This window comes from Periophthalmus magnuspinnatus, chromosome 9 (genome assembly GCF_009829125.3).
Source record: "Periophthalmus magnuspinnatus isolate fPerMag1 chromosome 9, fPerMag1.2.pri, whole genome shotgun sequence".
Classification (NCBI taxonomy): Eukaryota; Metazoa; Chordata; class Actinopteri; order Gobiiformes; family Gobiidae; genus Periophthalmus; species Periophthalmus magnuspinnatus.
Genome location: NC_047134.1, coordinates 3,102,358 through 3,245,527, shown reverse-complemented (window position 1 = coordinate 3,245,527; position 143,170 = coordinate 3,102,358). Strand labels below are relative to the sequence as shown.

General features: G+C 43.9%; 8 protein-coding genes and 1 long non-coding RNA gene across 13 annotated transcripts; 6 read left to right on the top strand and 3 right to left on the bottom strand.

Moving 5' to 3' along the window:
* The first annotated feature begins 26,267 nt into the window (after positions 1–26,267).
* Positions 26,268–34,739, top strand: LOC117375869 (major histocompatibility complex class I-related gene protein-like). 3 transcript variants are annotated; one of them, XR_008648820.1, is made up of 8 exons: positions 26,268–26,347; positions 28,767–29,033; positions 29,300–29,575; positions 31,370–31,669; positions 32,259–32,357; positions 32,915–32,983; positions 33,625–33,796; positions 34,205–34,739. XR_008648820.1 is itself a non-coding variant. In XM_055224430.1 (8 exons), the coding sequence occupies exons 1-8, from the start codon at positions 26,290–26,292 to the stop codon at positions 33,764–33,766; spliced, it is 1,140 nt and encodes a 379-aa protein (XP_055080405.1). In that variant the 5' UTR covers positions 26,268–26,289; the 3' UTR covers positions 33,767–33,892. The 3 variants fall into 3 exon arrangements, 2 of the variants coding, with proteins under 2 accessions (XP_055080405.1, XP_055080406.1); XM_055224430.1 differs by lacking the exon at positions 34,205–34,739 and having other exon boundaries at positions 33,625–33,639; positions 33,711–33,892; XM_055224431.1 differs by lacking the exon at positions 34,205–34,739 and having other exon boundaries at positions 33,711–33,892.
* A 10,123-nt stretch (positions 34,740–44,862) lies between these two features.
* Positions 44,863–47,722, top strand: LOC129456138 (UDP-glucuronosyltransferase 2B31-like). The gene is made up of 2 exons (XM_055224429.1): positions 44,863–44,929; positions 45,962–47,722. The coding sequence occupies exon 2, from the start codon at positions 45,969–45,971 to the stop codon at positions 47,547–47,549; it is 1,581 nt and encodes a 526-aa protein (XP_055080404.1). The 5' UTR covers positions 44,863–44,929; positions 45,962–45,968; the 3' UTR covers positions 47,550–47,722.
* A 1,117-nt stretch (positions 47,723–48,839) lies between these two features.
* LOC117376582 (UDP-glucuronosyltransferase 2B31-like) lies at positions 48,840–53,436 on the top strand. Its single transcript, XM_033973093.2, has 2 exons — positions 48,840–49,013; positions 50,860–53,436. The coding sequence occupies exon 2, from the start codon at positions 50,867–50,869 to the stop codon at positions 52,445–52,447; it is 1,581 nt and encodes a 526-aa protein (XP_033828984.1). The 5' UTR covers positions 48,840–49,013; positions 50,860–50,866; the 3' UTR covers positions 52,448–53,436.
* On the bottom strand, positions 53,416–58,744 carry sh2d3cb (SH2 domain containing 3Cb). The gene is made up of 6 exons (XM_033972050.2): positions 58,185–58,744; positions 57,406–57,521; positions 56,021–56,192; positions 55,551–55,662; positions 54,886–55,113; positions 53,416–53,940 (listed from the first exon to the last, which is right to left on the bottom strand). The coding sequence occupies exons 1-6, from the start codon at positions 58,620–58,622 to the stop codon at positions 53,765–53,767; spliced, it is 1,242 nt and encodes a 413-aa protein (XP_033827941.1). The 5' UTR covers positions 58,623–58,744; the 3' UTR covers positions 53,416–53,764.
* A 15,452-nt stretch (positions 58,745–74,196) lies between these two features.
* tor2a (torsin family 2, member A) lies at positions 74,197–78,948 on the top strand. Its single transcript, XM_033972876.2, has 5 exons — positions 74,197–74,386; positions 75,609–75,874; positions 76,261–76,436; positions 76,776–76,903; positions 77,339–78,948. Exons 1-5 carry the CDS (start codon positions 74,254–74,256, stop codon positions 77,581–77,583), a joined length of 948 nt encoding a protein of 315 aa, XP_033828767.1. The 5' UTR covers positions 74,197–74,253; the 3' UTR covers positions 77,584–78,948.
* Positions 78,949–91,399: 12,451 nt separating this feature from the next.
* On the bottom strand, positions 91,400–111,746 carry ptrh1 (peptidyl-tRNA hydrolase 1 homolog). 3 transcript variants are annotated; one of them, XR_008648821.1, is made up of 6 exons: positions 111,151–111,740; positions 110,422–110,641; positions 109,981–110,080; positions 109,108–109,153; positions 108,422–108,766; positions 91,400–91,543 (listed from the first exon to the last, which is right to left on the bottom strand). XR_008648821.1 is itself a non-coding variant. In XM_055224432.1 (6 exons), the coding sequence occupies exons 1-5, from the start codon at positions 111,331–111,333 to the stop codon at positions 108,479–108,481; spliced, it is 837 nt and encodes a 278-aa protein (XP_055080407.1). In that variant the 5' UTR covers positions 111,334–111,740; the 3' UTR covers positions 91,549–91,597; position 108,478. The 3 variants fall into 3 exon arrangements, 2 of the variants coding, with proteins under 2 accessions (XP_055080407.1, XP_033828862.2); XM_055224432.1 differs by lacking the exon at positions 91,400–91,543 and adding an exon at positions 91,549–91,597 and having other exon boundaries at positions 108,478–108,766; XM_033972971.2 differs by lacking the exon at positions 91,400–91,543 and having other exon boundaries at positions 108,218–108,766; positions 111,151–111,746.
* Positions 97,216–98,222, top strand: LOC129456543 (uncharacterized). Its single transcript, XR_008648822.1, has 3 exons — positions 97,216–97,300; positions 97,810–98,088; positions 98,155–98,222. It is a non-coding gene; the product is annotated as an uncharacterized LOC129456543 (long non-coding RNA).
* Positions 111,747–117,578: 5,832 nt separating the features above from the next.
* LOC129456506 (tetratricopeptide repeat protein 16) lies at positions 117,579–133,888 on the top strand. The gene is made up of 15 exons (XM_055224012.1): positions 117,579–117,628; positions 117,681–117,901; positions 122,103–122,144; positions 122,720–122,873; positions 123,692–123,782; positions 125,353–125,490; positions 126,748–126,848; positions 127,466–127,595; positions 129,832–130,046; positions 130,344–130,476; positions 130,552–130,708; positions 130,920–131,064; positions 132,183–132,348; positions 132,473–132,620; positions 133,869–133,888. The coding sequence occupies exons 1-15, from the start codon at positions 117,579–117,581 to the stop codon at positions 133,886–133,888; spliced, it is 1,911 nt and encodes a 636-aa protein (XP_055079987.1).
* Positions 133,889–135,405: 1,517 nt separating this feature from the next.
* On the bottom strand, positions 135,406–140,765 carry mymk (myomaker, myoblast fusion factor). The gene is made up of 6 exons (XM_033973312.2): positions 140,631–140,765; positions 139,318–139,432; positions 137,396–137,544; positions 137,066–137,182; positions 136,232–136,372; positions 135,406–135,604 (listed from the first exon to the last, which is right to left on the bottom strand). The coding sequence occupies exons 1-6, from the start codon at positions 140,763–140,765 to the stop codon at positions 135,413–135,415; spliced, it is 849 nt and encodes a 282-aa protein (XP_033829203.1). The 3' UTR covers positions 135,406–135,412.
* Positions 140,766–143,170: the final 2,405 nt, after the last annotated feature.

The following is a 143,170-nucleotide window of genomic DNA, read 5'->3' as shown; positions in this document are numbered from 1 at the left end:
TGCCTGAACCAGGACTAAACCAGAACTGTTAAAGGACTAAACCAGGACTGAACCAGGACTGAACCAGGACTAAACCAGGACTAAACAAGAAATAAACCAGGACTAAACCAGGACTGAAGCAGGACTAAACTATAACTAAAACCAGGACAGAACCAGGATTAACTAAGGACTAAACCAGGACTAAATTAGACCTGAACCTGAACTGAAGCAGGACTAAACCAGAAATATTTTAGGACTAAACCAGGACTGAACGAGGACTGAACCAGTACTGAACCAGAACTAAACCAGAACTGGACCAGGACTAAACCAGGACTAAACCAGGACTAAACCAGGACTAAACCAGGACTGAACCAGGACTAAGCCAGGACTGAACCAGGACTGAACAAGGACTGAACCAGGACTAAACCCTGACTGAACCAGGACTCAACCAGGTTTGAACCAGGACTTTACCAGGACTAAACTACAACTGAACGAGGACTTAACCAGAACTGAACGAGGACTAAACCAGGACTAATCCAGCTGAAGTAGGACTGAACCAGGACTGAACCAGGACTAAACCAGAACTAAACCAGGACTCAACCAGGACAGAACGAGGTCTGAACTAGGACTAAACCAGAACTAAACCAGGACTCAACCAGGACTTAACCAGGAGTAAACCAGGACTAAACCAGAACTAAACCAGGACTGAACCAGGACTAAACCAGGACTGAAGCAGGACTGAACCAGGACTGAACCAGGACTGAACCAGAATTAAACCAGGATAAAATGGGACAGAACCAGGACTAATCCAGGACTAATCCAGGACTAAACCAGGACTGAACCAGGACTTAGCCAGGACTGAACGAGGACTGAACCAGGACTGAACCAGGACTGAACCAGGACTAAACCAAGACTGAACCAGGACTGAAGCAGGACTAAACTATAACTAAAACCAGGACAGAACCAGGATTAACTAAGGACTAAACCAGGACTAAATTAGACCTGAACCTGAACTGAAGCAGGACTAAACCAGAAATATTTTAGGACTAAACCAGGACTGAACGAGGACTGAACCAGTACTGAACCAGAACTAAACCAGAACTGGACCAGGACTAAACCAGGACTAAACCAGGACTAAACCAGGACTAAACCAGGACTAAACCAGGACTGAACCAGGACTAAACCAGGACTGAACCAGGACTGAACAAGGACTGAACCAGGACTAAACCCTGACTGAACCAGGACTCAACCAGGTTTGAACCAGGACTTTACCAGGACTAAACTAGAACTGAACGAGGACTTAACCAGGACTGAACGAGGACTAAACCAGGACTAATCCAGCTGAAGTAGGACTGAACCAGGACTGAACCAGGACCAAACCAGAACTAAACCAGGACTCAACCAGGACTGAACGAGGTCTGAACTAGGACTAAACCAGAACTAAACCAGGACTCAACCAGGACTTAACCAGGAGTAAACCAGGACTAAACCAGAACTAAACCAGGACTGAACCAGGACTAAACCAGGACTAAGCCCGGACTGACCCAGGACTGAACCAGGACTGAACCAGGACTGAACTAGGACTAAAGCAGGACAAAACCAGGACTGAGCCAGGACTAAACCAGGACTAAACCAGGACTTAACCAGGACTGAACCAGGACTAAGACAGGACTGAACCAGGACTAAACCAAGACTAAACCAGGACTGAACCAGGACTAAACCAGGACTAAGCCAGGACTGAGCCAGGACTGAACCAGGACTGAACCAGGACTAAACCAGGACTGAACCAGGACTAAGCCAGAACTGAATCAGGACTGAATCAGGACTGAATCATCACTGAACCAAGACTAAACCAGGACTAAACCAGGACTAAAGCAGGACTGAACCAGGACTAAACCAGGACTGAACCAGGACTCAAGGGGGACAGAACCAGAACTAAACCAGGACTAAACCGGGACTGAACCGGACTAAACCAGGACTAAAGCAGGACTGAACCAGGACTAAAAAAGGACTGAACCAGGACTGAACCAGGACTAAAGCAGGACTATAGCCGGACTGAACCAGGACTGAACCAGGACTGAACCAGGACTGAACCAGGACTGAACCAGGACTGAGCCAGGACTGAACCAGGACTGAACCAGGACTGAACCAGGACGAAACCAGGACTGAGCCAGGACTAAACCAGGACTGAACCAGGACAAAACTAGCACTTAACCAGGACTAAACTAGGACTAAACCAGGACTAAGCCCGGACTAAACCATGCCTGAACCAGGACTAAACCAGGACTAAACAAGGACTAAATCAGGACTAAACCAGGACTAAACTAGGAGTAAACCAGGACTAAACTAGGACTAAACCAGGACTAAACCATGCCTGAACCAGGACTAAACCAGGACTAAACAAGGACTAAATCAGGACTAAACCAGGACTAAACTAGGAGTAAACCAGGACTAAACTAGGACTAAACCAGGACTAAACCATGCCTGAACCAGGACTAAATCAGAACTGCAAAAGGACTAAACCAGAACTAAACCAGGACTGAACCAGTATTAAACCAGGACTAAACAACAAATAAACCAGGACTAAACCAGGACTGAAGCAGGACTAAACCATCACTAAAACCAGGACAGAACCAGGATTATCTAAGGACTAAACAAGGACTAAATTAGAACTGAACCAGGACTAAACCAGGACTAAACCTGGACTAAACTAAGACTCAACCAGGACTGAACCAGGACTAAACCAGGACTAAACCAGGACTAAACCAGGACTGAACCTGAACTGAAGCAGGACTAAACCAGAAATATTTTAGGACTAAACCAGGACTGAACGAGGACTGAACCAGGACTGAACAAGGACTGAACCAGGACTAACCAGGACTAAACCAGGACTGAACCAGGACTAAACCAGGACTGAAGCAGGACTAAACCATCACTAAAACCAGGACAGAACCAGGATTATCTAAGGACTAAACCAGGACTGAACCAGGACTGAACAAGGACTGAACCAGGACTAAACCAGGACTAAACCAGGACTGAACCAGGACTAAACCAGGACTGAACCAGGACTAAGTCAGGACTGAACCAGGACTAAACTGGGACTAAACCGGGACTGAACCGGGACTAAAGCGGGACTAATCCGGGACTTAACCGGGACTGAAACTGGACTAAACCAGGATTGAACCAGGACTAAACCAGGACTGAACCAGGACTGAACCAGGACTAAACCAGGACTAAACCAAGATGTAACCAGGACTAATCCAGGACTAAGACAGGACTGAACGAGGACTGAACCAGGACTGAAGCAGGACTCAACCAGGACTGAAGGAGGACAGAACCAGAACTAAACCAGGACTGAACCAGGACTGAACCAGAACTAAACCAGGATAAACTGGGACAGAACCAGGACTAATCCAGGACTAATCCAGGACTAAACCAGGACTGAACCAGGACTTAGCCAGGACTGAACGAGGACTGAACCAGGACTGAACCAGGACTGAACCAGGACTGAACCAGGACTGAACCAGGACTAAACCAGGACTGAACCAGGACTAAGCCAGGACTGAACGAAGACTGAACCAGGACTGAACCAGGACTAAACCAAGACTGAACCAGGACTCAACAAGGACTAAACTATGCCTGAACCAGAACTAAACCAGGACTAAACAAGGACTAAATCAGGACTAAACCAGGACTAAACTAGGAGTAAACCAGGACTAAACTAGAACTAAACCAGGACTGAACCAGGACTAAACAAGGACTAAACCATGCCTGAACCAGGACTAAACCAGAACTGTTAAAGGACTAAACCAGGACTGAACCAGGACTGAACCAGGACTAAACCAGGACTAAACAAGAAATAAACCAGGACTAAACCAGGACTGAAGCAGGAATAAACTATAACTAAAACCAGGACAGAACCAGGATTAACTAAGGACTAAACCAGGACTAAATTAGACCTGAACCTGAACTGAAGCAGGACTAAACCAGAAATATTTTAGGACTAAACCAGGACTGAACGAGGACTGAACCAGTACTGAACCAGAACTAAACCAGGACTAAACCAGGACTAAACCAGGACTGAACCAGGACTAAGCCAGGACTGAACCAGGACTGAACAAGGACTGAACCAGGACTAAACCAGGACTGAACCAGGACTAAACCCTGACTGAACCAGGACTCAACCAGGTTTGAACCAGGACTTTACCAGGACTAAACAAGAACTGAACGAGGATTTAACCAGGACTGAACGAGGTCTAAACCAGGACTTATCCAGCTGAAGTAGGACTGAACCAGGACTGAACCAGGACTCAACCAGGACTGAACGAGGTCTGAACTAGGACTAAACCAGAACTAAACCAGGACTCAAGCAGGACTTAACCAGGAGTAAACCAGGACTAAACCAGAACTAAACCAGGACTGAACCAGGACTAAACCAGGACTAAGCCCGGACTGACCCAGGACTGAACCAGGACTGAACCAGGACTGAACTAGGACTAAAGCAGGACAAAACCAGGACTGAGCCAGGACTAAACCAGGACTTAACCAGGACTGAACCAGGACTGAACCAGGACTGAACCAGGACTGAACTAGGACTAAAGCAGGACAAAACCAGGACTGAGCCAGGACTAAACCAGGACTAAACCAGGACTTAACCAGGACTGAACCAGGACTAAGACAGGACTGAACCAGGACTAAACCAAGACTAAACCAGGACTGAACCAGGACTAAACCAGGACTAAGCCAGGACTAAACCAGGACTGGACCTGAACTGAAGCAGGACTAAACCAGAAATATTTTAGGACTAAACCAGGACTGAACGAGGACTGAACCAGTACTGAACCAGAACTAAACCAGAACTGGACCAGGACTAAACCAGGACTAAACCAGGACTAAACCAGGACTAAACCAGGACTAAACCAGGACTGAACCAGGACTAAGCCAGGACTGAACCAGGACTGAACAAGGACTGAACCAGGACTAAACCCTGACTGAACCAGGACTCAACCAGGTTTGAACCAGGACTTTACCAGGACTAAACTAGAACTGAACGAGGACTTAACCAGGACTGAACGAGGACTAAACCAGGACTTATCCAGCTGAAGTAGGACTGAACCAGGACTGAACCAGGACTAAACCAGAACTAAACCAGGACTCAACCAGGACTGAACGAGGTCTGAACTAGGACTAAACCAGAACTAAACCAGGACTCAACCAGGACTTAACCAGGAGTAAACCAGGACTAAACCAGAACTAAACCAGGACTGAACCAGGACTAAACCAGGACTAAGCCCGGACTGACCCAGGACTGAACCAGGACTGAACCAGGACTGAACTAGGACTAAAGCAGGACAAAACCAGGACTGAGCCAGGACTAAACCAGGACTAAACCAGGACTGAACCAGGACTGAACCAGGACTAAGACAGGACTGAACCAGGACTAAACCAAGACTAAACCAGGACTGAACCAGGACTAAACCAGGACTAAGCCAGGACTGAGCCAGGACTGAACCAGGACTGAACCAGGACTAAACCAGGACTGAACCAGGACTAAGCCAGAACTGAATCAGGACTGAATCAGGACTGAATCATCACTGAACCAAGACTAAACCAGGACTAAACCAGGACTAAAGCAGGACTGAACCAGGACTAAACCAGGACTGAACCAGGACTCAAGGGGGACAGAACCAGAACTAAACCAGGACTAAACCGGGACTGAACCGGACTAAACCAGGACAAAAGCAGGACTGAACCAGGACTAAAAAAGGACTGAACCAGGACTGAACCAGGACTAAAGCAGGACTATAGCCGGACTGAACCAGGACTGAACCAGGACTGAACCAGGACTGAACCAGGACTGAGCCAGGACTGAACCAGGACTGAACCAGGACTGAACCAGGACTGAACCAGGACGAAACCAGGACTGAACCAGGACTAAACCAGGACTGAACCAGGACGACACCACGACTAAACCAGGACTAAACCAGGACAAAACTAGCACTAAACCAGGACTAAACTAGGACTAAACCAGGACTAAGCCCGGACTAAACCATGCCTGAACCAGGACTAAACCAGGACTAAACAAGGACTAAATCAGGACTAAACCAGGACTAAACTAGGAGTAAACCAGGACTAAACTAGGACTAAACCAGGACTAAACCATGCCTGAACCAGGACTAAATCAGAACTGCAAAAGGACTAAACCAGGACTGAACCAGGACTGAACCAATATTAAACCAGGACTAAACAACAAATAAACCAGGACTAAACCAGGACTGAAGCAGGACTAAACCATCACTAAAACCAGGACAGAACCAGGATTATCTAAGGACTAAACCAGGACTAAATTAGAACTGAACCAGGACTAAACCAGGACTAAACCTGGACTAAACTAAGACTCAACCAGGACTGAACCAGGACTAAACCAGGACTAAACCAGGACTAAACCAGGATTGAACCTGAACTGAAGCAGGACTAAACCAGAAATATTTTAGGACTAAACCAGGACTGAACAAGGACTGAACCAGGACTAAACCAGGACTAAACCAGGACTGAACCAGGACTAAACCAGGACTGAAGCAGGACTAAACCATCACTAAAACCAGGACAGAACCAGGATTATCTAAGGACTAAACCAGGACTAAATTAGAACTGAACCAGGACTAAACCAGGACTAAACCTGGACTAAACTAAGACTCAACCAGGACTGAACCAGGACTGAACAAGGACTGAACCAGGACTAAACCAGGACTAAACCAGGACTGAACCAGGACTAAACCAGGACTGAACCAGGACTAAGTCAGGACTGAACCAGGACTAAACTGGGACTAAACCGGGACTGAACCGGGACTAAAGCGGGACTAATCCGGGACTTAACCGGGACTGAAACTGGACTAAACCAGGATTGAACCAGGACTAAACCAGGACTGAACCAGGACTGAACCAGGACTAAACCAGGACTAAACCAAGATGTAACCAGGACTAATCCAGGACTAAGACAGGACTGAACGAGGACTGAACCAGGACTGAAGCAGGACTCAACCAGGACTGAAGGAGGACAGAACCAGAACTAAACCAGGACTGAACCAGGACTGAACCAGAACTAAACCAGGATAAACTGGGACAGAACCAGGACTAATCCAGGACTAATCCAGGACTAAACCAGGACTGAACCAGGACTTAGCCAGGACTGAACGAGGACTGAACCAGGACTGAACCAGGACTGAACCAGGACTGAACCAGGACTGAACCAGGACTAAACCAGGACTGAACCAGGACTAAGCCAGGACTGAACGAGGACTGAACCAGGACTGAACCAGGACTGAACCAGGACTAAACCAAGACTGAACCAGGACTCAACAAGGACTAAACTATGCCTGAACCAGAACTTAACCAGGACTAAATCAGGACTAAACCAGGACTAAACTAGGAGTAAACCAGGACTAAACTAGAACTAAACCAGGACTGAACCAGGACTAAACAAGGACTAAACCATGCCTGAACCAGGACTAAACCAGAACTGTTAAAGGACTAAACCAGGACTGAACCAAGACTGAACCAGGACTAAACCAGGACTAAACAAGAAATAAACCAGGACTAAACCAGGACTGAAGCAGGAATAAACTATAACTAAAACCAGGACAGAACCAGGATTAACTAAGGACTAAACCAGGACTAAATTAGACCTGAACCTGAACTGAAGCAGGACTAAACCAGAAATATTTTAGGACTAAACCAGGACTGAATGAGGACTGAACCAGTACTGAACCAGAACTAAACCAGAACTGGACCAGGACTAAACCAGGACTAAACCAGGACTAAACCAGGACTGAACCAGGACTAAGACAGGACTGAACCAGGACTGAACAAGGACTGAACCAGGACTAAACCCTGACTGAACCAGGACTCAACCAGGTTTGAACCAGGACTTTACCAGGACTAAACGAGAACTGAACGAGGACTTAACCAGGACTGAACGAGGACTAAACCAGGACTAATCCAGCTGAAGTAGGACTGAACCAGGACTGAACCAGGACTATACCAGAACTAAACAAGGACTCAACCAGGACTGAACGAGGTCTGAACTGGGACTGAACCAGAACTTAACCAGGACTCAACCAGGACTTAACCAGGAGTAAACCAGGACTAAACCAGAACTAAACCAGGACTGAACCAGGACTAAACCAGGACTAAGCCCGGACTGACCCAGGACTGAACCAGGACTGAACCAGGACTGAACTAGGACTAAAGCAGGACAAAACCAGGACTGAGCCAGGACTAAACCAGGACTAAACCAGGACTGAACCAGGACTGAACCAGGACTAAGACAGGACTGAACCAGGACTAAACCAAGACTAAACCAGGACTGAACCAGGACTAAACCAGGACTAAGCCAGGACTGAGCCAGGACTGAACCAGGACTGAACCAGGACTAAACCAGGACTGAACCAGGACTAAGCCAGAACTGAATCAGGACTGAATCAGGACTGAATCAGGACTGAATCATCACTGAACCAGGACTAAACCAGGACTAAACCAGGACTAAAGCAGGACTGAACCAGGACTAAACCAGGACTGAACCAGGACTCAAGGGGGACAGAACCAGAACTAAACCAGGACTAAACCGGGACTGAACCGGACTAAACCAGGACTAAAGCAGGACTGAACCAGGACTAAAAAAGGACTGAACCAGGACTGAACCAGGACTAAAGCAGGACTATAGCCGGACTGAACCAGGACTGAACCAGGACTGAACCAGGACTAAACCAGGACTGAGCCAGGACTGAACCAGGACTGATCCAGGACTGAACCAGGACGAAACCAGGACTGAACCAGGACTAAACCAGGACTAAACCAGGACAAAACTAGCACTAAACCAGGACTAAACTAGGACTAAACCAGGACTAAGCCCGGACTAAACCATGCCTGAACCAGGACTAAACAAGGACTAAATCAGGACTAAACCAGGACTAAACTAGGAGTAAACCAGGACTAAACTAGGACTAAACCAGGACTAAACCATGCCTGAACCAGGACTAAATCAGAACTGCAAAAGGACTAAACCACGACTGAACCAGGACTGAACCAGTATTAAACCAGGACTAAACAACAAATAAACCAGGACTAAACCAGGACTGAAGCAGGACTAAACCATCACTAAAACCAGGACAGAACCAGGATTATCTAAGGACTAAACCAGGACTAAATTAGAACTGAACCAGGACTAAACCAGGACTAAACCAGGACTAAACCTGGACTAAACTAAGACTCAACCAGGACTGAACCAGGACTAAACCAGGACTAAACCAGGACTAAACCAGGACTGAACCTGAACTGAAGCAGGACTAAACCACAAATATTTTAGGACTAAACCAGGACTGAACGAGGACTGAACCAGGACTGAACAAGGACTGAACCAGGAGTGAACCAGGACTAAACCAGGACTGAACCAGGACTAAACCAAGACTAAACCAGGACTAAACCAGGACTAAACCAGGACTGAACCAGGACTAAACCAGGACTGAACCAGGAGTGAACCAGGACTAAACCAGGACTGAACCAGGACTAAACCAGGACTGAACCAGGAGTGAACCAGGACTAAACAGGAGGACGACACCAGGTCAGAGCGATGATGTCACAGCCCTGTGTGCGTCCTATTGGCTCAGAGTGATGATGTCACACATGTGTGTCCACAGACTCGGTGCGTCTGGTCTCGGGGCCCAGTCTGTGCTCAGGGTCAGTGCAGATCTGGAACCAGTCCTGGACCTGGGTCTGTGAAGGGGCCTTGGACCAGCAGGGGGCAGAGGTGCTGTGCAGGGAGCTGGGCTGTGGGGCTCCTTCTCTCCTCCAGGGGGCGCTCTCTCCTCTGAAGCAGAAGTTCCACTGTGAGGGCCATGAGTCTGCTCTGATGGACTGTCCCCGCTCTGGCTCAGAGACCTGCTCCTCTGGAGCCGCTGTCAACCTCACCTGCTCAGGTAAAGGGGCGGGGCTTCACTGCTCAGGTAAAGGGGCAGGGCCTCACTGCTCAGGTAAAGAGGCGGGGCTCACTCTGTATCTTGTCTGTTCAGAGCTCAGGCTGGTGGGAGGGGCCAGTCGCTGTGCTGGGACTGTGGAGGTGAGACACAGAGGAGAGTGGGGACGGGTGGAGTCCTCTGGACTCTTTGGACTCTGGTTCCTGGAGGACACAGCTGCTGTGTGCAGAGACCTGGACTGTGGCTCTGCTGTTTATGGAGAAAAGAGAGATGATTTTCTAAAGAGTCCAATGTGGAGGGTCATATCTGACTGTGTGAAGAAGAAGTCTGCAGTGAGAGAATGTGTCTATGGATCATCCTCCTCTTCCTCGGGTCTGGAGGTGAAGTGTTCAGATAAAAGTCTGATCTCACATTTTTATGTTTCTCAGATGTTTTTTTTTCTAGTGTCTCGCATCACACACACACACACACATACACCCCCCCACATACACACACACACACACACACCCCTACACACACACCCCCACACACACACAAACACACACGTAGTCACACACATACACGTACACATAGAAACACACATATACTCACACATAAACACACACACACACACACATACAAACACACACATACAAACACACACATACTCACATACATACACGTACACACACAAACACACACACTGACATACACAAAAATACACACATAAACTCTACTCTATAAAACTCTATGTAACTCTATGGGAGACTTAATATTTTTAAATAAATGTCCAAACTTCTCCACAAATGTTGATCCTTCTCATTATTAGTTTGAGTTTGGCTCCTCAAACTGTCACATTAATCTTATGGTTTAAAGTCGTTTCATCTGAGCACGATCACGTCTTTGAGCTTGAATAATGGCTCCACTTTATGAAGATATTGGGAAAAAAATCATTTGACTTTTGTTTATTTAAACTGACAGAGAAGAAGAGGAACTTAGGGCCAGTTTTATAAAAAATACTGAAATCTCACTGAAGGTTTTCTCTCACTGCAGGTCCTCCCTCCTCTCCTCCTCCCTCCTCTCCTCCTCCCTCCTCTCCTCCTCCCTCCTCTCCTCCTCCCTCCTCTCCTCCTCCCTCCTCTCCTCCTCCCTCCTCTCCTCCTCCCTCCTCCTCCTCCTCCTCCCTCCTCTCCCTCCATGTGGATGCTGTGGCTAGTGCGCCCTCTGCTGGTGTCCAGTCCATACGCCGTGTGCACTGTGCTGCTGGTGCTGATCTACAGGGAGCAGCGTCGCACAGGTAACCCCACAGTCTGAGATGTTCTGACCTAAACTAAAGAATGAACCCACACCAGGTCCTCCAAGCGCTGGGACAACAGCCTTTTTGGTGCAGTTTTTGGATCTCCACTGAGGGGAGGAGCCTGTGTTCTGCTCACATCATCTACATTTATCAGGGAATAGAAACACATTTGTCACCATGGGGATTCTTGCACGTTTTTTGGCAACTTTTCTCTGACACTTTTGAGGCACAAACAGTGAACAGCTCCCCCAGAGTGTGACGTATCCTCTACTATCAGCCAATAGCACATCTGGAAATATTCTCGTGCTGACTCAAGCCCCGCCCACCTGCTCTTCAGCTTTTGCCGTGTGGTGCTGCGCTCTGATTGGTCACGCTCAAAATCACAGGCGTATTATTGGTTCACAGTCGTGGCGTCTGCCTGAAAAACTGGACAGATAAAAGTGTGAATTTGGTGAAAATGTGCAAGAATCTGGAGTGGAGACAAAGCGGGTCTGGTTGAGTGAAATATATTGTACTTATATATGTAATTCTCCTCCCTGGATGTTAAACTTTGTTAGACAGACACACTGGGCCCAGCGCCTCATCTTAAAGACACATGACACTACAACATATTTACATCTTTATTTTACATTTCACTCATCGTTACTGTTATGATGCTCTAACCTCCATTTTACACTAGAGCAGCCGTCAGAAACCAGCATCTATCTGTATGTGCAAGTGGACTAACCCGCGAGCCGCCGCGCGACAGACAGGAAGTGAGCATGAGCCTGTTTCAGCTCCACTGACTCTGGCTCTAATTCACTTTCTGTGTAAAAAGCACGACCCCTCTGTCTGTGACTGCTGCTGTCAGGCTCATCATTCTGACCTTAAAATGTTTCACTCACAGCACAAAGGCTAATGCACAGGCTAATACACAGGCTAACACACAGGCTAACACACAGACTAACACACAGACTAATGCAGAGGCTAATGCACAGGCTAACACACAGGCTAACACACAGGCTAACACACAGGCTAACACACAGACTAACACACAGGCTAATGCAGAGGCTAACACACAGGCTAACACAGAGGCTAACACACAGGCTAACACACGGGCTAACACACAGGCTAATACATTTTGAATTTGTAAGTACAGAGCAGGGGGCGGGGATAGGGGGTAGGTGAAAACAGACTATCTGAGCACTCAAGCCTCAGTTGCAGGACAAACTCAAACATGAATCGCTCTAAATAAAAGCTCAAATGTTTTCCCCCTGCTGGATAAAAGAGGTATTACACAGACACAGGTTTCAGGTCACTGGGGGGCAGTGTGGAGCAGAGAGGGGCTGTGGGAGGGCATCTGAACACAACCCCATTTTGGACTAATTGTTTGTCTTGACTCCGCCCACAGGAAGTGCACATGTCGTTTCCATGGAGACGGGCCAGCAGGAGGAGGAGGAGGATTATGACGACATCGCCGCTGAGGTCACCACCGAGCACAGCTTCTGAGCCAATCACAGCTCTGCTTTCATCTTTCAAATGAGTCTGACATTTCAGTTAAAACAAAAAATATATATGTGAATAAAATATAGTGTTAAGATTCACTTTATTTGTAATGATTTAAATGTCCTGCATCTGCTTGTTTTCACATATTTTGATAAAATGTGACTTATGAGCCGCTCTTGAGTTCTGTCTATATCTAATTATAAAGCCTTTTATTACCCAATAATCAGGAAGTGCATTGTTCACATGCTAACTCGGCTGCTCTCAAGTAGGGATGGGATGATATTAAAATGTAGACTTACGATTATTGGGACCAAAATAATCACGATTACAATCACAATCTGCTGCAGGAAAGTATTCCAAATGTGAAATCTGCTCCATCACTTTTTTGTCTTTTTGTTGATTTCAGGCATAATAAACTTCTGACAGCACCAACTTTGTTACTCAGGGCTAAACAAACGTGTTAGCTTCTGATTAACACCAGTGTTGGCCAATAAGGTGGGGGTTGCGGGTTACTGGAGCCCCAGACAGTGAATCAGTGCTACAGATGACTGAAAGTTTACTTCTCTCCCCCTTGTAGAATCTACCATTTACATTACACAAGTTTAGTGATGTTTTCCCCTTACAGCCAATGAGCAGTGGAACATGACGATGTATGACATGCCATGGTTTTCCGTAAATACGTGTGCATAAAATAAGTCGGATGGATGCAGAGATCTGCATATTGGGTACATAATTTTACGCACTGTTGTTTTGCAGCAGTTTTGCGTTCTAAACATGACAAAACAAAGGAAGTACACGATCGAGGACACTGTGGATGTTTGTACAAATTAAACTAAAGGCATGTCGGACCTGGAGCAGTTTGTGGCAAAGAGTGAAGATTCCACCGTGGACTCAGGAGTAGAGGACCTTATGTTTTGGACTGGATGCTGTTCCTGATCGGTCAGTGTGGTTTATTCTGCTGGTGACATAATTGTAGGTCAAATATATTGTGTGTAATCTTTAGCATGGCTTCTGTGCATGTTTGTGTTTTTCCTTAGACACATGGGGGACGTGGACATGTCAGATGTGCTCATTGGCTGTTGAGGTTGTTGAAGCATCATCATCTTGTGTACATCAACCCGGGCACTGACAAGACACACAGGGCAGAAGTGCAGGAAGTGACATGTCAAAACTCCAGTGAAATGTTTAAACCACAATATCCCCCTGTGCTTCCAGCAACAAAGAGACTGTTATAATGACACAGAGAAGACCAGACAAAATCATGTACATTGTGTTTTCTTTCTGTGTGTACCAGAGTGTTTAAATGCTCAGCAGACAAACTCACAGTGATTCTGAAACCTGTGGGTAAAACTATAGGGTGTTACCTTTACAAAGACCTCAAACTTCTGTATTTACTACTGAGGATTTAATAATGGTGATCTTTTTAACTTGGAGAGGTCAGAACAAAGGGAATTTCACCAAAATGACACAAAATTGTAAAGGGTTAAAAACGTGAACATAACTTTTTGTGCGAATATATTTGATAAGTTGTGAGAAGCTTCAACATTTGTGCATCAGATGTTTGGAGATTTCTTTCAAAAAATAGAAACTCTCCTGTAGAATGACACAGGCCCCGCCCTCCATCTGAAGCTATGACATCATCAAATTTGACTTTTAATTTGAATGATTTTTATCTTGTTTCAGACAGATAATCATGAGTGAGGTGTCAGACCTGACTAAAGCAATGGGGCTAATGTGATCTGTGTTTAACAAACACTCAGAGGGGAAAAACACTCTCACCTTTAAACAAAAATACAATGACACAAAACCTATCCAAATGTTTTATGGAGCAGTTACTTAAGTCACAGCACATGAACTTTGTGTCAGTACAAATTTAAACAGTATGAGACTTTCTGGGCCAAATAAACCTGTAAATATGTCTTATTACATCAGTCTTAAGATTTTCTAAAACATCTTGCCTACTTTTTGCTAGATTTTTAATTTTTGGTGTAGTTTATACTTTTACTTCCTGGTTCCATAACTGTTACCTAGCAACCACAATGTAAACAAGGATTAAACAGGCTCTGTGCACAGCAGGACGCTAGCTAGCTCACTGTATCTCAAAGCTACAATAAAAACTAGACTACCCAGTTATTTTATATGTATAATACTTTGTGTTGTTGTTTTAATATTTATTATGCCTCTGACTTGGGAAAAAAACCTCATAAAGATAAAACTGGACAGGAAGTACTGACGCTAACAGTGAGGTAGAGGGCGTGGTTTTGCACAGAGCCTATTGTCTAAATGACACAATAGTTATGATTATACTAAAACAAATAAATTACATAACCTCTATGCAGTGAAGGTTTAAGGTGTAAGAAAAATGTCTTTCTTGTACCTAAACTGTCTTTGTTTTTTGGATGGACTTTTCTGTGTTGATGACGTAACAACTCAGTGCTACTTCCTGTATTTTTGTACTTTTTTCTCAACTTTTCTTCCAAAACTGCCACATAACTGATGTAAAACGCTGATAAATATTTAGCACAGGTTTTATATACAAACCAAGTCAGATTCAGAAACACATGAAACCCTTTAAACTATAGGGATTCTTGTGATGTTAATCCGACTCTACTGGACAGTCCCTGAATGAAAACGTTCTCTGTTTTGTCTCATTCAGAATGAAGTGGATTGTAGTGGACTTTTTGAAGAGCTGGACACAGATGGGGACAGCAGTGTGACCTTCACTCTGCTCATTTATAAATGTTAATCTGGAGAATATATTAAACACATGTTAGATTGTGCTGCTGTTTCTGTTGTTTGAAATGCTTTCATACACCAGTGTACACACACACACACACACAGGGGGTGAGGGGGTTAAGTGTGCTGCCCGAGGACACAACAACATCATTCACCTGTGGGAGCTGGAATCACAACCAAGGATATTTATGTTGAGAGCTGGACTAGAACCACCAACCTTCAGATCAGAGGATAAACGATCACAAAATAACTCCATGATGAACCCAGTGTCATTATTCGTAGGTTATATAATTGACCATGATGTAGTATAAGGCCTTATTTTTAGATATATTTATATTTACAAAGGTACACTGTGTAACTTTACAGGTGGAGGGTCTGCCACCCAGTTGTCTCCATGGAGATGTTAATTCATTTCCAGGAAAGTAGGCTTGACCAAAAAGAGGGAGTATTCTGCAAAAATCATTTTTTGTATCTTTCTACCACGGTGTTTCCTCATCAAAAACACGTCTGAAGAGGTTTTATGTGTCATCCATGCATGTTTAAGTAATCTAGAGATCTCTCCAGGGCCCTATTTAAACCCTCCTTACATTTAGCTGTAAGATCCTGTCCAAAGCTCTGCCCACAAGCCTACATCACCCATGTACGAGGCTCCGCCTACAAGCCTACATCACCCATGTACGAGGCTCCGCCTACAAGCCTACATCACCCATGTACGAGGCTCCGCCCACAAGCCGACATCACCCATGTACGAGGCTCCGCCCACAAGCCTACATCACCCATGCTCCACACGATAATCCTCTGTAAATACACAAAAACATGACACAAACTGTGCACTATGACGTGACAAACCTGGTGTGATGTGCAGTAGTTTCATTCGTGGGATGCAGCTGATTGTGTTGTGATCGTGCTCTGAAGGGGGAGCGACTTAGTAAACATGTTAATCCGTTGTTTCGGGTGAGGACTGATCTAAATATGTCCTGTGTTAGAGTTAATAGTTGTTCAGTAACAGCAGCTCCTTCACACAATGATGTCACCAACAGGATGAATGGAGGAGGATCCTGTTGGTGACGCCATTCTGACATTTAACTCAGTTCTAACACGACTTCAGACTGAACACAACAGAACAGCAGGTTTCAGAACATTCTAAAGGACAAGGGCTTCACAGAGATGGACATGAGGTGAAAACAACTATTCAAAACTATATACTGTGTCTTTTCAGTGGTTAAAAGTCCTCAAAATGGCGCCTATATTAATAAAGTGAAACAATGAATGTCCCATTGAGAGGGGCACATGTAAAATGGACATGGACACATATATTGGACTCATGGACTTTGTCTCTAACTGATCAGGTACAACATTTGTGTATTTGTCTTTTGAATAATCCTTTTAAGACAGAACATGTGAAAGAAACAGCAGCTCTAGTACTGATGGTTTTCACACTTTAGAATGTGAAGATCTTATACTCTTAGATTGAAGCTCAAATGTTCAGATATTATTTAATGAAGATATGATTTGTTATTTCAGAACAGTAGGACAGTGTGAAAACACATGATAATGACTCTGTGACAGCCACACCCTCTGCAGCTACAGGCCTTTACCTGTGAACACTGTGACCTTTGACCTCACACACCACACATTTTTACTACACTATTATTTCAAACACACATTTTGTCTGAGTTAATCTTCAGTTTTTTACACTTTATTTTTGCATTAACGTTTTCATTTGTTCACATTTTTAGGAACTTTTTTCTAAAATAAATATTGTTTTATCTTTTTAGTCACCTCTTCACTCTCCCGTTTTGTTCTACTGCCGCTTCTACATCTTTAAGTGACCTGCCCTAAACCTCTGCATTTGACCCAGAGTGAACAGTGTCCTCTGCATTTGACCCAAAGTCAATGTGTCCTCTGCATTTGACCCAATATGAAACAGTGTACTCTGCATTTGACCCAACAGTAAACATTGTCCTCCACATTTGACCCAATAGAGAACTGTGTCCTCTACATTTGACCCAACAGTGAACAGTGTCCTCTGCAATTGACCCAATGTGAAACAGTGTCCTCTGCATTTGACCGAATACAAAACAGTGTCCTCTGCATTTGACCCAACAGTGAACAGTGCCCTCTGCTTTTGACCCAATATGAAACCATGCCCTCTGCATTTGACCAAATATGAAACCATGCCCTCTGCATTTGACCAAATATCATACAGTGTCCTCTGCATTTGACCAAATATGAAACAGTGTCCTCTGCATTTGACCAAATATGAAACCATGCCCTCTGCATTTGACCAAATATGAAACAGTGTCCTCTGCATTTGACCAAATATAAAACCATGCCCTCTGCATTTGACCAAATATGAAACAGTGTCCTCTGCATTTGACCAAATATGAAACAGTGTCCTCTGCATTTGACCAAATATAAAACCATGCCCTCTGCATTTGACCCAATACAAAACAGTGTCCTCTGCATTTGACCCAATAGGGAACAGTGACCTGTGCATTTGACGCAATATGAAACAATTCCCTTTGCATTTGACCCATTATTGAACTGTGTCCTCTGCATTTCACCCAACCTTAATTCCTCCTTATCCTCCTCCTCCGCTCTTCTCGACTCGTTCATCTCCTCCTCCTTTTCCTCCTCTTCTCTCATCCTTCACTTTCCTCCTCTTCCTTTCTTTTCTCCTTCTTCACTCTACTCCTCATCCTCCTCCTCTGTTTTCTCCTCTTTCATCTCCTCCTCTTCTTGCTCCTCTTCTCTGTTTTCTCCTCCATCTCCTCCCCTTCCTGCTCCTCCTCCCTTCTCTCCTCCTTCATCTCCTCCCCTTCCTGCTCCTCCTCCCTTCTCTCCTCTTTCATCTCCTCCTCTTCTTGCTCCTCTTCTCTGTTTTCTCCTCCATCTCCTCCCCTTCCTGCTCCTCCTCCCTTCTCTCCTCCTTCATCTCCTCCCCTTCCTGCTCCTCCTCCCTTCTCTCCTCTTTCATCTCCTCCTCTTCTTGCTCCTCTTCTCTGTTTTCTCCTCCATCTCCTCCCCTTCCTGCTCCTCCTCCCTTCTCTCCTCCTTCATCTCCTCCCCTTCCTGCTTCTCCTCCCTTCTCTCCTCTTTCATCTCCTCCTCTTCTTGCTCCTCTTCTCTGTTTTCTCCTCCATCTCCTCCCCTTCCTGCTCCTCCTCCCTTCTCTCCTCCTTCATCTCCTCCCCTTCCTGCTCCTCCTCCCTTCTCTCCTCTTTCATCTCCTCCTCTTCTTCCTCCTCTTTTCTGTTTTCTCCTCCATCTCTTCCCCTTCCTGCTCCTCCTTCATCTCCTCCCCTTCCTGCTCCTCCTCCCTTCTCTCCTCCTTCATCTCCTCCTCTTCCTGCTCCTCTTCTCTTTTCTTCTCTGAAATATGGAGTGATGTAGAAATGAAAATAATGATAAAAATAAAAGTGTGATATTTAAATGGTCCAAGTTTCCGCCCTTTGCTTTGTGTGAATATAGAGTCGAGTTATTTCTCTTTTGTTCTTAACGACATCACTCCATGTTACAGTTTTCTGGACACAAACTTAATTCACTTCATTTAAGCCAAATTGAGGTCGTCTTATTAAACTCTCCAGTTAAATCTGGACAAGGGTTCCCTTTAAAATGGAGCATGATAATTTTTTATATCTTGGAGTTCATGTCACGCACAAACCAGAAGACTTGTTCAAAACAAACTTCTGTCCTCTATTGTTGAGAATTAGTGAAGATTTTGAGCGCTGGTCTTTTCTCCGGATGATGTCTGTCTGGGACTGCTGACGTCATTTCCGGGTGAGTGCATTCTGTTTTGCGAGTTGTATATCTAGCGTATCTAGCGTCTCTCTCCTGAAATTATTAATCCACGAATCCTTACAGTTTTAAAAGCAGTTTCTACACTAGAGCCTGAATACTTCGCTAAACCACCGAAGTTTCATTCAGCATCTATTGCTCCGCACTTCGTGGATTAAGCCCCTCTATCTCTCGGTTCAGCCTGAACTAGCCTAGCCGACTAGCATCATGGCTAAACCTTCCTCCTCTTCTCTCGCTCTTCCCTGCCCTGGTTGCCATATGTGGAGTGATGACCCTGGCTTATTTGACGATGATAGGGACAGCTGTGTTAAGTGTAGTGTAGTGGCAGTCCTGCAGGCCAGGGGCTCAGAGTTAGAAACGCGGATCCGCTCATTGGATGCTCTGACCCCGAGTTACAGTCAGGTAGCAGCAGTAGGGACCGCGGACCGCAGTAGCTTTAGCGTAGCTAGCGAGACTAGCCCCCCAGTGCAACCCGTGCAGCCGGGATCAGACCAGGACAGATTTGTGACAGTTAAAAGAAAGCGTAGGACAGGCCAGGGACACAGGGCTGAGAATAGGACTGTAGCAGACCAGGGACACAGGGTTGAGAGTAGAGAGCTCCCCGTCCAGAACAGGTTTGCTCCCCTGAACTGGACCCGGGACACTTTAGTCATAGGGAGCTCCATAGTCAGGGACGTGGAACTGCCTGCAGCTTCCACGCGGTGTTACCCTGGAGCCAGACTGGGTGACATCGAGGGGAATCTTAGGCTCTTAAAGAAAAGTAAGAATAGGTGCCGCTGGATCGTTATACACGCGGGGGGTAACGATACTCGGCGCGGTCAGTCAGAGGTGGTTAAGTTACAGATAGCTGCAGTCTGTGAATTGGCTAAGTCGATGTCGGAGTCCGTGTACTTCTCTGGCCCCCTCCCAACCTACACCAATTGTGAAATGTACAGCCGCTTTTCAGCAGTCAACCAGTGGTTGACCAATTGGTGCCCGCAGAATGGTGTCGTCTTCATAGATAATTGGAGGGCATTTGAGGGGAAGCCTAGGCTTATACGTAGAGACGGCATCCATCCCACGCAGGCTGGCTCCGCCCTGTTAGCTCAGAATATGATTGCTAGTCTAGATTGACCAGGTAAGACTAGCACGCAGAATAGCTCAGGGAAGCACAGTGATAGTGACGTTAGGGAGCAGTTTAGACCAGTGAAGCACAGCTCAGTCAGAGAGAACAGCTCCAAACAGACAGAGACTGTGTGTGCCCCACGTGCCCCACGTACAAAAAGCACAAAAAAACACCTCTAAACTCTAACAAGGAAGCTGTCAGATCTCATAACTTAATAAAAATAAATAAATGTACCGCAAATAAACAAAATGATAAGTGTGTAAAATGTGGACTGCTAAACATCAGGTCTCTTTCCTCCAAATCTCTTTTAATAAATGAACTAATTGGCGACCTTAATATTGAACTGCTAGCCCTAACTGAAACATGGCTTCGGGAAAATTATTACGTTAGACTAAACGAATCTACACCATCAAGTCACATGAACTTTCAGAGTGCCTGGAGCACAGGTCGAGGTGGTGGTGTGGCCGTCATCTCTCATTCCAGTTTAATTCTTAGCCCCAAACCCAACTATACACACCTCTCCTTTGAAAGCCTCGCACTCTCCATTATGTGCCCCAATATATATATATATATATATATATATATATATATATATATATATATATATATATATATATATATATATATATATATATATAATTTATCGACCTCCTGGTCCATATGCCGACTTCCTGACAGAGTTTTCTGATTTCATTTCAAGTTTAGTCTTGAATTGGGAAAGGATTGTTATAGTTGGAGATTTCAACATACATGTAGATAACGGCAGTGATTGCCTCAGTGATGCTTTTGGCTGCTGGATGGGATCGGTTTCACCCAGAGTGTGAATAAGCCGACTCACTGTCACAATCACACTCTAGATCTCGTTATAACCTACGGTATTGAGATTAATGATCTAATTGTCCTTCCTCAAAACCCTATACTTTCTGACCATTTCTTAATTACCTTTCAATTTATACTAAAAGACTATCCAGCCCCACAGAAAAAAACTATAATGAAAAGAACATTATCAGATAAATCGGTTACAGAGTTTAAAGAAATTATTGAGCCATTTCTAAAAGATATGTCATGTGACAATGGAAATAATTTTAATCCAATTGTCACTGATCAATTGGTTGACAGAACAATGCTCACCTTAAAATCTGCTCTCGATGTTGTAGCTCCGCTAAAACAGAAAAGCATTAAACCAAGACCTCCGGCTCCATGGTACACGTTACAGCTCAGGACACTCAAACAACATGTAAGACGCACAGAGAAGCTTTGGCGCCGCTCGCGCTCTGAGCAGTCTCTGAAGGCATGGAAGCTCTGCCTGCTCACTTATAAGGCCACTCTGAGGAAAGCCCAAACTAGATACTATTCAAATCTAATAGAAGTAAACAAAAATAACCCCAGATTTCTGTTCAGCACTGTAAACTCCCACACTGCTAATGAGTCTCTTATCCCCTCGAACATTAGTTGTGATGACTTTCTTCACTTCTTCGATTACAAAATTACAACCATTAGAGACAAAATCAACAAAGCTACTCCAAAAATCAGCTCTGAGCTAATCCAGTCTGTAATACCAATATCCCACATGGATCCTCTAATAATATTAGATAAATTTACTCCTGTTGATGAGGTGGAGATTACCTCAGCCATCATGTCATCCAAACCATCAACCTGTTTGCTCGACCCTATTCCAATCAGACTCCTCAAAGAAGCCCTCCCCCTAATAATAGATTCCATCCATAACATAATAAATATGTCGTTAGAAAATGGCTACGTTCCTCAGTCCTTTAAGTATGCTGTGATTAAACCCCTTTTGAAAAAACCTAACCTAAATCCTGATGAACTAGTCAACTACAGACCTATCTCTAATCTTCCCTTCCTCTCAAAAATTCTAGAACGAGTGGTGGTGAAACAGCTCTGCCGCCACCTGCAGGACAATAATATATTTGAAAAATTTCAATCTGGATTCAGAGCTCACCACAGCACAGAGACTGCACTGCTTAAAGTAACAAATGATTTACTACTAGCTGCTGATAACGGGCTGGCTTCAGTCCTGGTCCTACTGGACCTCAGTGCAGCGTTTGACACCATTGATCACAACATTCTACTGCAGAGGTTAGAATGTGACATTGGAATCAGAGGGACCGCCCTCAAATGGTTTAAATCCTATCTATCAGATAGGTACCAGTTTGTTAGTATAAACCAGAGCACCTCTCCCTGTTCTAAAGTAGCCTGTGGTGTTCCACAAGGATCTGTGCTTGGTCCAATCCTATTTACTCTGTATATGTTGCCATTGGGGAACATTATCAGAAAACATGGCATTAATTTTCACTGCTACGCTGATGACACTCAGCTGTACTTATCAATGAAACCAAATCAGACTGATCAAATAGATAAACTCAGTGCCTGTGTGAAGGACATCAAAACCTGGATGACCTTGAATTACCTGCTCTTAAATCCTGAAAAAACAGAGGTCATTGTCGTTGGTCCCAAAGGTCAAAGAGGTTCTCTGTCGGACCAGATAATCTCACTCGACAATGTGAGTATAGCTTCTAGCGCTACTGTAAAAAATCTTGGAGTCCTATTTGATCAAAATCTCTCATTCACAGCCCATATAAACCTAGCTTGTAAAACCGCATACTTTCACCTGCGAAATATAACTAAAATTAGAAATATTTTACCTAAAAACGATGCTGAAAAACTCATCCATGCATTTGTTACTTCCAAACTTGATTACTGTAATTCTCTGCTCGCCGCCTGCCCCAAAAGTACTATAAGGAGCCTTCAGTTGGTCCAAAATGCAGCGGCCAGAGTCCTAACAGGAACTAAAAGAAGAGACCACATCAGTCCTGTTCTAAAATATCTGCACTGGCTTCCTGTCGAGCTTAGAATCAAATTCAAAGTCCTCCTCCTGACATACAAAGCCCTAAACGGTATGGCCCCATCCTATCTGCAAGATGCTATTGTCCCGTACCAGCCAAACAGAGCACTCCGCTCTCAGAATGCAGGACTATTAGTGGTTCCTAGAGTGTCCAAAAGTACAGTGGGAGGGAGAGCATTCAGTTACCAAGCTCCTGTGCTATGGAATCAACTCCCTGCTGATGTTAAACAGGCCCCACAGTCTCTGTATTTAAGACCAGGCTTAAAACCTTCCTCTTCGGTATAGACCAGGTTACATAGTGAGGAAGTTAGGGACATTAAAACCCGGGATAAGACAGGCTGCAGTAGGAGTAACTAGCTGGGGGAAGTATGGCAACCTGAGCACTATCCTCTGCTTTGTGCTATTTTCTCATCAGCAATGCTATTCACATGTTGTCCCCTGTCCCACTCCCCCTGTGGAGTGTAACTCTTTCAGATGCCCCGATGACAGCTGGACCCTCTCCTCCTCCCCGCCTGGCCCTCCTCCACCCACCTCCCTCTCCTCCTCGCCCTCTCATCCTCCTCAACCTTTTTCCTGTTGTTTGATTTTCCTGTTTGTTTTTGTGTGTAGGCAGCACGGTGGTTGAGTGGTAACACTCATACCTCACAGCAGAAGGTTTGGTTCGATCCCCAGGTCTCCCAGGCCTTTCTGTGTGGAGTTTTTCATGTTTCTCCCCGTGTCTGGATGGGTTTCCTCCGGGTACTCCGGTTTCCCCCAGCAACCAAAACATGAACGCCCTTCGAGACAACTGTTGTTGTGATTTTGGGCGTTACAAAAATAAAATGAATATAGACAAATTTCACCCAGAACAGTTTCCTGATTTGGACAAAAGATCAAATCAAACTTACCATAAAGTCTTGTCTTCTGTAGTGTCATAAAGTCAAGAGAAATGAGCTAAAATAGGAGGAAAAGTGGAAGTGGCATAAATATGGATTTGAAAACCTGTTTTAAATGTCAGTTTGTAATAGTTCTAATTCATTTATTTATTTTTAATTGATTTGGGATAATTACAAGACAATTTTACTCTGCATTTTTAAATTATTTGAAAGTTTATTAATTTAAAGAAAAAGATATATGGAATTCCTGACTATTTTTAAAACCTAGACACAAACAATTTTCTGAAATGAAGCTGAATTGAAAAGATAAAAACTTATCGCTCAGTCCTGGTCCTTTTGCAGAAAAAAATGCCCTGAATCATGATGTTTCCACCCCCCTGCTTCACAGTAGGGATGGTGTTCTTTGGATGCAACTCAGCATTCTCTCTCCTCTAAACACAACAAGTTGAGTTTTTACCAAAAAGTTCTGTTTTGATCAATCGAGGGGGATTATCAGTGGTTTTATACCTCTTCTATTTTTCTAATAATTGCTCCCACAGTTGATTTCTTCACACCAAGCTGCACCTATTGCAGATTCAGTCTTACCAGCCTGGTGCATGTCTAATTTTGTTTGTGGTTCCTTTGACAGCTCTTTGGTCTTGGCCATAGTGCAGTTTGCAGTCTGATTTTCTGAGGTTGTGGACAGATAACTTATACTGATAACAAGTTCAAACAGGTGTCATTAATGCAGGTAATAAGTTCATAAGAACATCTGCACTCTGTTCAGATCAGGAGTCAAACCCACAACCTCCCACTGAGCTAAAAATGCTGAGAGATACAAAACCACATATTGATGAAATGGACTTTTAGTTTGATGTTTTTAATTATAGTTTGAAACAGAGGAGCCTGGTATATAAGAGTGTGTGGTTTAAATAACACGCCACATCTGAGACAGACTGAAATCTGAACTTTAGACTAATCCAAGAATCACAGGCATTTCAGAACATGTTTGTAGAGGGTGAAATAGAGGGTTAACAACTTTTACACAGAATGGAGACACAGGGAGGGCATCTGAAAATGTGTTTCATTTGCCTCTAGTTAAACCCAGAGACACATTTCAGATCTGAGCCAGAATCTTCAACATCTCGACAGGTATGAAGCTCTGGAAAAGGAATGGCTCAAAGTTTAAGAGAAGACACCACAGAGACATGTTTTAATCAGGCTGAAATTAGACTGAAGCAAACACTTTATAAATCTGAAACTGAATGTGGTGTATAGAGTCTCCTGACACAGTTTTAATTTAAATGTCATATTTGTGTGTAACCTGACGCTGTAAGGACTCAATTTTGTGTAGAGCCCAAAGTCACAACAGCAGTCACTTCAGACGTGTTCAAAAAACTCAATGAAACAGAGATGAGTCACTGAAAGACAAGCAGATTAACTTTCACAAATGATCTTTATAAATATCAGGTGTTTTAAGAAGGAAATAAGCAAACACTCCTCTCAACATTTATGTTTCACTGATGGAACACATCATTTACATAATGTCTGTGTTGTATTTGTAAAACCAGTTTAGCCTTTTGTCATGATCCCTGTTCTGCTCTCCCTGCGCCCTCGTCTTCCCCCCTCCCTCACCTGTCTGTCTCCGGAGCTGGGCGGAATCCGGACTCCTCCCACGCGCACCTGCTCCCCATCAGCGCAATCAACGCCACCTGCCGTGGATAAGAGGGGTTCGGACGAGTCACTCGGCGCCGGAACGTCCGCGTACTCACGTGAATATGCTCTTGGCTTTACACTGCTTTGGATTTTTGTCTGCTCTGGCTTATCGGAACCTTATCCCTTTCATCCAGGAATCCGCCGGGAACCAGCTCCGGACCTCCCCTGCTCGTGCACCTCAACCCTGGTAGGATCCTGTCTCGCTCTGCTCCCCGTACACCTCGGTCCCTCCACGTCCACGACTTCGCACCCACGCTCCCCAGCTTCTATGGTTTTGGACTCTTGCCTAGTTTTTAGATCACGGACTATACTACAGACTATTATCCTTGTGATCACGATTATTGTGAAAAGACATTGTTAAACCTTTACGAGTCTGCAACTTTGGTCCTTACGTCACGCTGGTTACGACACCTTTAGTTTTTACTTTCACTTTCACACCAAAACCTGTGAGACTCAGTTCGACCCAGTGACACGTCTCAGTGTTTCTGCTCGTGTTCATCATGAAGACTTTTGTGGCTCTAATTCTGTTGGGAATCCTAATAAAAGACAGCACATCGAGTGAGTACTCTTTATGTGTTGAGTTCATTTAAGATGGATCTTGTGGTGTTCAGGTTTAACTTAACCCTGCTCCTGTTCTGATACGTGGAGTCAGTTGTTTTTCTTTCTCTGTCCTTTCTCTCACTTTAACTGTGTGATCAGTTTTACAGAAGAGAAAACTTCATCTGGATTCACAATGTTTCAGCTTTAAGTTATAAACCAAAACAAGACTTTCTGTATGGAACAGTTACAGCAGTAAACAGCAGAGTGAGATCTGGTTTAGTCCTGTCTTATATAACACATTTATTACACACTGAGACTTTACTTAGCAACACATGATGAATGTTTATTCTGCATTCTTATTGGTTTAAACATGATTCAATGAAAAAGACAATCATTTATTTGCGTTGAAGTTTACATATTTACTGAATTTTAAGAATATACATTTTGACTGACTTTATCTTTGACGCAAATGGCTGGAAGTGGAGCTAACTTTTTAAAAGAACTGAATCTCTCTTTCTAATTTGAATGCATTTTTATACAAACACTGAACCAACACGAGGATCATCACAGAAGCAGAGCAGTGTGGCGTCATTTGTCTAAGTTGAGAGAACTTAGACCAGTCAATGACATTTTCACCGAGGGCCACATCAGCAAAATGACTGTCCTCAAAGGGCCAGATGTAAAATAAATGTAACTACCTTTTTCACTTTTAACAGTTTCTGTATTTATTACTTATTCACGTTACAAATATTGTCATTTTATCAAGAGACATGCCGTTACAGACATTTTTACATCTATGCAAATTAATATACATGTTAAGACCGTCATTCCTTTTAATTTACCCTGTGAGGGCCACATATAATGATGTGGAGGGCTGCATTTTGCCCGCGGGCCTTGAGTTTGACTCATGTGGCTTAGACAGAAATCGAGGGTGCGGTAACTAGAACAGTGAACAGTGAAAATGTGAAAGCGAGCGAACATGTGCCTGACTGTGCCCAGTGTTGGTGTCTCCGCTCACTCTTTATCCTCCAGCGCCCTCTCTCTTTCTGCCTGTGCCCGCTCGTTTTTTGTTTTTTTTCTTCAAGAAGTACGTCATCAAAACAAGACTTGAACAGACGATCACAGATACTATCTTAAAATCACATGATTTCATGAAATTACATTAGTTTCATGTTAAAACATGAAATGAAATGATGTGATATGTAAAACGAGGGACGACAGTAGAAGATCTATCCACTTTTGAGCGTTTGTGCAGTGAGACAGAGGCTATGCCTTAGATAGTATCATGTCAGAACGAGACACTGCTGATGTTTGTTTAGTTCAGATTTGTCAGTTGTACACTGATATTAAATTGTACAGATTGTAAAATTACAAATTCTGCGATAAAGAATAAACTGATGTTTGGGTTTTCTCTGATGGTCCAAATCGACTCAATTCAATTTTAATTCAATTTATTTTTGTAAAGGCCAAAATCACAACAGCAGTTGCCTCTTAGGTTTGATACATGTCAGAATGTTTGTTTCTGGTGTAAGTGTCAAAGACGACCAAGAGTCTGAAACAAAGTCAGAAGGTTTAATGAGTTCCACAGGTAAAGTGAACGATGAAGCAACGGACTCTCCAGAAAGGACAGAAGAGAGTCCTGAGATGTGACAGCTTTTAGACTCTCAACCCCTCTAAATCTGTGATCGTCTGTTCGTCTTTTGATGATGTATTTATGGTGAAAAAAAAAAAAAGACAGAGGGCGCTGGAGAGTAAACAGCGTGCAGAGACACCGGGCGCAGTCAGGCACATGTTCGCTCGCACGCTTTTAATTATTAGTGTAACATTTCATTTAAATAATTCATAATTCCAAAGATTAAACAGTCCTACTCTCAGTTTGAACCATTTTAAACACATCTGAGGGTCGTTTCTCTGTGATTAGTTTGTTGTTAAATGAGTTTTCACATTGGCTTCTGTCGTATAAATAAATATAAAGAGCCAGTCTTTTAGGCGACTCTTTGACATGAGCGGATCCTAAAGATTCAGATCCCATAAAAGAGCCGCCAGTCCCATCACTAACTTAGCAACACATGATGTGAAAGTCCATTCTGCATTTTTATTGGTTTAAACATGAATGAATAAAATAACTATATAAAACTCTGAACTTTAAAGCAGTAAAGACCTCACCCTCCATCAGGCAAATATCTGAATCACACAATAGAGTTTGACACATTAACTCAGAACAGATTAGATTCATCACATCCTCTGACAGTGAGAGAAGTCTTTCTGATTTACACAGACCTGCCTCAGCTTTACCTTTAACATCATCTTCCTGCATCACTGCTCATCTTCATTCAGCAGCTTCATTTAGTTTGATTAATTTGTTTTCATCTTGACTGAAATATTCATAAAATACATGTATTTTACATTTAGGACTGATCTAATCTTCTCCCCACAGTGATACACACTCTGAGATTATTTGACATTTCTTCGTTTCAAGTTCCAAACTTCCCAGAGTATGTTGCAGTCGCTGTGGTGAATGATGTGGAGGTGATACACTGTGACAGTGAGACCAGGAGATTGGAGCCCAAACAGGAGTGGATGAACAGAGTGACAGAAGACGACCCATTGTTCTGGGACTGGAACACTCAGCGCTGTGTGAATGGTATTCAGAGAGGCAAAGTCACCATAGAGATTGTAAAACGACTCTTCAATCAGACTGAAGGTGACACTTTGACTTTGACACAATGAACAGAGATAATGTTTTTCTATAAAGTAATAAAAGGACAAACTTTGGCGCTTACACTGTACTGTCCTGTGCAATTTTAGCCAGTGTTTTACAAGAGCTTAAAGTACAACAGTAAACATTGTCATATTGATTTTATGAGCTTAAAATGTAATTACATAAACACAATAAATATGAGTTTTTTTCTGAAATGAGACTCTTCAACTCCTCCAACATAAACTCAGGTCCTGATGTTTGTGTTCCAGGTGTTCACACTTGGCAGACGATGTTCGGCTGTGACTGGGACGATGAGACTGATGACATCACTGTGTATATTCAGTACGCCTTTGATGGACAGGACTTTCTTTCTCTGGACCTGAGCACAGAGTCCTGGGTCGCTGCTAAATCTGAGGCCTTTATTATCAAACTGAAGTATGAGAGCAGTGGACAAACTCAGATTTACAAACATGACATCCACAAAGTCTGCACTGTGGGGCTGAAGAACTATGTGCGCTATGGAGAGAAAAGTCTGAAGAGGACAGGTGAGAAGAGACAAATATGTAAAATTAAAACTGCAAGCAGTGATAAAGGGCTCTCACGAGTGTGAGGGCTGCCAATCCTGGCCTGACGTGATTATACTGAGGACTGTAATATGCAGTAGCTTGAATGCTGGCGAGCATTTACTGCAGAGTGTTGGATCAAGAATGGAATATGTTCAGGTAAGTTTGAAGAATAGGGGAGTCCACATTCAGGTACTAGTAGAACCTGAATGTGGACTTTTGATGTCCTGAGTTGGTAAGTTTTTAAAAGTGAGGTGCCTCCTTGCACATTCATGCTCAGGCCCTAATAAACCAGTGTTTCTCTGGTGTGATTCCTCCTTGACTAGTGAAACAGGAGCATTTCTTTACTTCCTTTTGACTTTTGAATGAAAAGAATGACCTTTGTCAAAAACAGGACATGTCCACTTACCTCCATGACTGTAGTGATTTTATTCAATATTTACATAGTCTTACACATTGTATGAATATTTTAGATTTTAAAATACAGAAGTTGAATAACAAGACTGAATAAGACAGAACCCTGAAGCGATTTCACTAGTATGAAACATGTTATATATATATAAGTTATATTATAATAAGTTAAATTATACTCAATGTATGTTTTGTTTTAGTTCTTTTTTTCTTACTTCCATGTTATAACGTTCTGTCACCAAAATCTACCTGAAGAAGTTTCAGGTGTCATCCATGTGTGTTTGAGTAATTTAGCGATCTCTCTCGGACTGGACTAGAGTTTTCCCTGTGGGCCAAAGCACTTTTTTGTGCCGGTCACTGTCAGATCTTTGCAACACCACACAGTCCTGATGTAACGCTTCAGTGGCCCGCTCTTATTCAGCTTTCCCTGGCTGTATAAACTCTATCATGAGTTTGCCGTCGCCTCACGCACATGAGGTCCTGGCCCAGTCCTTTATCACCCGGACCAGCCCAAAGCCAACAGGGCGAGGCTGATGCTAGAGCCCCAGCCCCTGTCCCGAGCAGCAGCGTGCTCAGAGCTGCAGCTGATAGTGAGTCTGTTTACAGAAATCACACTCAAATCAAGACATTTAGTGAACAGAATGTTTGTGTGGAGCCTGTGGAGTTTAGGGGCCACTTCAGACCACTGCTGTCACTGCTGTACTCAGACTGTGGCTCTGCACTCTGAACACCAGGGGGCGTGCACAACGAGCACACTCAGGGTCCTACAGGGGGACCTGTTAAACTTAATTATTTAGTATCAATCATCATGACTAAAAAGATTTTGCTACAATTAATAACACTGGCTTATTAAAACAGCCAAAAGCCAAATCACCTCAGTTATAATCAAATTACACCCACATATTATATGAGATTAGCCTATAATATCAAACTAACATCAAAAAAGCCTTGTGCTTTTTTTTTTTTTTTTTTTATTGTTGCAGTCAGGGGGAAAGGTCCAGACCAAAAACTCCAAGGCCAATTTCTTCTCCCACTCCAGCCCTGCTCCCAGGCCCTATATGAACCCTCCATACAGTGAGCAGTCGGACCCTCTACACCACACATGGCCCCACAATTCTCCATAAATATACAAAAAACAATATACAAAACTGTACACAGCAACTTGAGAAATCTGATATGATTGTGATTTAGTGATTTAGCAAAATTATAAAACATGTTAATATGTTGTTTTGGGAAAAATAGCATTTTCAAAACAATAAAAGGAAACATGGTGATCTAAATATGTTATGTTCTAGCAGTTAAAGCCCCATAGATGAAAAATACCTCCTCTTTAAGTTTGTTTATCTCTCCTGTGGTGTTGTGCAGAGCTCCCCCTGGTGTCTCTGCTGCAGAAGTCCTCCTCTTCCCCGGTCACGTGTCACGCCACAGGCTTCTACCCTGACAGAGCCAGGCTGTTCTGGACCAAAGACGGAGACAAGCTGCTGGAGGACGTGGATCCTGGAGAGATCCTGCCCAACGAAGACAGGACCTTCCAGACCAGTGTGTCCCTGGACCTGTCCTCTGTCCCCCCTGAGGACTGGGACAGGTACCACTGTGTGTTCCAGGTGTCTGGGGACAAAAATAAGTATGTGACCAGACTGGACCGGAGCAAGATCAGGACCAACGGTGAGAGGGGGCGCTGATGAGAGCACAAGTTTGCAGTTTTTAGTCTGTTAGTTCCTCTTCACTCTCTCCTTTAGTCCTCCAGGCCCCGCCCAGTTTAACAGCTCCATTTGAAATGTGGTTGTGGGCGGAGTTTAGGTGTACACAATGTTTAGTTTCATTTCTCTGTCTGAAGTGATGTGTTTGTGAGAGCCAGGAATGAGCGAGATTTAAACAGCAGAATAAAGTTAAATTCTGTCAGCTGGACAATAGTTTTTGAGAGTGAGTGCGTCTGCTCTTTCTTTAGTGATGGAACCTACATGGACGACAGAGTTATACAGACATTAGATTTAAATACTCCTCCCTCTGGTTACCTGTCATAATTTAAAATCATTATGTAATAAATGCTTCCAGATCACAGACTTTAACCCAAAATGACAGATGTCCAGTTTCATGTGAAGGATCAGAGTCAAACCCCAAACCCAGACTGTGGTGTGACAGTGTGAAGGAGCAGGGAACATCTGTGGAGCTGTTTGCACCAATGAAGCAACTGATATTGAAACTACTCAAGAAATCATGAGAGATTTAACTTGAATTTGTTTTTATTTTTCAGCCAAAAATCCCCCGACCTCCATCATCGCTGCTGTGGTCGTTGTGGGAGTCGTCATCGTCGCTGCTGCTGTGGCTCTGTTTGTGATCAGACGAAAGAGAGGTCAGACAGGACTGTGCAATTTATGTCAGAAATATGATCATATTTAATGTTAAAGAGGAGGAATTAAGCAACAAATGTTATAATGTTGTTCCCACATCAAAAACATGAAGAGGTTTTAGATGTCATCCATGAATGTTTTAGTAATTTAGTGATCTCTCCTGGGCCCTATTCAAACCCTCCTTACAGTTAGCCGCCCACAAGCCTACGTCACCCATTCTCACACGTGACAATCCTCTATAAATAGATAAAAAGATAAAAATGATCTAAATATGTTATTTGTTACAGTTAATACCCCATAGAGGTGCATCATGTTTCTGTGGTACTTCCACATCTTCAGATGAAAATAAATCGTCTGTAGTTTCCTTGTGTCTGTTTGACTTTCCTGACTTGAATGTTCTTTTGAGACTCGTCCTTTTTTAAATGAAAATGCACAAATTACTTCTTGTCTGTTCTTTACTGTTAACTTTACATATCTGTACAAACATGTAACACATTTTTCTCATTAATAATAGTAATAATAGTTTTACGCTTGAATTGTTTCAATGTTCTTTTTTCAGCACCAAACAATCGTCGACAAGATGCTCAGATGAGACGAAATCTAAATCCTGTTACCCCGGCGACAAACTGTGAGTGCTTTAAAATGTTTAAAAGTGTTGCATTTCTTTCAGACAAATTACTCAGTGCATCTGACAGGTTTGAATACTCAAATCAATAAAAACACAGTTTATGTCATTATATTTAAGGTCTGACTCAAAATTTTGCCTAGTTTTTTTGTTTTGGTGAAGTTTATAATTTTACTTCCAGATGTGACAGACTTAGAGATAATTCCATAAATGTTACCGAGCAACCATAATGTAAACAAGGGCCAAAACCTGTCCAAATGACACAATACTTCTGATTAGACTAATAAACTTGAATTATAGCACCTTTATTTTGTCAAATTATTGTTTAAACTGACAAAGTGTTATTCCTTCTACCTAATTTCCCCCTGGATTTTTGTCTGGACTTTTCGGTGCTGATGACACAGAGTAGAGGGATTTCATTTTGGAACTCAGTGATACTTCCTGTATATTGTGTATATGACACTGTCACTCAACTGATGTAAAACTCTGATCAATATTTAGCACAGGTTCTATCCACCAAACCAAGTCAGAATGAGAAAAACAGTCAAACAGGTCAAATGCACTTTAAATGTGAAATGATTTGTCTTGTCATTCTTATGTGTTCTGGATAAATATGTGAATAATTTGAGTTTGTTTGTTTTCAGCTGGGGAAACATCAGGTAAGTGCACATTTCATCTGTGTCAGTGTTTCATCATGTTCTTAATGTGTTCATATTTTGATCTTCTCCAGATCCAGAGACACAGACACTGAGGCCAGGAGCTCCTGAGGCTGAGTCCACTGAGTAACACTGAACGCCGCTTTATTCCTCTGTTTTGGTGAGAACATTATTGTGGAAAACTGTGTAATGAGACTATAATGTGTTTAGGAGGTTTTTAATCTGAGTTATCAAGATTATATAAAAGGAAAATGATCTCCCCAAAATAAAAAGTTTATTTAGGTAATTTGTTCCAACAATTTAACTAAATCAACCTGTGCATGTTAAAATATAAGGCCTATGTACGACCAATGTACTCAGACTGAATCCTAACAGTAACTAAAGGTTTCAAAAAGCAGTCGACTGGACAAGGCTAACGTCCTAAACATAATCCTAATCTGTGTAATCCACTGTTGTGTAGATTAAAATTTCATATTCAGAGCCCTGTGCAATAAACACTTGTTGTAAAGTTGTGAAATACCTTGTTCTCACACTCTATAAGAATCATGTCCTGTTTTTGTGTTCACAGGTGAACTTTGTCCTGGATAACACAGTGTTTATAAGTCTATCCATCCATGCATGTTCTTCTGCTTTATCCACGGAGGTCACAGTTTGAGCAGGGAGGCTCAGACTTCCCTCTACACACACAGATATACTTGAACTCCTCCACTTGAGGCAGGGACTCTCTACCCACCCGCTACATCTTGAAATTCTGTCCATAAAAACAATGAACAGAACCGGTGACAAAGGGCAGCCCTGGCGGAGTCCAACATGCACCAGGAACAGGTCTGACTTACTGCAATGAACACAGCTCCTGCTCCGGTCATACAGGGACCGGACAGCCCTTATCAAATGGCCCTGGACCCTGTACTCACGGAGCACCCCCCAAAGGACACCACGAGGGACACGGTCGAATGCCTTCTCCAGATCCACAAAACACATGTGGACTGGTTGGGCAAACTCCCATGAGCCCCACAACCAGGATGAAAACCAAACTGCTCCTCCTGGATCTGGGGTTCGATTATCGGTCGGATTCTCCTCTCCAGTAACTTGGAATAGACCTTACTGGGAAGGCTGAGGAGTGTGATTCCCCTGTTGTTGGAACTCACCCTTCGGTTATAAAGTCCTCTTGAAATTTGTTTACTCATTGGGAGAAATTATCATGTAGAACAACCTTATCCAGAAGTTTTAGAGCTGGTTTTCTGGAATCTGGAATCACTTCACAAACAAACCTGTAAAATCCTAGAACGAAAACCACGACAACACCACTACCTCCATATTCTACAAAAATACAGACTGTTTAACTCTGACATATACAAAGACTGGCCTTTAAATCGACTGGTATATAAAACCCTGAATAACTCTACACCTGCCTCCACCAGGGGGCAGTGTACCACATGAAAATGCAAAACAAACAGCCTTCTCCTATAAAACAATAAAGGAACAATCTCCCAACTGAACTAAAAATTAAACTAAAAACAAACTTCAAGCATTTTCTACAGTTTGTGGAACTTGAACCAAACGTCACAAACTAAAATGAAGATGATTTTTGACCTTGTTCTAATTTATCTGCAGTCATTTATTTTATTTATTTATCTTTATTTATACAGGGGGATCCAGTGAGAGCATTTGGACTCTCTTTTTCATGGACGCCCTGTTTAAAATACAATACAAGCAGAAAAACACGAAACAAACAAGTATACAAGTCTATTAAAAACTGGGGCAGGTGTGTGTATAAAAGTTTGTTATCAGATTATTAAATTTCGATTGTGTCATCAACGTATCCAGTTTTCCTTTTTATTAAGACAGCTAAAATTATATAGATTTAAAATGTAGAAAGATGCAGATGTAATGACATGAGTTTGTGGTGATGGTGCAGTGTCATTGGAGGCTGTTCAAAGTGCTGCTCAGTCACTTGTTTGTTGATTTTATTATAGAACATTGAGCATATTATTTTTCTATTATGAACTTTTGTAGAACTTGAAATCTTGTGTTTTCTCAGTGACACCAGTCGCACTGTTTGATCAGCAAAGAATTTGTATTTTAAGAAAAAATAATAATTAAAGCCACAAGTGGCATCGAACAGCCCTCGCCTTTGTCAACGTTGACGCTGACAGGCTAGCAAGAACAAATATGCATATATGCTAGGATACAGGAGTCTGTGCAGGGGGCGGCGGGGCACATGAAATTGAGCACTTTGCGCCCATGCACTCATTGTTGTGGAAGCAATAGGCCCTACGCCCTGTATGGGCTCGGGCCTAATAAACAAACACAAATAATAATCATTTTAGCAAAAACAATATATCCAATAACATTACAATGACATATTATACATTTTTCGAAAGCTCTCGAATTTCTCCACGTCACCGTGGGGTCAATGGTGAATGAGGGGTGCTGATGCAAAGCGCGCAACTTTGTGAAAACAGACTGAAATGATGAGTGCATAGGCTTCGCCCTACGCCCTGTAGGGGCTCGGGCCTACAAAAATTCTCTTTTACACATTTTTTGTTTGGAAAAAAGACAATAGAGTGCTTATGCAGATTTGCAGACGCAAATCAAGGTGGTATCTCACAAAATGGCTCTCAAGCGCCCTCTTCTAAATTTATTGTCAAAAATTTGTATAACACAATATATTTGGTGTGAACTTATGAAAAAAATCATAGGTGTGTTATTTGTGATGGGCCACAATATGAGAAAGTCACATGACTCTAGCTTTTATGGTTTAAGACAGACATGGGCAAACTAGAATAGAACAGAATGCATTTATTGTCACTATACACATGCACAACACCATACACATGCACAGTGAGATTAAAAACAACTCACCCTCCAATACAGACATGGGACACTTACAACATGGAGAGCTGTGAGCCGCTGCGACCATGCGCGCCGCCATCTGTGGCCCGGGGGCCTCACATTGCTCTTTGAGTTTATTAATCCGGCTCGCCGAATGTGACCAAATTATATTCAAATAGGTAAGGGTAAACCTTGTTCAAAGTTTTTTTGCTGTGTTTATTTAACTGAAATGTAATAAATTCATTATTAATTTAATTAATGCATTTGGAGAACAATTTGTACAAGGAGCCTTGTATATTCATGCTTTGCTACATGTTACAGGCCAAATCTTTAATGTAATATTTACATATATTACATATTCTGCACATCACTGAATAAAAAAGCCACTGAAGACATACCTCTATTTGCAACTGTGTAAGTGTGAAATTGTCATAAATAGTCTCACTGGAATGAATGGAGTAGTATTACACAGACGCTAAATTTAGGGGGAGATGTAAGTGGGAACAAAAAAAAGGCAGGACCTTCATGGTGGTGTGTACCCTGCGGTTGCAAGAGGTGACGAAGGCCTTTATCGCCGCGTGTTGCTTTTATTATTATTATATCTGATCATTGTCCCATCTCACTTCAGTTTAATTATGTAATACCTAAGCAAAACTACATTTGGTGCCTCAATCCCCAATTCTCACTGGATCGTAACTTTGGTTCGTATTTGATCTTATTGACAGGTTCATTTTAATTAATGACAATGGGGAAGTAACAGACAGAGGCTGTATTATTTCATATGAATCACAGAAAAGGAACTTAATGGCCGTCTCAGTAACCAACAGATTACAAAACGGTCCTTAAAATCAAATTAACACATCATATTTGAAGTAAATACATTAGAAAAATAATATTGAAATTTAAGAAAAAAACAATTTGAATTGAAATGCATCAGAGATGCTGTTAGAGCCACTGAGAGACAAGATAAACACACATCACAAAGCATAAAAAGAACATCAGGAGAGCTGCTAACTATTCCTCAAAATATTTATTCAAAATGTAAAGAATTCTATGATGAACTTTATACAAACAAAACAAATGCCACAGTCTCAGATTTTTACACCTTTTCATGTTACAATCCCACTATTGACAGAGGGGTCCAAAAAAGACACAGAGCGGCCCGTTACAGACGCCCATGTGCTCCAGTCACTTCACTCTTGTAATGCAGCAGGTCCAGACACATTTGGTTGTGAGTCTTATTTTATACTTTTTCATGCAAAGTTAATACCTATAATGATTAGAATGGCACAACACTCGCTGACAGCAAAGAAAATAACAACAGTTAAATCACATTCAGTATCACTGCCATGCGGCCATCACCATCTTTCCGTATGTGTTTTAGAGCAGCTCGATGCAACAATATGATGAAGATATTTGTGTTGTGTGTGCGGCATCACAGAGGTCCAGACGGGAAAATAACACACCAACCAAGACTGGACCAAATTGTATGGTCTTTACTAACTGTTCATGAGATAAAAACATTACCGTGATCCGCAGATCCAAACCTAACGTCTCAAAGTGAGTTTTAGTTTCACATTTGTGTGGGGAACCCCTCTCACCTTCCATCGGGCAGGCGCTATCGGGTGCCTAACTTTAACAGTAACAGATACAAATTCTCATTTGTGCCCACTTCTGTTACACTATTGAACAAATCTGCACAACAAAAGTGCACTTAGTCACTTTATTTCAGTGGTGCAATAACTGCTTGTGCAAAAACTGTGAAATTATGGGCTGGTGCAATAATTATTTGTGCAATGGGGCTTGTGCAATAACTTGGACACTTTATGGTTGTGCAGTGCACAAATGGATAATGGACATTAATAATGGCACATGTATCTTGAGACTGTTGCCTGACTGTACTGTATGTGTGAGTGTAACTGTTTTTAAGCTGCGGGCAGTGAGCCCAAGACAAATTTCCCTTTTGGGACAATAAAGTTTATCTTATCTTATTTTCATAACTTTGTGTTTTCAGATCCGCTGCATGCTGAACATCTGGGGCGTCATGCTCTTCATCAGAATGTCCTGGATCGTGGGACAGGCCGGAATCGGTACAAACTTCACCTGGACATACATCACTTAACATCTATAACACACTAAACTTCATGTAACTGCACACACTATTGACACTTTATAGTGACATCATTCTGGGGGAGTTCTGCCCGCATGTCTATGGTGGGATGTGCAGCAGTTACACACCACAGTAACACAATGCACACATTAACAAGCTCTGCAAAAAAAGTTTTTAAATTGTCTAAAATCTAAGAAAAATATCCCAAAGTGATGTAAACAGCACATTTTCAGGAGCCTGTGATCAATCCCAACTTTCATGGTCCTGTTTAGGAGTTTGATTTTACACCAAAAGCTCACTGAAAAACTGTTGGCTAATGCTAATGCTAGCTAATTTGTGACTGTAATGTTATTTTAGAGGGACTTGTTTAACAGCACAAATCAGCTCACCTGTTGGAGTTCAGATAGGTCAGGTCTTTATGGTCAGATTGTGTTAAAACAAAGCTCTGATTAAAGACTAACTTGAGTAACGGCTTCAGACAGAGCAGTGCCTCTGGTTAGCTGCACTCCCAGGGAATGTTGATGACATCAGCTGCAAAGTGTCAATATTTAAACTTATGCTGGTTTGAAATGTACATCAGCATCAATCTGAAAAAATAACCCTGAACATCAGTGAGAGGAGGAGCCACAGTCACAGGTTCAGCAGAGTTTAGTCCAGTGTGCCTGAACTCAAATATTACTGTGCTAAACAAACGTAGAAAATCAATGTTTCAGAAACAGCAAAGTCATTTAAAAGTGAAGTACCTTTACCAATCACTGTAGAATGCCTCTAGTTTAACCTGTGTAACTGGGCCACAAATGTACAAATAAACCAAAGTGAAATGATTTTTTCACAATCTCTTCATAAAGTGGAGCCATTATTCAAGCCCAAAGACATGAGAGTCGTCAAAGGACTTTAAGACAGAAGATTAATATGACGAGTTTGCGGAGCCGATTCAAACTAATAATCAACCAGCTCACCTGAACTACAGGTTTAACAACTACGCTGTTAAACAAGTCTCACACACATCAAATTCGTCACAATCTAGCTAACATCTGCCAACAGTTTTTCACTCTCACCCTTTTGTGTAAACTCAGGACCACGGACGTTCGGATTGATCACAGGCTCCTCAAAATGTGCTCTTTAAATCACTTTTCAAACTTTTTTGTGCATTGTGTCACCATGGTAACTGCTGAACTTTCCATCATAGAAATACATGCAGTACAATCCCAGCGTGATCACTGCTAAGTATCAGTTGTTGGGTTTAAAATGATTTCACAACATTTTACAGACCAACAGTATTTAACACACACGGGGCAGATAAAGTGAGTACTGGTCAAATGCAGGTTTGTGTTGTAACACAGTGAGGTCTTGGCTCTAGTCTCTGATAGTGTCAAGATCCCAGTCTGTCCCTCTGTTTTTGTGCTGTCTTTCCCCCGCCCTTCTGTGTCCTCACCTGGAGCTGGGCGAAGTCACTGGGGCCACCCACTACACACCTGCAGCCCGTGAGCAATCAAGCCTGAAATGATCCAGTTCAACATCTGTGACCCCTGACCCCATCTGGAGTATGACATCATCACAGTCTACAGTCTGAAAAGCCCAGATTATCGCTGTGTTCACTACGGCGTTCATTACTCACATCAGATCTATTACAACCCAGACAGCTCCAGAAATCTCATGATCCATTTAAGTGAACAGTGTTTAAGTGAGTCTAGAGTTTAACCTTTGAGTGTCTGAACAAAGATTCAAATATTCATCTTCAAAACTTTAAAGTGCTGCACTTGATTTTTCAGGTGATTTTGTGAAGCTTGACCCCAGTACAGACACGTGACCACAGGGTCATGTCCTCACAGCCCCTGAACGCACCAGCGTCACTGAGCACGCTCTGACGGAGTTCAGAGGAAGTGTCATTACCACAGTGTACATAGTGAGCGTACATACAGCCAATCAGAGCCTTATATCAGAGGTCAGAGGGAGGTCACACAGAGGTCACAGAGGGCATCTGGGTTCAGGTGTAAACAGGAGAAGGTCAGGCTGGGGTCACTGGGTTCACATCACAAACAGAACTTTTCATGTTGATCAAACGTGATCTAATCGTGCTCATCACACTACTTAAGTATGAAAATGTTATTCATTATTAAATTGTTATTATTATTATTATTATTATTATTATTATTATTATTATTGTTATTATTATTATTATTATTATTATTATTTGTAGTAGTAGTAGTTGTAGTAGTATTTAAATTTTTTATGATTTAATTCAGTTCACATCTAGGCCTACATACAACATCCAATGCCTTGAAAAGGTTTCAGAGTAAAATAAGCACATGAAAACATCTTTAGTTTAGTTTTCTGCCTTGTGTTGTGCACATATAAATATACAGAGAGCATTTATTCCTCTGTAAAACATTAACAGACCAGTCCAAGAATTCTCACCGTGTCATTGTCTTTCTAGGTGACATTCAGTTAAAGGTAGGGCATCAGGTACAAAGTCCACCTACTCCCACACCAGCCAGTGGATACAAGTGATGATACATTTTCACGAGGAAATATATGTTGTGTATGTTCAAATAGTTTGAGTTTGTTCACTTTGTGCCTGTGTTTTGGTTTTTGAAGTCTTGCCTTTTTCTGAAAGATACTGGGATTTTATCATCTCATACTTTTTATTTTATCTGAATACTTTGCAAAACTTACAGCGCCTACATCAGTGCTGTGATATCACTCTCATGTTAGCCGACAGGAGTGCTCTGATATCACTCTCATGTTAGCCGACAGGAGTGCTCTGATATCACTCTCATGTAATATCTGTCTGAAGGAAGGGGCTAACCACACTGGATCTGTAAACATGTAAACGATGTTTCCAGTTTCATTGTAGTTAGCTCTTCCCTTCAGACAGATATAAGGCAGTGGCCACCAGCAATCTGACCAGAACTGAATATATATATACATATATTTAAAAAAAAAAAAATCTTTTTCTCACCCTCTGCGGGTGGTCTCATCCCCTCTCTTTGCCACGCTCGGGACCTCTACCAGAGGCCTGGGAGCTTGAGGGTTCTGTGCAGTATTTTTGCTGTTCCTAGTACTGCACTTTTCTGGACTGAGATGTCTGATGTTTTTCCTGGGATCTGCTGTAGCCACTCCTCCAGTTTGGGGGTCACTCCCCTGAGTGCTCCGATGACCACGGGCACCACTGATACCTTCACCTTCCAGGCCCTCTCCAGCTCGTCTTTGAGCCCCTGGTATTTCTCTAGTTTCTCATGTTCCTTTTTCCTGATGTCCCATCACTTGGTACAGTGATGTCCACCACAGGGGCTTTGCTCTGTTGTTTATCCACCACCACAATGTCCGGTTGGTTCACCATCACCATTCTGTCAATCTGTATCTGGAAGTCCCACAGGATCTTGGCTCATTCTCCACTACCTTTGGAGGTGTTTCCCACCTTGATCTTGGGGTCTTCAGTCTGTACTCTGCACAGATGTTTCTGTACACTATGCCCGCTCCATGTTTGCTTTCCCTGCAGCATCTTACACCCTGCAGTCATGTGCTGGATTGTCCTCTTTGCACAGCCTACACCTTGGGTCTTGTCTGGTGTAGTAGATCTGGGCCTCTATCGCTCTGGTGCTCAAGGCCTGCTCCTGTGCAGCCAGAATGTGTCATGATGCGTGTATTTCTGTTCCTGTTGTGCCTCCCTGTGTGCTCTTCCCCCTCCCTCACCTGTCTGTATCTGGAGCTGGGCGGAGCCCTCGGCTCCTCCCGCATGCACCTGTGTCCCATCAGGGTAATCACCACCGCCTGCCGTGCTTAAGAGGAGCTGGGAGAAGACACTCGGGGCCAGATCGTCTGCGTATCATCATCCTGTTAGGTGCCAGACCGTCCGTGTGTCAACGTTCCGGTTCTCCTGACCTCCCTGGCTCCTGGCTTCTGGCTCTGGTCCTGACTCCGCGCCCCAGGTCTGGTATTGTCAACTCCTTACCTTCCCCTCCCTGTCTCGTCCTGGACCCCGGCAGTACTACGCCCCGGCTCCGGTTCCCGCTCTCCTGTCTGCTCAGGCTCTGCTTCCTCCGGTTCTGTTTCCAGTCTGGTCTGTGCCCCACTCCCAGCGGATCCCTGTTCCCATCTCAGTGTCTCCCCGATGTGCCCCTGGCTCTTGCTCACGCCCTGCCCGCGTCTCTTGTTGGATTATTGGACTATTGTTTATATTTCATCACTAACTGTAAATAAAACACTGTAAATCTGCCCCGAGTTCTGCACATCTTTGGTCCACCCTACCCCAGCCATTACAACAGAATGAGTGCCTCTGTGTCCCTCCAACATTCAGTCATCCCAACTGATTGGAAAATAGCTGCAGTAACACCCATTAATGGTTAATTATCATCCAATAATCATACTTCCTGATACATCAAAAATAGCTGAGAAGTGGGGGGGGTCAAACTTCTCACTGCTCACCTAGAAAACACCAAACCCTCATTACATCCACTACAGTTTGGTTTTCGTACCCATCACTCCACAGACACTGCCCTGTGTGTGTTAACAGAAAACATAAAGAGCTTGTTTGATAGAAGTCCCTGTGTTGGGGCTGTCTTCTTAAGCTTGAAGAAAGCCTTCGACTCTGTAAACCACTAGATCTTGTTGTCCAGGCTGACTCATCCCCAGTCAAGCTCTTCAATGGTTTACATCGTATCTATCCCAAAGGAAACAGTATGTGTTAGATGATGGTGTAAAATCTACATGTTTAGACAGTGATGTCGGTGTCCCACAGGGGTCAATCCTTGGGCCAGTTTTATTCTCCCTGTTTATCAATAACTTACCAAATGCTTGTCCAAATGTATTCTCACAGATGTATGCGGATGATGCAGTCATCTACACTCAAGCCCTTCGGGCTCTTGTTAAATACCACAAAAACATCTATATATACTTCTCAAAATGTCATACTGCATTAAAGCAATCAAATGTATTTTTTAATGGAGTAGAACTTGATCTGGTCCCAGAATTTAAATACCTTGGAGTTATCCTAGACCCAACATTGTCCTTTAAAAACCTCTGTAAAAAAGACCTAAAAATACTTGATAAAAGACCCATTTCCCACGACCACTGTCACTTTCTGTAAAAGCGCAGACTATTGGAGTTTAACAACATGGTCAACCATAAAGGAGCTTGTCTAATTTATAAAGTCCTACACTCCCTCACACCACCACCGTTAAAGACCATAACCCTGAGAGAATGTCCCACATGCAGTTCTTTTAAAGCTCAAATGAAAAACTGGTTATGGTCAAGCCAAACATGCATCATCTATAGAGGCAATGTTAGTGAACTTTTCTATAGAGACATATTTGCATGTTTGGGCAAAATATGAAGGGGGTGGATATAAAATATAATTGTCTTGAATGGGTGGAAAAACTGACTGAAATAATGAGAACTGTGCAATGAATCGATTATGTAATATTTTGGATAGTGCAGTAATGGGAACTGTGCAATTAGTGGAATGTGCAATTATGCAAACAGTACAATTTTTATTTTGGTCCTTTTGTGACCCCAGGCCTTTGAGACAATGGATGGAAATGATCGTTTGGCTATAATCCAGTGTGTTTACAGCCATGTTGCATCATGTCTGTTCATCAGCAATGTCCCAATCAAATAAATAAATAAAAGAACAGTCTGAATAGAACAGTTTGAAGATTTAAATCTTAATCCATTTATGATTCAAATGTTCATGTCCTGGTCAGTAGCTGCAGGTTTGAGGCTTAAAGACCAAAAGAAACATTCAAACTCAATCAAACCCGTGACCTCCTCGTGAAGTGGTGTTTACAGTCATTTACTGTTATGGATCAGAAGTGAACTGTGTGAAGCACTGACCCACAGCCCCCTGCTCTCCTTCCCTCCCCCCACCCTCCCTCCATCTCTCTCCCTCTTTCTCCCCCTTCCTTCCCTCTCTCTCCCGCTCTCCCTCCTTCCTCTCTTTCAGTCTCTCTCTTTCCTTCCCTCTCCATCCTTTTCTCTCTCCCTCTCGCCCTGTGTCTCTCCCCACCTCCGCCCTTCCTTCCTTCTCTCCCTCTTTCCCTCCGTCTCTCCCTCTCTCTATCTCTCTCTGTCCTTTGGTCCATTTTATTCTGTTTCTTATCAGCTCCTGCCTCTCTGAGGGCATGAGGTTTAAGGTTATGTAAAAGTGCCAGGATAAACGCAGGTCTGTGAACGCACCACTCCTTCTCTCCTGCCCTGTCCCTCTCTGCCTCTTTTTTCTGTACCTTTGTTTTGTGTGAGTTCAGTCCTGGTTCAGTCCTGGTTCAGTCCTGGTTCAGTCCTGGTTCAGCCCTGGTTCAGTTCTGGTTCAGTTCTCTCCTCTCTCACTGACTTTGCAGACAGCACACTGTAAGTATTTCAGAGTATGTTTGTCTCATTAGGAATAATTTCTTTAATTATGTCCTGATTTAGACCTGGTTTAGTCCTGATTCAGTCCTGGCTTAGTCCTGGATTAGCACTGGTTTGGCCCTGGTTTGGTCCTGCCTCGATCTTTGTTCAGTTCTGGTTCGGTCCTGGTCTCTTTTTGAGGACTTTTTGTAGATGTTGTTGGTTTCAGCTCAGCACTTCCAGATGTGGATTTTTGGACACATCCAGACGGGTTGTGGCTGGTATTTGTTTACACTGGTTTCCAGGAAACTCTGCAGCAAAAATCTGAAGTTTTTTGAGATTTTCAAAAGATTTGCCAAACACCATAATCTCTCTATAAACAGCACAATACACTTTCAACACTGAAACACAAGGCTATCTGGACTGTGGTTTAATCCTGGTTATGCACATGGTTTAGTCCTGGTTGTGTCCTGGTTTAGTCCTGGTTTAGTCCTGGTTTAGTCCTGGTTTAGTCCTGGTTTAGTCCTGGTTTAGTCCTGTTTTAGTTCTGGTTTAGTCCTGGTTTAGTCCTGGTCCTGGTTTGGTCCTGGTTTAATCCTGGTCCTGGTTTAATCCTGGTCCTGGTTTAGTCCTGGTTTAGTCCTGGTTTAGTCCTGGTTTAGTCCTGGTCCTGCTTTGGTTCTTGTTTTAGTCCTGGTCCTGGTTTGGTCTTGGTTTAGTCCTGGTCTTGCAGTGGTAAAGCGGTGGACTTCATACGACTCCAGGCTCACCAGAGTTTACAGCTCACAAACAGTCCACAGGAGGCACGACACTCCAGGGTCTCCAAAGTTCATGCAGGACTGAGACACAGTTCAGTTTATATTTTAAACCAACGACTGTGACAGTGCCTTTATGTCATTGGCAAGACACTTCACACCATCTCCACACCATCTCCTAGTGTGTATTTGGTGAGTGAGTGTTGGTGGTGGGAGAGGCCGATGACCCCTCGCTTCAGTCTGTCCCAGGGCAGCTATGACTACAATAGTAAATGAACCTCATGTGTGTCCTCCTCAGACTCAGGATGCTCCTCGGGCTGCTTCTGTCGCTTCTCTGCACCTGTCTCTGCTCCTGTCCTGTTTCGGGGGGTAAGGTGCTGGTGTTTCCTCTGGACGGGTCTCATTGGGTGAACATGAGGGTTCTTTTGGAGGAGCTTCACTCCCGAGGTCATGAGGTCACGGTGCTCCGCCCCCTGGACACCTGGTACATAAAGGCGGAGGCTCCATTCTATCGCTCCATCACCATAAACGCCTCCGCCGGCTTCAGCGAGAAACAATTCGGCTCATTCACTGCCAAGATGGTGCGTTTGCGGCGTGAGGGCGCCTCCATGTGGACGCGCATGGCTCTGGAGGTGGAGATCGTTCAGGCATTTTATGAGATGAACCGACAGATCGTGCTGATGCTGGAGCAGATGTTTGAGAACCAGAAGCTGATGAAGGAGCTGAGAGACGCGCGCTATGACCTTATGCTGACAGACCCGGGCATCGGGGCAGGCGTGCTGCTAGCGCACAAGCTAAAACTGCCTCTGGTGCTAAACGTGCGCTGGACGGTGCAGGGGGAGGGGCACTTTGCCATTGCACCTACGCCGCTGTCCTACGTGCCCATCCCCATGACTGAAGCCACAGACCACATGAACTTCCTCCAGCGCCTCAAGAACATGCTGGTCTTCTTCTTCACGCGGCTTCAGATTTGGTACGTGACCGACCCAAACTACAAACCCTTTGTGCACAAACACTTTGGTCCTGGGGTGCACTACATGGATCTGTTCCAGTCGGCCGACATCTGGCTCATGAGGAACGACTTCACCTTTGAGTTCCCTCGTCCGACCATGCCCAACGTGGTCTACATGTCGGGCTTCCAGTGCAAAGAGCCCAAAGCTCTGTCCTTGGAGTTGGAGGCGTTTGTGCAGAGCGCCGGAGAACATGGCGTCATTGTCATGACCCTAGGGACACTCGTGGCTGAACTGCCCCATGACATCAGCGAGGAGGTGGCAGCTGCGTTCGCTCAGCTGCCTCAGAAGGTCATCTGGAGACACAAGGGCAGGAGACCGTCCACTCTGGGGAACAACACTCTGCTGGTGGACTGGCTCCCGCAGACGGACCTCCTCGCTCACCCACAGACACGGCTCTTCGTGGCTCACGGTGGAACGAACGGTCTCCAGGAGGCCATCCACCACGGCGTGCCTCTGGTGGGGCTGCCGCTCATGTTCGATCAGCAGGACAACTTCTTCAGGATGCAGATGCGAGGAGTGGCCAAAGTGTTAGATGTTTCCACAGTGAACAGAGACGTGTTCCTGGAGGCTCTGAAGGAGGTTCTGCATGAACCTTCATACAGAGAGAACATGAAGCGTCTCTCAGCTCTGCACCGAGACCAGCCGCTCAAACCGCTGGACCGAGCCATGTTCTGGATCGAGTTTGTGATGAGACACGGAGGAGCCAAACATCTGGTCACAGAGTCCTACAGACTCTCCAAGGTCCAGTACTACTGCCTGGATGTAGCCGCATTCCTGCTAGCGTTAGCCGCTCTGAGCCTGTACGTCTGCACAAAGACACTCAGAGTCCTCTGGGGGGCGCTGTTCTCCAGAAGAAAATCCAAAACAGACTGAACTCAATGTGCAGAGGACCAGAACTGACAAAACTATAGATAAACACATGAATAAACCAAGTGACTTATTGTTAAATGTATTTTTAAATAATAAAAAGTGCTGTGTCTTTTTTCAGACACCAACCCAGTTACAGACTGAAGTTCATCCCACCCACTTAATTTGCATATAGTGACAGAATTCAAGTGTAACCTCCCAAACACCTAAACTGCGCTCACTCTCATGTTAGCTTACAGTGGTGCTCAAGTCCTACACCACCATCATTAAAGGAGCACATTAAATATAAAGACAATTTAGCAACGACCAAACAAGCCACCACCCGAGGTGACCTGTGACCCCCACAGACGGACCACTTTTGGTCAGAATGTATTATCTGTCCAAGGTGTGAGCCTGCAGAAAAGTCTCACGGTAAAACTGAGAGAATGTCCCACATACAGTTCTTTGAAAGCTCAAAAAATGGTGATGGCCAAACCAAACATGCATCATCTATAGAAGCAATGTTAGTTTAACTTTTCTATAGAGACATATTTGCATGTTTGGACAAAATATGAAGGGGGTGGATATAAAATGTAATTGTCTTGAATGGGTGGAAAAACTGACTGAAATAACGAGGACTGTGGAATGAATGTAATGTGAAATTAAGGGAACTATGCAGTGAGTGCAGAGTACAACTTTTATTTTGGTCCTTTTGTGACCCCAGGCCTTTGAGACAATGGATGGAAATGATTGTTTGGTTATAATCCAGTGTGTTTACAGCCATGTTGCATCATGTCTGTTCATCAGCAACGTCCCAATCAAATAAATAAATAAAAGAACAGTCTGAATAGAACAGTTTGAAGATTTAAATCTTAATCCATTTATGATTCAAATGTTCATGTCCTGGTCAGTAGCTGCAGGTTTGAGGCTTAAAGACCAAAAGAAACATTCAAACTCAATCAAACCCGTGACCTCCTCGTGAAGTGGTGTTTACAGTCATTTACTGTTATGGATCAGAAGTGAACTGTGTGAAGCACTGACCCACAGCCCCCTGCTCTCCTTCCCTCCCCCCACCCTCCCTCCATCTCTCTCCCTCTTTCTCCCCCTTCCTTCCCTCTCTCTCCTGCTCTCCCTCCTTCCTCTCTTTCAGTCTCTCTCTTTCCTTCCCTCTCCCTCCCTTTCCCTCTCCCTCTCGCCCTGTGTCTCTCCCCACCTCCGCCCTTCCTTCTTTCTCTCCCTCTTTCCCTCCGTCTCTCCCTCTCTCTATCTCTCTGTCCTTTGGTCCATTTTATTCTGTTTCTTATCAGCTCCTGCCTCTCTGAGGGCATGAGGGTGGAAGGTTATGTAAAAGTGCCAGGATAAACGCAGGTCTGTGAACGCACCACTCCCTCTCTCCCTCTGTCTCCCTCTTTTTTTCTATACCTTTTTTCAGTGTGGGTTCAGACTTGGTTCAGTTCTCTCCTCTCTCACTGACCTTGCAGACAGCATACTGTAAGTATTTCAGAGTCTGTTTGTCTTATTAGGAATATTTACCTTAAGTTAAGTCCTGATTTAGACCTGGTGTTGTTCTGATTTAGTCCTGGATTAGTTCTGGTTTAGTCTTGCTTCAGTCCTTGTTCGGTCCAGGTTCACCCCTGATTCACTACTGGTCCAGTCCTGTTTCGCTCCTGGTTTGTCCTGGTCCGGTCCTGTCTCGGTCCTGGTTCAGTTCTGGTTCGGTCCTGGTCTCTTTTTGAGGACTTTTTGTAGATGTTTTTGGTTCCAGCTCAGCGTTTCCAGATGCAAATTTTTGGACACGTCCAGACGGGTTGTGGCTGGTATTTGTTTACACTTGTTTGCAGGAAATTCTGAAGCAAAAATCATTTTTTTAGGTTTTAAGAAGATTTGCCAAACACCATAATCTCTCTATAAACAGCACAATACACTTTCAACACTGAAACACAAGGCTATCTGGACTGTGGTTTAATCCTTGTTATGGGCCTGGTTTAGTCCTGGTCCTGGTTTAGTCCTGGTCATGGTTTAGTCCTGGTCATGGTTTAGTCCTGGTTTAGTCCAGAGTGTATAGCTCACACACAGTCCACAGGGAGCGCTACAGTCCAGGGTCTCCAGAGTTCATGCAGAGTTCACAGGAGTAAGACACAGTTACATTTTAAACTGACCACTGTGACAGTGCCTTTATATCGTTGGGCAAGACACTTCCTGTCTGCCTCAGTCACTGAGGAGGGAAAAGTGCAATATAACAACCAGAAATCTTTATTATCTTTATTGTAAAGACACCCGTCTAACCTGTTGTTGTGTCCTTGGGCAAGACACTTCATGCACATCGCATAGTAAAAGCCAAAGTTAAATCTGTCTACTGGACAAAACATGAGTGTGACATTTAGCTGCTCACCCAAGCCACTTCTTCAGTTCTGGTCATATTACTGTTGGACACTTATTTTATTTATTATACAACATGAATGTAAACACATCAGATTATAGCCAAAGGCTAATTTCCATACGATGTCCCAAAGGCTGGAGTCACTAAAAGGTCCAAATTTAAATTGCACACTACACTCATTGCACATTCCACATATTCTTTACATGCCACGTTCCACACAATGCACATTACACTCATTGCACAGTTCCCATTATTGCATTCAGTTTCTCCACCCATTCAAGACAAGCACGCTGCCTTAAATCCGTCTGAAGGGAGGAGCTAACTACACTGAAACTGGAAACAGCTTTTGTTTACAGTTTCTGTTTGTAGGCTAGGTCCATTGAGCTACAAGTGTGCACTGTGTCTGAGACAAACTTCACATAATCATACAACTCTCAATGGGTGCGTCCATATCTGTTGGCATCCTGGCTAGCTATATTGTTCCCTTTGTTTCTTTGTTTGCTTTGGGTCTGAGGATGGAGTTATAGAAGGGGGACAAATGATGTCTAAGGCCCCTATTCCTGTTCAAGAAAGGATTGTCTGTCCAAAAAAAAATTGCCTCTTTAACTCAAACCGTTTCTTCTCTCTGGCTCAAATCTGTACCTCACTGTCCTCAAAGGAGTGGTAAGTGTCTTTGAGATGGAGATGTACAGCAGATGAGCTGCTCTCATGATGGTGTTGGTACATTCTCTTATGGAGTAGATGTTTTATTTCTCCAGTGCAATGCTCACCACAATCTTCACCACACTTGCCTAGTGTGAATGTGGTGAGTGAATGTTGGTGGTGGGAGGGGCCGATGACCCCTCACTTCAGTCTGTCCCAGAGCAGCTGTGGCTACAATAATAAAGCGCTTTGGATGTTGAAAAATAAAAATCCAGTGCATTTTTTTCTTATGAACCTCATGTGTGTCCTCCTCAGACTCAGGATGCTCCTCGGGCTGCTTCTGTCGCTCCTGTGCACCTGTCTCTGCTCCTGTCCTGTTTCGGGGGGTAAGGTGCTGGTGTTTCCTCTGGACGGGTCTCATTGGGTGAACATGAGGGTTCTTTTGGAGGAGCTTCACTCCCGAGGTCATGAGGTCACGGTGCTCCGCCCCCTGGACACCTGGTACATAAAGGCGGAGGCTCCATTCTATCGCTCCATCACCATAAACGCCTCCGCCGGCTTCAGCGAGAAACAATTCGGCTCATTCACTGCCAAGATGTTGAGTCTGCGGCGCGAGGGCGCCTCCATGTGGACACGCATGGCTCTGGAGGTGGAGATCGTTCAGGCATTTTATGAGATGAACCGACAGATCGTGCTGATGCTGGAGCAGATGTTTGAGAACCAAAAGCTGATGAAGGAGCTGAGAGACGCGCGCTATGACCTTATGCTGACAGACCCGGCCATTGGGGCAGGCGTGCTGCTAGCGCACAAGCTAAAACTGCCTCTGGTGCTAAACGTGCGCTGGACGGTGCAGGGGGAGGGGCACTTTGCCATTGCACCTACGCCGCTGTCCTACGTGCCCATCCCCATGACTGAAGCCACAGACCACATGAACTTCCTCCAGCGCCTCAAGAACATGCTGGTCTTCTTCTTCACGCGGCTTCAGATTTGGTACGTGACCGACCCAAACTACAAACCCTTTGTGCACAAACACTTTGGTCCTGGGGTGCACTACATGGATCTGTTCCAGTCGGCCGACATCTGGCTCATGAGAAACGACTTCACCTTTGAGTTCCCTCGTCCGACCATGCCCAACGTGGTCTACATGTCGGGCTTCCAGTGCAAAGAGCCCAAAGCTCTGTCCTTGGAGCTGGAGGCGTTTGTGCAGAGCGCCGGAGAACATGGCGTCATTGTCATGACCCTAGGGACACTCGTGGCTGAACTGCCCCATGACATCAGCGAGGAGGTGGCAGCTGCGTTCGCTCAGCTGCCTCAGAAGGTCATCTGGAGACACAAGGGCAGGAGACCGTCCACTCTGGGGAACAACACTCTGCTGGTGGACTGGCTCCCGCAGACGGACCTCCTCGCCCACCCACAGACGCGGCTCTTTGTGGCTCACGGTGGAACCAACGGTCTCCAGGAGGCCATCCACCACGGCGTGCCTCTGGTGGGGCTGCCACTCATGTTCGATCAGCAGGACAACTTCTTCAGGATGCAGATGCGAGGAGTGGCCAAAGTGTTAGATGTTTCCACAGTGAACAGAGACGTGTTCCTGGAGGCTCTGAAGGAGGTTCTGCATGAACCTTCATACAGAGAGAACATGAAGCGTCTCTCAGCTCTGCACCGAGACCAGCCGCTCAAACCGCTGGACCGAGCCATGTTCTGGATCGAGTTTGTGATGAGACACGGAGGAGCCAAACATCTGGTCACAGAGTCCTACAGACTCTCCAAGGTCCAGTACTACTGCCTGGATGTAGCCGCATTCCTGCTAGCGTTAGCCGCTCTGAGCCTGTACGTCTGCACAAAGACACTCAGAGTCCTCTGGGGGGCGCTGTTCTCCAGAAGAAAATCCAAAACAGACTGAACTCAATGTGCAGAGGACCAGAACTGACAAAACTATAGATAAACACAGTAACTGGAGGACAAAAGGAGAGAGAGTGGGAGAGGGAGGAAGAGGTGGGGTCTGGAAGACTAAAGGGGAGCATGAAGGGGGAGGAGGTATCAGGAACAGTGTGATTGGTCTAACAGGCACGCACACTTCAAACTCAGCCTCTGCAGCCAGGCGCTTGCATCAGGAACACCCGGCTGTAATCAGGACAGTCATGGGTGATGTCACATAGCACAGATGCCACTGGAGACAGAACACATTCTGTTTTTGACACAAAGCTGTAGATTGACTTAGTTTTCCTCTAAAGTTAAACAAAAATAATTAAAACACCATATTCACAGTTTAGTAGCAAATGTGGATTTAGTGTTTAGTTTCACTTTAAGAAATAAGCAGCTGTTAAACGAATGAAATACAAATCTGTACAAATAAATAAATGAGTCAAGTTAATTATGCCAAAATAATTAAAAGTTCAATAAATGAATATATAAATATAAATATAAATATTTAAGTACATTTTTTATGTATTCATGTATTTATAGAGTTGGTCATCATTTGGATTGTGATCAGAGGTGAGATTTCTATTTTAATAAAAGGATTCATGTCAAAGTTCACATTTTTAACAACTGACAAAAAGACAGGGAGGGCATCTGACACACAGGGAGGGCAGGATTAGTTCACAATAGGCTCACATTACAGTGGTTCAGTTGAGTTTCAGTTTTGTCTGTTTTTTTCATCTGTGGTGTCATGTGTCCAGAGCGTCTTTGTGTTTGGTGTAAATACATTTCCATGATGACGAAGGGTCAGATTACAAACACAGACCAGAGGAACTGACCACAAAAAACAAAATGGACCCAGATAAACAGGAAATACTTTATTAAATATTAAAAATATTTAAATTTTCACTTTTTTTTTCTTTTTTTTTTTTTTATAAAATGTGACAAATAAATAAACCTCAAACTACAGTGTGACATGTGTCTTTATCAACCAGCCCCAGAACTACTGAGCTCAAAGTCCTGGTCCGGGTTTAGACCTGGTTTAGTCCTGCTCCATTCCTGGTTTAGTCCTGCTTTAGTCCTGGTTTAGTCTATCTTTAGTCCTGCTTTAATCTGGCTATAAAAGTCCTGGTCCTGGTTTAGTGTGGTTTATTTTTCTGTGTTTGCAAAAAAAAAAAAAAACAGACTCTATTCTTTCAAACTTGGTTCTCAGTGCTGCTTTAGTCCTGGTTTAGTCTTGGTTTAGTCGTGCTTCAGTTCTTGGTCCTAGTTGTTGGAGGCTCCAGTCTTTAGATCTCTTTTACTTCTTAGTCCTGGTTCTTGGAGGCTCCAGTCTGTGGGACAGGGCGGTCAGGACTTGGTAGAACTTGTGGTATCTCAGATGTTGTGGGGCAGAGGCTCCTCTGTGTCCCCAGAGCAAACGCATCTGGAACTCTGTGGAGAAGACCTGCTCCAGACCCGAGTCCGGCTCCAGACCTGAACACACCAGAGGGAAATACTGAAGGGTCAGACCTGGTTTAGTTCTGCTTTAGTCCTGCTCCAGTTCTAGTTCAGTCCTGGTTCAGTCCTGCCATAGTCCTGGTTTAGTCCTGGTTTAGTTCTGCTGTAGTCCTGGTTTAGTCCTGGTTTACAACTAAGGCATCAAGTCCCTGAGATTTTACCAGGGTCCACCGCCAGAGGGAGCTGTTGAACATGTTTCATTAGCAGAGAAAACAGGAGCAGCGAGAATCAAATCCCAAACCTTCTTGTTGTGAGGCAGGAGTTCAGCTTTATTGACTGAACTTATACCCCTTTTGGAGCAGAATATGTCCAGAGCCATGGCATCTCTCCATAAATAAAGATAAATTACACTTTTAGTTCTGTTCCTGGTTTAGTCCTGGTTTAGTTTAGTCCTGGTTTGACCGTGGTTTAGTCCTGGTTTAGTCTTGGTTTAGTCCTGGTTCAGTCCTTTTTCAGTCCTGGTTCAGTCCTGGTTTAGTCCTAGTTTAGTCCTGGTCCAGCCCTGGTTTAGTCCTTGTTTAGTCTTGGTTTAGTCTTGGTTTAGTCCTGCTTCACTCCTGTTTCAGTCCTGGTTTAGTCCTGGTTTAATCCTGGTTTAGTCCTGGTTTAGTCCTGGTCCAGCCCTGGTTTAGTCTTTGTTTAGTCTTGGTTTAGTCCTGGTTTAGTCCTTGTTTAGTCTTGGTTTAGTCTTGGTTTAGTCCTGCTTCACTCCTGTTTCAGTCCTGGTTTAGTCCTGGTTTAGTCCTGGTCCAGCCCTGGTTTAGTCCTTGTTTAGTCTTGGTTTAGTCCTGGTTCAGTCCTGGTTTGGGTCTTGGTTTAGACCTGGTTTAGTTCTGGTTTAGTCCTGGTCTATTCCTGGTTCAGTCCTGGTCCGGTCCTGGTTCGGTTCTGGTTCAGTCCTGGTTCGGTCCTGGTTCTGACCCTGTAGTTTGCTGGTGGCATTGGTCTTGTAGACGTTGCCGAGCTGAGCCATGGTTCTGGCTGCAGACAGGTGGAACATGAACACGTCCACCCCCAGATCCGAGTCCCAGAGCTGGGGTAAGTCTCCCGGAGCCTCCCCTGCTCTCTGCAATGCTGGAGCTCCCCTCTCCATCAGCACCAGCAGCGGCAGCACATGAGGGAAACAGGTACCAGAGAGCGGGCACGTCTCTGCAGGAGAAACAAGGGCTTAGACCTGGTTTAGACCTTGGGTAGTCCTGATTTAGTCCTGATTTAGTCCAGATTTAGTCCTGATTTAGTCCTGGTTTAATCCTGGTTTAGTCCTGGTTTAATCCTAGTTTAGACCTGGTTTACTCCTTGTTTAGACCCAGTTTAGATCTAGCATAGTCCTGATTTAGTCCTGGTTTAGACCTGGTTTAGACCTGGTTTAGACCTGGTTTAGACCTGGTTTAGACCTGGTGTAGTCCTGATTTTGTCCTGATTTAGTCCTGGTTTAGACTTAGTGTAGTCCTGATTTGGTCCTGGTTTAGTCCTGATTTAGTCCTGGTTTAGACTTAGTGTAGTCCTGATTCAGTCCTGATTTTGTCCTGATTTAGTCCTGGTTTAGACCTGGTTTAGACCTGGTGCAGTCCTGGTTTAGTTCTCACCTCGTCCCTCGTTCAGATTCTTCATAAAGGGTCTGAGAGTTTTTTCAAAGAGAACAGCGCCCTCTGTGTGTCGCTGGCGTAATGTCACCCAGGTCTGGTCCAGACGAGACACCTGTCACAGACAGGTGAATACACGACAGGTGAAGACACGGCAGGTGAGTCTTTGGTTTGACTTTAGGGGAAATGAATTGACTTTTGATTGATTTTAGCTCTGTGCATGCTGTCGTTGTGCTGTTGAGCAGGACACTTCTCCTTGCCTGTGTAAATGTGCTTTGGATTAATTTTGAGCCGTATCTTTCACAAGTATAAGACACATAAACTAGTGTACGCCCATGGACCACTATGGAACCTGTCTGGACACTGAGGGATTACACAGATATAAGGCCACATGGGAATAGGAAACAAAGTAAGTGTCAAGTCTATTCCTTAGTATCAATATACTCTGACCTTTGACCCAAGGTAGTTCTGACCTGAGGCAGTTGCAGCGCTCTCATCACGGCTCCAAACCCAAACAGGTTCCCCACTGAGCTGCGGAGCTCTGAGGCCGTGAGGATCAGCCTGTTCACCAGAGACGCCCGCTCCTCCAGGGATCCAGTGCAGCCCAAGACCTGGACGGCCAGAGCCAGGGCCATGGTCTCGAACCTGAGCGGAGACCAAGGGAAAGACCGGGATTAAACCGGGATTAGACCAAGAGAAAGACCGGGATTAGACCAAGAAAAAAACAGTATTAGACCAGGATTAGATCAAAAGAAAAAACGGGGATTAGACCAAGAAAAAGATTGGCATTAGACCGGGACCAGGCCAAGAGAAAGACTAGGATTAGACAAAGAGAAAAAACGGATTAAACCAAGAGAAGGATCAGGATTACACCAGGATTAGGCCAAGAGAAAGACCAGCATTAGACCAGGATTAGATTTTTTTTTTAAAGACCAGGATTAGACCAAGAGAAACACCAGGATTTGACTGGGACTAGAGTAAAACCAGGACTAGACCAAGAAAAAAACTGGATTAGATCAAGAGAAAGACTGGGATTACACCAGGATTAGACCAAGAGAAAGTCCAGCATTAGACCAGGATTAGATCAAAAGAAAGACCAGGATTAGACCAAGAGAAAAAACAGTATTAGACCAGGATTAGATCAAAAGAAAGATGGATTAGACCAAGAAAAAGATTAGGATTAGACCGGGACTAGACCAAGACAAAAACTGGGATTAGACCAAGAGAAAAAAACGATTAGACAAGAGAAGGATCAGGATTACACCGGGATTAGACCAAGAGAAAAAACAGTATTAGACCAGGATTAGATCAAAAGAAAGATGGATTAGACCAAGAAAAAGATTGGGATTAGACCGGGACTAGACCAAGACAAAAACTGGGATTAGACCAAGAGAAAAAAACGATTAGACAAGAGAAGGATCAGGATTACACTGGGATTAGACCAAGAGAAAGACCAGCATTAGACCAGGATTAGATCAAAAGAAAGACCAGGATTTGACTGGGACTAGACCAAGAGAAAGACCAGATTTAGACCAAGAGAAAGACCGGATTAGACCAAGAGAAAGACCAGTATTAGAACGGGATTAGACTAAGAGAAAGACCGGGATTAGACCAAGAGAAAAAAATAAATAATTAGACCGGAATTAGACTGGGATTAGACCACTAGAGAGATCGGGATTAGATCAGCATTAGACCGGGGTAAAATCTGGTTTAGACCGCGAGAAAGACCTGGGTTAGGTCTGGGCTAGAAATCCAGTGTCTAAACCAAGACTGATTCAGGTCTAAAGCAGGTCTAAACCCAGACTGAACCAGGTGTAAACCTGGACCGATCCAGGTCTGGACCCGGACTTGGATTTACCTCTCGAGCAGGTCCAGTCTGAGCTGTTGTCCATGTGGCAGAGTGAGCAGCTCCACCCCAGACTGAGCTCCCATGATCCTCTGCTGCTGTGGGGTCACCTGTACGACCCGCCCCACCTGAGAGAAAGAGATCTCCAGATCTTAGCCTAGTCTTGGTCAGGACAACCTGAGCTGCAGCCAGACACAGGGAAAACATGCAAACTCCACACAGACACAGAGAGAACACGCAAACTCCACACGGACACAGAGAGAACATGCAAACTCCACACATACACAGAGAGAACACACAAACTCCACACAGACACAGAGAGAACACGCAAACGCCACACATACACAGAGAGAACACACAAACTCCACACAGACACAGAGAGAACACGCAAACTCCACACATACACAGACAGAACACGCAAACTCCACACAGACACAGAGAGAACACGCAAACTCCACACATACACAGAGAGAACACACAAACTCCACACAGACATAGAGAGAACACACAAACTCCACACATACACAGAGAGAACACACAAACTCCACACATACACAGAGAGAACACGCAAACTTCACACGGACACAGAGAGAACACGCAAACTTCACACGGACACAGAGAGAACACGCAAACTCCACACGGACACAGAGAGAACACACAAACTCCACACAGGCACAGAGAGAACACGCAAACTCCACACGGACACAGAGAGAACACACAAACTCCACACGGACACAGAGAGAATACATGAACTCCACACGGACATGGAGAACACAACTGAAGTGTCTCACCTCACAGTCGGCCTTGGTGATGTGCAGGGCGGCCATCTTGGGGTGGACCTGAGCCAGGAGATGTTTGACTTTTCGCAGGACGGCGACCTCTAGGGGGCGGTTTTCTGTGGACATCAGCGCCGACTGGTATGTCAACGGACGGAAACAGGAAGTGACCTCGACCCTGGGGCTGAAGCAGGAGGTGGACTCAGGGACACTGAAGCTAATATTTTTAGCCTTTAGCTTATCTGGGCCCTGATGTTCGATGTGCAGCCTCTCCACGTAACTCTGAGGAACCAGCTCAGTGTAGCCGCTTGAGTCCTGGTCCAAGTCCTGGTCCAAGTCCTGGACCGAATTCTGTTTTGAGTCCTCGCACAAGTACAAATCCTGGTTCAAATTCGGGTCTTGCTGTTTGTCTGTAGACTGGTTTAAATCCTGCAGGTCCAGACATCTGTCCATGTTCTGGTCTGAATCCTGGTTTAAGTCCTGGTTTAAGTCCTGGTTTACGTCCTGGTTTAAGTCCTGGTTTAAGTCCCGGTTTAAGTCCCGGTTTAAGTCCTGGTTTAAGTCCTGGTTTAAGTCCCGGTTTAAATCCCGGTTTAAGTCGCGGTTTAAGTCCTGGTTTAAGTCCTGGTTTAAGTCCTGGTTTAAGTCCCGGTTTAAGTCCCGGTTTAAGTCCCGGTTTAAGTCCCGGTTTAAGTCCTGGTTTAAGTCCCGGTTTGAATCCTGGTTTAAGTCCTGGTTTATGTCCCGGTTTAAGTCCTGGTTTAAGTCCCGGTTTAAGTCCTGGTTCAAGTCCTGGTTTAAGTCCTGGTTTAAGTCCCGGTTTAAGTCCCGGTTTAAGTCCCGGTTTAAGTCCTGGTTTAAGTCCCGGTTTGAATCCTGGTTTAAGTCCTGGTTTATGTCCCGGTTTAAGTCCTGGTTTAAGTCCCGGTTTAAGTCCTGGTTTAAGTCCCGGTTTGAATCCTGGTTTAAGTCCTGGTTTATGTCCCGGTTTAAGTCCCAGTTTAAGTCCCGGTTTAAGTCCTGGTTTAAGTCCCGGTTTGAATCCTGGTTTAAGTCCTGGTTTAAGTCCCGGTTTAAGTCCCGGTTTAAGTCCCGGTTTAAGTCCTGGTTTAAGTCCCGGTTTGAATCCTGGTTTAAGTCCTGGTTTATGTCCCGGTTTAAGTCCTGGTTTAAGTCCCGGTTTAAGTCCTGGTTCAAGTCCTGGTTTAAGTCCTGGTTTAAGTCCCGGTTTAAGTCCTGGTTTGCTGCTGAGGTCATGTCTTGTTTTGTAGATGGTGTTGGAAACATTAGCAGTTCATTAGCCTTGTTAGCCTTGTTAGCATGTTTAGCTTTGTTAGCTTGAGAGTGCTCCTGAGTGGGGGGTGGGGATAGGTGGTTGGACCTGCCACAGTCTGACTCTGGGATTTTAGGCTCCTCAGGTGTGAGCAGAGACTCTTGCAGAGCGCATCTGTGGAAAGACAAAGGCATAACATTGTTTCTTTATTCAAATATGATTCAATTTGTCCCTTTTTACTCATTTATCTCGTTAAACGTGTTTGTTGTGTCGTCTGTTGCTGTAACCACACACATTGCTGATCTTATACGTATATACAACAAAGTTTGCCAATTTCATCAAGTTTGTTTTCAGAAATAGAAACAAAAAACGATCAAAATTTGTGCTTTTACTTCTGCAGTCACTTAAATGAGCTCGGCTCTGTTTTAACTTTATAATAATTTAAATACAGAATGTTCTCAGACTTTGAGCAAGTATTTATCAGTACAGCACTTTATGTTCAAGTGTCAATTTGAACCAACCAATCTCAGACATGAGGTTTGTCCAGACTACAGTTACTATAGCAACTTCAGAGCTCCTGCCGTTGTTGGGCATGGTCAGTGTGAAAAATGAGACAAATCAGGTAAAGTTCTAATTCAGCCATTGACATAAACTACAGCAGTCAGAAAAACACGGGATGCCCGGGTCAGGATGCCCGGGTCAGGATGCCCGGGTCAGGATGCTGTTGAAGGTAATGCCTCTTCCGCGTGCACCCCTGGTTTAGCAAGGAATGGGAGCTTAGCAACACTGTCAATCAAACCTGTTGCTAGCGCTAGCACAAGTTACCTCGGAGAAAGAAGGCACGTGATTTCACCTTGATTTACAAACATAATAGTGAAATAAAACCCCAGCATCGTGTAAAGCGGGTTAATACGAACATTTAAGACCAAAATGATGAGTCTGGCAGCAGCAGTTACAGAGAGAGCCCACAGTTTTTACATTAAAAGTGAATTAGAGTTGATGGAGCCGAAAAGTGCCCATGATCACTTCCTGTTTGGATATACAGTCTATGGGTTCACCACTCTACTGGTCGTTCCTCTACCTCAGAATACTCGTCGTCTCTTTCTCGGGTCCAAGTGCCAAGACTATGGGTCGCTCATTAAATCGTGTGTTGTCTCGGTTTTGTCCAAATGGAATCGTGCTTGGAAAAAATGGTTGTCCTGATAAATACTTTCAAAATCTATAGGTAAACATGAGATGAGCAGAGTAAACGGAGCACTTTGGGGCCACCATTAGAGGGAACGATGTCTCTGGGATGGAAACAAATCCATTACATTTGACACTTTTATTATTTCTGAGCCTCACCTGCGAGACGTGCTCTGCTCCACTGCCAACAGGGGGCACTCCTCTCCACTCTGGACACACACATTAAAGATACAAATGTTGCTTATTACACCTTCTTCTTGTGGGAAAACTCAAGAATTACATCTTTAGTCTCTGTGCCTGATTTTTACATCTTAAAAACATGAAAAACAGAACTACGTCAGCACGGTTACTCCTCACTCACCTTATGCATTCAGAGTGCCCTAATTATTCACAGTGATGAGTTTATAAGCACTTTTCACGACACAGCTAACGACAACTAGCATGTTAACGCGTGCTTCCTGATTATCGGACCATAAAACACTGCTTTTACAATAGATCTGTACTGAGGCAGGAGTCATCGAGCTTTAACTGACCACCAAAAGAGACCGTACCTGCAGAGGGAGGGGCCCCTGGGAACGCTCCATTCTCTGGTCCAGACCTGAGACCAGACCTGAGACCAGACCTGAGACCAGACCTGGGACCAGACCTTCACAGAGCTTTGTCTTTGAAAACTGCAACGACAAAGAAACCAGTTAATTTCTCGTCTTTCTTTTGAGAAAAGCAGGTCCTGGTCTGGAGTATTCCTCTGGACCCTCAGATCTGGTTACAGTCCTGGTCTGGAGTACCCTTCTGGACCCTCAGATCTGGTTCCGATCCTGGACTAGTCTCCGGACCCTTCTCCAGATGTGAGCCTGGCTGAAGTGGGTCTGAACAATCAGAGACGAGCTCCCACAGTCCGAGGAGAGAGGGATGTGTGTGTGTGTGTGAGGAGAGAGGAGGGGGCCCCGTCTGACGCTGAGGGGCCCCAGTGTTTTATGGTAGACAAACACTCCTCTCTCCATAGAGCTGGACACACACACTCCCTCTCTCTCTATCCCTCTCTCTCTCACCCTCCCTCTGTCTCTACATCTCTCTCTTTCTGTCACTCTTTTTCTCTCTCATCTCCTCCCACGCCCTCCCACCTCTCACCCTCCATCTCTCCATAGAGCTGAAAAGACACCCTCTCTCTCTCGATCCCTCTTTCTCCCCCTCTCCTTTCCCTCTCTCTCTCACACGCACAGAGCAGGACAGTAGATCAGAGCTGGACACAGGACAGTAAAAGCCCTTTGTCCCTTTAGCCCCATGCACTCTCTTCTTTTACTCTCTCTATCTCTCCTCTTCTCCCTCTCTCTCTTCTTTTACTCTCTCTGTTTCTCCTTTTCTCTCTTTCTCTCTCTTACGGGGGAGGGGCCGTGATGGAGGGGGGCAGATAAACAACAGCTCTGTGGGAAACGGTGTAACTGTGATGTAACAGCTCATAAACAGTGAAGCAGAGACGCCGTCCAATCACAGTCCCCCAACTGGAATCTCCATGGAAACCAGCAACAAAACAGGAAGCACCTCAGCGCTCAGATATGGAGAAGGGTCCAGGTCAGGTTAACCATGACCTTAAAGTCTCTGTACCTGATTTTTACCGTCTTAAAAATGTGAAAAACAAAACTAGTTCATTTTAAATAGTTTGCAGTCGTCCAAAGTTACTCCTCACTGATCTTATGCATCAGAACATCCTAATGATTCACCACGATGAGTTTATAAGCACTTTTCACAACTCTCAGACATCAGAGTGGAGTTCAACTAGCATGCTAACGAGCATGTCCTGATTCTTAGACAGTAAATTAACACACAGAGGACACGACTCAGCCTCATGTGAACATCAGGAGCAGGGACTTTTCAATGAACACTGGGTCCAGTTGTGTTTTGGAGCGACAGGCGTAGAACCCTCACCTTCACGTAGTCTCCGTCCGCCTCCACCTGCTCCCTGTAACAAAACAAACTCAGGTCAGACTCAGCCACAGCCGCCCTGGGGCAGAGAGAGAACGCCGGCCTGCCACTCTGCTCCTGCAGCTTCTGACACCGCAAAATATGTAATATACAGGAAGTGTCAGGCCCAAGGAAACAACAACAGTATGAAATGGAAACCTGATTAACCCAGGACTAAACCAGGATTGAACCAGGACTGATCCAGAACTAAACCAGGACTAAACCAGGTCTAAACCAGGTCAAAACCAGGATTGAACCAGGACTGATCCAGAACTAAACCAGGATTGAACCAGGACTAAACCAGGGCTAAACCAGGTCTAAACCAGAACTGAACCAGGACTATACCAGGACTGAACCAGGACTAAATCAGGACTGAACCAGGACCAAACCAGGACTAAATCAGGACTGAACCAGGACTAAACCAGGTCTAAATTAGGACTAAACCAGGACTAAACCAGGTCTAAATTAGGACTAAACCAGGATTAAACCAGGTCTAAATCAGGACTAAACCAGAATTAGACCAGGTGTAAACCAGGACTAAACCGGGACTAAACCAGGACCGAACCACGCCCCAACCAGAACTAGACCAGGACTGAACCAGGACTAAACCAAGACTGAACCAGGACTAAACCTGGACTAAACCAGGACCGAACCAGGCCCCAACCAGAACTAAACCAGGACTGAACCAGGACTAAACCGGGACTGAACCAGGACTAAACCAGGACTGGATCAGGACTAAACCAGGTCTAAATCAGGACTAAGATGAAACAATCCGATGGAATATTTATTCTGAACCTGGATCTCAGTTTGTTCATCTGTTGTGATGTTTTTAGCCCAGTTTAGTCCGGGTTTAGTCCTTGTAGTCCGGGTTTAGTCCCTGTAGTCCGGGTTTAGTCCATGTTTGGTTCTTGTATCAGTCTCACTCTCCGCTGTTACATAAGTGCACATATTTCCAGAGTCTTGCTCAACTCCATGGCTCTGTCCACAGTTTGGATCAATGTGTAGATTTGGGATTTAGCTTTAAAGCTCCTGTATGTGTGTTTTGTTTCATTCACACATGTTTGAGTCACACTTTATTATTAGTCTGTTACATCTCCAAAGCTCAAAATGCTCTGGTCCACCTTGTGATGTCATGAAGTGGTATTTTTCAAGTGAACAGCTCCTTTTACCTTTAGTTCAGTAGAGATTGGCAATTCCAGGGTTGAAATGATCCAAATGATTCTAGTGAAGGTGTGTGGAGTTTAAAAACACAGTGGAGCACTTCCTGGATTACCACACGATGACATCACAAGGTGGAACAGAATGTTTTCAGTTTGAGAGAAGAACTAAACTACTAAATCTGCAGGGTTTGTGTGTTAAACATGTGTGAATGAAACAAAACACAACTCCAGGTCTGTTTGTGACGAGGAAACAACATTAGAACAAAGATCAGAGCAGTGCATTATGGGACATTTAAAAAGTAGGGTTCACATTTAACTTAACTGGAACTGTGTATTAGACCAATCAAGTTAAATAGTAGCTTTTTCATGAGCTCCCCCTGCAGGTGTAGCTTTGTGAGTGCAGTTCGGGTCAGATACACACAGACACAGAATAGTTTTAAGAGCTTTAGCCACGCCCCCTTTTTAGTCGACCTGGAGTGTGCGTACGTAACGGTCAGATCTGGAGTGTGTGTACATAACGGTCAGATCTGGAGTGTGCGTACATAACGGTCAGATCTGGAGTGTGCGTACATAACGGTCAGATCTGGAGTGTGTGTATATAACGGTCAGATCTAGAGTGTGCGTACGTAACGGTCAGATGTGGAGTGTGTGTACGTAACGGTCAGATCTGGAGTGTGTGTACGTAACGGTCAGATCTGGAGTGTGCATACATAGTGGTCAGATCTGGAGTGTGTGTATATAACGGTCAGGTCTGGAGTGTGCCTACATAGTGGTCAGATCTGGAGTGTGTGTACATAGTGGTCAGATCTGGAGTGTGTGTACGTAACGGTCAGATCTGGAGTGTGTGTATATAACGGTCAGGTCTGGAGTGTGCGTACGTAATGGTCAGATCTAGAGTGTGTGTACGTAACGTCAGATGTGGAGTGTGTGTACATAACGGTCAGATCTGGGAGGGGTCATGGGGCAGATGCGGGAGACGACTCCACACGTCCAAGTGTCTATTATTTGTGTAAGAATCACAATGAGCCGTCTGTCGAGGACACAGAGGTCAGTGTGTTTGGAGAAAGGGCAGAAACAGCGTCTGTCTGACCACAGCCTGTCTGACCACCACAGCCCGGAGACGCAGGGACTGACATAGAGACAGACAGAGAGAGAGAGAGAGAGACAGAGACAAGAGTTGTGACCACTGCACCTAGAGACAAAGAGACCGACAGTGACTGACAGAGAGAGAGAGAAACACGGAGAGACAGAGAGAGAAAGAAAGAAAGACAGACAGAGAGAGAGAGAGAGAGAGCTGTGATCACCACACCTAGAGACAGAGAAAGAGACCGACAGAGACTGACAGAGAGAGAGAGAAACATAGAGACACAGAGAGAAAGAGAGAAAGACCTGTGAACACCACACACAGAGACTCAGAGACAGACTGTCAGAGAGACTGACAATGACTGACAGAGAGAAAGAAACACGGAGAGACAGAGAGAGAAAGAAAGAAAGACAGAGAGAGAGAGCTGTGACCACCACACCTAGAGACAGAGAAAGACAGAGAGACTGACAGTGACTGACAGAGAGAAAGAGTTAGACAAAGAGAGAGAGAGAGAGAGAGAGAAACTCCAGAGAGAGAAAGAGAGAGACAGAGACACAGAGAGAGACAGAGAGAGTGAGAGAGAGAAACACAGAGAGACAGAGAGAAAGACACAGAGAGAGAGACACAGAGAAAGACAGAGCGAGAGAAACAGAGAGACACAGAGAAAGACAGAGAGAGAGAGAAACAGAGAGACACAGAGAAAGACAGAGAGAGAGAAACAGAGAGAGAGAGAAAAACACAGAGAGACAGAGAGAAAGACAGAGACATTAATGTTCATATCTTGATATACAGACACAATAGTGAAATAAAAACACAACTCCAGGACTGTTTGTGACGAGGAAACAACATTCAAACATGGGCCCTTTAAAACCAGAAGTGTGGACGTGTTAAACTCTGGGACCAACTAAAGGATCTGTTCCCTCAAGTCTGGACTTAAACCTGGTCTAGTTCTGGTCCGGAAACCCCCCCAGGCCCAGTGCCACAGGACCCTCCCGAGTCCAGAGTCTTACCCCCGAAACAGAGCCTCATTTACGGGCGCACTCTGCAACTGTGGCCCTTCACATCCTCCAGGAACCAGAGATAAAGACACAGACAGAGAGGGGCCTGACCAAACAACACACACGCACACATGCACACACACATGCACACACACACATATACACGCTAACGAGACCCAAGGGTCAGAGGTCGTGGGAGAGAATTTTTATAAAAATGATGCAGTCAGGGCTATTTTCAATCGACCCTGTTTCCTAATATTATTTTTTCTCCCTAAATTGTGCCAGAAATATGTCCCGTTAGCCCCGTGTTTTAAAGGTCCAGCGCAGCGGACCAGGACAGTTACATAACAGACCAGTCCAGATCCAAGTCCACTCCGAGTCCTTCTCCTGTCCACACCTCACATCTGTCCTCAGGGTCCATTCTTCACAAATGGTCCAAAATGAGCCCAACCCACAGGACAAACACAACACTAAGTTTAACAAGTGAACAGCGAAAGATAAACCAGGACTAAACCAGGACTAAACCAGGACTAGACCAGGACTAGACCAGGACTGAACCGGGACTGAACCAGGACTAAACCAGGACTAAACTGGGACCAAACCAGGACTAAACCAGGACTAAACCAGGACTGAGCCAGGACTAAAACAGGACTGAACCGGGACTAAACCAGAACTGTACCGGGACTGAACCATTACTAAGCCAGGACTGAACCAGGACTAAACCAGGACTGAACCAGGACTAAACCAGGACTGAACCGGGACTAAAACAGGACTGAACCGGGACTAAACCAGGACTAAACCAGGACTAAACCGGGACTGAACCGGGACTAAACCAGGACTGAACCAGGACTAAACCAAGACTTAACCATGACTAAACCAGGACTGAACCAGGCCTAAACCATGACTAAACCGGGACTAAACCAGGACTGAACCAGGACTAAACCAGGACTGAACCAGGACTAAAACAGGACTGAACCGGGACTAAACCAGGACTAAACCAGGACTAAACCAGGACTGAACTGGGACCAAACCAGGACTGAACCAGGACTAAACCAGGACTGAACCGGGACTAAAACAGGACTGAACCAGGACTAAACCAGGACTAAACCAGGACTAAACCAGGACTGAACCGGGACTAAACCAGGACTGAACCAGGACTAAACCAAGACTTAACCATGACTAAACCAGGACTGAACCAGGACTAAACAGGACTAAACCGGGACTAAACAGGGACTAAACCAGGACTGAACTGGGACTAAACCAGGACTGAACCGGGACTAAACCAGGACTAAACCAGGACTGAACCAGGACTGTGTGACAGATGAAACCGCTTGGCGTAATATTTGTCCTGAATCTGGATCTCAGTCTGTTCATCTCTCAACATGTTTCTGATCAAATAAAGCCCCACTGCAGAACATTTCGCCCCAGTCTGTCAGCTCTGTGCTCATGTCGCAGCAGCAGTGTTCTTTAGTGTTGAAGCAAAAATGTTCTAGTTGTTTCTTCTCATTGAGCCTCTGAAGTTTGTTGTGATGTTTACAGCGACGTCAGCTCCATTGGACACCACAGTTTTTTAACACAGAGGTCAGTGGATTTGTTTCTTTTATTAAGTCGTTTTAGATGAATATTGTGATTCAAAATGTATAAATTATAACACAATGATCCACAGAGGTCAGAGATGAGAACCATAGAGACTTAAGTACAACAGGACTGATTTATCAAAACCAACTTTGATGATTCTGGTTGTTTGTTCTTTGATTCACCTGCTGCTGTCAGACTCGTCATTTTGGTCTTAAATGTTTGTATTAACCTGCTGTTTTTATTTCACTATTGTGTCTGTAAATCAAGATATGAACATTAACAACCCCGAGGTCGCTCCTGCTAGCATTAGCAACACGTTTGTTAAAGGTGTTATCTTGAACACCCTCACTAATGATTGGCTCTGTGGTTGCTATGATACTCTCACATAGAATTCCAAATATGGAGCTGGGCTCCAGGTGAGTGGGTGAGGTCACACTCACTCAGGACACTCCATTATACAGTCTATGCATTTTCATAGGCCTAAAGCCCCACTGCGGGACATTTTCTCACATTAGAGCACAGCGGAGTGTCTGACCTGAGCTGTTGTCCTCTCCTCTGTTTGGCTCTGAGCTCTCCTGGCTGATCGCGCTTCACTGGCTCCATCAGAACATACACGCCCTCAGAGCTGCTCTCCTCCACCAACCTCTTCTCCTCCTCCTCTTTCTTCTTCTCCTCCTCTTTCTTCTTCATCTCCTCTTTCTTCTTCATCTCCTCCTCTTCCTTCTTTACCTTCTCCCCACGGCTCGTACACTTCACCTCAGTGTCCGGCACACCTGAGTGAGGGGGAGGGGCTTGAACAGAGGTGGGAGGAGTCAGAGTGCGCAGCGCCCCAAGCAGAGGGGAGTCCCTCACGTTCTCTAGAGAAGACTTTGACCTGAAACAAAGGAGTTTCCAAAAATACATAAAAACATGCATCATTCGTACAGTGAGTCGCCTCTCCACTGATCTGACCAGTAACTTCTGTTTGTGTCAACTGTTTTTCTACATGGACATAAGTTTAATAGCAGTAGTAGTAGTAGTAGTAGTAGTAGCAGTAGTAGCAGTAGTAGTAGTAGTAGCAGTAGTAGTAGTAGTAGTAATAGTACAAGTAGTAGTAGTAGTAGTAGTAGTAGTAATAGTAGAAGTAGTAGTAGTAATAGTAGTAGTAGTAGGTCCAGTCCCTCTCACCTGTCTCCCTGTCTCTGTGCCGTCCCTCTCTCTCTTTTGTCCCGTCGTACTGTTCCTACATGAGTGTACATTTCAGCCGAGCGCGCGTAACACCGGGGGCGGGGCTTGTTCACCCCGCCATCAAGCCACTCCTCCTCCGCCTCTCTCCCATCATGCACCAGGGCAGGTTGGTCTTTGGTGAGGTTTGACAGACTCCCAAACCATTTCAGACCTGGAGCAGAGGAGCAGAGGAGAGGGTCAGAGGAGCAGAGGAGAGGGTCAGAGGAGCAGAGGAGAGGAGCAGAAGAGAGGGTCAGAGGAGCAGAGGAGAGGGTCAGAGGAGCAGAGGAGAGGAGCAGAGGAGAGGGTCAGAAGAGCAGATGAGAGGGTCAGAGGAGCAGAGGAGAGGGTCAGAAGAGCAGAGGAGAGGGTCAGAGGAGCAGAGGAGAGGGTCAGAGGAGCAGAGGAGAGGAGCAAAAGAGAGGGTCAGAGGACCAGAAGAGAGGGTCAGAGGAGCAGAGGAGAGGGGCAGAGGAGCACAGGGGCAGAGGAGCAGAGGAGAGGAGCAGAAGAGAGGTGCAGAGGAGCAGAAGAGAGGGTCAGAAAAGAGGGGCAGAGGAGCAGAGGGGCAGAGGAGAGAAGCAGAGAAGAGGGTCAGAGGAGGAATGCTTGCTCTCCTCTGTAAAAGTTGAGAGAAAACATTTTTGTTTCTAAAAATATTTCCAGTTTGAGAAAAAGGTCAAAGGTGAAACAGGAGGAAGTCATTCACCAGAACGAAGCTGAAACGTGAAACATCTGAACTGGACTCAGACAGAAGAGGTTTGAAACGAGGCGCAGCAGTGTTTGCAGACAAATGAACGGATTTACTGTACTGCACTAAAATATTAAACTTGACTCTCAACGCAGATTTTGACAATAATGATGTTTTAGACAGAAAGAAACAAGTTGACACAAAAGAACGGGGCTTTGTTTATGTGACTTTACTTCAACCAGTCCTGTTGTGCTTGAGTCTCTATGGTTCTCATCTCTAACCCCTGTGGATCATTCTGTTATAATTTACACATTTTAAATCACGATATTCATCTAAAACGACTTAATAAAAGAAACAAGTCCGTTAGAAAACTGTGGTGTCCAATGGGAGCTGGTGTCGCCCTAAACGTCATCACAACAAAACGCCGCCTGCTGTTGGCGCCCCCTATGGACAGATGCACATCACAGTAGAGCTTTTTTTTTTTATTTATTTGTACCAAAATGACGATGCGATGCTGCCGAATCCTACGAATATCACCGATTAAGAAAATAAAACTGGAGAAGGAAGCGTCACAGTGGGCGTGTCACAGTGGGCGTGTCACAGTGGGCGTGTCACAGTGGGCGTGTACAGGTGGAGGTGAAAATGGAGGTAGATCGACAAAATGGCGTCTTGAAAATGGGTCGATTAAAGAACAAATATGAATCACTCCAAATATAACTTCAGAGGCTCAATGAGAAGAAACGACTAGAACGTGGATAAACATCTGAACAGTTTGAAGAACAGAGCGGGTTTAAAATCTTTCTAAAACTGTTCAGGAAAACATATTTTGTCCTTTATGTTCTTGATATTTTTTCAATATTCTAATACACTTTTTGGCAATAAAACAGACAAAACTCTGTCTAAATAAAAACATAATCGAGACAAAAGTCAGGTTTATTCAATACATTCCTTTAAAAACTGCACTTTTGTCACATGGAGAACCTTGACCTTAAGTATGTTGCGATATTGATTATTGTTTCAGTAAATTTAGATAATTTTGTGATATAACATGTAGCCCTATTGATCCGTTTGTGATTTTCGATCCTTGTGAGAGCCGTGGCAGTGGTGCCAGTCGCATTTAAACCTCACACATAAACACAAAAACAGGAGTAGTATCATAAAACCCACAAGTACTCACTCAGTTTGTGCTTCTTCATGTCCCAGCAGTCGTGGTACTCACAGATCGCAGTATAAACATGTGTTACTTCACTGGTACCCACATACTGCAGTACTGGGAACTGTTTCCTCTTTGTTACTGTGAAATACTTTGTCATCATGTGTCACTGAAGCAATAGTCTCCCACACCTCACTCAGAAACAGCTGAGGAAAGAGCTGTGAACTCTGACATGAAAACTGATTTTACAAACTCAAATTTCTAAACATTTGTGATTTTTATTTTTTTATTTTCTGTCTTAAATATCCCATAATGCACTGCTCTGATCTCTATTCTAATGTTGTTTCCTCATCACAAACAGACCTGGAGTTGTGTTTTGTTTCATTCTCACATGTTTAACACACAAACCCTGCAGATTTAGGCTGAGTTCTTCTCTCAAACTGAAAACACTCTGTTCCACCTGGTGATGTCATCATGTGGTAATACATGACATGCCCCACTGTGTTTTTAAACTCCATACACCTTCACTAGAATCATTTGAATCATTTCAGCCCTGGAATTGCCAATCTCTACTGAACTAAAGGTAAAAGGAGCTGTTAACATAAAAACTACCACTTCATGACATCACAAGGTGGAACAGAGCATTTTGAGGGTTACTCAAACATGTGTGAATGAAAGAAAACACCACTCCAGTATGTTTTTGAGGAGGTAACAGTGTTATAACATGGGTTAAAGATCACTACAGTCCATTTTGCGTCATACAGGAGCTTTAAATGACTCAGTTCATAATGTGGAAACCTGGGCTTGTCCCAGGTTGGGCAGCTGCTGTAAAACGTAATAAACGCACTACGTAACTTTACCTGGAATGTTCCGCAGTATGGCAATAAACAAATCTATCTCCATAGAAGCCAAGTTACACGTCAGATTTGTGGAGATGTACAGTATGTGTATTTTTGGAGCAATACAAACACCTGTAATTGAATAAATACATACTGTAGATCACTTCAATGCCATACTGTGGAACATTCTATGAAAAGCAATAACATTTCCATGGAGACAAACACTTCACCAGAAATTTCTCACTGTGCTCCCTTAAATAGTATATTCTCAGAATGTTCAGCAACTACCATGGTGACACAACGCACACATTACCAAACAAAACAGTTTTAAGATCTGAAAATTCAAGAAAAAATCCCAAATGTATTTAAAGAGTCTGTGGTCAGAGAATTCATGGTCCTGTTTAGGAGTTTGATTTTACTCAAAAAAGGTGAGAGCAACAAACTGAAAAACTGTTAACGAACTAATGCTAATGCTAGGAAGCTTGTGACTGTAATGTTATTTGAGGGGGACTTTAACAGCACAGATAAGCATCTGACACACACGGGGAGGGCATCTGACACACGGGGAGGGCATCTGACACACGGGGAGTGCATCTGACACACGGGGAGGGCATCTGACACACGGGGAGTGCATCTGACACACGGGGAGGGCATCTGACACACACGGGGAGGGCATCTGACACACGGGGAGGGCATCTGACACACGGGGAGGGCATCTGACACACACGGGGAGGGCATCTGACACACGGGGAGGGCATCGTGTCCATTCAAACCATGATCTCGATTCACTTGTGATTAATCTACAGCCAAAACTAAATCTTAAATCGTTGGAATGGTGAAAGGTTCTCAAAATGTCACGTCTGAACAGGAAGAGGAGACCCAGAGCAGTGTGTGTGTGTGTGGGGTGTGTGTGTGGGGGGGGGGGGGGACAGGGTGGAACGGTGTTGGGACATTTCCTCTTTCATTTCTGCTTCTCTGGGCGTGTCCTCTCTGAAGAAATCACATTCATCAACATAATAAAAACACTATTAGACCAGAGGCGCTTCAGGGCAAAATAATCATAATCAAACTTGTTGTCAAACTTACTATTAAACCTTTTTAAATTTTGTGTCTTAAATGTCCCATAATGCACTGCTCTCTGTTCTAATGTTGTTTCCTCATCACAAACAGACCTGGAGTTGTGTTTTGTTTCATTCACACATGTGTAACACACAAACCCTGCAGATTTAGGCTGAGTTCTTCTCTCAAACTGAAAACACTCTGTTCCACCTTGTGATGTCATCAAGTGGTAATACAGGAAGTGCTCTATTGTGGTTTTAAACTCCATACACCTTCATTAGAATCATTTGGATGATTTCAGACCTGGAATTAAGAATTTCTACTGAACTAAAGATAAAAAGAGTTTTTACAAGGTGGAAGAGAGCGTTTTGAGCCATGGAGATGTAACAGTGTGTTAATAATAAAGGGCCAAACTTACAATGAAACCTGTGGAATCTTTGTTCTGTGTAAACCACAACCCACACTGCTCCAAAGAGTCTTAAGTTTGTTCAAATATCATCGGTTGTGCGGTCAGATCGACTGACCCACAGGTTGGCGGTGCGGTTCCAGCTCCCACACGTGAATGCTGTGTCCTTGTGTGAGCGGTGGACCAGTCTGTGATGCGGGAACTTTTGGAGGCACTCTCCTTTTAATCTGGTTCACAATAGAATAAAATAGGATGAACATGTGCTGCTGTTTATCGGTCCAACCCAAACTACAGGAGCGAAGATAATGGACAGTTAGCAACATCAGACCTCAATATCAACTTAAACACAAGTAAAATATAATTACAGATGTAAATAAAGACAAAAATTATGACAAAATGACACTTAAATCATGAGACTACAATAGATGACTGACCTCTTTGCAATACTGGATTTGTAAAGGGAAGAGACAGTGATTAAACCCCGAATTTATACTAAGGACAAGGCAAAAGTCACATGGAGAAGACACAAAAATGCAGAAGAAGTGGCTGGACGACCAAGGCTGTGCAGCAAATCAAACGCCAGGTATGAGCAAAAATGTAATAAATAAAAGCACCATTTTGTGTAATTATACAGATATATATGAACGGGTCGCCCCCTTGTGACCGCTTACAAATCATCACTATATAATATTTTGTTTTAAATTGGCAATCGCTACTGCAATGGTTCTAATTTTTCATCATTCTGAAGCCCAGGGATGAAATGTAAAAGAGAACGTCACGCAGCTGTTTAGAATTAAACAGTCCAAAGAGCCTTCCCACTCCCCAGACACTTCCTCGAACTCCTCCAGTGATAGTTCAGTGCAGGATTGCAGCAGGCCGTGCGTCTGTAATGTAGTAATAATGAAAGGAAGATGTTATATTTACAGGAGTAGGCCTCATAGTTTGACAGAAAAAAGGCCTACTGCTGTGTGGCTCAGTGGTAGAGCTGAGGCACATATGCGTAATAGGCCAAATTATAAGATACATGTTGTAATACTCTGGTATCTTCAACAAACACCTCCTGTAACAGCTGGCTTTGTACGCCCCCCTGTGGCCACACAACTAACCCACAACATGAATTTATAATTTCAACACACTTCAGTCTGTCCATGAGTTTCACAATGACGAAAAAGACTTTTGCCATAGTAATTAACTATTTAAAACTAAACTATAACTTTTTAAATTGTGAAAAGTCCTCACACCCATAAACAGGGAGAAAATAACACTGTTTTACTTTACCGTCTCATTGTTATTATATATATGTGTTTTTATCTCGTTCCAATCACTGACCTTTGCCATCTAACGTGTACAGCAGCACAGAGGGCTCATGGGAAATGTAGTCCTCCCCGTCGCTCCTCCCGCTCTGTGCTGCTCTTAGAAAACTACAACCCGAACCACCGGCCCGTGGAGTCGCATGAGCCGCACACGTCCACGCTCCGGGCTCCGCGGTGAAGATGTGGCGCCGCTGCCTGTGGGCGCTGCTCCCGCTGCTCGGCCCGTGGTTCCGCCCGGTCCACGGAGTGTTCCAGAAGCTCTACTGCTCCCTGTCCGACAGCTGCGAGTGCGACTTTAAGCCCGACCTCAGAGGTGTGTGAGCCGAAGACGGGCCGGGGATAGGACCGGGGAAGAACAGAGGGAGAGAGCCGGGGAGAGGTCCGGGGAGCCAGAGGGGAGAACCGGGGCAGGGAGCCGGGGAGAGGACCGGGGAGTGAGCGAGGAGAACCAGGGGGTATCGGGATGTGCTAAAGCTAACCAGGCTAACTGTAAACAAGACCAAAACACACTAAATACAACCGCGTAATCCGTTTTAAACTTCCATCACGTTTAGACGTAGCTGTGACCGTTTGTGTACGTGTAGTTTTGTTCACATTATCGTCTTTTATTCACTTTTAGCGGAGGGTTTTTGAATGTTGTGGATGTTGTGCTAGCTAACCCGGAAGTGGTGCTCCTGATGCTAACAGCTGGACAAACATTTGACAAATGCACGTGCTGTTTATGCTCGTGCACCACATGTGTCTTAAGGTAAATGAGGTTAGACTAACAAAACTTTTAGTTTGGGGTTTGGTGAAGCGTTGTCTCTTTGTAATTATTGGCTATATTTGTGTTTATTGGCTAGTTTACGTAGAGTACGTCTGAAATGTTTGTTATCCATAGTTATGCAGATGACATCACACATTTTCACCTGTAAAAGCTCAAAACACAAACATTAAATGTGACAGAGCTGTTCGTTTAAGAACAAATGTACAAGTCACAACTCTGATCAATACTTGGTTAGTAGGTGACTCTAAAACAAAAAAGTCCACAGTGTAAAAGCAGAGAACACTGAGATCACAGGGACCTGCAGACACTCGGATCCAGCCACTTCCACCTTTACATTTGACCTAGACTTCAGACTGTGTTGTGTGCTGTGTGTTGTGTGTTGTGAAAGTCCCGTTTTGTTTTAGTCGACGAAAGCTGCAGATACCAGTGTTTTGCTCAGTGTCATGGAGGAGTATGTTCTTTTCATGAATCGTTTGAATTATTACAGGATTATTACTGGTTAAAGATGCACTGTGGATATTTTTAGTGGAAAAATTTAGTTTTGCAGGAATGTGCCACCAAATGGCATAAACTTGGTTATCTCCATAGAGACAAGCCAAGTATTTTGTGGCCATAAAATACCTGGGAACAGACAAAACAACAAAACAAACAGACAGTACAATTTTCAAAAGCAGGTGACAAACCCATCACCAGAAAAGTTCCATAATTCACCATCTTAAATTCAAATATGGCCCATTAACCGTGACTTTGCTGTGTCTCTGTGTCTCAGGTCTGGAGTGGGACTTGTACAGAAACGTGTTCGGGCAGCATTTGGCCCAGGACGCCGTTTCACAGGAAGTATCTGCTTTCATCCGGACAAAGAGCCCAGAGCGCCCCCTGGTGTTGTCTCTGCACGGTGGCTCTGGGACGGGGAAGACTCTGGTCAGCTCCATGTTAGTGTCTCACCTGTACGGCTCAGGTGTGAACAGTCCTCATGTGCACAGGTTCATCCCCACGTTGCACTTCCCCCGAAAGGAACGCGTGCACCAGTACAGGGTCAGTCTCAGTACACTCTCACACACCTGTGTCCACTCACATGTGCCCCGTCACACACACGCACGCGTGCCCACGCACGTGTCCACTCACGCACACGTGTCTACTCAACACACACACACACCCACATGTCTACACTCACACACACACACACGTGTCCACTCACACACACACACACGTGTCCATTCACATGTGTCCACTCACACACACGTGTCCATTCACATGTGTCCACTCACACACGTGTCCATTCACATGTGTCCACTCACACACACACGTGTACACTCACACACATGTGTACACTGGCACACACATGTCCTCTTATACACACACACTGATTTAGAGAGTAAAATCTGTCTAAAACCTGATGCCCTGCCCTGTGTGTGCTGCAGGTGGCGCTGAAGGACTGGGTGCAGGGGAACCTCACGGCCTGCGCTCGTTCCGTGTTCCTGTTCGATGAGATGGAGAACATGCCTCCAGGACTCATCGACGTCCTGGAGCCTTTCCTCGGACCCTCCCATGTGGTCTACAGCACCAACTACCGCAAAGCCATCTACGTCTTCATCAGGTGAGAGACCAGGTTTAGTCCTGTTTTAGTCCTGTTTTAGTCCTGTTTTAGTCCTGTTTTAGTCCTGTTTTAGTCCTGTTTTAGTCCTGTTTTAGTCCTGTTTTAGTCCTGCTTTAGTCCTGCTTTAGTCCTGCTTTAGTCCTGCTTTAGTCCTGCTTTAGTCCTGCTTTAGTCCTGCTTTGTACCTGGTCGTAGTTGGTGAATGGTAAGTTGTGAGGTTGTGAGTATGTGGATAGTTTTTCTCTTGTCAGAATGGGATAGTGTTTATAGCTCTGTGGGTAGTAGGAAACTTCTAGGACCTTTTGCAGTACTGTAGTAATCCTACATTACTTTTTGCAGTACTGTGGGGGAGCGGGTCATCTCCACAGTGACACTGGATGCTTGGAACTCAGGCCGAGACCGAGACGAGATCAGACTGAACGAGCTCCAAGAGGCCATCTCTCAGGAGGCCTTCAACTCCACCCACGGTGAGTACTAATAGTACTACTACTGATACTATCTCAGGAGGCCTTCAACACATGACACTACTGCTACTATCTAATACTATCACTGATACTGCTGCTGTAGACGAAACTGTAGTTGCCCAAGTTAAAGAGAAGAGGCTGGGCTTCTGAGGCAGGAGAAGTTTATTTACATAAGAACCCAGAACTCCGCACCCAGAGACGTCTTTATGTGCCAGTACTAATACTAACTTCTATTAGAACATTAAATGTAACATAATGTAAGTGGTGTTATTTAAATATTTATTAGACTCTGGAATTAGCATATGCACTAGCCGCGACACACAAAGACGTCCTTTTGTAAAGTCATCTGGTGAAGTTTTCTTCATATTTGTGAAGTGTTGAACACTGCCTGACCCTAACCTGTGTGTGTTTGTGCGTGTGTGTCTGTGTGTGTTTCAGGCGGCCTCTCGCGTTCACGGATCCTCTCTCAGAGCCTGGTGACGGTCTTCGTGCCCTTCTTGCCCCTTACGCGCGTGCATGTGGAGAGGTGTGTGCAGGCTCAGCTGTGTCAGAGGGGCCAGTGTGAGCGCAGTGACGTGGTGCAGGCTGTGGGGGGCGCCATGAGCTATTCCCCCAAACTAGGACACTACTTCTCCTCCACAGGATGTAAGGCCATTCCTGCCAAAATAAACCTCTACCTATGACCCTTCACAATAACACTTGAAAGACGTGTGCTACCCATCGATTGGTTGGCTAAAAATGGGGCGGGGCTAAAGCTCTCAAAACTATTCTGTACCTATGTGTGTCTGACCCAAACTGCTCTCCCAGGACGGCACCTGCAGGGGGAACAGTGTATTTATGTAAAGACAGATTAAACTGGTGAATCCTGAGTTTAATCTGAATATTTACAGAAATACCTCTTCTCCTTTACACATTTTAATTGACTCAGATTCCATGGAATGCTCTACTGTTTATAAATCCCCGCCACAATAAAAGCCCTCACCAAATTCTACCTCCTCTACCTGTGACTCTGCCAAAATTAGTAAGACTGAACTCTTGAAGGAGTCAGAAGAGGAACATGGAGCTGGAGCAGGTTTTTGGAAGACCATGAAAAGCTTGAGCCTGGAACAAGAATGTAACTTTTACTAAATCACAAATAAGACTTGAAGAATTTGAACCACGTTTGGTGTTTGTGAAGAGAGACTTTAAAGCGGGGGTATTCTGCAGAGTGTTTTTGTTTGTTTTTTAGCGTTCTCCCTTGTTGTAACACTGTTCATCAAAAACATGTCATCTATGAATGTTTGAATAATCTAGTGATCTCTCCCAGGCCCTATTCAAACCTTCCTTACAGTTAGCAGCACAAGCCTGTACGAGGCTCCGCCCACAAGCCTACCTCACCCATGGTCCCACACAACAATTCTCCATAAATATACAAAACTCTACACAGCAACTCGACAAACCTGCAGTAGTTTCATTCGTGGGATTGTGTTGTGGTAATGCTGTGAGGCGGGAGTGACTTAGCATGGAGAGCAAAGGGAGTAAAATAGCCCTTCTTTAATAAATGATAGTGTTTGTAAAGGGACTATTTAATATTCTAATGGAAACAGTGTTAAATGCCTTTGATTTTATCAAGTGTTTTTGTTTTGTTTTTACCAGGTGCTTTTGTGTTCAGACAATTTACCCAGAATTCAAATCAACAAATCAGCAATGTCCCCTGTGAGATCCAAGCCCTGTGTGTCAGATGCCTTCCCTGTGTCCTCTGAGTGATTTTTTTTTTTGAATTAATGGTTCAGCCAGATGTTTTTAGAGTCTGAACATTTGGGACTTTGTCAGTGTTTGATGCCTTTAAACATCTAATAACAATAATGATATTTATGTGTATGTAATGTACAGTCTAGTGTTTTTACAGAAAACACACTTTACTCAGAGACAGGAGCGACAGGTGACATGAGGGCGTGTCACCTTTTAAAAACAGACTCAAAAGAACAACGTATTTATTTGAATGATTTTTATTGTTTTAAATATCTTAAAGCCGCTGCCTGGAGCCGCTCTCGGCACTTTTCAAAATAAAAGAAAGCAAATCAATCAAAGTGTTGATTTCTTCTGTAGCGCATGTTTACACAGACACATGTTCACTACTACTACTAATGTCTGTGTGAACACAGACACGTGAACACAGACACACGTTCACACAGACAGGGAAAAGGTCAGTGATTTTCAATTTAAAGCGACTGTGAAGCTGGGACTCATTGGACTAAAACACTTCAGATCGTTTGACTAAAAATGTGCAATCAATTAAAATGTGACACCACACTGGGGAATGCCATAACTTACCTAGCAACCATCTAGTACACTGGGTATAAACTCTAACGTCAGTGTGACGTCGTCAGTGTGAGGTCGTCAGTGTGAGGTCATCAGTGTGATGTCATCAGTGTGAGGTCATCAGTGTGAGGTCGTCAGTGTGATGTCATCAGTGTGAGGTCATCAGTGTGAGGTCGTCAGTGTGATGTCATCAGTGTGAGGTCGTCAGTGTCAGGTCGTCAGTGTGGGACTCTACTTTGTCATTTTTCTCATCCAGATGAAGTCCGACAGAATCATCAGAGCCTCAGACCCACTTTAAACCTCACCAGTGCAAACCCATGAGTTGAGCTTTATGTCTGAGGCCGAAATATTCCACAGTGTTTCATTACTGGGGAGAGTTGTGCTTTATGTCCTGTGTTTGAGTCTAGTCACTTCATTCACATTAAAGCTGCACTGTGTCTTTTTTCTGCCACCTGCTTGGAGATGTTGCGTTGTCTGTACTGTTCCACAGTATGGTATTACACTGGCCTTTCTCCATGGAGACAAGGAGAGTAACAGGTCAGATCTGTGGAGAAGTGAGCCCTGTTACAGATAATGCATGTCATTTTCAGCAATAAAATCACATGTAACTGAACCAATGCTGAATGTTTAATGCCATACTGCGGAACATGCCTGATAAAGCAATAATATCTCCATGGAGATGAGCAGGTGGCAGAGCCTCCATCAGAAAAGTTCCAGAGTGCAGCTTTAAGTGAATGTGAAAAACCCTGAATAATTTGAAGTCAGAGGAGGCGGGTCTGGACAAAGGACCAGGGTCTGGGTCCTGACCTTGGTCTAGACCTGGTCCGGGGTCAGGTCTAGTCCTGGTTTAGTCCTGGTTTAGTTCTGGCCTAGTCCTGGTTTAGTCCTGGTTTAGTCCTGGTTTAGTCCCGGTCTAGTCCTGGTTTTGTCCTGGTTTAGTCCTGGTTTAGTCCTGGCCTAGTCCTGGCCTAGTCCTGGTTTAGTCCTGGTTTAGTCCTCGTTTAGTCCCTGTCTAGTCCTATTTAGTCCTGGTTTAGTCCTGGTTTAGTCCTGGTCTAGTCCTGGTCTAGTCCTGCTTTAGTCCTGGTTCGGTCCTGGTTTAGTCCCGGTCTAGTCCTGATTCTGTCCTGGTCTAGTCTTGGTCTAGTCCCGGTTTAGTCCTGATTCAGTCCTGGTCTAGTCCCTGGTCTAGTCCTGGTCTAGTCCTGGTCTAGTCCCTGGTCTAGTCCTGGTCTAGTTCCTGGTCTAGTACTGGTCTAGTACTGGTCTAGTCCTGGTCTAGTCCTGGTCTAGTCCTGGTCTAGTCCTGGTCTGGTCTTTGGACAGCAGATGATGGATGGGAGCTGAGTTTCTCACAAACACAAAAGAAATGAGTTTGTGAGAAACTCACAAACACTGAGTCTCCCAACACTGCTGCCTCAGAGTCTCACAAGGACTTTATTTGAGAATGTTCCGTAATGTGCTTTATTCGACCTTTATTATTAACATGAGGACACTTTAAGAGCTCTGTGCATAGTGTGTGTGTGTGTGTGTGTGTGCTGCACACACATCAAAACTGGAACTAAACAGGACTGAACTAGGACTAGACCAGGACTGAACTAGGACTAGACCAGGACTGAACCAAGTCTATATTAGGATTAAATTGGGCACAAAAAGAACATCATAGAATGTGTGTGAGCGCCCCCTGTGGAAGTGTGTGTGAAAGGGCCTCTCTTCAGTCTTTGTGTCTGATGTAATCGAGCACATGAACACATGGACAGTTACAGTTATTTCTGAAAACTTTGGCCTGATGTGAACGTCTTGAGTTTTTCTCAAACTCCTCGAGCCTCATGGACCATATTTATCCAGGCCATTTCCCATGATGCCGAGCAGCTCCTTTGTCCTGCTCTTTTCAGACAAATTTACATAAAACTCCAGGAATGTGCCGTTTAATACACCGTGACCTCCTCTGCATCTTCTACTCCTCCTCTGCCCCTCTCCTCTGACCCTCTACGCTGCTTCTCTGACCCTCCCCTCTGACCCTCTCCTCCATGTCCCTCTTGACAAACCTGACATCATTAAAAACATCTAAACCAGGACTGAACCAGGACTGAACCAGGACTAAACCAGGACTGAACCAGGACTGAACCAGGAGCAGATCCAGGCTGAGTGTTCTGGGGTAGAACAGGAGCAGCGGTCACAGACGTCCAACTCAACTCTCGCGTCAAACAAACTCACGAGAATTGCGTTTGGACAATCAGAAACAACTGCTCAGGTCTTAGTCCTGGTTCAGTTCATCCACACTGGTTTGATATTTTGACTGTACTTAATAAAGTTTGTCGTCGGGCGACTCCGTCACAGGTTTGTGTTGTGTCCAAACACAAGAACCACCTCTGCCACCTCCAGGATAAACACTGAGACACCATTATGACGTCACAAGGTGGAACAGAGCATTTTGAGCTTTGGAGATGTTACAGACTAATAATAAAGTGTTACTCAAACATGTGTGAATGAAACAAAACACAACTCCTGGTCTGTTTTGCGGAGGTAACAGCGTTAGAACATAAATCAGAGAATATTGTAACATAAGCCCTTTAAAGTTCCCCAGCGTCAGTTTAGTGTGATCCAGCACCTTTAACCAGGCCCGTGGATGACCTCACCACAGCTCACAGGGGCCACTCTTTTCTGGAGGGAACTTTGAAACTCCGCGTGCACCTGCTCCACTGCGCGCGCTGGCCCCGGGTCCCACGGGCGACCATCCCCGGACAGAGGGTCCTCCCCCGGGGCAGACCTGAGAGTCGCGCCCCGCAGAGACATCCGGGACATCCAGGATCCAGACGTCACAAATGCACACCCGAGCAAAGCCTCAGAGCACCGGGGGAAAGGCCGGACCTGCGCGCCCTGACGTCGGACCGGAGCCTGCACTGCGCGGGTAAGATTGTGACGGGCCTCGGTGAAACGCTCCGGAGGTGGAGGGGCTGTGGTGCGGAGCTGCAGCCGCGGATGAAGCGCTGTGCCCGGGTCATGCCTCACGCTATCCGCGGTCTCTGGAGGTCCTGTTCGGACAGAGGGTGAGTGAAAGTGGGGTGTCTCTTTTGGGGACGCGGTGATTAAGTTTAGACACGCGCGTGCACACTGACAAAGGCCACAGTGCGCGAGACCCTGAAGGACGCACGCGCTTGCTCCGTGCTCGTGCCCGGGTGTCATCGGACAGTGGTGACTTCAGACAGTTCAGCCTGAATAATGCGAAACTTTTATCTGACATGTGTTGAAAACTGTATTATGTAAATGAATGTTTGTGTTTTCATTGTGCCCCTGATGCCCTGCAGTTTTATCTCCACCGGGGTTATTATGGTCTGTGAAGCAGGTGGCGCTGTAGTCGACCAAAGAAATTCAAGATGGACTAAAGACATGTGCAGCCGATCGATTAGTCGACTAAAAAGGGGGCGTGGCTTAAGATCTCAACACTATTTGTATCTGTGTGTATGTGACCCAAACTGCAGTCACAGGACGACACCTGCAGGGGGAGCTCATGTGAAAACTACTATTTATACAGAATAAGGTGCAAGTGCAAGTGTGTTTCTATAAAGACGAGTGTAAATTTGTGAATCCATCCTCTGTCCCTCTCTCCATCTCTGCTTCTCTTCGTCTCTCCCTTTGTCCCTCTTCCATCTCTCCCTCTGTCCCTCTCTACATCTCTCGCTCTGTCCCTTTCTCTGTCTCTCCCTCTCTCCTTCTCTCCCTCTGTCCCTCTGTCCTGCTCTCCCCTTTGTCCCTCTCTCATCTCTCCCTCTCTACCTCTCTCTGTCTCTCCCTCTGTCCCTCTCTCCTTCTCTCCCTCTGTCCCTGTGTCTCTCTCTCCCTCTCTCCTTCTCTCCCTCTGTCCCTCTGTCCCTGTGTCCCTCTCTCCTTCTCTCCCTCTGTCCTTCTGTCCCTCTCTCCTTCTCTCCCTCTGTCCCTCTGTCCTTCTCTCCCTTTGTCCTTCTCTCCTTCTCTCCCTCTGTCCTTCTCTCCCTTTGTCCTTCTCTCCCTCTGTCCATCTGTCCTTCTCTCCCTCTATCCCTGTGTCCCTCTCTCCCTCTGTCCTCCTCTCCCTCTCTCCTTCTCTCCCTCTGTCCCTGTGTCCCTCTCTCCTTCTCTCCCTCTGTCCTTCTCTCCCTCTGTCCTTCTCTCCCTTTGTCCTTCTGTCCCTCTGTCCCTCTCTCCTTCTCTCCCTCTGTCCTTCTCTCCCTCTGTCCCTCTCTCCTTCTCTCCCTCTGTCCCTCTCTCCCTCTGTCCCTGTGTCCCTCTCTCCTTCTCTCCCTCTGTCCTTCTGTCTCTCTCTCCTTCTCTCCCTCTGTACCTCTGTCCTTCTCTCCCTCTGTCCTTCTCTCCCTTTGTCCTTCTCTCCTTCTCTCCCTCTGTCCTTCTCTCCCTTTGTCCTTCTCTCCCTCTGTCCCTCTGTCCTTCTCTCCCTCTGTCCCTGTGTCCCTCTCTCCCTCTGTCCTTCTCTCCCTCTCTCCTTCTCTCCCTCTGTCCCTCTCTCCCTCTGTCCCTGTGTCCCTCTCTCCCTCTGTCCTTCTCTCCCTCTCTCCTTCTCTCCCTCTGTCCCTCTCTCCCTCTGTCCCTGTGTCCCTCTCTCCTTCTCTCCCTCTGTCCTTCTGTCCCTCTCTCCTTCTCTCCCTCTGTCCCTCTCTCCTTCTCTCCCTATGTCCTTCTCTCCCTCTGTCCTTCTCTCCCTTTGTCCTTCTCTCCCTCTGTCCCTCTCTCCTTCTCTCCCTATGTCCTTCTCTCCCTTTGTCCTTCTCTCCCTCTGTCCCTCTCTCCTTCTCTCCCTATGTCCTTCTCTCCCTCTGTCCTTCTCTCCCTTTGTCCTTCTCTCCCTCTGTCCCTCTCTCCTTCTCTCCCTCTGTCCCTCTCTCCTTCTCTCCCTCTGTCCTTCTCTCCCTTTGTCCTTCTCTCCCTCTGTCCCTCTCTCCTTCTCTCCCTCTGTCCCTCCAGTTTAAACCAGGTTTGTCTTCTGCTTCAGCTGGACCTTTTCCAAATCAGACACAGGCAGAATATTTATTTCGATACTAAAGAATCAACTCAATACTCGATACTCAATATCGATACTGATACCACGATGATGTCCATAGTAGTCCATGTTCGTATACTAGTCTATGTGTCTTATACCTGCTCTCAGAAGAAGAGGAGGAGGAGAGGAAGGAGGGGGAGGGAGGAGACAGGGCAAAGGAATGGAGAGAGAGGAGAGGAAAGAGGAGATGAGAAAGAGAGGGACAGAGGAGGAGAGAGAAAGGGGAGGGATAGTGGGGGAGGAAGAAGGTAAAACAATGGGGAGAAAGAGAGAGGATGGAGGAAGAGGAGAGGAAAGAGGAGGGAAGATGAGGAGAGAGGGAGGAAAGAGAGAGGGTATAGGAATGTAAGAAGAGAAAAGAGAGGAAAGAGAAAGGAGAAGAGTGCTCAGTGTGCAGTAGGTTCATAGTGGTCCATGGTGTATACTAGTCTGTGTGTCTTATACTTGTGAAAGATACAGCTCAACATCATTATAAATATGTTCAGGAAAGGTTCATTTCTGTCAGTGGGACTTTTTTAGTATCGATACCTGTGAAAAATTTGTCTCCAGGTATTGACCCTGGTCCACAGTTGGGCCATGCCCAGGTGTGAACAGCGTATGGCTCATATTCACAGAGCCAAAGTCTGGCTCTCAGACTCACATGTGTCAAAGGTCCCGTCCTGAACGCACCGGGCCCCTCCATCACCCGGTTCCCATCGACTGCACTCTCAAACGTATGCAACGCTTTGTCCTGTGGGTCAGAGGTCATGCGGGGGTCACACAAGGGCAACGGCGGTCAGAGGTCAGAGCATGAGACTGGACACGCCTCCTCCTCTGCTCTGGGGGTCCTTCATCCATAAAACATTCAAGCATTTGTCACAGTCCACTACACAATCCAGTCACACGTTTCAGACAGATCTTTGTTTAAAACTGAGATGGACATTTCAAACCTGACGGAGCCTCTGAGTCAGACTAAAGTTTGGACATTTGAGTAAGTCAGATTACACATTTGGGACATTTCTGTGTGCTCTACAAATACAACTGAAGAATCTGATGTGCCCAAAATGTACCTCTGAGCTTCTCACAGTGCCCCATCTTCTCAACACTGTCATAATCATGACAAAAAAGAAACAAAATGGTTGAATATATTACGACAAACAATAACATAATCATAATATTTAAAACTGCAAGCAGTGATAAAGGCCCTCGCCACTGTGGGGTACATGCCACCGTGGGGCACATGCCACCGTGGGGTACATGCCACCGTGGGGTACATGCCACCGTGTAGTTTGCCTCTTGTTCTCACTTACATCTCCCCTCCCCCCAAAATTAATATCTAATACCACTCCATTCATTCCAATGAGAGCATTTCTGGCATTTTCACACGTGCACAGTTTGAAATAGAGGTATGTCTTCATTGACTTTTTTGTTCAGTATGATGAGTGGAATATATGTACCAAATTACAATGGTCTATGACAAACTTTTTTTTTTTTTTCATCCCACTTATCCAAAACCCATGTATTTCTATGGGAAATGTTGGACGTTGCCATGGCAACACGCTTGCAAATAGAGGTATGTTCTTATTGGCTGTTTTGCTCAGTATATCAAGCTGGATGACCATGCCAAATTTCAAATGTTTTGGACAAACTAATTGGACAAACCATTCAAAGGCTTAAGGGGGCGCTGTGGAGCAATGTAATGACTCAGCTATGGAAACTGTATATTAATGGTTTCAGATCAATGTTTTGGACAAAATGTATATTAATGTGGGGCATTAGGACACTGCATGTGTGAGTTACGCACGATTTAATATTTTTTTTAATTGCTTTCTTCTTTGCAGGCTGGCCACACCCACAATTTATGACTTAGAAAATAGATTATATATATATATATATATATATATATATATATATATATATATATATATATATATATATATATATATATATATATATATATATATATATATATAAACCTTGATCTGCAAAAAAGAATATATTATAGTAAACTATTGGAAGACCTGATGAACCTGACAAATATGGCTGCTTACGGGGGAAAAAAAGGAAAAACATATCACAGGGGACTGAAAAACACACAGATTTCTCGAGAATCTGTGAGATGAATTTGAATTTGTTTGTAAATGATGAGTGACCAATGAGCTCCTTCATTTCACATGCGTCACTGAAATAAACTGATCTGATTGGATGGTACTGTCTGAACACGGCTCAAGACACAACAGAGGGAGGGGGCGCCAGACTTGTACCTTCTTCATAAAATCAAAAAAGACAAATCTTTCCCCGAGGTCGCTCCCGGTAGCATGAGCAACAGGTTTGATTGACAGTGTTGCTAAGCGCCCGCTCCCTGCTAAACCAATGGTGCGGGCGGAAAGGGGCGTTACCTTCAACAGCCTCGCTCCTGACTGGCTCTTTGGTTGCTATGATACTTAGAGTTGAAATTCCTAATATGCAACTCGTCTCTAAATTCGCCGCTATAACTGCTAGCTTCATTTGACTGGAGCTGAACGCTGTGGGTGACGTCACACTCACTCAGTTCACTTCTTCATACCGTCTGTGAGTGAGAACGAAGAACTAAGAGCTAGCGCCATATTGTTTACATTAGACATGGTGTAATCGAGTTCCTTTAGGTTTGTAACAACATGGGCCAGTGTCACCGTGACGTGGGCTGGGGTCCTCCAGACTGTGCCTATTCAGGACGAGGAGACATCAACAGCGGACCAGCTACCATAGGTCTGGACGTGTTTGAAGTAGTTTACATAATTATTTAGATGGTTTTTCTGTTTAAGGGCCAAATGTTTGTGAAGTCAGTTTGACATTTAGCATATCCAAGTTCCACCTTAAACATGCCCCCCAGAAATGAAATGAATCCAGAAAGTGAAGTGTAGTTAAAACTCTTTATTTTGTACAAAAGGGGAATTACTGTAGCAAATTTAAAGATCCTATATTACACAAAATAGACTCTTGTGAGATTTAAACCATGTTCTAATGCTGTTCCCTCCTCAAAAACAGACCTGGAGTTGTGTTTTGTTTCATTCACACATGTTTGAGTAACATTTTACTATTAGTCTGTCAATCTCCAAAGCTCAAAATGCTCTGTTCCACCTTGTGATGTCATGAAGTGGTAGTTTCTAGTTAACAGCTACTTTTACCTTTAGTTCAGTAGAGATTGGGCGTTCCAGAGCTGAAATGATCGAAATGATTCTAGTGAAGGTGTGTGGAGTTTAAAAACACAGTGGAGCACTTCCTCTATTACCACATGATGACATCACAAGGTGGAACAGAGTGTTTTCAGTTTGAGAGAAGAACTCAGCCTAAATCTGTAGGGTTTGTGTGTTAAACATGTGTGAATGAAACAAAACACAACTACAGGTCTGTTTGTGACGAGGAAACAACATTAGAACAGAGAAAATAGAGTAATATGCCTTTAAATGAAAACAATGTTTAGGTTCCACTTATTTTGACAGTTTGACAATTATTTTGTTTATTCTTAAGTTTCTGTGACTGAAACACTGACTTTGGAGAAGCCATTCACGTTTGCATATGTGTATTTCAGATCATTCACTGAGAAATGGACTTAGGATCTTTTTCCTGTTGATCATCCCTCTGGTTGTGGGATTTCTATTGTTTCTCTACCTAGGATGCAGAGCAAGTAAACATATGCTCTGCATCCTCTACTCCTCTGCCCCTCTCCTCTGCATCCTCTGCTCCCCCGACTCTTTCCTCTGTATCCTCTGCTCCTTCTGACCCTCTCCTCTACACCATCTGACCCTCTCCTCAGCATCTTCTGCTCTCCCTGACCCTCTCCTTTGCATCCTTTGCTCTATCTGACCCTCTTCTCTGCTACCTCTGACCCTCTCTTCTGCATCCTCTGCTCTGTCTGACCTCTCCTCTGCTCCCTCTGACCCTCTCCTCTGCTCCTTCTGACTCCTTTGCATCCTCTAATAATAATAAAAATAATAATAATACATTTTATTTATATAGCACTTTTCAAGACACTCAAAGACGCTTCACGATACATACAAGAATAAAATATCACAAAATTTACAACATAAAATCAACATGCAATTTATATATATATATGTATTTTATTTATGTATTTATTTTTTTTAATCATCCTAAAAGTAAAGTTATTTGGATACAGTATCTTAAATAATAAATAAACAGCAGAATGAACCAATAATTAGCCATAGAAGGGACTTATTCACCCCTCCACAGCACAAATCTTATCGAATTACAACAAAAACACCCCAAATCTCCTTCACTTTTGCAAAGAAAAACAACTCGCTATAAATATTGTAACAGGACTAAACTATTGGACTAACACAAACAAGTGAAATGTAGATAAAATATGCTCACCAGTTTGGGAACCACTCAGCTGTGATCTTTCCATGACTCAAAATGCTTTCATAATCTTGTCCATTGCTACTGTTTGACTCCCCACTGTCACCAGCAGAGCGCGCTAGACCAATCCAGACTGAAAATGAAAAAAAAACAAAAACATTTGCACTTACTCAGTGAAGCCATTTCTACATATCCATGATTTTAAATGCCAAAGCTCAGGTGAATATTAAAAAGCATAGGAGCTTTGGGAGCTTTAAATCACTGTTTAATTTCAGGTACTTATGTAAAGTCACATTATTTCCAGTGTGTCATATTTTACATGAGTTTAACTTTACAAATGATACATCACAAGAGTAAACATTATGTATTTAAAATTACTTTACCTCCACGTCCTGCAACAGATTAAACGTGTTCAAATTCAGATTTTTTCATTTTTTTTACCAGTTACATACAGTGGTGAGACATAACATGACAAGTTTGTGTTGTGTGTGTGACGTGTGTGATATTTCTGTGATTTTGAAGGGAGTAAGGTGGGAACAGCAGAGGAAAATACTAGTACTAGTAATTCATAAGTGAGAAAAGAAGATTAGAGAATGTAAATGGAGAAAAACAAAAAATAATAATAATAATGATACTAATATAAAAAAAAAAAAAACATTAAAACTACAAGCAGTGATAAAGGCCCTCGCCACCCCTTGCGACCGTGGGATATATTCCACTGTGGAGTTTGTGCCTCTCGTCCCCGCTTACGCTCACCCCCAAAATCAGCGTTTATCTAATACTACTCCATTCATTCCAAAGAGAGCCTGATGTGTGGAATATATGCACCAAATTTCAATGGTTTATACCAAACAAATTTATTTCATCCCACTTAACCAAAATCCATGTATATCTATGGGAAATGTTGGATGCTGCCATGGCAACACGCTTGCAAATAGAGTATGTTCTTTTTGTTCAGTATGTCAAGCCAAATGTCCATGCCAAATTTCAAATGTTTTGGACAAACTCATTTTTTTGGTCCCATTCAAAAGTTCAAGGGGGCGCTGTGGAGCAATGTAATGACTCAGCTATGTAAATTATATATCAATGTTTCAGATTATTGTTTTGGACAAAATGTATATTAATGCCGGGCACTAGGATACTGCATGTGTGAGTTACGCACAATTTAAGATTTCAAAAAATTGCTTTTTTGTTTGCGTCTTGGCCACACCCACATTTTATGACTTAGAAAAATTCAAGAGAGTTCCCTATAATCCCACATGGATCTAGTTCATTTAGACCAATTTGCAAGTTTCTTGAATGAAAATCCAAGACATAAAAAATTCAGATGTGAGTTAAAATTTTGAAAAAATGGGGTTCCGCCCACAATGGCCGACTTCCTGTAGGGTTTAGGGTGGGGTCATAATATAATTTTTTACTTGTCTTGACATGTTCTATGTTTGTACCAAATGTCATTTGTCTACGATGAAAAAGGTCTCTCATTGCCGTAATGTATTTTGATTTTTGAGGTGGCGCTATTGAGTCATTTTGAAACATTAATTTTTTTACCCATGAAAATAATGACTTTTTTGCCAATCTTGATTTTTAGTTCAGGTGGTCAAAAATGGCTTCAATCCGGCACCTATAAAAATAAAAAGTAATAATAATGGAAACCTTTTTTCCACCCATTATTTTTCTCCTAAACCATAACAGATACAGTCATGTGACTTTCTCACATTGTGCCCCATCACAAATAAGGCCCCTGTGAATTTTTTCACACGTCCATGACAAATCGATTGTCAGCTTTGAATTAATGAAAATGAAATTTCAAGATCGCGAGTAAATTTGTTGGATAGCGACTTGATTTGCATCTCATTGCTTTCAGCCTACAACAAAAATGTGTGAAAGAGAAATATTACTTTGAATTATTCAAAAAAAATAAGATTTTTTTGTTGAAAATTCACTTTGACCACACCCAAAGTGATATTCAAAATGTAATTGATAATCTTTAATTGGGTTTTGTGAGATTTAGCCAAATTTGAAGTGGTTGTGATGAAAACTGGACGAGGTTTTAATGAGTCCCTCACCGGGACAGTGTCCCAGGCACAGGCCTAATATTAATAATATTAATAAATATTAATAATATCAATATTAATATCAATATTAATACTCTCACTTTACAGTTTGGTGCAGTCTTCATGGTCTCCACACTCTGTAGCCACAGCTGCCCTGGGGCAGAGTGACAGAAGTTAGAATGCCACATCAGCTCACATCAGCCCGTCAGCTCCTCCCACCATCGCTATAGTAAGTCGTAGTTGTAGAGATGTTATTTATTTGACCTTCTGTAGATCAAATGTTTTTGGAAAACTAAAAAAAAAAAAAAAAAAAAAAAGACAGATTGAATTTATTTTTAATGGCATTTCCTGTCATTTATATCCTAGAATCTGATGATGTCATAATCTCAGATGGAGGGCGGAGCCTAATATAACACTATATAACTCTGTATAACGTTGTACAGCTCGATTTAACTCTATAAAACTCCATATAACTCTGATATAATAATCTGACAGATTCTGATGATTCTCAAATTCTGACCTAATCTGGTGGAATAACAAGTGTTGTAAATATAAATTATAGTTTTACACAAATCAAGAAACAGTTGAAAAATATGTGGAAAATGACACGAAGTAGAGAGTCCCACACTGATGACATCACATTGGGAGAATTCTGTCAAAAGTTAGGCACAATTTACACAAGAAACACATTTTTATGATACTTAAATGATTATTTAAACAAAATGAAGATGTTTTATTTGTCACATAATAATCTGTGACATTAGAGGTGTTTTGATTCAGTGTACAGTACGGTTGCTTGGTAACAGATGAAATTCCCCAGTGTAATGACATTATTTCCAACCAGGAAGTGAAATTTTAAACCAACAAAATGGCCAAACAAGTGTTTAACTGTTTTAGTAAAATGAGTAGTTCAACCTGTTCTTTAAGACTTTACTGTCTCTGCAGGTCGGGTCCATTTCCGGGTGTAAGGTCACGTCTGTGGAGCGCCGGCAGATGTGTGGTGGATTGTCAGAGTTGAACAAGCGGGCCTGTTGCAGCAGCAGCCATCTTGGATTAAAAATAGATTGAAACTTAAAGAAAAAACAAACAAAAACAAACCTTTTATTTGAACTTAAACTGAAAAGTTAAGATTGAAACAATATAAAAGGTGTTTTAAAGGTGCTTTTTACAAACTAAGTGCCAGTAATTTGTTACATGTTTGTCTGTTTACTGTTTATTAAAACTGCATTTTCCATTTAAAGTGAACTTGACTGTGGCTTTTCATCACTCCTTCCAAACTATAATTACTCCAGTAGCTTGTTTCCTCTGCCCAATAGCATACATGCTACACAGGACTAACCAGGACTACCCAGGTCTTAAAGGTAAATGGAATCTGGTGATGTTTTTGATTTTACATTCACATGTATTTGACCCTACCTCGCAGTCGCAGGTTAAGACCAGACTCAAACTGTGAAGCCTGAGAAATGCCCCATCCAAACGTTAGTCCTGTGGTTCCGCTGCACGTCAGGTTCCTCATTAAAGAACAGACTTCAGAGCACACGGAGCACACGGCCCTTGTGCATTCATACTGAAAAAGATCAAAATAAAACATGGGCAAATGGGCCGAATTTGGCCCCTGTCATATCAGCTCTCCCTGAATAGATACAGGCCTACTGTTTTAGCTGACCTACAGGCCTAGTCTAACTCCTGTTACAGTCGTGTTATAGTCCCGGTCTGTTCTTGGTTTAGTCCTGTTATAGTCCCGGTCTGTTCTTGGTTTAGTCCTGTTATAGTCCCGGTCTGTTCTTGGTTTAGTCCTGTTATAGTCCCGGTCTGTTCTTGGTTTAGTCCTGTTATAGTCCCGGTCTGTTCTTGGTTTAGTCCTGTTATAGTCCCGGTCTGTTCTTGGTTTAGTCCTGTTATAGTCCCGGTCTGTTCTTGGTTTAGTCCTCTTATAGACCTGGTCTGTTCTTGGTTTAGTCCTGTTATAGTCCCGGTCTGTTCTTGGTTTAGTCCTGTTATAGTCCCGGTCTGTTCTTGGTTTAGTCCTGTTATAGTCCCGGTCTGTTCTTGGTTTAGTCCTCTTATAGACCTGGTCTGTTCTTGGTTTAGTCCTGTTATAGTCCCGGTCTGTTCTTGGTTTAGTCCTGTTATAGTCCCGGTCTGTTCTTGGTTTAGTCCTCTTATAGTCCCGGTCTGTTCTTGGTTTAGTCCTGTTATAGTCCCGGTCTGTTCTTGGTTTAGTCCTCTTATAGTCCCGGTCTGTTCTTGGTTTAGTCCTGTTATAGTCCCGGTCTGTTCTTGGTTTAGTCCTCTTATAGACCTGGTCTGTTCTTGGTTTAGTCCTGTTATAGTCCCGGTCTGTTCTTGGTTTAGTCCTCTTATAGACCTGGTCTGTTCTTGGTTTAGTCCTGTTATAGTCCCGGTCTGTTCTTGGTTTAGTCCTCTTATAGTCCCGGTCTGTTCTTGGTTTAGTCCTGTTATAGTCCCGGTCTGTTCTTGGTTTAGTCCTCTTATAGACCTGGTCTGTTCTTGGTTTAGTCCTGTTATAGTCCCGGTCTGTTCTTGGTTTAGTCCTGTTATAGTCCCGGTCTGTTCTTGGTTTAGTCCTCTTATAGTCCCGGTCTGTTCTTGGTTTAGTCCTCTTATAGTCCCGGTCTGTTCTTGGTTTAGTCCTCTTATAGTCCCGGTCTGTTCTTGGTTTAGTCCTCTTATAGTCCCGGTCTGTTCTTGGTTTAGTCCTGTTATAGTCCCGGTCTGTTCTTGGTTTAGTCCTGTTATAGTCCCGGTCTGTTCTTGGTTTAGTCCTGTTATAGTCCCGGTCTGTTCTTGGTTTAGTCCTGTTATAGACCCGGTCTGTTCTTGGTTTAGTCCTGTTATAGTCCCGGTCTGTTCTTGGTTTAGTCCTCTTATAGTCCCGGTCTGTTCTTGGTTTAGTCCTCTTATAGTCCCGGTCTGTTCTTGCTTTAGTCCTGTTATAGTCCCGGTCTGTTCTTGGTTTAGTCCTGGTATAGTCCCGGTCTGTTCTTGGTTTAGTCCTCTTATAGACCTGGTCTGTTCTTGGTTTAGTCCTGTTATAGTCCCGGTCTGTTCTTGGTTTAGTCCTGTTATAGTCCCGGTCTGTTCTTGGTTTAGTCCTGTTATAGTCCTGGTCTGATCCTGGTCTAATCCTGGTCTGGTCGTTTCCAGCTCAGATGGTCCAGATTGAGTAGATTAAAGGTCCATGTTATGCTATTGTCTGATCTATGTTATGATGTTCTTCTTCTTTCAAACAGAAAACACTCTCTTCCACCTTGTGATGTCATGTGGTAATACAGGAAGTGTGTGTTTTTAAACTCCACAGACCTTCATTAGAATCATTTGGATGATTTCAACCCCAGACTTGCAAATCTCTATTGAACTAAAAGGAAAAGGAGCTGTTAACTTGAAAACTGCCACTTCATGACATCACGAGGTGGAACAGAGCATTTTGAGCATTGGGGATGTAAACAGACTAATAAAAAGGGTTATAAAACACAACTCCAGGTTTGTTTTTCAGGTGGTAACATTATAACATGGCTTACAGCTCCATTTTGTGTAATAAAGGACCTTTCCTCACATCAGTTTCAGGATTAATTTTACTACTATTGTGAGTGAACAAGGCATAAAACAAAGAACTTGCCTTGAACAGAGAGGAGCAACATAGAGCAGTGACAATAATAATAAATATAAAGTCAATGAGAAAATGAAATGGTCCAAACACAGAGACTGACGGTGGGAGACATCTGTCCATAGACACACTGGACATCGCTCCTCACTGGTTTAGTTTAGTCAGTTTTAAAATGTGAACATTCAAACACATATTTTGGTCATAAAAAACCTCAGATTGTGGCGATATTTAGTTTTAGCAACAAAACCACAAACGATGAACAGATAAGAATGTGCTAAAAACAGGAAACGCTCAAACACGTCTCAGTGCTGGTTTAGTTCAGGCCTGGTTTAGAGCTTTAGACTTGATTTAGACCTGGTTTAGACTTGGTTTAGACCTGGTTCGGTGCTGGTTTGGTCCTGGTTCAGTCCTGTTTTGGTCCTGGTTCGGTCCTGGTTCGATCCTGGTTCAGTCCTGTTTTGGTTCTGGTTCGGTCCTGGTTCGGTCCTGGTTATGGCCCTCGGAGCCCTCATCCTGGTCTGGTCCGTCTACACTTTGAGTAAGTGAGACTTCTTTGTCTTTGATTTAGTCCCTAAAAATATGAAAGCACATGTATTTAAAAACAGTGTCATAAAGTGAAACATACGAGATGGAGCAGAAATGGAGCAGAAGGAGCCGTTTGATGTGATCTGCTCCTTTTCCACACTAAACTTTAACATGGACTTACTATAAAACATGACAGACTTACTATGAAACATTTCAAAGCATTTAATTTCCATCACATTCATCCTTTGCAAACAGATATCTGGCCTTTTCTGCTTTTCAAACTGACTTCATGAGCTGGTTAAACTATTTCTTAAATCAATTATTAATTACTGTTGTGGATCCTGGTCGTTGTCCAGATGACTCCGTGAAATAACTCTTTTCACTGCAGTGCCTAGGGTTATGGTCAGAGTTTAGGGGTTAGGGGTTAGGGCTTTAGGGTTAACGGTAAGGGTTCATTCCATAACTTTGTTTCTGAATCAGGTTGAATGCGTGTGTTCTTTTAATCTTTAGTGACTTGTTCTTATCTCAAAGAGTCTTTGAATGTTTACAGGTGATACATGACACTACATGGCTCTCTATAAAGTTTTTTTTCTTGTGACACTTTTACTTTTACTTGAGTTTACAGCTCACATTAATCCATTTTGTGTGATACAGGACCTTTCCTCATATCAGTTTCAGAATTAGTTTTACTGCCATTGTGATTGAACAAGGCACAAAACAAAGAACTTGCCTTGGACAGAGAGGAGCAACATAGAATACTTGAGTATTTGTTTGCTTTGGTGTCTGCTTTTACTTAAGTAACAAGATGGAGTACTTCTTCCACCACTGCTTATTTGTCAAAGTGTTCTTTTGGCCCCACACTGCAGCTACTTCAGTCTTAGGAGAACAGGCTCGTGTGTGTCTGAAACTGTCTCAGCACTTAAATGTGTATTTAATTACTATTAAAGTATTTCTGAAATCAAACACATGTGACCAACAACCACCATTTTGTGACATGACTTTTGTGTGTGCAGGGCTCCTGGCAGAAGACAACAGCTCAGGTAAAGACACACACCAGGATAACCACTCTGCCACAGTAACACAGGGAGAACATGCACACTCCACTCAGATCAGGAGTGTAACCCACAACCTCCTGGTGAGAGGGAGGACACAGGAGAACCACTCTGCCACAGTGTCTGTGTAATCCCTCAGTCGTCCAGGTGGGATCCAGAGCAAAAGAAAAATTCTATTGTGTCAATGGAAAGAAGATTTAGAGTGAAGACGTTTGACCACTGATCCCAGCAGCTTCCTCAGTTTGGTCAGATTACTTCTTTAGTTCTTCTCAGATTGCCTTATACTGTATGTGTCTGAAGGGAGGAGCTAACATTCATTCATTTTTATTTTTGTAACGCCCAAAATCACAACAACAGTTGTCTCGAAGGGCGTTCATGTTTTGGTTGATGGGGGAAACCGGAGTACCCGGAGGAAACCCATCCAGACACGGGGAGAAACATGAAAAACTCCACACAGAAAGGCCTGGGCGACCCGGGGATCGAACCAAACCTTCTTGCTGTGAGGCATGAGTGTTGCCACTCAGCCACTGTGCTGCCTACACACAAAAAACAAAACAACAGGAAAAAGGGCAAGGAGGATGAGAGGGCGAGGAGGAGAGGGAGGCGGGAGGAGGAGGGCCAGGCGGGGAGGAGGAGAGGGTCCAGCTGTCATCGGGGCATCTGAAAGAGATACACTCCACAGGGGGAGTGGGACAGGGGACAACATGTGAATAGCATTGCTGATGAGAAAATAGCACAAAGCAGAGGATAGTGCTCAGGTTGCCATACTTCCCCCAGCTAGTTACTCCTACTGCAGCCTATCTTATCCCGGGTTTTAATGTCCCTAACTCCCTCACTATGTAACCTGGTCTATACCGAAGAGGAAGGTTTTAAGCCTGGTCTTAAATACAGAGACTGTGGGGGCCTGTTTAACATCAGCAGGGAGTTGATTCCATAGCACAGGAGCTTGGTAACTGAATGCGCTCCCTCCCACTGTACTTTTGAAAATGAGGAAGTAGACGGGACTGGGCCAAATTAGACCCACTGTAGGGTCAAGTTTGGCCTGTGGGCCCCACTTTGGGTATCCCTGCTCTAAAACTTATGTCCAGTTCACAAAATTGAATTTTTGTTTTATCCTGGGTGTGGCGGGGCTTCACTGCTCAGGTAAAGGGGTGGGGCTCACTCTGTCTCTTGTCTGTTCAGAGCTCAGGCTGGTGGGAGGGGCCAGTCGCTGTGCTGGGACTGTGGAGGTGAGACACAGAGGAGAGTGGAGACGGGTGGAGCCCTCTGAACTCTGGGTCCTGGAGCACATAGCTGCTGTGTGCAGAGACCTGGACTGTGGCTCTGCTGTTTATGGAGAAATGAGAGATGATTTTCCAGAGAGTCCAGTGTGGGAGGTCGATTCTGACTGTGTGAAGACGTCTGCAGTGAGAGAATGTGTCAATGGTTCATTCTCCTCTTCCTCAGGTGTGGAGGTGAAGTGTTCAGGTAAAAATCTCACATGATCTCACATTTTTATGTTTCTCAGATTTTTTCTAGTCTCTCTCTCAGCACATAGACACACACACATACAGAGGGTGTGTGTCCTCACACAGAGAGGCCGTGTCCTCTGTGTGTGTGCTCTGGACATGAGGAGGACAGTCCTGGTGCACACAGAGAGCGACAGATACGAGTCCAAGTGTGTGAGTTTTGAACCTCTCCAAAAACAGTCTGTGATCACAGAGAAACGGCGACTAAAGTCTGAAACCCAGAGTGACATGATGATAAAAACATGATTAAATCTGCTGATGCAGGATTAGCTCTGTCAGCAGCAAAGTACCCAGTTTAGGCTCAAGTCTGTCATGTTCAGGTCTATGAACCAGACCTGAACCAGAACTGAACCAGGACTAAACCAGGAATAAACAGGAGGACTGCACCAAGTGTCAGAGCGGTGATGTCACAGCCCTGTGTGTGTCCTATTGGCTCAGAGCGATGATGTCACACATGTGTGTCCACAGACTCGGTGCGTCTGGTCTCGGGGCCCAGTCTGTGCTCAGGATCAGTGCAGATCTGGGACCAGTCCTGGACCTGGGTCTGTGAAGGGGCCTTGGACCAGCAGGGGGCAGAGGTGCTGTGCAGGGAGCTGGGCTGTGGGGCTCCTTCTCTCCTCCAGGGGGCGCTCTCTCCTCTGAAGCAGAGGTTCCACTGTGAGGGCCATGAGTCTGCTCTGATAGACTGTCCCCGCTCCGGCTCAGAGACCTGCTCCTCTGGAGCCGCTGTCAACCTCACCTGCTCAGGTAAAGGGGCGGGGCCTCACTGCTCAGGTAAAGGGGCGGGTCTCACTCTGTCTCTTGTCTGTTCAGAGCTCAGGCTGGTGGGAGGGGCCAGTCACTGTGCTGGGACTGTGGAGCTGAGACACAGAGGAGAGTGGAGACGGGCGGTGCCCTCTGAACTCTTTGAACTCTTTGAACTCTTTGGACCCTGGGTCCTGGAGGACATATCTGCTGTGTGCAGAGACCTGGACTGTGGCTCTGCTGTTTATGGAGAAATGAGAGATGATTTTCCAGAGAGTCCAGTGTGGGAGGTCGATTCTGACTGTGTTGAGGAGTCTGCAGTGAGAGAATGTGTTGATGATTCATCCTCCTCTTCCTTGGGTCTGGAGGTGAAGTGTTCAGGTAAAAATCTGATCTCACATTTTTATGTTTCTCAGATGTTTTTTTATAATTGCTCCAGAAAACTGTCAGGTGTAAAATGTGTGACATCCAATTAGAATTTAGATCAACGTGAGCTCCTCTGTGTCTCACACACTCCTCTGTGTCTCATACACTCCTGTGTCACACACACTCCTCTGCGTCACACACACTCCTCTGTGTCTCATATACTCCTGTGTCACACAAACTCCTCTGCGTCACACAAACTCCTCTGCGTCACACACACTCCTGTGTTTCATACACTCCTCTGAGTCACACACTCCTCTGCATCACACACACTCCTCTGTGTCTCATACACTCCTCTGCGTCACACATACTCCTCTGCGTCACACACTCTTCTGTGTCTCATACACTCCTCTGCATCACACACTCCTCTGTGTCACACACACTCCTCTGCATCACACACACTCCTCTGCATCACACACACTCCTCTGCGTCACACACACTGCTCTGCGTCACACACTCCTCTGCGTCACACACTCCTCTGTGTCACACACACTCCTCTGCATCACACACACTCCTCTGTGTCTCATACACTCCTCTGCGTCATACACACTCCCTGCATCACACACACTCCTCTGCGTCACACACTCCTCTGCATCACACACTCCTCTGCGTCACACACACTCCTCTGCGTCTCACACACTCATCTGCGTCACACACTCCTCTGCGTCACACACACTCCTCTGCATCACACACACTCCTCTGCCTCACACACACTCCTCTGCGTCTCACACACTCATCTGCGTCTCACACACTCATCTGCGTCTCACACACTCCTCTGCGTCACACACTCCTCTGCGTCACACACACTCCTGTGTGTCACACACTCCTCTGCGTCACACACTCCTCTGCGTCACACACACTCCTCTGTGTCACACACACTCTTCTGTGTCACACACACTCCTCTGCGTCACACACACTCCTGTGCGTCACACACACACTCCTCTGGGTCACACACACTCTGCGTCACACACACTCCTCTGTGTCACACACATCTCTCGGCATTACACACACTCCTTTACGTCACACACACTCCTTTACGTCACACACACTCTTTTGCGTCACACTCCTCTTCACTGTCCAATCATCTCTCTCCACAGACTTACTGAATCATCCAGTCATCTCTCTGTCTGTGTCTGATGGGGTTTCCGAGGCCCTGCCACAGGGGGTCCGGGTGCTGCTGGGGTCAGAGTTCATGGTCCAATGCTCTGTGGAGCCACAGTATCCGGGAGGCTCCTTCCAGCTCCTCTCTCCCACTGCGCCCCTCGCTCAGAATGACACACTTCCTGCTGTCAATCACTCTGCACACTTCCTGTTCTCTGACACTGGCCCCGCCCACAAAGGAAACTACACCTGTGTTTACCACCTGCATGTGTTCAACCACAGCTTCTCCTCTCAGAGCCCCAGCCTCTAGCTCTCTCTGGGAGGTACGTCCAGCAACAGCCTCATGTGAGGGTCAGGGGTCACACAGGGTCATGTGAGGGTCACACAGGGTCATGTGAGGGTCACACAAGGTCATCTGAGGGTCAGGGGTCACACAGGGTCATATGAGGGTCACACAGGGTCATCTGAGGGTCAGGGGTCACACAGGGTAATGTGAAGGTCAGGGGGCATACAGTGTCATGTGAAGGTCACATAGGGTCATGTGAGGGTCACACAGGGTCATGTGTGTGTCAGGGGTCACAAAGGGTCCTCTGAGGGTCACAGGTCATTTGTGGGTCAGGGGTCCCATAGGGTCATGTGAGTGTCACACAGGGTCATGTGAGGGTCAGGGGTCACATAGGGTCATGTGAGTGTCACACAGGGCCATGTGAGGGTCATGGGTCACACAGGGTCATGTGAGGGTCAGGGGTCACACAGGGTCATGTCCGGGTGACACAAACTTGATCCTTGCCTTGATCCTCATCCTGGTCTTGGTCTGGACTGATCTGGGTCTTTTGTCTTGCAGCTCCAGTCTCAGACCTGATCATCAGAGTCCTGCTCATTCTACTGTTGAAGCTCCTTTACATCCTTCCAATGTACTACTACTACTGCAAGGTACTGGAGCTTTAGATCCAGAGTAGACCCAGTTTAGACCTGGTTTAGACATAGACTAGACTTGGTTTAGCCCTGGTTTAGTATAAATAAACCATATTATGTGTATTAAAATAATCTTTAAAAAAACAGTGTAAATACAAGAACCAGAGGGACATGTTGACAGAAGGCTCTTCCTTCATGTTTTCTCCTGATTTTTTTCTCATTAATATATCCCTACAGTTTACACAGTGCGTATGCAGTTAACTCCTCTCTTGGATTGTTAATGGCATTTAACCCCAGTAATGGAAAGTCTTTAAAAGTAAACTCTTAAAGCCGTGCTCTTTTGTATTTAGTGTGTAATTGCATAACATTGTTAAACTATGTTACTGTTTGGGATTTCTAGATCATCTTCCTGGGGCAGAAAATTACAAAATACAGTAATGTGTTGGTTTAGTTTAGTGAGTTATTCTCAAATGTCACAGAAGTATAATAGTTGTTCAGTTTACTGCACAGAACTTGCTTCCTCCGAGTTGTACCACATTCTCTTCATCGTTTGAGAGCCTTAATGATCTAAGTATTGTATTATGGATAATGATAACAATGTCTCAGGTTTGTGAGTCAACTATTCCAAAGCAGTGCAAGAGCATCACCATGTACAATGGTCTGTGCTCAGAGATTCTTCAAAATAACAGTTTCAAAAGAACCACATCCGTCTGCTGCAGGGACATAGACTGATGTAGCCTCATGCAGCTCAGCAGTAACCACCCACTCCATAGACGTTACAAAAAAGTATATTCGAAGCTTGAAAAAGCTTGCTCAGGGCTAATCAACTATGTACTAACTAATCACCTCAAGATGTATCATGTTAAACTCTGCTTTTGAAATTTTATGAACTGTGTATTGACATTTTAGAGTTTTAAATGTGTTTTTTTTAACTTAAAACAACCATGTAATGGATATTTGAATTTTTCCAAAAGTCTATGGTAAAAGAAATTAACTTTGAAGAGGACGGGCCTGGTGAGCTCCACATGTGCATGTGATGGGTTTGATTTGTTACTCATCTCTTGGCGTCTTACCAGAGTCTGAACGACCAGTGCACATCGCATTTTTGTTGGATGGTTCAGACAGTGTAAGTGTAAGCCCCCGGCCGGGTTGTGGGGGCAGCAGTCTAAGCAAGGACTCCCAGACTTCCCTCACCCCGGACACGTCCTCCAGCTCCTCACCGTATCCCTAAGAGTGCGCCCGGAAACCCATTTCGGCCGCTTGTATCCGCGATCTCATCCTTTCGGTCATTACCCAGAGCTCATGACCATAGGTGAGGGTAGGAACGTAGATTGACGGTAAATTGAGAGCTTTGCCTTTCAACTCAGCTCCTTCTTTACCACAATGGACTGATACAGAGACCGCATCACTGCAGACGCTGCACCAATCCGCCTGTCAAGCTCACGCTACATCCTTCCCTCACTCCTGAACAAGACCCAGAGTTACTTGAACTCCTCCACTTTAGGCAGAGACTGTCCACCCACCCGGAGAGGGCAAACCACCTTTTTCCGGTCGAGAACCATGGCCTCGGATTTGGAGAAGCTGATTTTCATCCCAGCCGCTTCACACTCGGCTGCAAACCGCCCCAGTGCCTGCTGCAGGTCCTGGCTCGATGAAGCCATCAGGACAACATCATCTGCAAACAGCAGAGATGAAATCCTGTGGTTCCCAAACCAGACCCCCTCCGGCCCCTGGCTGCGCCTAGAAATTCTGTCCATAAATATAATGAACAGAAACGGTGACAAAGGGCAGCCCTGGCGGAGTCCAACATGCACCAGGAACAGGTCTGACTTACTGCTAGCAATGCGAACACAGCTCCTGCTCCGGTCATACAGGGACCGGACAGCCCTTAGCAAAGAGCCCCGGACCCCATACTCCCAGTGCACCCCCCAAAGGACACCACGAGGGACACGGTCGAATGCCTTCTCCAAATCCACAAAACATATGTGGACTGGTTGGGCAAACTCCCATGAACCCTCAAGGACCCGATGGAGAATATAAAGCTGGTCCAGTGTTCCACGACCAGGACGAAAACTACACTGCTCCTCCTGAATCCGAGGTCTGACTATCGGTCGGATTCTCCTCTCCAGTACCCTGGAATAGACCTTACCGGGAAGGCTGAGGAGTGTGATTCCCCTGTAATTGGAACACACCCTCCAGTCCCCCTTCTTATACAGAGGGACCACCACCCCGGTCTGCCATTCCACAGGTACTGTCCCCGATCGCCACGCGATGTTGCAGAGACGTGTCAGCCAAGACAGCCCCACAACATCCAGAGACTTAAGGTACTCAGGACAGATCTCGTCCACCCCTGGAGCCTTGCCACCGAGGAGCTTGCCAACCACCTCAGTGACTTAAGCCAGGGTGATGGATGAGTCCGCCTCAGAGTCCCCAGTCTCTGCTTCCTCCTCGGAAGACGTGACGGTGGGATTGAGGAGATCCTCAGAGTATTCCTTCCACCGCCCGACAACATCCTCAGTAGAGGAGAGCAGCTCTCCACCCACACTGTAAACAGTGTTGGTGAAGCACTGCTTCCCCCTCCTGAGGTGTCGGACAGTTTGCCAGAATCTCTTTGATGCCTCCTCCATGGCCTCCCTGAACTCCTTCCAACCCCAAGTTTTTGCCTCTGTGACTGCCCGAGCCGCGGCACACTTGGCCCGCCGGTACTCATCAGCTGCCTCAAGAGTCCCACGAGCCAACAAGGCTTGATAGGACTCCTTCTTCAGCTTGACGGCATCCCTTACTTCCAGTGTCCTCCACCGGGTTCGGGGATTGCCGCCGCGACAAGCACCGCAGACCTTACGACCACAGCTACGAGCAGCCGCATCGACAATAGAGGTGGAGAACATGGCCCACTCAGAGTCCATGCCCCCAGCCTCCCCCGGGATCGGGAAGAAACTCTCCCGGAGGTGTGAGTTGAAGACCCCCCTGACAGAGGGCTCCGCCAGACGTTCCCAGGAGACCCTCACAATACGCTTGGGTCTGCCAGGTCTGTCCGGCTTCCTCCTCCGCCAGTGGATCCAACTCACCACCAGGTGGTGATCAGTTGACAGCTCAGCCCCTCTCTTCACCCGAGTGTCCAAGACACGCGGTTGGAGATCAGATGACAAGTCGATCATTGACCTCTGACCTAGGGTGTCCTGGTGCCATGTGCACTGATGGACACCCTTGTGCTCGAACATGGTGTTCGTTATGGACAAACGGTGACTGGCACAGAAGTCCAATAACAAAACACCACTTTGGATCAGGTCGGGAAGGCCGTTCCTCCAAGTGTCACTGTAATTACCCACATGGGCGTTGAAGTCCCCCAGGAGAACAATGGAGTCCCCGGTTGGTGCACTGTCTATTACCCCTACCAGGGACTCTAAGAAGGCCGGGTACTCCACACTGCTGTTTGGCCCGTAGGCAGACACAACAGTGAGAGACCTGTCCCCGACCCAAAGGCGCAGGGACGCGACCCTCTCGTTCACCGGGGTGAACTCCAACACGTGGCCTGACTCCAGGGTGGGGCCCCGGTAAAGCCAGTCCGGGCGACGTAACTGGCCTTGATATACTACTCATCATATGGGTCTTCTGAACCGCTCTTAGTCAGACCCGTCCCCCAGGACCTGTTTGCCATGGGTGACCCTACCAGGGGCATGAAGCCTCAGACAACATAGCTCCCAGGATCATTCGGGCACTCAAACCCCTCCACCACGTTAAGGTGGCGGTTCAGGGAGGGGAAGTAATTTGTGGCTTTTGTTATTGTGTTTTAAGAAAGAATATTGTACACTTTAGTAGTGCAGAGCAGCTGCCATTTTGAGTTTTTATAAAGTAACATAGCCACGTAAGGTGTCTCCGCTTTCATTTAGAGTAGTTTTATTTTTTACTAAATGGACTAAAATGATTCTTTTTTTGTGGCCTGTCCTGCAGGTCAGGGTTTGTTCTTCCCGGGAGAAGGTTCGGGATTCTGAACTTCCACTGAGATACAGTTGGCGAGCTGACCCTGGGAGCGCGGTACAAATGACTCCACATAGAGCAGCACGTGGTCCTGTGTCCAGACCACGCGGTCCTGTGTCCAGACCACGCTGTCCTGTGTCCACACCACGCGGTCCTGTGTCCACACCACGTGGTCCTGTCTCCACACCACGCGGTCCTGTCTCCACACCACGCGGTCCTGTCTCCACACCACGCGGTCCTGTCTCCACACCACGCGGTCCTGTGTCCACACCACGTGGTCCTGTGTCCACACCACGTGGTCCTGTCTCCACACCGTGTGCATCCCAGAGACATTAAAGGAGCACTGGCACCAACGGGACACGTTGCTAAAGGACATTGAAAGGATTTGCTAAGCTAATGGATATTTAGAAAAAGCTGTTTTCATTTCTGCTTTTTAGTCAATACTTTTATTTTTGGATTTCTGACAGTTTTGTAAACTTTAAAGGGGCACATGGTGTAAACTTAACATTACAAAATTGATTTGAAAAGTGCACAGGGTGAATACACTGAACTTAAAATAGAGCTTAAACCGAAAAATAAGCCAATAAAATTAGATTCACAACTAAAACACTTTAAAGTAATGGCCAGTCTCTTAAAGAAAAATAGAATGAAACAAAGAAAAAAAAAAACTTAACCAAACATTTTATTTGAACTTAAACTGAAAAGTTAAGACTGAAACAGTCTAAAAGCTGTTTTAAAGGTTCCTTATACAAACAAAGTAATTTGCTACATGTTATATGTTACATGCTTATTTAAAAAAAAAGGTTTTTCCATTTAAGTTACCTTGACTGTGGCTCTTATACATATCATTCGTCACTCCTTCAAACCTAAAACTGGTTCAGTAGCTTGTTTTCTTCTGCCTAATAGCAGAGATGCTACATACGTTCAACAGAGTTCTCAAAAATGAAGGACATTGTCATCAATGTGACCAACTAATTTCTCTGAAAAGATTTGTGTGTGAATTAAATCATTTTTACAGAAAAGATTGAGGATTCTTGAATGTTTCAGTGTATCTTCAACACAAAGATTGAAACTGAGCTGGAGGCCAGGCCAGAGATTTATTGACCTTGTTTATGTTTTTTACTGGGCATATCCACATCAAAACAAAAATCATCATAAAGTTCAGACTGACTGTGTTTCAGACTGATGTCCTGTGTTTCAGACTTGGGTACAGTGAGTACAGAAAGTATTCAGACCAGCACAGAATTCAGAATGTTTCACTCTTTGTTATATTGCAGCCATTTGCTAAAATCGTTTAAGTTCATTTTTTTCTCATTAATGTGCACACAACACCCCATATTGACAGAGAAACATGAAATTGTTGAAATGTTTGCAGATTTATTTAAAAAGAAAAAACTGAAATATCACATGGCCTTAAGTATTCAGACCCTTTGCTGTGACCCTCATATATTTGTGCTTCTGATCATTCTTGAGATGGTTCTACACCTTCATTAGAGCCCAGCTGTGTTTACACACCTGTCTATATAAGACCTTACAGCTCACAGTGCAGGTCAGAGCAAATGAGAATCATGAGGTCAAAGGAACTGCCTGAAGAGCTCAGAGACACAATTGTGTCTAGGCACAGATCTTGTCAAGGTTACAAAAAAAATGTCTGCTGCACTTAAGGTTCCTAAGAGCACAGTGGCCTCCATAATCCTTAAATGGAAGATGTTTGAGACGACCAGAACCCTTCCTTGAGCTGGCCGTCCGGCCAAACTGAACAACTGGGGGAGAAGAGCCTTGGTGAGAGAGGTAAAGAAGAACCTAAAGATGACTGTGGCTGAGCTCCAGAGATGCAGTCGGGAGATGAGAGAAAGTTCTAGAAAGTCAACCATTGCTGCAGTCCTCAACCAGTCGGGCCTTTATGGCAGAGTGGCCTGACAGAAATATGACATATTGATGCCTCTCCTCAGTGCAAGACACATGAAAGCCCACATGGAGTTTGCAAAAGACACCTGAAGGACTCCAAGATAGTGAGCAATAAGAGTCTCTGGTCTAATGAGACCAAGATGAAACTTTTTGGCCTTAATTCTAAGCAGTGTGGAGAAAACCAGGCACTGCTCATCACCTGTCCAATACAACAGTGAAGCATGATGGTGACAGCATCATACTGTGGAGATGTTTTTCAGCTGCAGGGACAGGACAACTGGTTGCAATCAAAGGAAAGATGAATGCGACCAAGTACAGGGGTATCCTGGACGAAAACCTTCTCCAGAGTGCTCTGGACTTGTTGCATCATTCCCCAAAAGACTCATGGCTGTATTAGCTCAAAAGGTGATTCTACTAAATACTGAAAAAAGGATCTTGTGGCCGTGTGATATTTAATTCGCAAAAATTTCAACAATTTTGTGTTTCTCTGTCAATATGGTGTTGTGTGCACATTAATGAGGAAAAAAACTAAATTTTAAATGATTTTAGCAAATGGCTGCAATATAACAGAGTGAAAACTTTAAGGGGGTCTGAATACTTTCCATACCCACTGAAAGTCCTGTGCTCAGGTCTCTGGCTCCTGTGGCTCAGAGAATAGACTTTAAAGTAGCTCTGCTTGTGAACAAGTCTCTCCATGGCCTAGCATCAAAGTACATCTCCAACATGTTAGAGCCACATGAACCATCTCACACTCTGAGGACTTCAGGGACCGGCCTCCTGCTGGTGCCCAGAACCAGGACTAAACCAGGGGAAGCAGTGTTTGTTTTCTGCCACTAAAACCTGGAACAGTCTTCCTGAAGATGTGAGACAGGCCTCTACTTAGACAATGTTTAAATCCAGGCTCAAAACGGTTCTGTTTAGCTGCATATGACTGAAAGGGTTGTATTCTTCCTCTTCTCTTTTAATGTTCATTTTGTGATGATTATTTATGTTCTGATTTGTTGTATTGTGATTTTAATGTCTCTCTTATTCTGTAAAGCACTTTGAATTAACTTGTGTATGAATTGTGCTATGCAAATAAACTTGCCTTTCCTTGCCATGGGTGTGCTTCCAGCTCCATCAACTCTGGCTCCAGTTCACTTTATTCAAAAACTGTGTCCCCTCTCTTTGTACCTGCTGCTGTCAGACTCATCATTTTGGTCTTAAATTAAATTAAACCGCTCTATATGATCCTGGGGTTTTATTTCTCTATTGTGTCATAAGTAAAGATACGAACCTAACGAACAAATCAGGCACATTCTTTCCCGAGCTCGCTCCCACTAGCGTTAGCAACAGGTCTGATTGACAGCGTTGCTAAGCGCCCGCTCCCTGCTAAACCAGCAGCGTGTGCGGGAAGTGGCGCTTCCTTTATCAGCCTTACTGTGGATTGGCTCTTTGGTTGTTATATTTTTATTCAAAATTCCAAATATGGGACTGGGCTCCAAATTGGCCCCTATAACACCTAGCCTCAAACTGACTCTGAGAAATCTCTGGACCTGCACTTGGAACCACAGGTGTATTTGTGTTTTTGCAGTGCGGCAGAAAGGAGCCTTACAGTCTGAGGTTCTGATGATTCTCAAATTGGGACAAATCAGGAAGCAGTTTGTAAAGATAATATGAAAATATGTGGAAAACGACATGAAGTAGAGAGTCCCACACTGATGACGTCACACTGATGACATCACACGGATGACGTCACACTGATAATGAGAATTCTATATAGTTTGGCACAATTTACACAAGAAACACATTTTTATGATACTTAAATGATTATTTAAACAAAATGAAGACGTTTTATTTGTCACATAATAATCTGTGACATTAGAGGTGTTTTGATTCAGTGTACAGTACGGTTGCTTGGTAACAGATGAAATTCCCTAGTGTAATGACATTATTTCCAACCAGGAAGTGAAATTTTAAACCAACAAAATGGCCAAACTTAAGTGTTTAACTGTAAAATGAGTAGTTCAACTTGTTCTAGGCACTTGAAGACTTTACTGTCTCTGGAGGGCAATTTCCGGGTGTAAGGTCACGTCTGTGGAGTGGCCGTCTCTGCTCTGTCTTCTTGTCCCTCTGGTTGCAGTTTCTCCTCTGTTTGTCCTTTAGTTTGTTTAGTTTGTTTCTTCTGTTTAGCCTGCTGGTGTGCGTCTGCAGCTCCCCCAGGTGGTGAGAGCAGGCTGAGCAGCAGGTCCACGCTCTGGACCAGGACCGAGTCCAGGACTTTCCTCTGGTCTGGACTGAAGCGTCCCAGAACATGTCTGTCCACAGAGGTGTGTCCTGAGGGACGCCCGATTCCCACACGGACGCGACGCATCACCTGGAAGAGGAGCAGTCTGCTCTCATTTATAAAGCCTAATGACGCCCCCTGCAAAGCACTAGTGAGGGTTTTTTTTTTGCTCCATAATTCCATACACAACCCCCCCTTTTATTTTCATTATCATTTATATTTTTATTTATAATTTATATTTGTATTATTTATTGTGTGATGCTCTTCATATTCATCTATTCACTCAAGATTTGTGTGATTTATTTATTTTATCTTTTTAAGATTTAGTTTCTGCTACATAAAATGAACAGGTGTGTGTACATTTGCTGTGTAAATGTCCTATATTTGTTTGCACATCAATAAAAATATATGAAACAGAGAATGAGTCTTACGTCAGTGTTGAGGCAGTCGACGCAGGAGCGCACGCCATTGTGGCCTCTGTGAACAAGATACAGCAAAATCAGTGGTGCTTATCTTAGTCTGACATTTAAGATGATGCCATTATTAAAGCTGGACTATGGAACATTTCAGGTGCGGGTCTGTCACCTGCTTGTTGCCATAGAGATGTTATTGCTTTGTCTGAATTTAGGTTTTGGAGTTTGCGAGGTTGGTCCCATATTTCACATCTGTTCGTTCACATTATAGACACATATCTTTCTCAGACACCTATAGATGGTTGGTGGGATTTTCCGCAGTATGGCATTAAACTGGTCCATTTTGTATTAATTCAAATAGGTGTTTCTATTGCTCAAAAATACCTCGACAAACACACATTCTCATTGTGAACAAGATCATGTCTCCACAGATCTGACCTCGGCCTGCTGGTCTGCACAGAGATGGACGAGACTACCGTGCCAAAGCAACAACATCTCCATGGAGACAATGCTGGACCCTCCCCCAGAAAAGTGACATAGTGCAGCTTTGTCTGTCGTCCAGGTTTGATCCATCGCAAAAAAGTTCAAATCTGTCAACTGGAAAAATCGTTGTAGGAGTGAAGATGTTTCGATGCTCATCCAAGACACTTCTTCAGTTCTGAACTGAAGAAGCTTTGTCCAGTTGAGATTTGAACTTCGTCTTTTGGTATAGTGCAGCTTCAAATAAAGAGGCAAAATACACAAGTGAAAAAGGCTTATTATGCGTGTCGTTTGCATTTATGTGAGTGAGCAGAGTTTTATTTGAATGATTTAATCTCGTTGAATATTTACTGCTGAGCGGCTCTGGAGTCACAGTCCTTATTTGGGCGTCAGGTGCTTCAGGTGCGTTACCTGGCACTTCCTCCCAGTTTCACAGCGATCTTCCCCAAAGGTTTGTCCAGTTCATCATGAACCAAAAGCACGTCCTCTGGCCTCACGCCAAACTTCTGCACTGCACACACAGACGACAGGTGTCAGGACAGGTGAGACAGGGCAGGTGAATAACGGGCTGATTCCCCATGACTGCAGCCCTCCTCTGACAGATGCCACTCACCCCTCCCCCCGTCTCAGCTCCTCATCACTGATTAAACTATACTTTTATTCAAATATTTAAAAAATGTACTCCTCAAATGTTGAACCTGATCATTTTCAACAGTGACTCCATCCATGAACTCACTGCATTATATCACAAATCTGCATTTCAACAAGATTCATTTTAGCTGCTCCATCTGTCGTGATGTCATCTGAAACGCAGCTATAGACCAGATCACTTGCCCCGCCCCCTGATCTCACCTGCTTTGGCGACAGCAGCTCCATTCACGTTCATCAGGAGTTTGGGTTTGAGCAGAATCACTCTGCCTCCATCCAGGTCACACACGATGAGCTCTGAGCTCAGCTGACGGTCTCCTCTCCAACGTCCCGACGCCCCTAAACGCACCGCCAGACAGTCCAGCACAGCACGGCCCACATTGTGCCTGGTGCCGTCCATACCAGGGTTACCCAGGCCCACCACCTGAACACACAGAACAGGTCACTAGTATAGTCCTGGCCTTAGTCCTGGCCTTAGTCCTGGCCTTAGTCCTGGCCTTAGTCCTGGCCTTAGTCCTGGCCTTAGTCCTGGCCTTAGTCCTGGCCTTAGTCCTGGCCTTAGTCCTGGCCTTAGTCCTGGCCTTAGTCCTGGTTTAGTTCGGGCTACGTCAAGGTTCGGTCCTGATTAAGTCCTTTTACAAGTTCCAGGTTGTAAATCCCTCGAGCTGTGTGTTTCGCATTTCTACAGACCACATAGCAAAAGGCACAAACAATGAGAAAAAGCAGATATTCTATTTTGAAAAGAGAATAATCTAAGCTTAAATAATACATTATTAAAACATAACAGTCAAAACAGGGCTTTGACTGTGGTATTCACCTGAATCAAAGTTACCTTAACATCATTGCAGAGGATTATTATGGACCAAAATATACAAAAGTGCATTATAAATATGACAAAAACATATAAGGATGATATTTAAACAGATTTCTAACCATTTTCCTCCTGGTGTCCGTGTGCAGAGCCTCTGTCTCCATGGCTGTGGTGAAGGGCGGACTCAGCAGAACTCGCCTCAAAACTCGGCGCATTGTGTTAAAGTTCACCACGAAAAAGACCATATCCTTCAACAACTGCGATAAACGACGACAAACACGGCGAACTATCAACAGACCTGTCATTCGGCCGCGATAAACAACATTTTATCAACTTTAAATAGACAGAATTGACGTTTTTCTGCGGCTGTTCACTGACGCAATCTCCTGTAATCTCCTGTCATCTGTGCGGGGTTAGTATCGAGCTGTACACTTGTATTTAATAAAGTGACAGTGGAGCATCAATATGTCATGATTTAAGTATTTCTAGATGAAAGAAAGAGACATTTTCCTCTGGTTAAATACTCTGGTCTAATCTCTGACAGATATTTTTGTGAGCTAAAATCAGCCAAAAGCGCAGAGACACATCAGTCCATCCGCGTTAGTTTAAAGTTTCCAAAATATGACAATATGTAAATTTTAATCCTAAAAAAGTGTCGTATCCAGCTGTAAATGTCGTGTGGTCATGTTGTTGTGATCAGCGCCATGTTGGACTGAACTCTGACCTCTGGAGCCGCGTTTGTAAATCTGCAGCGCCATCTACTGTTCAGGAGAGTAAAGGTCAATACAGTTTGAATAGGAAAATACAGTTAAATAAACATGAGCATAAAGTCTTTTAAGTTACAAATCAATGTAAATGGAAAGAATATAAGAGGAAACAGAGCAAGCAGGACTAATCCAGGACTAACTAGGTCTACCCCAGGACTAACGAGGTTTGATCCAAGACTAACAAGGTCTGATCCAGGACTAACGAGGTCTAACCCAAGACTAACAGGTCTAACCCAGGACTAATGAGGCCTAACCCAAGACTAACGAGGTTTAAACCAGGATTAACGAGGTCTAACCCAAGACTAACAAAGTCTAATCCAAGACTAATGAGGTCTAATCCAAGACTAACAGGTCTAACCCAGGACTAACAAGGTCTAATCCAAGACTAACAGGTCTAACCCAGGATTGACAAGGTTTAACCCAAGACTAACGAGGTCTAATCCAGGACTAATGAGGTCTAACCCAAGAGTAACAGGTCTAAACCAGGATTACGAGGTCTAACCCAGGAGTAACGAGGTCTAACCCAGGCCTAATGAGGTCTAACCCAGACTAGCAGGTCTAACCAAGGACTAACAAAGTCTAATCCAAGACTAACAGGTCTAACCCAAGATTGACGAGGTTTAACCCAAAACTAACGAGGTCTAATCCAGGACTAATGAGGTCTAACCCAGGATTAACGAGGTCTAACCCAAGACTAACAGGTCTAAACCAGGATTACGAGGTCTAACCCAGGAGTAACGAGGTCTAACCCAGGCCTAATGAGGTCTAACCCAGACTAGCAGGTCTAACCAAGGACTAACAAGGTCTAACCCAGGACTAACGAGGCCTAATCCAAGACTAACAGGTCTGACCCAGGACTAACGAGGTCTAACCCAAGACTAACAGGTCTAACCCAGGACTAATGAGGTCTAACCCAAGACTAACAGGTCTAAACCAGGATTACAATGTCTAACCCAGGACTAACGAGGTCTAACCCAGGACTAACGAGGTCTAACCCAGGACTAATGAGGTCTAACCCAGGACTAATGAGGTCTAACCCCGGACTAATGAGGTCTAACATAGGATTAACGAGGTCTAACCCAAGACTAACAGGTCTAAACCAGGACTAAAGAGAACTAACGGCTCACGTAGGGAAAGACTGAGCTACGTGAAATGTAAATTAAGTAGTGTTTATTCTCTGTTTTGTTATAGGATAGGCCCACTACTGTCGTCTTTAGTCCTTTGTTTTTTATTATTAATTTTGAAAGATAAACTTCTCATTATTATAAAGAGACTGGAAAAGACTGTGAATCCTGAAATAAATTGACTGTTTTAGAGAAAGCCAAATCAAACCAAAATAAATGCTGTTCTCCTGCTGGGGACAGTAGGGAAATAAAAATCCCCACATTATTTTTTGGAGCTGCTGGTGTCTGGTCTGTTCATTCTACACCCAAGTCCCACGATAAAAATGATTTACCAGGAGCTCGTGAGGCAGCAAACAGAAGAAACACATTATTAAATTTGCCATTGGGGTAAGATATGAAGCTTGACTTAAAAATCAGATACATTTTGTTTTGCTCATCTCACTTTGTCACTCTTGTAGGTCGGAAATTTGTTTAATAATCCTTTAGCAAAGCTCTTGATAAAATAAGGCAGGAAAAAATGTTTATTGATGGTAAAAACTTTGTATATTTGGTCTTTCCATTTTTTTTTTTTTTTCATTTTGTTCTGTTTTATCTGGTGCCGGGTCGTGGAGGCAGCAAAAGAGTGGAAAGGAGTTTCTATGAGCCTAAAGACATCGACAACAACAGTTACCTTGTCAAAACCAATGGGTTATGATTTCTTACTTGACTTACTATACTATACTTTTACTTGAGTACATTTGAGAGCAGTATCTGTACTTTCTACTCCACTACATTTTTGAACTGGACTCAAAAGTAAAAGCATTTTTTTATGATTGTGTGAGACCTGCTGAAAAGACTGAGGGTTTATTTTTAACACGTTCAGAATTTGAACAAACAATATTATACAAATAAAAGCAAAAAAACCCCCGACTGATTCTGATTTTACTCAAGTAGATTTATTCATGTGATACTGCTACTGCTGCTACTACTACTACTATATGACATGTGTGTGCAGTTTGTCTTTGAGAGGAAATAAAACCTAAAATATCTTGTCAGTTGAAGTCAAAATAAAGGAGACTGTGTAGAAGGACAGAGAGCCAGCAGGACAGTCCACAAACACTGAGACTGTCCCAGAAGAGGAGGACCAGGGTTTGGGAGTTGGGTGCGTTTGTGATTATGAAGAACAGAGAAACCACCTTCAGAACAGTTCAGACTCCAGGACTGATCATTGTATCCAAACCCACAGTTGTCTCCTTTCCTTCTGATTCTTTTGTAAGACACTGATATATAAACCCATCCACTCCACTGGACCTCCCAGTAACAGCGACCAGTCAGACCAGTGGAACACAGAATCTGAGGGTAGATCTCAAATCTGTCCTGATGATCTGGATACGGCTGCTCCTCTGTCACAAGTGTCACCTTCTTGTTGTTGTCAGACAGTTTGAGTTTTATCTGAGCTGTGTTTGGATCCAGAGTGAGATCACAGAAATCTGATGGAGAGAAGACACAACACAGCAGCAGTTAGTCCCACGTGGAGACACAGATTTAATTCATGAAAGATGGATTTAAAGTCAATTATTTATGATGAATGTATTTTTATTATGACGATTTTATTTGTGAATCATGTCAGTCTTATATTTGGATCATGTTTCTTTTGCATCAGCTCTATATTTCCTCTATATTTCCTTTAGTTTCAGCCTCACATCTATTTCAGATTATTTTCAGTGTAAAACTTGAGTTTGTTGCTGCAGTGACAAAGTGCAGCTCCAGTCTCTGACGTCACTCCACACATTCTACACTCCTCTGTGCTCCTCCTGTGCTCCTCCTACACTCCTCTGTGCTCCTCCTGTGCTCCTCCTACACTCCTCTGTGCTCCTCCTGTGCTCCTCCTACACTCCTCTGTGCTCCATGACACAGACTTTCTCCTTTAAAATGTCTCTATATGAACCCACAGTCAGTTGTGCTTGTGTGTAGACCTGTGTCCAACAGCTGTGCCTGTGTCAGTGTGGCTCTAGGGCTCCTCCTTTCCCCCTCCTTTGCTCCTCCTTTGCTCCTCCTTTGCTCCTCCTTTGCTCCTCCTTTGCTCCTCCTTTGCTCCTCCTTTGCTCCTCCTTTGCTCCAGCAGCAGTAGTTCTGATGGGGCTTGGTGCACACAGAGACATGTGGCTCTGTGTTTTAGGAGCTTGTTCACAGCTTCTGTCCTTCTGTCTGTTGTTGTTCTAGTGATGAGGAGGAGGCAGCAGAGGAGCTCAGAGGAGAACAGGGGATTGGTTTAAATCCACTGTCTTCAGAAGAAGAATGAAGATCACTGTTGTGTTTGAGCTGAAACATGAGTGCAGTTCCACAACTCCAGACTGGACTCTTCAGGATCTGCTTTAAGAAGAACTCTGGATTCAGTCATGGACACAGCTGTGGACCTCACAGTCTGAGGCCACACAACAATATATATTCTATGTGAGGTCCTTGGACCATTTATCCATTTAAATAAGTGTCTGTTTCAAATGGAGTTTCTCAAAACTTACACTTTCTGAGTCCTGGTGTTACCCTCACAGCTTCAGCATGGTCCAGTCTAAAACACACGACATCAGACTGAAACACGCGACATCAGACTGAAACACGCGACATCAGACTGAAACACACAACATCAGACTGAAACACACGACATCAGACTGAAACACACGACATCAGACTGAAACATGACATCAGACTGAAACATGTGAAATCAGACTGAAACACACGACATCAGACTGAAACACACGACATCAGACTGAAACACAAGACATCAGACTGAAACATACGACATCAGACTGAAACATGACATCATACTGAAAAACACGACATCAGACTGAAACACAAGACATCAGACTGAAACATACGACATCAGACTGAAACATGACATCATACTGAAAAACATGACATCAGACTGAAACATGACATCAGACTGAAACATGTGAAATCAGACTGAAACACATGACATCAGACTGAAACACACAACATCAGACTGAAACACACGACATCAGACTGAAACATGACATCATACTGAAAAACATGACATCAGACTGAAACATGACATCAGACTGAAACACGCGACATCAGACTGAAACACACGACATCAGACTGAAACACACGACATCAGACTGAAACACACGACATCAGACTGAAACATGTGAAATCAGACTGAAACACATGACATCAGACTGAAACACACAACATCAGACTGAAACACACGACATCAGACTGAAACACACGACATCAGACTGAAACATGACATCATACTGAAAAACATGACATCAGACTGAAACATGACATCAGACTGAAACATGTGAAATCAGACTGAAACACACGACATCAGACTGAAACACACGACATCAGACTGAAACACACGACATCAGACTGAAACCCACGACATCAGACTGAAACATGTGAAATCAGACTGAAACACATGACATCAGACTGAAACACACAACATCAGACTGAAACACACGACATCAGACTGAAACACAAGACATCAGACTGAAACACAAGACATCAGACTGAAACACATGACATCAGACTGAAACATACGACATTAGACTGAAACACAAGACATCAGACTGAAACACATAATGTCAGTTTGAAACACGCAACGTCAGCCTGAAGCACATCACCAACATTACATCAGTTTGAAACATGAAGTGTTTTTTAAATGTCATGTTAAGGTTTGTTTTGACGTTTTTCTCAGCTCTTCTCTAAAGCAGTGATTTGAATTGTCCACATGTTTGTCTCCTCCTCTCCTTTATATTCTCCATGTTCACTGCTGCTTTATTTTGTCTTTGGAAATACATTTCACTTTATAGACTCAGGTCAAAGTTCATATCTCTGCTCAGACTCTAATGACCAACCCTCTGCTTTTTAAAGTCCTAGATTATGTAAAAGTGACTGTGAGCTCCATGTTCTAATGCTGTTACCTCCTCAAACACAAACCTGGAGTTATGTTTTGTTTCATTCACGCATGTTTGAGCAATAATTTATTATTACACAGCGTTCCGAATGATTGTGCAAATTGCGTTTAAGTGTCATAAAGGTCAAATGTTTTGATTTCCAGTGAAACCCATAGATGGTATTGTGTCTCAGGCTCTTTGGGTCAGTGAAATCAGTCTCCGACACCTGGGCCAATTACTTTGCCAGGTAAGTACAATTAAAGGAAAAACTACTAAAGAAGGACGGTCCACATTATTAAGCAGAACACCATTTTCAAGCAGTATGGGAAAGAAAAAGGATCTCTCAAATGCTGAAAAGTGTGAAATAGTTGAATATCTCAAACAAGGTATAAAACCTTAGAAAAAAACCTAAAACCTTAGAGCACATGGATTCGTGCAGATAAAAGCACAATGAGGAAGGTTTCTGCCAGAAAAATACATCGGATTAAGAGAGCAGCTGCTAAAATGCCATTACAAAGCAGCAAACAGGTGTTTGAAGCTGCTGGTGCCTCTGGAGTCCCGCAAACATCAAGGTGTAGGAGACTCCAGAGGCTTGCAGTTCTCCATAAACCTTCTGTTCAGGCATCCTGAATGGGGGAATGGATTGGTTGGTGGACGGCCACCCTGTCCCAACAAGGCTGCGACATCAGCAAGGAGGTGGCGGAGTCATGTTTTGAGGGAGAGAGCTGGTCGCGCCTTTAGGGTCCCTCAAGGTGTGAAAATGACCTTTGTAAATTATGTGGAGTTTCTGACTGACCACGTTCTTCAATGGTACAAAAAGAAGAACCTTGCTTTCTGAAGCAAAATCATCTTCATGTTGCAGGAGTACTTCTGCATCATTGGCTGCTATTGGCATAAAAGAAGAGAAACTCATGGTGTGGCCTCCATCCTCCCCTGACCTTTGCCCTATTGAGAACCTTTGGAGCAACGTTAAGCAAAAGATCTATGAGCGCGTGAGGCAGTTCACATCCAAACAGCAGCTCTGGGAGGCTATTCTGACATCCTGCAAAGAAACTAAAGCAGAAACTCTACACAAACTCACAAGTTCAGTGCATGCAAGAATTGTGAAGGTCCTGTCCAATAAAATAAACTAATGACCATTTTTAGTTCTTTACAACAATAACATTGTTTGAAACTCTGTTGTGCATAATAATTTGGAACAGTGCATTTTAAGTTTTTATTTTTGAAAAAAAAATCCTGTTATCACTGGGAATGAATTGCTGAATTGTTCTCTAAAAGTTCATGAGTTGAAAATTATGATGACTGTTTTATATTGAATATTTGGCAAAGTCAGAGAAAAATATAATTTGCATAATAATGGAACACAATGTAGTTTCCAAAGTTCAAAATGCTATGTTCCATTTTGTGATGTCTGAAAGTAGTACTTTTACCTTTTGTTTAGTAGAGATTGGAAATTCCAGGGGAGTAATTATCCAAATGATTCTAGTGAAGGTTTATGGAGTGCTCCACTGTGTTTTTAAAAACACAGTGGAGCACTTCCTGCATTACCAAATGACATGACAAGGTGGAACAGAATGTTTTCAGTTTGAGAGAAGAACTCAGCCTAAATGTGCAGGGTTTGTGAGTTAAACATGTCTGAATGAAACAAAACACAACTCCAGGTCTGTTTGTGATGAGGAAACAACATTAGAAGAGAGAAACGAGAGCAGTGCATTATGGGCCTTTAAAGGCCTGAGAGTGATGAACACAGTACATTCACTCATCATAAACTGGTTCTTTCAGCACATGGGGCATGAAGGGCAGAGACTCTACAGTAGTTTTTGTATTGAATTGACTCACTCTTAGTGACTGCAGGCTGCAGTGCTCACAGGCCCCAGGAAACATCAGCATGTTTGTCCTGTGTGGGCCTCTGGCTCCCTGTCAGCTTCAGGACTGACTTTAAGATTCTGATGATGGTTGGCCCCTCCCTCTCTCTCTGAGCTTCTGTCTGTCCATGTTCCCAGTAGAAGTTTGAGATCAGCACCAGATGATTTTTGATGTTCCCGTCTAAAAACTGAAGGGGACTGGGCTTTTGCTGTAGCTGGTTCCAGACTCTGGAGGAGTCTACCTCTGTGAATTCCAACCTCCTCAATCTTTATAATATTTTTAAATGTTTGTTTTCACTGGCTTTTAACACAGGACTGCAGTGGCACGTTTGTATTGTATTGTTTTATTGTGTTTTTACATGTTTTGTTTTATAGGACTGCACTTTATATTGTCTGTGTACAGCAGTGGTTCATTAAGTGGGACTGAAAGTTTCAGTTTTGTGTTCCCCATATACAGCACTTTACATCACAGGCAGAGCTGCAGAGCACATGATGTTTGTTGTGATAACTAGACTTTAACTACACGGTTACCTGGGCAGAAGAGAAGGATTATGGTGAACTTTACTCTGACTAGTTTTGGTATGTCTTTACGCGCACATGCTGCACACTGGATAATCCACATTAATTTGGGAATGGCGCTTTCAGTGGGACTGAGGACAATGTTGGTGGAGTACCTCAAGGAGAGCAGCCTGTGACTGGATTTATTTACACACAACACTTTGAATTCATTTTGTGAGCACGTGTGCTGCTGTTCACTGCCCAGCCTTATGTGAACACATGAGGCTCTATAATTCACACTTATTCATCCTCTAAAACTACGGCACGAAACTTAAAGGATACTTACTAATTCAGACCAGGTCTGGTTTCACGCTCACAAGCTGAGACCATTTTCAGTTTTAAAGTAAAATATCCTTGCTCATAGATGGATGGTGTTACTGGGAGGAAGGGGGCTTGTGTGTGATGGGGGGAATGTGGGGTGTAGCAGGGGTCCCAACATTGCGGATCGCGGCCTGAAAAGTTTGTGAACACTTGTTATACAGCACTTTGGGCAGATGTGTTTGTTTTTAAAAGTGTTTTAGAAGCAACTGTGACTTGACTAAACTTAGTAAAATCCTGTTTACATGTCTGGTCAGTGATTGTCTCTTTCTGTCCATAGTGAAGTGGTCCAAACCTGAGAGTGTCCAGTGCACAATGGGGGTCCTCCTGAAGAGCAGACAGGAGCTTTACTCCTGTGTCTCCTGGATGGGTGTAGCTGAGGTCCAGTTCTCTCAGATGGGAGGGGTTGGACCTCAGAGCTGAGGCCAGAGAAGCACAGCCTTCCTCTGAGACCAGACAACCTGACAGTCTGAAGACACACATTACACACATCATTGTAATCAGTCAGTTCATTAGTAAGAATCAACCCCATGAAACAAAAAGCCAGATATGGGATATCTGTAACTTTTATCAAATTTTCCAATGAAACAATAGATTATGTGATAATAATGAGTAATTACACTGGTCAACACTAAATTTATTGTCTAAGATTTTTTAGCTGATTTAGGATAATTTTGATGTGCTGAATCCAAAAATCACATTGGTTTTGCTCAATCAGGTCAACGTTCTGAACTAAGCTACATATTTGTTTTTGGACGATTTTGTTTACATGTATGAGTATTTTCACGTCATATGATGCAAAATTCTGTTATATTTCTCGCTATAAACAAATTCTGATGATTTTGCATGTGCCAATTTATGACTAATTGTTTTTTTTTTAAATATATATTACAAGTGAATGAAATGGCTTCGACTAGAAGATCTTGCAAAAATAAGCCTGACATATTCTGCTACATCTGCGGTGAATACACCAATGTTCCTAACAGGAATCAAGTCACAAGTTTCATAAAGCGTGCTTACCATGCTTATTTTGGGATTAAACTTGGTGACCAAGATGAAGCTTGGACGCCACACATGGTATGCAAGTCATGCACCGAGTATCTGCATCAGTGGACTAATGGCAAGAAGAGTTGTCTGAAGTTTGGAATTCCCATGGTTTGGAGGGAGCCGACATCAATAGCTACTTCTGTACTATTGATGTGACTGGGATCAACAGAAAGAACCGAAGCAGCCTCAAGTATCCTGACCGTGAATCAGCACGTCGTCCTGTAGCTCACTGTGATGAAATTCCAGTACCTGTCTTTGTAGAAGTTCCTGACATCAGTGACAAAGATTCCTCCAGTGTGGTTTTAATGATGATGCGCCACATCCTTTTTCCTCAAAAGGAGCTAAATGTTCAGGTTTCCTGAGAATCTGGGATCACTGAGTGATGAGCAGGTGGAGAGATTCCATCAGGACATAAAAGAGATGGAGACCAGGTATCAGGGACGCTGGGATGCAGTCATGATGGCTGATTACTCTGAAGAGAGACATCCCTGCTGCTGAGCATTCAAGGGGTTCATAAAAACAGAAGTTCATGTCCTGAATTTTGCACAATGATAACGTAACATTCCAATTTACATGTACTTACCTTTATCAATTAACATAACGTAACATTTAATTAATACATTCTGTTAGAAAACTATTTTTTATCTCCTAAAACATTTTTTGGATAAGAAATATTAAAGAAAATCAACTGATAATGTCACAAAATTGTAATCAATGTAGTCAGAAGATCGGATTTTTCAAAATCAAATTAGCATAAAAACCTGACCTGACTGAGAAAAATGGATATCATTTTTGGATTCAGCAGTGCTAAATGGTAATTCAGTTGAAAAAACACAGATAACTTTCAAAAATGTTTTTGACCTGGGGCTGGTCATGTTTAGATCTGGGGCTTGGGCTAAATAAGCTCATGCACAAATCCACTGAACTTTCTGCTTTTCTCTATAAATATCAAATCAAACACACATTTATAACATAATACTTTGAATTTACACCCGTTTTTATGTTAATGCACTTTCATCCTGAGCACTAACCTAGTTATTAATTGATAGTGATGTGAATTATTTATTTAGTTACTGTGTGTAACTTTTTAGCCAGAGCATCTACAAGTAAAAGCACGTTTGTTTTTTTCGTTTGTTTTTTTTTATTCTGAAAAACAAATTCCACAGATTTGACGTGCCTCCAGATAGTTACATACTGTAGCATTAAATATGGTTTTGCACAAATAAATAAATAAATAAATAAATAAATAAATAAATAAATAAATAAATAAATAAATAAATAAATAAATAAATAAATAAATAAATAAATAAATAAATAAATAAATAAATAAATAAATAAATAAATAAATAAATGAATGTACTTCCGGGTCCTGATGCGCCGTCACTGGGGACCTGTCCGTTTCCATAGCGACAGATTTCCAGGAGCAACCCTCCCGACAACTTTCTTATATTTTCTCCACTTTTCGAGCTAAAATCTTCAATTAAACCATCTGTAAGTCTTTATCTGCCATGGAACCGGCCAAACACAGAGAACAAACGGTAAACCTCACAATTCTTTCAAAAGTTCGTCACATATGATGTAAAATACATAAATTCACCCAAAGTTGCGTCTGAAACCGTTTCAATTAAATTAATATTAGCGTAGTATTAGTTTTCGTTGTTAATTATGCCCATTCTCCGGTCAGAGCTGTTCAAACCTGTAAAAGTGTCATTCTGAGTGATTTTATGCCACATTGTCTTTATAATTGAGTGATTATGTGCTCAGATAAACTTATGGCGCTAAAATGTCACAGGCTGTAAACAGATGGAGGATTAATGTCAAATAAAACGAGAGCTAAGAGTTCAAATGTCTAAGTATAAATATGTATTTATTTGTTATTAAAACTTTTTGAAGGGCGAATTTTAGTGTGATTAATAAGATAGAAATATATTTGGACATAGGTTTATATAAAGTGTAGTCATGGTTTGCTCATGGACAGATTGGGAGCCCCTATGTTTCCACGGCTCTATGTTCCCACACACAAGTACTCCCTCTAGTGCCACATGTTTACAGTATTGAAATCAAATCTATGAATGTGTCATACAGCAGCCTGAGGAGGTGTCTCCCTCTACAGTCCGTGAGGAGGAGCTGCAGGCGTCCAGGAGGGAGCAGACTCTGAAGAGACTGTTTGGCTCCAGTAAAGTTTTTCTGACGTTTGGAGAGAAAAGCTCAGAGCCACGGCCCGAGCTGCAGGCGCGAGAACTCATCCTGAGCAAAGCACAAGAGCAGTGAGAATCCACAACACCTCAACACAACAACACTACACGTGTGTTTGAATCCACAGAGACAACACTACACATGTGTTTTGCATTAGTTATTTATGTGTTTCAGATGACGTCACAGTATTCTATAGATTTCTATTTTTTTAATACACATGAGGGCAGGTAAAATTAATATTGGCAGAATTATACTGATACAGTGAGTTTTTGGTCTCATCACTAAAAGAAATGATCAGGTTCAACGTTGTGAGTTAATTATTTTTCATTTCTAATAAACATACAATGTAATCAATAGAAAATTTGGTTTTCAACAAAAAAGTGAGAGTGACTAACTGAAAAACTGTTGGCTAATGCTAATGCTAGCTAGCATGTGACTGTAATGTCATTTGAGAGGGACTTGTTTAACAGCACAAATCAGCTCAACTGTTGTAGTTCAGATACTGTAAGTCAGTAATTTATGGTCAGATTGTGTTTATTAAACAAAGCTCAGATTAAAGTCTAACAAAGCTTCAGACAGAGCAGTGCCTAAACTTAGTTCACACCCTCAGAGAATGTGGATGACTTCAGCAGCACAGAATCAGTAGAGTATTGTGTTAGGATTATGAATAAACCACAGTCTGCTCGACACATTGAAAATAAATGTATTTTATGATTACTGCTGCCTTCATCGTCAAAAAATTTCAAATATTATATCTTCTTATTTGCTCAAAAAACACAAACAGCCTCTGTGACAGAAGACAAACACTCACAAACCTGGATCTTGGGATAATGACGGAAAACCGAGATTTTAAGTGTCTGAGTAGTCGTTGTATTTTGCTGTTCCTCAGCTGCAGAAAAGGCGCCGTGGCAATGGAGACGTGTGACTATGAACGAGCTGTGATCTGTTTCTCCAGAGCCATTCACCTGCAGCCAGATCAGGTACAGTGCCACTTAGGCCTCTCACCATAATCACTATATCAACTTATTATCCAATATATAAAAGTTGGAACAATATTCATTTTGTCTGCTTTTTCTTTGCAGTAGTGGTGAGGTTTTTGTTATTTTAGTTACAATAAGATTTGACCAGTCGAGGGTTGAATAAGTGACTTCTGTTATTGCTTCATTCTGTTATTTACTGCCTTTCAGTGATATTATCCATACAGTGGTTCACTGGACTTATTTGCTTTTGAGTTTTTGCCTCAGTGGCAAAAATAGTTTAAATATTATTGTTTATCTTCATATTTCTCTCTAGTGATATATCATACTTCAACATGTGTTATTTTGACAGGTCTAGCACCACCTGTGGGCTGCAGGCTGCCACTGCTGGGTTTCACATTAATGGGACTAGACACTAATAGAAATCACTAGGGTAAACAGTTGTGAAAATACCTCACCTAGGACTAGATGTTTAATACCACAGTACAGTGTTATCAATGGAGAAATCTCCCATCTGGAAGTATGACATCATCACATTCTAGGATATGAAAATCCCCCAGCGTGTCCCATTAATAGAAGCCCAGACTGTGTAAAGACGTGGGCTAAGCTAATGTGACGTCACCCACAGCTTTCAGCTCCAGTCAAATGAAGCTCATTGAGGCTAGAGCAGTTATAGGGGCCAGTTTGGAGCAGAGTTACACATTTGGAATTCTGACCGCGAGTGTCATAGCAACCAAAGAGCCAATCTGGACCGAGACTGCTGAAGCCTTCCCGCCCGTCTATGAATAGAAGAGACTGTGGTGGCCCTGCATTGTTGGTTTTCAGATTCTAGAATATAAGGATGTCACACTGTCAGATTGGGGAAAGAGGCAGTTTTCCCCATTGATTACACTGTACTTTGCCGTGAAATATCCAAAATCTAAATTCACAAATGCTGAATGTGTTAATGTCTACACCTTAAATCTCAAAAATCACAAAAATCAAAACTAAAATCAGCATTTTAGTAATATTCATATATATCCATCTGTGTTTAACATTATTGGCCTATAGGATGTGGTGATGTCATGATGTCATGTCATGAAACAATAGTCTAAAATTCTCCCCAATAAACTAAAAACTACTTACATTATACATTGGCATCACAAAATTACACTTTGTTGCTCATTGTCTTCATAAACATTTAAAAGTAACTATACAGGGTAAAAGGGTGACTTTAATATTAAATATAGGTAATAAATGTAACTTATGCTCCACAAACCATATAAAATAACATGTGACATCATAGTCTCCCCAGAGTCTGTGGGAAACACTGAGGCCCAGCTCCATGTCTGAGATATGACCTCAGGCTTCTGTCTGTGGGACGAGGCCCAGCTCTGTGTCTGTGATGTGACCTCACACTTCTGTGTTTTCTATCTGTATTTTCACTGTATTGTTGGGATTATTGGCTGAGTTCAGGATGACATGTTTCTGGTTTGTGAACTCACTGAGGATGATGAACTTTGTATGTCTGTCCTGAGGGTCATATAAGTGTCTGAAACAAAGATCTAATGATGATGATGATGGTCCTCCTCAGGCTGAGTGCTTGGTTCTCCAGGGGGAGGCGTATCTGCAGCTCTGTGATTTCTCCTCGGCTGTTGTCAGTTACAGAGGAGCCTGTGCCCTTCAGCCCGACGTTCACACCCACAGACTGGCCTTCGTCTACTACCTACAGGTGACGTCTCTGCTTTAAAATGTGTTTTTTATGCAGTGCAGAGGCAAGGATCGGAGTATTTACAGATGTGCTTAGTATATAAACTCTATTATTATTCCTTGCCTGGGCAGAATACACACATCAGGTCACGGTGAATCTTCCCGAGTTCAGATAGGCGTGATTGACAGGTGACTTAACCAATCAGGGACACGCATGGCCCATCCGCATCAAAAGACGGCTGTTTACAAGGAAAAAAGAAAATATCACATGGAGGGTGTTGTGACCAGGATGATATCCCCCTGTATAAAAAATACAGAGAGAGATTCTGGATTTGCAAGCACCATTCCCACCATCTCACTACTTTAAATCAGCCCAATTGTGCTTGTTCCTTTATAGTTATAATCTATGTCTCCTGTGGATCATTATGATATTATTTACACATTTTAAATCACAATATTAATCTAAAATGACTTGACAAAGGAAACAATGGGAGCTGACATCATCACAAACAAAGAGGCACCACCTCCGATCGATAGCTCCAGATGGCGCTAGTGAGCAGTGAATTTATTTTATTTTTTTCATTTGTACCAAAATGACTATAGGACACTGCCGAATCCTACGTGTATCACCAATTAAGAAAAAAAAATTGGAGAACGAAGTAAGTACAGAGCAGCAGGCCTGTACCGGTGCAAGTGAAAAGAGAAGGCATTTAAATTTATGTAATAAGACAATTTACTCATCATAGTCAGCCCAGAAAGTTTGAATTTTTATTTACACAAAGTTGTTCTGTTGTTATTTGAGATAAATAGCCGCTACATAACACATCAATCAGTTTTGTCATATTTGATTTTTGTTTAAATAAATAACGCAGTTTTAGGTCTCTGGTATCAATTGATTTGGGGGTCAGCAGATTCTTTAAAAGGTGTGGTATTGGAATCGGCATCGCGACTGAAAAAGTGGCATCGTGTGTCCCTGATCCGCACTGTGTGGTCCGCGCTTTATGGTCTGCGCTTTATGGTCCACTGTGTATGGTCCACTGTGTATGGTCCACTCTGTATTGTCCACTCTGTATGGTCTCAGCTGTATGGTCCACTGTGTACGGTCCACTGTGTACGGTCCACTGTGTATGGTCCACTCTGTATGGTCCACTCTGTATGGTCCACTCTGTATGGTCCACTGTGTACGGTCCACTGTGTATGGTCCACTCTGTATGGTCCACTCTGTATGGTCCACTCTGTATGGTCCACTGTGTAGGCTCTTGTCTGTCCTCTTGTTTAGGGTCAGTGTCTGTTTGATCGTGGGCTCTTCCAGGACGCTCTGAAGTCTTTCAGAAAAGCCTCTGACCTCAGGCCTGGATCCAGAGCGTACAACGCCCGCAGGTTTGGACTCTTAATCCTCAGGTCAGATAGAAACCACAGGAAAGCATACATGAAAAAAACATAGTCATTAGAGACAGTATTTGTGTTTTCCTGCAGTTTCATAAGTGACAGGCTTTATACATTAAAAAGGGGGTCTTGCGCAAAATATACTTCTTTGTTTATTTCTCTCTCATGAACAAAAATATGTCTAAAGAGATTTCAAATGTCATCCATGCATGTTTGAGTAATCTAGTGATCTCTCCCAGGCCCTATTCAAACCCTCCTTGTGGTTAGCTGTACGTTCCTGTACAAGGCTCCGCCCACAAGCCTACATCACTCATGCACCCATACGACAATTCACAGAGCACAGAAACCTCACAAACCTGACGCGATGTGCAGTAGTTTAATTGGTGGGCTGCAGCTGATTGTGTTGTGATAGTGATCTGAAGGAGGAGTGACTTAGCATAGAGAGCAAAGGGGAGGTTAGACTTAGTGAAACTTATAAAACATGTAAATACTTTGTTTAGGGCGAATGTTTTTCAAAACAGCAAAAGGAAATACCCCCTCTTTAAATTCAAAATATATATAAAGTAAAGTACATTTCTTTGTAAGGCACATGTGCTTGTTGTCTCTCATAGTCTGGCGTGTCTGTCGGCGCTGGGACGCTTCTCTGAGTGTCTGAGGTTTGTCACTGAGTGGATGGAACAGGACGGAGCCACAGCTGATCTGTATGTGCTCAGAGCCAGACTGCACCGACAGCTCAACAAGGTTACAGCACCTTCTGTGTTTTATATGCTGAAAATGACACAGTGAGGAACAGACACCACTGGTTCTTATATATAAAAAAGTCTGATGTATTATTATTATTATTATTATTATTATTAGTATTATTAGTATTATTATTAATATTAAACATAAAATTGAACCTCAGATTAAGAGGAGAGGTAGAGCGCTTCACTGGGACATCAAAGATATCTTTAAAATTGCAGTACAAGTGCTCTACGAGGGAAAGTTCAAATCTGTTTTTCTCTTTATTTATGCAGGGGAGCACAATGAGAGTACTGTGGCTCTGTTTCATCAGCCCTGTTTAAAATACAATACAAACAAAAAACAAACAAGTATACAAGTCCATATAAAACATTAAAAAACAGGAGCAGGTGTGTGTATAAAAGTTCATTATCAGATTATTAAATTCCAAATGTGTGACCAAAGTGTCCAGTTTTGCTTTTCCTTGGAGTGTGTTCCATTTTTGTGAAGCAAAACAGCCAAAAGCCTCATTCCTGTCTCAGTTTTGGTGCTGCTCGTCCTCAGCCTTATGCAGTTACGTGATCTGGGATTAAATATTCCCGTATCAATGATTCACAATTTAACTTACCATAGATTTCGGACTACAGAGTGCACCTGAAAAGCTGCGCCAGCTAAATTTTCTAAGAAAATCTATTTTGTACATACATAAGCCGCACCTGCATATGAATCGCAGGTTTTCATGTTGTAACATGAGATATTTACACAGAAAGATGGAACACTGAAGGTTTTTTTTTTTGTTTTAATTTAAGACACGCTTGAAAGGCAGTACAACACGCCATCAACATATGTGCATGTTTAGAAAATAAAACAGCACTAACACTGCATCAACATGGTGTAACCCGAGTGAAAATGCGGATTCCCCATTCTATTAGTTCTCTCTCTCTCTCTCGTTCGCTCTCTCTAGTTCTCTCTCATTCTCTGGTTAAACAGTGAGTGCAATAAAGTTGGAGCACTGTTATAGCAAAATGGAGGTAGATGAGAATTTTAATATCTACCAGCTTCGCATGGTCCTTGTACTAGCCCCGGACCCACAGAGTGTGTGTTGCTGCTGGCTAATATGTGGCCTGATTGGACGCAACGAGTCACGGTCATTTGAACGGGAATCCCAGACTCACGAGGGACACAGTGGAGGGGAGAGAGAGAATGGGGAATCGCATTTACAATAGCACCAACACGACAGTAACATAGGTAACATGGGGCGACAGGGGCTCAGTGGTTAGAGTGTTGGTCCCCCAACCCGAAGTCGGAGGATCGAGTCCCGCTCGGACCAAGTTCTGTCATTGTGTCCTTAGGCAAGACACTTTACCCACATTGCCTAGTATGAAAGTGGTGTGTGCGAGAATGATAGGTGGTGGTCGGAGGGGCCGATGGCGCAGATTGGCAGCCTCGCTTCCGTCAGTCTGCCCCAGGGCAGCTGTGGCTACGATAGTAGCTTACCATCACCAAGTGTGGAAATGAATGACAATATAATAATAATGACTATAGTGTAGCGCTTTGAGAGGCTTTGACAAGCCTGTAAAGCACATTACAAGTGTAAGCCATTATTATTATTATTAGGTTTCCTGCATGTTTAGAAAATAAAAGCAGATGGCTCGTGTTGGTATTGTTTTATTTCCTCTGAAAGTTTTTGTCTAGCTTCTTCCCGCTGCCGCCTCCACCATCGCACCATCGGTTCATTGATGCCAAGCTTACGTACAGTGGCTCTATTTCCTTCTTTGATGCCAGACCCATTGCCTTTATCTTAAAAACGCATCATATGCATTTCTTCGTGTTTTCTCCATATTGAGGGTGTGGCATGATGCGCAAAATGACAGTTCAAAATCTGTCTGTCTCACTTTTGCATTTACTGGTAGAGAGTGCCCCCCGATGGTCTTTAGCCAGTAAAAATCCATAAATAATAATAAATGCACAGTTGTATAAGCCGCAGGGTTCAAAGGTCGGAAAAAAGTTGCAGCTTATAGTCCGAAATTTACAGTAACTTAAGCAGGTGAAATCTGAAATCTGAGCAGAATGTAGCTCTTGCTTACCAAAGTAAAAATAGACAAGGTACAAACCTGAGGATTATGTTAAGTCTTTTTTTACTTGAGGCGGGTAATAGTTTTATATTATTACGTACTATTTGACTTCTGATCGAACACTATGTAGAGGCATTGTTTTCCTTTTTTGTAGAAACATCATTATATCTCTATTTCCCCAGACCCCTCAGTGTTTCCAGGATGTGAAGTGTGCTCTGGAGCTGAATCCATCCTGTCCAGAAGGGGGCGCTCTGTTGCAGCAGCTGAAGGAGGCGGCAGAGAGGGCGAGACAGGCTGCGGTAGATAGAGCTCTGTGTGGACAACTACCCCAGTCCCTCAGGCTCATCAACCTGGCCCTGGAACACCTGCCTCAAGAGCCTCACCTGTACCTGTTCAGGTGAGAGCAGCCACACATCTGACCCTGATCCATCTGACCCTCTCCTCTGACCCTTTCCTCTGCATTCTCTGCTCCTTTGCTTCTCTCCTCTACTCCTCTGATCCTCTCATCTGCTTCTCTGATCCTCTGACCCTCTCCTCTGCTCCTCTGACCCTTTCCTCTGCTCCCCTGACCCTCTCCTCTGCTCCTTTGCTCCCCTGACCCTCTCCTTTGCTCCTCTGACCCTTTCATCTGCTCCCCTGACCCTCTCCTCTGCATGCACATTGTTTTGGATCCTGGTGTGTGTTTTCTGCTCAGAGGGACGCTGTATCGCCGACTGAAGGACTTCTCAGCTGCCATAGAAGACTTAGTGCAGGCTGTGGAGCTGAGTGAGAGCAGAGAGGAGGAGAGCAGAGAAGAGAGGAGAGCTGAGGAGAGCAGAGAGAAGGAAGCCAGAGAGGAGAAGAGCAGACAGGAGGAGAAGAGAGGGGAGGAGGACAGAGAGGAGAAGAGAAGAGCAGAGAAGAGCGTGGTAGAGGAGGCTCAGGTGCAGCTGATCCTCACCTACAATGACTTCTCTTTGGAGTGTTTCGCCAGAGAACTGTACAATGAAGCCACAGCTCTGCTTAACAAGGCCATCGAGGAGGAGAAGAACCAGCCAGGGCTTTACATCAACAGAGGAGGTGATGACATGAGTTTAGCCCTGGTTTAGTCCTGATATAGTCCTGATATAGTCCTGGTCTAGTCCTGGTTTCGTTCTGGTTTCGTTCTGGTTTCGTTCTGGTTTCATTCTGGTTTCGTTCTGGTATCGTTCTGGTTTAGTCCTGGTTTAGTCTTGGTTTAGTCTTGATCTTGATCTAGTCTCCTGATGTAATAATGTGTCTGTTGTTGCAGACTGCTTCTTTAAACAGAGGATCTGGCTGTATGCTCTGGCTGATTACCAACAGGCCGAGGAGCTGCTGGGACCAAATGACCCGATGATTCGCCAGCGTCTGTCTGAGCTTCACAAAACAGTGGGACTCATCTGCTTCAACGAAGGGTCAGAGCCTCTGAGCTTCTACACACATCTGATCTAGATAACTTTAGATGGATCTTTTGTCTGTTATGACATAACATTAATAGATCTTCTATCTCTCAGTGTTTTACAGAATCTAAAGCTATAACCTGCCAACCCATAATATCGGCTTTACCAGCACCTTACAGATTAGACTTAAAACATGATTAAACACTACTTTATTATTATTATTATTATTACTGAGTCACATCAGCCCCTTCCCTCTGTCAAAGGTTCATTATCAAAGTAGGTCAGTGCAGCACATTGTGGTGTTGGATCATAGATGCTCATGGGTCACTTCTACTGTCTTATCTGGAGCCGGGTCACGGATTATTAGAAACAGTACATAAAACTTTGAGTTACTTTATGACAGCAGTGGTCTGTGTGCTGAGACAAGAACATGCTCTGAGCTTTTTGTTTCAGTTCACGGGAGACACATGTTTAATGAGTTTGGTGTTGGATCAGAAAATTATTATGTAAAATTAGCATCCATCTTATTTCATGTAAAGCCCCAACACTGTTCAGAGCCCTCATCTGTCGTCTCATGACTGAGCTGAAGGAGGCGTCGGTGTTCAGGAATATGACATGGAAGGGGACCAGAACTGCAGGTCTTTTTTTCCCCAGATGGGAAAAAAAGACCTGCAGTTTAACAAGATTCATTTTATGAGTGCCTATCTGTGTTAAATATGATTGGCCTGTAGAGTTGTAAAGTGTGATGCCACTTCTGGGTCAAAGAATTGTGGCAAAAGAAAAAAAAAACTCGTCACTTTCAGGTCCAACTGGAACTTCAGAGCTATCACCAACTTGACAAGTCTGAAACATCTGAGACTCAGCAGTTGAACCGAATAGCGCTGTAGGAAAAGAGCCATGGCAGTTTGTTTTTCTTAAATAGGGTTGAGTGACAAAAACATTAAATAGGATTTGTTTTGTGACACTGACCAAACTTTGATTAGACTTTATTTTACAACATCAACTTTTGATCATTTTCATGAACTCAAAGATCTATATGTCTTTCCCCTCAAAATTCCAAACTCTCAAATCCCACACGTTTACTGACCGAGGCAGATCACTGACGATTGACTGTTGTTATGTGTGTTTTCCAGGCGCTTTAAAGATGCAGTGTCCAGTTTCTCGGAGGCGCTGCAGTATGACCCCACTCTGAGTCAGGTCTATGAGGTCAGATCCAAAGCTCATCGTAAACTCAGCTGTGTGGACCAGGCCAGAGAAGACTTCATACGAGCACTCGTCCTCCAACCGGACAACACTGAGGTGAGAGCGCCCTCTATAGCACATTTAAAGAGGTTTATTTGATTATGCAACAGTAAACATATCCGTCGCTCTTTTGATGAACCCTGTCTGTCCTGAAAACCCATCAGTGTGGTGTTGTGTGCAGCTGCCTGCGATGCTCATGAGCCTGTTCCCGGGGTCCAGTCTGTCTGATGTCCTGTCCACTCCTCTGGCTCAGTGTGTGCGAGTGCAGCTGGACGAGGTCATCCAGGAACACAGCTCCACCCAGCTCCACCCAGCTCCACCCAGCTGCGGTCAGCAATCCAAAAACACTCCAGTCAAGCCTCACTTTTACTTCAACCTTCAGTCACTTTCACATTTAGTTTCTCTATTTTTTTTTCTTGTTTGTTATCCTATATTAAAGGTCCTGTATTACACAAAATTGACTCTTGTGAACTTTAAGCCACGTTATAATGCTGTTACCTCCTCAAAAACATAGCAGAAGTTGTCTTTTGTTTCATTCACACATGTTTGAGTAACCCTTTTTTATTATCTCCAAAAATGCTCTCTTCCACCTTGTGATGTCATGCAGTGATAGTTAACAGGTCCTTTTACCTTTAGTTCAGTAGAGATTGGCAATTGCAGGGCTGAAATGGTCCAAATGATTCTAGTGAAGGTGTATTTAAAAACACTGTGGAGCACTTCCTGTATTACCACTTGGTGACATCACCAGGTGGAACAGAGTGCTTTCTGTTTGAGAAAAGAACTGAGCCTAAATATACAGGGTTTCTGTGTTAAACATGTGAATGAAACAAAACACAACCCCAGGTCTTTTTGTGATGAGAAAATAACATTAGAACAGAGATCAGAAAAGATAACATAGGCCCTTTAAAAGTTTAGAGTTTCCTCTCAGAGCTTTGTTTTGGGAGATTTGATTGTTGAAAAAAGTATCTCTACTTTGATGTTTCATTTTTGTTTTTTTTGCAGTGAGAAGGCCCAAACTTTGTCCAGTGTGTGGTCTGAAGGGAGCGAGCTGCTGCGTGGCAACAGACTGGACATTTAAAAATCAGGTTTAACTCAAGAAACAGTGAACTGTCAGTGAATAAAAAAGCCTCATTTACTGCTGTGGTCCACTAGAGGGCAGCAGAAGCTTTCATTACACAGTATATTTTTACTATTGAACTAATGTGGCCAGAGTGGCTATCCTTGTTGTGGGTTAGACTCCTGAAGTTTGCCTGTTCTCCTGGTGTAGAGTGGTCATCATCTGATTGTCCAGGACATTTAAATGTAAAGGACTGTCCAGCATGTGTTCCTGAGCAACTCCCACTGTGAGGGCAGATCTGGGATCAGCTGTGAGTCCTGCAGCTGTCTGCAGCAGCTGACTCAGACACAGTTGCTCTGGACTCTGGGCTGGTGCTTCTCCTCACACTAAACATGTCAAAAAGTAACTATTATTTCCCTTAAATATGCAAACTGTTAAACTGCACTAGTGTTGAAGACACATGAACTGAAACACAAGCACTTATGAATGTGACTACTACATGTGTTTTTTTCTGTTACAGCTGCATCAAAGCAGGTCTGAAGGTAACTTCAGCTGTACAGTTTTATTAAGGGAGGAGTGAAATATTAACTGCTCTTTTAGGCCGAGTGCAGACGAGACTGCAGTAGAAGCTGTACTTTAGGCCATGAAGGGAGTTAATGTGAATGTAAATACGTGTAATGGCTCTGTGCAGTGTGGAGCTCACCTCAGCTTGATATATCAAGTACCGTGTATGAATTTTTGTTTGGATGTTGTCTTTTTCCATTGTGCCCTGATGTCAAAGACACATTTCTCCATTTGGAGACAGTAAGGGCTTATCTTAAATCAGATCAGCTGAACTGTGCTGTTATCTGAGAGCAGACATAGTCTTGAAACACCTCTTCACAGCATGTGGGTCCCTGGCTGGAGCAGTGAACGTGCAGCTCTGGTTGTCTCATGGCGGTGGGTGGGCAGACTCGTAAACCCTGAGAAGTGTTGGGTGTAATAACCGTCTCGAGTTTCGGCCGCGGCAGACACAGAGTCCTGCGGCTTGGATCGGGAGCGCACATTCCCTTGCCCTGTTTGGTCTAAGAGCCCAGACGTTTGTAGTCTTTGGGTCGGGTGACGAGTGGGAGAGGAAGCGGCGCGCTCGGCCTGAATTGGATTAGCGCTGCTCAGGCCTTGAAGCAGAGGCAGTTTGATGGAGTGTAGAGTGTTGAAATGTGCTGCTTTACCTGCAGGATTTAGAGGTAACATTTTATAGGAGTTCCCCTCAGACAGAAGCTGACACTGTCTGGACCGGGATCCGAGACGGACAGCCATCTTCATGTCTTTGCCCCAGTGAAGCCTTATACACACACTAACCTGTTAAAGGCCACATATACTGCTGAAGGAGAGGATGCAGCGCTCTGAGGCTCAGTGTTAACTGTTTATGGTTTATTCACCTTTTTCAGGCAAAAAATAATCTCCAGTACAATAAAAGCTGATTTAAATACATTACAAATATTTACATAGGACAGTTCCTCTGGTTTCTCTGCTCTGAGACTATCCTCCCTTTATGAGCACATCAGCCCTGAGCAGACAGCCGGCACGCCAGGCCTCCCCTGGGTCTCCTCTCTGGACTTTTATTCATGTTGGACGTTGGACAGGTGAACGCTCATAAATCCTCCCTCAGACACACGGCCTCATCTCAGGCCAAAGAGTCTGTGGATCCCCCGAGTCGTCTGACTTTACACCATCCTCAGAGCTGCACTAGAGCAGAACGCTGTGTGCTGCTTTCATGTGCTAATCTGCAGATGTTCTTGTGTGGTTGGATCAAGATAATGGACTTTGCCACTGGTGTAAAAAGTCAAGCTCTTTTTCTCATTAGACTTTCCCATTTCTTACAATAGTTCCATTAAATAAATACAGTATTCCTACCCATAGCTGGAGGTGACAGAGATGTCATTGTGTTATTAGTCAGTGCAACCTTTGTGCACATGTTCAGGCTGGAATAGTCTTACTCAGTATAAACCCTCATGAGCCCCATTTTGCTCCTTCACATGGACGGGAGCAAGGGCAGGTGGGACTGGTGGGACAGGGGCGGCGTCACTTCCACCCATTGAGCTCCTTGAGGCGGCTGATATTGGTTCCTTTGGCAGAAGGAGTGGCGTGGAACAGCGGCAGAGTGGGCGTGTCCCTGTCTTTCTTCTTCAAGGGAATCGTCCAAACCGTTCGGCTCTTCTTCTTCATCTTCTGGATCTTCTCTGTTTTCTCCTTGGTCGAACCCGGGGACATCGTCTGAAAACACACAGATATTTTACTTCTCCAAACTTCTGTTGAGTCATCAGAGTCGCAGTTTTTTTAATGATCATACAAACACTTTGGTGGAATTTCTTTCAGTGCAGAATTGAAACGAAGCTCGTTCACTTACGTCAACAGCTCAGACACACAAAACTGTACAATAAAAGTCCCATTAAGTCCAACGATTCATTACATGTCCTTATGGCAGAGGGCATGAAGCTGGCAGAGATTTGGAGCACCACCTTGAGGGCATGAGAGTGAACAGGTGACGTAGAGGACGATTTTCTGGGCTTGTTGGTTGAGTTTGTCCATGGAAGGGAGAGGCTGGCCGATGATTTTAGACGATTCTATTGGTCAATGATCAGCATGAGTCTTTTTAATGGAAACACACCGATGGCACTGATTAAGTGTCTGCATTTTTTACATGTATGAAATCAATACCAACTAAAAACTGAAATAAACTAAACTAAAAATGTTATCAAAAATTTGGATCAATATAAGGAAAAAATTATGTCAGTCAGTTTTCAGTTAGTTGTAATAAAAAAGCCCCATGAGACTGAACTGTGAAGTAGATTCACACTTAAATCACGTTATTTTTACTGTAGGCCATAAGCCGTGTCTTACACAGCAGCAGAGCGTGCACCAGGAGAGTTTCACTGCGCTCTGTCCCTCCACTGCAAAACGATTCTTCTTTGGTAACAGCAGCACGAAGGAAATGGCCAGACAGAGGTGGTAGAAGCTGTGCACATAGGCGTAGTCCCACTCCTGCACAGAACACATGCATCTGGATGTGAGATTTAGTCCATAAACCCCAGACACGAGGTTCAAATCATGTATAGCTTTTACTGGTGACAATTGTAATTCTGATTTAATCTGGTGCCCCATTTATTTCTATTATAATTTAGAGTTTTGGTTCAAGATGTTTATCTAATCAGAAAGTAGAATGAGCCTCACATGAGTCATTTGGGTGGCCATGTTCAATGCTGAATCTAAAATGCCTTTCTCTGATCTGAATGGTCACTGCCTAAACCCCAGCAACTGCAGCCAATCATGACTCAGTGCTAGTGCAGCCTTTGCAGCTCAGTGAGTGAATTACTATAGTATATTGTAATTTTCACTGTATAATATTTTTACTCTTGTTTTTAGGGAGACAGGTCTGCCATCTGTCCAGGGACAATAGATGAAAAATAGCCTTTTAAATAATGGCTTACACTTGTAATGCACTTTTTCAAAGCCTCTCAAAGCTCTACACTATAGTCATTATTCAATAAATAAATACATTCTGGAGGTTCTTTCACATGAGGCCTGTCCATATACAGAGAATGAGACACACTGTATGTGTCTCTATCTGCAGGACAAGACTCTGGACACACAGGGTCATATGGGACTGTAGAACCTTTTTTTAAAAAACAGTAAGAGGCAGGAAACAGACAGTTTATGTTTGTGTTAAACCCTCACCTCAAAGTAGAAACGCAGCATCAGGGCCAGAGCTCCGAAACAGCAGCCTGGGCCCACCTGCTGAGTGTAGACGCTCTTCTCTGGGAACAGCGAGCCCCTCTGCTTCATCTGCTGCAACTGCACAACAAATACAACTTTATGCCCAGACAAGACACAAGACGAGTACTGCAGCCCAGTCACATGAGCAGAGAGATGTGGAGGCTCAGACAGGTCACATCAGTCGTGTGGATGCTGTGTATGTGATTGTGATTCTGTTGTTGAACTCGTTGCAATTGGATGCCCTTATAGTCTAAGTATTGTTTTTCAGAACTGTGGAACTGTGGCACTAACCCACTTGACGGTGAGGATGAACACGGCGGATCCGATTGGTCCTGAGTAGACGCCGTAGCCGAGCCTGTCCTGGTAAATGCGCACAGCGATGGTTAGGACTCCAAACATGGTGATACTGGAACGCTGCGGCTCCTCAAACTCCCCCAGAGCTAAGAGAGGGTAAAGGTCAGTGCATACAAGCAGAGCACCAAATAAAATGGTCCGGTCTACTGGACATCCACACTAACAGGTCGTGACCTGAGTTGAGACAGGTCCAAGATCTCAGGGGGAGTTCTCTGTGTAACTGTCAGATGTGGGACCTGGTTTATGGTTAATATCTGTGTAATCACTGGGCCTATCCACATGACACAAATGTACAAATTAACAAAAGTGAAATGATTTTGCACAATCTCTTCATAAAGTGGAGCCATTATTCAAGCCCAAAGACATGAGAGTCGTCAAAGGACTTTAAGACAGAAGGTTAATATGAGGGGTTGGGGAGCCGATTCAAACTAATAACGAGAAAATTCAACATTTGTAGAGCAGAAGTTTGAGATGTATTTAAAAACAGAGGATCTCCCATAGAGTTTGGAGTTATACAGATTTATATAGAATTATATAGAGTTAAACAGAGTTATATAGAGTTATACGTGCCCTGCCTTCCATAGTGTGGTCCCAAAAGCCTGTACGGCCTCTGGGGAGCAGCCCTGCCGGAGTGAACATGAACAGGTCTGACCTAAGCCCCTGGTCACACAGGGATTGCACAGCTCTTACACCAAGGCCCCTGTACAGAATGCTCTTGATTATGAGATTTAAAATCAGACATAGATCTCATGAGGAAGAAGATCAGTGTGACCTCAGTGGCACCTTCAGATGACATGACCCAGTTGGACAGTCCAGATGTACTGTCCCCAGCAACATCCATCACAGCATCCATCACCCCCTGCTCTCAGCTCGTAATGGAAAACTGGCCTTTAAATCTAGAGCCTCTGCTTAAAACATGAAGTGACAGCGGACTAGGATCCATCCTGGAGTTTTGCTTTGAAGACCCTCCCAATTTTGACAAACGACTTCTCATGAAACACACCATCCCTTGTCCTCTCCATTAGGGGGTGCTCTACAGCCTAGCCCTCGTCAACCATCATGTTCAGTCACTGCCATTTTAAGTCAAAGTGACAAACCTATGAAAAATGTCTTCTTATTCCAGCTGACTCATTTAAAGGACTTGAAAGTGTCATGTGATTTAAACCCTCCATGGATCATAAATAGAAGAAGCAACTGACGGAGCAAGTGTTTGACCAACTGCTCCGCTGCAAAGGTTCATGGGAATCTGTCAGCGCTCAGACTTAATGGATAATCCTCGTCCTGTGTAGTTTTATACTCCTGTGTTTATTTCCTCATTAAACAAAAGGTCCAAAGGAGCTGCTTCTCACACTCATTCATGGACACAGGGCTGTTCTTTTCATAGTAGTTAGTTGCATTAGATTTAAAAATTTAACTACTTTTGGTGACATTTATAAATTTGCTTCCTGATTGGACACAGCAGCAGTTGTCACATACGTATAGGTAATTTCATAACTGTTACCTAGCAACCATAATGTAAACAAAGTTCAAAGTTTGTCTAAATGACACAGTAGTTCTGATGAAAACAACTTTATTTAGTTAAATCCATGTTTAAACTGTCAGAAAAATGCCTTCCTTGTGCAGAAATTGAGTTTTCTGTGTTGATGGCATAGGCAGAGAGATTCTGTTTTACATCAGCACTACTACCTAGCTTATTTTTCTACGTTCCTTCTCAACATTTTTCCACAAACTCCCTCTGAACTGATGTAAAACTATGATAAATATTTGGCACAGGGACTATTCACCAAACCAAGTCAGAATGATAAAAACATGAAACCCTGTCATATCCACTTTAAATAAATTAGACACGTGATTCTCACCGATGAGCGTGACCCACATGGAGAGGGCAGTGCCGTATATGGTGAAGTACTCCAGAACGTCGTACCTCATGAAGCAGATGATGGACAACCCTGGTCCATCACAGGCGTGGAAGATCTGACAGCAGACACATCAGTATTAGACATATTCAGAACAGTGCACTATGTAACTTTTCTGGTAGATGGTCTGCCACCTGTTTGTGTCAATGGAGATGTTAATGCTTTTCCTGGAATGTTCCACACTATGGCAACAAGCATGTCTATTTTGCATCTATTAAATTAGAGATGCTTCGATTGCTTAAAAAAAACACTCTTAAAAATGTTGTCTTACTGTGAGCGGTGTCGCTTCTCCGCAGATCTGACCTGTAATTTGGCTAGTTACTTGCTTGCATACATAGAGTTAGATAAATTTAATGCCATAATGTGAAACATTCGAGGTAATGCAAAGACATCTCTACAGAGGCAAACAGAAAAGTAGCATACTGCACCTTTAAAGGGTACCACCTGTTAACTCATTTTTTTTAAGAGTACCGGTAGATGGTAGATATGAAACTGGTTTCTTGTCCCCTCTCCTCTCAACTTGCCCCTCCCCCTCCCCTGTGCTCTCTAGACTTCTTCTAATAGGCCAAAGCTGGCATAGGGCAGTAGTGTAGATAGCATCTAGTGGTGACATGTGAGAATACAACAGGGGCAGCCAGTCTAATTACAGATCTTAGCTTTAAACTGATTTCTTATTACATGGGACAGGAAAAATATGAAAATGATGTGCTTAAGTTTCATTAAGACTTGGCCCAGTAGCTCCTGTGAGGACAGGATCAGCTGGTGCTCAGAAGAACAGAGCCTGGACTTTTCATGGGTCTGATTAGTGAAGACTTTCTCATTAAACATTTGAAAGTACTGTACCTCCCTGAAATACATCAAATATGCTACTACTATAAGCTGAACACTGTGGGAAAAAATATTTATATATTTGTTTTATTTTTAGTTTTAATAACAGGATTATGTTCAAAGAATTGACAAAAAGACTAAAATCTGAGCTGACACACCAAAACAAGAATCACATTTCAGAACATGTTTGTACAGATCTAAACTACACGGTTAGATGTTTATGTGCACAATAAGACCCCATGGAGACAAAGGAGGGCATTTGACACATAGGGAGGGTATCTGACACGCATGGAGGGCATCTGACACACTTCATTCAAAATTTTGACTTCAGTTCAGTTGTGATTAATCAGCACTAACACACACTGTAGTTTTGATAGAATGCCTCAGTCCGGTCCAGTTCTGGTCCTGTCCCAGTTTTTGTTTCTTACCGTGGTGAAGAACATGCTGAAGAAGTAGACCATGGCCTCCAGGTGAAAGCCTCGTTTGGCTGCGACGCTGGCGGTAGGCAGAAACACCAGGCTGCTCACCGTGGGCAGCAGCAATTTGGCAATGAACGCCCCCATTACCAACTCACAAATGCCAATAAATAAGAATAAATAATAAATATAAGACTATCTCCACTGGAATCACAGTGTCCTTCTGTGTGTCACAGAATCACAGTGTCCTTCGGCTGTCAGCCTGGCCGTGTAAAGCAGGGGTGTCAAATGCATTTTGGTCTGGGGGCCGCATCCGACATCTGACCCTCAAGGGGGCCAGACTTATGAGCGGCAGCTGCAGCAGCGGTGCAGCAGAGCAGCATTGCGCCGGGGCGGAGCAGTCTAAGCAGGGACTCCCAGACTTCCCTCACCCCGGACACGTCCTCGAGCTCCTCCGGTGGGACCCCAAGGCGTTCCCAGGCCAGCCGAGAGACATAGTCCCTCCAGCGTGTCCTGGGTCTTCCCCGGGGCCTCCTCCCGGTGGGACATGCCCAGAACACCTCCCTAGGGAGGCATCCAGGAGGCATCCTGAGCAGATGCCCGAGCCACCTCAACTGGTTCCTCTCGACGTGTAGGAGCAGCGGCTCTACTCCGAGCTCCTCCCGTGTGACTGAGCTCCTCACCCTATCCCTAAGGGTGCGCCTGGCCACTCTGCGGAGGAAACCCATTTCAGTCGCTTGTATCCGCGATCTTGTCCTTTCGGTCATTACCCAAAGCTCATGACCATAGGTGAGGGTAGGAACGTAGACCGGTAAATCGAGAGCTTCGCCTTTGGGCTCAGCTCCTTCTTTACCACAACGGACCGATACAACGACCGCATCACTGCAGACGCTGCACCGATGCGCCTGTCAATCTCATGCTCCATCCTTCCCTCACTCGTGAACAAGATCCCGATATACTTGAACTCCTCCACTTGAGGCAGAGACTCACCACCCACCTGGAGAGGGCAAACCACCTTTTTCCGGTCGAGAACCATGGCCTTGGATTTGGAGGAGCTGATTCTCATCCCAGCCGCTTCACACTCGGCTGCAAACCACCCCAGTGCCTGCTGCAGGTCCTGGCTCGAAATTCGAATTATTATTATTATTTAATGTTTTTTAATTCTACAATTAGCAAAAATAAAAATGTGCGCAACTAAATTGTATATTTATCTACATTTTTTATGAGCCTTAAAAATTACGACTTATTTTTTTTTAAAAAGTACAAAAAAAATGTGTATTTTTATCACAAATCAGCTGAGGGCCGGATTAAGTCTGTAGGCGGGCCCCGGGCCGCATGTTTGACACCCCTGTTTTTAAAGTTTAAAGGTCCCCGAGCTCGGAGGTCAGCTGCTTCAGGCAAGGCCGGGACCAGCCCTGGGCATGAATCTGCCATCTGTGGAGCAACTGGGTTTCAAATGACATCACAACATTCTATAGGCCAATCATGTTTAATACAGAAGGGGGCAGCTCAAATGAATCCAGTTAAAATGCAGGTTTTTATTGTAATATGACAACTTAATGGGTCTAGACACCGATAGAACTGATCATATATATATCACGACAAAATACAATGAACTTTACCATGAAATCTCCTCAGGACCACAAATGCTGAACTTGATCATTTTTATCACAGACTACAACCAAAAACTCTGTGTAACAGTGTTATAACAACAACAGCAACAACATCAACACATAGACTGGAGCCAAGACCTCACTGTGTTACAACAACATCAACACAACAAGAGCAGCAACAACAAGAACAGCAGCCACAACAACATCAACAACAAAAACTTCAACAACAGCAATAACATCAACACATAGACTAGAGCCAAGACCTCACTGTGTTACAACAACATCAAAAACAACAAGAGCAGCAACAACAAGAACAGCAGCCACAACAACATCAACAACAACAACAACAACGGCAACAACATCAACACAGAGACTAGAGCCAAGACCTCACTGTGTTATAATAACAGCATTTGAACAAGATTCACTTTATCTGCTCTATCTGTGTTAAATATGACTGGCCTGTAGAATGTTATGATGTTATTTGAAACTATAGACACCTATAAACAGGAGGACTAGACCAGAGGTTCTTACTGATTCAGGTGTAACATGAAATTCTGGGCCCTGGGTGTGAACCATCTTTACTGGCCCAAACTTTCATCTTTTTACATGAACTGGGCCCTAAGTAAACAACTCAGTCCCACATCTCTAGATTTGTTTTCTAGTTGTAGCCAAACACCAGGAAAATTACACAAAATACTGAGAAAATTATATTTGTATTCACATTTTTTGTAATAATTATGTAGCTTTTTATTGTTACTGTGAGAACTCTTTTGAGTGACGGGATCTTGGAGGAAATCAACAAGGGGATTTCTGGACAGAGCCTGGAACATTTGCGATTCCCGCTGAGTTCCACTGCTGTTTTCTATTCCTTATTGTTTGTACAGCGTCTTGAGTGTTCAAAAAGCATTATATAAGTCTTACGTATTTATATGTAATTAT

Coding starts and splice junctions, on each gene's coding strand:
- LOC117376582 (XM_033973093.2), top strand. CDS start 50,867: ATGCTCCTCGGGCTGCTTCTGTCGCTCCTGTGCACCTGTCTCTGCTCC.
- ptrh1 (XM_033972971.2), bottom strand. CDS start 111,333: ATGACAGGTCTGTTGATAGTTCGCCGTGTTTGTCGTCGTTTATCGCAG. Junction 110,642..111,150: donor CGGACACCAGGAGGAAAATG/GTTAGAAATCTG, acceptor CTGTGTGTTCAG/GTGGTGGGCCTGGGTAACCC. Junction 108,767..109,107: donor TCGACTGCCTCAACACTGAC/GTAAGACTCATT, acceptor CTCCTCTTCCAG/GTGATGCGTCGCGTCCGTGT.
- mymk (XM_033973312.2), bottom strand. CDS start 140,765: ATGGGGGCGTTCATTGCCAAATTGCTGCTGCCCACGGTGAGCAGCCTG. Junction 137,183..137,395: donor TCATCCTCACCGTCAAGTGG/GTTAGTGCCACA, acceptor TTTGTTGTGCAG/TTGCAGCAGATGAAGCAGAG. Junction 136,373..137,065: donor TGCTGCGTTTCTACTTTGAG/GTGAGGGTTTAA, acceptor TGTTCTGTGCAG/GAGTGGGACTACGCCTATGT.
- LOC129456138 (XM_055224429.1), top strand. CDS start 45,969: ATGCTCCTCGGGCTGCTTCTGTCGCTTCTCTGCACCTGTCTCTGCTCC.
- sh2d3cb (XM_033972050.2), bottom strand. CDS start 58,622: ATGGACAGATGTCTGGACCTGCAGGATTTAAACCAGTCTACAGACAAA. Junction 57,522..58,184: donor TCACCAAGGCCGACTGTGAG/GTGAGACACTTC, acceptor TCTTTCTCTCAG/GTGGGGCGGGTCGTACAGGT. Junction 56,193..57,405: donor AGACTGGACCTGCTCGAGAG/GTAAATCCAAGT, acceptor GTCTCCGCTCAG/GTTCGAGACCATGGCCCTGG.
- LOC129456506 (XM_055224012.1), top strand. CDS start 117,579: ATGACCTTTGTAAATTATGTGGAGTTTCTGACTGACCACGTTCTTCAA. Junction 117,629..117,680: donor ACTGACCACGTTCTTCAATG/GTACAAAAAGAA, acceptor TTCATGTTGCAG/GAGTACTTCTGCATCATTGG. Junction 130,047..130,343: donor CCTCACCTGTACCTGTTCAG/GTGAGAGCAGCC, acceptor TTTTCTGCTCAG/AGGGACGCTGTATCGCCGAC.
- LOC117375869 (XM_055224430.1), top strand. CDS start 26,290: ATGAAGACTTTTGTGGCTCTAATTCTGTTGGGAATCCTAATAAAAGAC. Junction 26,348..28,766: donor AATAAAAGACAGCACATCGA/GTGAGTACTCTT, acceptor TTCTCCCCACAG/TGATACACACTCTGAGATTA. Junction 31,670..32,258: donor GAGCAAGATCAGGACCAACG/GTGAGAGGGGGC, acceptor TTTATTTTTCAG/CCAAAAATCCCCCGACCTCC.
- tor2a (XM_033972876.2), top strand. CDS start 74,254: ATGTGGCGCCGCTGCCTGTGGGCGCTGCTCCCGCTGCTCGGCCCGTGG. Junction 75,875..76,260: donor AACGCGTGCACCAGTACAGG/GTCAGTCTCAGT, acceptor TGTGTGCTGCAG/GTGGCGCTGAAGGACTGGGT. Junction 76,437..76,775: donor GCCATCTACGTCTTCATCAG/GTGAGAGACCAG, acceptor TACTTTTTGCAG/TACTGTGGGGGAGCGGGTCA.